The sequence below is a fragment of the Ranitomeya variabilis genome, chromosome 3 (genome assembly GCF_051348905.1).
Source record: "Ranitomeya variabilis isolate aRanVar5 chromosome 3, aRanVar5.hap1, whole genome shotgun sequence".
Lineage (NCBI taxonomy): Eukaryota > Metazoa > Chordata > Amphibia > Anura > Dendrobatidae > Ranitomeya > Ranitomeya variabilis.
This window is the reverse complement of record NC_135234.1, coordinates 462,402,920-462,547,098: the sequence shown is the minus strand read 5'-3', so window position 1 is coordinate 462,547,098 and position 144,179 is coordinate 462,402,920. Positions and strand designations below refer to the sequence as shown.

Below are 144,179 nucleotides of genomic sequence, written 5' to 3'. Positions count from 1 at the left end.
GATGAGTGCCCAAACAGTGGTTCCCCCCCCCCACATATGGGGTATCAGCGTACTCAGAACAAATTGTACAACAAATTTTGGAGTTCAATTTCTTCTGTTACCCTTGGGAAAATAAAAAATTGGGGGATTAAAAAATCATTTTTGTGGAAAACAAATATATATATTTTCACGACTCTGCGTTATAAACTTCTGTAAAGCACTTGGGCGTTCAAAATGCTCCACCACATATCTAGATAAGTTCCTTGGGGGGGTCTAGTTTCCAAAATGGGGTCACTTGTGGGGTTTTTTCACTGTTTAGGTACATCAGGGGCTCTGCAAATGCAACATAATGCCCGCAGACCATTCTATCAAAGTCTGCATTCCAAAACGGCGCGCCTTCCCTTATGAGTTCTGCCATGCGCCCAAATAGTGGTCCCCCCACATATGAGGTATCAGCGTACTCAGGATAAATTGCACAATAAATTTTGGGGTCCAATTTCTAATGTTACCCTTGTGAAAGTAAAAATCTGGAGGTGAAAAGATCATATTTGTGGAAAAAAATATGTTTTTTTATTTTCATGGCTCTACATTATAAACCTCTGTGAAGCACTTGGACATTCAAAGTGCTCACCACACATCTAGATAAGTTTCTTAAAGGGTCTAGTTTCCAAAATGGTGTTACTTGTGGGGGGTTTCTACTGTTTAGGCACATCAGGGGCTCTCCAAACGTGACATGGCGTCCGATCTCAATTCCAGCCAATTCTGCATTGAAAAAGTCAAATGGTGCTCCTTCTCTTCCAAGCTCTGCCGTGCACCCAAACAGTGGTTTACCCCCACATATGGGGTGTCGGCGTATTCAGCAGAAATTGCACAACAAACTTTGTGGTTCATTTTCTCTTTTTACCCTTGTGAAAATATAAAAAATTGGTTCTGAAGTGAAATGTTTGCAAAAAAAGTTAAATGTTCATTTTTTCCTTCCACATTGTTTCAGTTGCTGTGAAGCATGTCAAGGGTTAATAAACTTCTTGAATGTGGTTTTGAGCACCTTGAGGGGTGTAGTTTTTAGAATGGTGTCAAGTTTGGGTATTTTCTGTCATTTACACCCCCAAAGTGACTTTAAATGTGAGATGGTCCCTAAAAAAAATGGTTTTGTAAATTTTGTTGTAAAAATAAGAAATCCCTGGTCAACTTTTAACCCTTATAACTACCTAACAAAAAAAAATTTTGTTTCCAAAATTGTGCTGATGTAAAGTAGATATGTGGGAAATGTTACTTGTTAACTATTTTGTGTGACAAATCTCTCTGATTTAAGGGCATAAAAATTAAAAGTTTGAAAATTGCAAAATGTAAAAAATTTTCGCCATATTTCCATTTTTTTCATAAATAATCACAAGTAATATCGAAGAAATGTCACCACTATCATGAAGTTCAATATGTCACGAAAAAACAGTCTCAGAATCAGCGGGATCTGTTAAAGCGTTCCAGAGTTATAACCTCATAAAGTGACAGTGGTCAGAATTGTAAAAATTGGCTCGGTCATTAAGTACCAAATTGGCTCTGTCACTAAGGGGTTTAAACAGCAGGACACCTGTTCTCTATTATGGCTCTCTGTGCTGTGATGCTCTGTGCATAAAAGGCATCCTCCCCTTAAGGTCTGCACGGTCTGTACGGGTTGTCTTTCTGGTCTGGGATTTGCGGCATTAAGGCCTTCTGGTGTTGTGACGGGGGAATCCCTGTATAGGGGTATTCCTTGCCTCGTGCTCCACTACGTGGTACAGTGTCGTGATCCAGAGGGTCCTCCCCTCAGGCACCTTTTCCCTTTTTGCTAAACTTCCTTGGTTTTATGAAGCTTATTCTCCTGTCTCTTGAGTATCGGGTATACAGCTACCACTGCTCCATCAGTGGTCTAGTGAGTCCACTATATATCTTCACACTCTGCGGGCATAACAAGGACATTAGCTGCATTTGCAGACAATTTTATGTTCTCTTTTACTACATGTTATACCTTGGATTATAGGATTTTGTCTTATTTTTTTGTAAGAAAGTTTCCATAACAAGGACAAACAAGAGGGTAGAGAGAGGGCAGCCCTGTCTCGTCCGATTTTTGATCTCAAAACTAGAAGGGAGTTCATTATTGATCTTCAGCCGAGCTGAAGGTCTAGACTAGAGAGCTAGTATTTTTTCAATAAAAGGGGCAGGGAAGCCAAACTTCGCCAATAATTTTTACATAAATTCCCAGTCAATACGATCAAATGCTTTTTCAGCATCGGTCGGTAATAAAGCAACTGGTATGTTTTTAAGTTTTGCAAAGGTAATAATGTTTAGAGTTTTGATGACGTTATCTTTGGCTTCCCTACCTTTCACAAAGCCCACCTGCTCATGCTTGATCAATTCAGGTAATAAGGTCTGTATTCTATTGGCCAAGATTTGTCCATAGAGTTTTTTTCAATCAAAGATATAGGACGGTAGCTACCGTAGTACCGAGTAGGATATTTCCCATCTTTTTTTGGGATAAGTGTTATGTGGGCGGAGAGTTCTTCCGTTTTAAAACGATTTGTTTTGCGAGTGGTTATCAACCAACATCAGCTGACCAGCCTGAAAGAAGGTGCTAGCAAGTGACGGACAATAACTCTTACTGGACCAAAGGAAAAAAACTACATTTAAGTTCCAGCAAACCCAGAGCTGTCACAAATCTCTTAATGATTTGTGACAACAGTACCACAATGTACCACAATTCCAGAGTCAGCTAAATCTTTCTGAAGGTCTATTGCAGTCAAGCGGAAGTTCTGATTTGACTCTCTAGCAATCCTACAAACAGGTCTCACTGAAATTTTGCTTGGTCTTCCAGACCTTATCTTGACCTCCACTGTTTCTGTTAACTGCCATTTCTTATTACATTTCAAACGGAAGGAAGGGCAACTTGAAAACACTTTTGCTATCTTCTTAGCCTTCTCCTGCTTTGTTGGCCTCCACCATTTTCATTTTCAGAGTGCTAGTCAGCTGCTTAGAAGAACTCATGTCTGCTATTTTTTGGCACAAGGTTAGAGGAGGCGGGGTTTTTATAAAGCCGAGAAGTTTGCATCACCTGGCCTTTCCTAACAATGATAGTGTACAAGGCATAACCCTAACAGGCTAATTAAGGTCTGAAACCTTAGTCAAATTTTTCTGAGCAAACAAGTCTCCAACGGTGCCTAAACTTTTGCATCAGCCCATTTTCCTTTTTGTAATTTTTAAAATGTAAAACATTGCAATATTTTTTTTTGATTAAAATACAAAATAAATGTGTCAACTTTAGTCCTTTTAGAGATCATTTCATCTTCAACTTGGTTAACTGTTCACAATAACAATAATTTTGACCGAGGGTGCCAAAACTTTACATGCCACTGTATGTATGACAAGTGACCGATCCTCTTTAAAGTCCTGGAGCACCCTTCTAACAGTTACTGGATAATCTTTTGTTATCTTTAGTGACATCCACTTTCAGAATGATTTATCTTTTGGTTTATTACTTAAAATTTTGGATTTTTCTATCAAAAGGAGTATCTTACCATTACATTTCATAATATTATCAAAAGATTAAGAGATTCTGGAGAAATCCACATGCACTACTCCAAGAAAGCTAAATCAGCAATTCTTTTTGTTACTTCTTTTATGTTTCACATGCATGATTGTTAGCTGGAATGCTAGGTCTGCGTTGCGGTGGTATCTATTTGTAACATTAAAAATTAACACTTTTTTAATAGAAAGAGATAAGTGAATTATTTATACTAACAAATATAGAAAAGAGGAAAGCGGTGCCGCTAATAGAGGTTAATCGAGGTGGTAATTTTAAAAAACTTCCAATTTATTGCAATGCGTTTAGAAGCAGAATCTACTCCTTCCACAGGCATAACATGTTATGGTAGTATGGTAGGGGTGGATAGAGTTGAATAATTTCTGTTAGCGGCTGTGTTAGGGTTGGCGGATTGCACTGAATAAATTTAATAAGGAAGTGCAATCGCAACCCGAGGTCAACCGTGCAGAGATGTAAAATTGCAGCTAATGTGAACAATGGCGGAGCACGCAGCGAGTGATTGCTAGCTTGCACTGAGTTACACGTCACTCAGTGAACAGCACACGAAGTTGTGTCACTTGCACACAGAAACAGAATAGATGCTCTGCAATAGAGCTGTGTCACTCACACACAGTAACAAAGCAGATGCTCTGCAATAGAGCTGTGCCACTCGCACACAGTAGGTGTCTCCACTCCGAGAAAGCCAATTTCATGGCCAATAACTCCCTGTCCCCAATAGAATAATTCTTCTCCATCGGTGAAAAGGTCTTGGAAAAAAAAAACGGATTTTTCCGACCATGAGCATCCTTCTGGTACAGGACTGCTCCTGCACCGACGGAAGAGGAGTCCACTTCCAAGATAAAGGGCTTGTCCACATTGGGCTGATCTAGCACTGGCGCCCTAGCAAATGGGACTTCAGGGACGTAAAGGCCTTAGAAACCTCCTCGGACCACTGCTTAGAGTTAGCTCCCTTCTTGGTTAGGGCTACCAATGGAGCTGCTAGGGTAGAAAAGTGGGGAATGAACTGGTGGTAATAGTTGAAAAACCCCATGAAGCGCTGCACCGCTTTAAGGGAATGTGGTTCCTGCCAGTTAATCACCGACTCTAGCTTGGCAGGTTCCATTGCCAAGCCCTGGGCAGAAATAATATACCCTAGAAATGGTAGAGACTCCTGCTCAAAGGGCACTTTTCCAATTTGGTGAAAAGGGAATTGGCATGTAAGAGCTCAAAGTCCCCACAGACATCTTTTCAGTGAGTGTCTAAGTCTGGAGAGTAGATAAGGATGTCATCCAGATACACCACTACAGATGTGGAAAACAGCTCCCGAAAGATGTTGTTAATGAACTACCTGCGGGACTGTTACAGAGACCAAACGGCATCACTTAATACTCATAATGACGGTCACAAGAATTAAATGCAGTCTTCCATTCATCCCCTTCTCGTATGCGAATTAAATTATAGGTCCCTAGCAGATCCAATTTAGTGAAAATCCTAGCACCCCGTAGCCTAACGAAGAGCTCAGAGATAAGTGGCAAAGGGTATATATTTTTGATGGTAATGGCATTCAAACCCCTATAATCTATGCAAGGACGAAGTTTTCTGCTCTTCTTCTGGACAAAGAAGAACCCAGCCCCCTCTGGAGACACTGATTTCTTAATAAACCCTCTTGCCAGGTTCTCCTTGAGATATTCTGACATAGCCTTAGTCTCCGGGAGAGACAATGTGTATACACGCCCCCAAGGAGGCTCTGCCTCCGGAATGAGGTCAATAGGGCAATCGTAGAGGTGATGGGGAGGAAGAGTCTCCACAGCCTTTTTGGAGAACACGTCTGCATATTGCCAATAGTGCCTAGGAAGAGGGGTTAGGTCTGAAAGGATCTCAGATGGCCCAACCTGAACGTGGAGCCTAAGACACTGTCCCTCGCATGACTTACTCCATCCCAATATGCTACCAGTTGCCCAATCTATATGAGGTGAATGGCGGCACAACCAGGGTATGCCCAACAGTACCTCATCAATACCCTCTGGGATGACCAACAAGGAAATTATCTCCTGATGCTTTGGAGAGAATGTGAGTGTAAGAGGGATAGTTTGCTGAGTGATTCGGGTGGAAAGGACAGCCCCATTAACCACTAGAATGGTGACTTTCGTTGGGAGCATTACTAGCAGTATTGCGTGCCGTCGGGCGAAGGTGGAAGATAGAAAGTTGCCCTTGGCCCCGGAATCCACACAAGCCTCAGTGATGTGAGTAGTTGACCCATACGAAAGAGTCACCTTAAAGGTTAATTTGGAGGACACATCCACTGTGTCTAGTGAGCCTCCTCCGATAGCCACTAAACGCAGTTGTTTCCCTGCTGCCTGCGGCACTTGTTGGCATTATGACCTGCCTGCCCACAATCAAAGCAGGTCGAATGCAGATGAATGAAACGCAACCTTCGTTCTGCTCGAGATACCGCCGTGGCCTCCACTGGCTCGGAGTCAGAGCCGGAGACTCCAAAGGATTGGTAAAACTTGGAGCCAACTGAATCCTTTGTCTACATTGCACTCGCTCCAATCTTCGTTCAACATGCCGAAGATCGAAGCGAGTGGACACCGTTATCAAGTCCTCCAGTGTAGTGGGAATCTACCTAGTGGACAGGGTATCTTTCACGTGGTCAGCAAGACCCCGCCAGAACACGGGAATCAGAACTTTATCTGGCCACTCCAGCTCGGATGCTAAAGTCCAAAACTGGAAGGCAAATTGGCTGACCAAGGAAGAGCCCTGAGTTAATGCCAGGAGTTGAAGCACGTTTTTATGAGTCACTTGAGGATCCAGAAATACCTGTTTCAGAACGTCCAAAAAACGAGAGGCGCTCTGAATCAGCTGGTCATTGCACTCCCACAGCAGCGCACCTCACTCCAACGCCCTGCCCGTCAATAGAGATATTACGAATCCCACATCGGCCTGTTCAGATGGGAGACGTGAGGCCAGCAGTTCTAACTGAATAGCGGACTGGTTCACCAATCCCCTGCCTTGCTATCTCCCGAGAGTCCACCGTGCAGAGATGTAAAACTGCTGTAATGTGAACAATGGCAGAGCACGCATCGAGCGATTGCTAGCTCACACTGAGTTACACGTCACTCAGTGAACGGCACACGAAGTTGTGTCCCTCGCACACAGAAGCAGAATAGATGCTCTGCAATAGAGCTGTCTCACTCGCACACAGTAACAAAGCAGATGCTCTGCAATAGAGCTATGCCACTCGCAGACAGTAACGAAGCAGATGCTCTGCATTAGAGCTGGGTCACTCGACCACAGCATCGAAGCAGATGCTCTGCAATAGAGCTGTATCACTCGCTCACAATAACAAAGAAGATATGACGCTAGACACGATCCCTGTTAACCTCACAGGGAAAAGTAGCAAACAGTGGTCAAACAGTCAGTAACAGGACTCAACCAACTCCTCTCCGGAGGTGCCAGAATTCTATTCGCTGGACGCCAGCCGTGAATCCACCAAACAAACTCTGATGACCCTGAGCACATGCTGACAAATACCACACTGTTGCAATGTCTCATTCTCACATGAAAAGAGGTTCATACTAGCGCACCGGCGTGAGCCACTGGGAGCCTTTTACACTTAAACTCATGTCCAGTCGGACAGGACCTTACCGGTGGACCAATCCTGAGCTGCCACATTACCAGAGCAGCTGACAACCGACCATCAATGAGACGGCGCCACATCACGAGCATGCTCAGCAGGGTGATTTCTGGACTTAGTCTCCAGAGCGTTCGCTCGTTGCTGCCTACCGGTGGTTACCATAGGCTTGGCTAAGGAGCGAGCAGTAACCAGACGAATAGCACAAGCCTGAGCAAGATGCTGGGACCTATGTCTATGCTCAGCAGCACCCGCAGCAGCCAAACCTGGATGGGAGACCGCAGATGCAGGCAAGGCTTGGGATCTACCCCGGGCAGCGGGAGAATCTCGGCACCTAACAGGCTGTTCCTGGATTTGGAATTGTGGAGACCGCAGAGGCTTCTGGCCAAGCCATGAGTGTTATAGCGTAAACCCACAGTACAAGGGAAATGGGACACTATTTACTTGTGAGGTGCTAAGGTGTGGGAACACAGCAGCCCCTCACCCATGACTGTGCACCTTACAAAGCAGACTACATTTTTCCATGTAGTGAAGAAAAGCTTAACTGCAACTTTCTGATGTCCAGTGCCACATATGTAGGTATATGGTCTAAACAACAATACATACTTCTGATATTATCTGATTATGAAAAAGTATAAATGTCCAATATTTGATTTAATTTCCAACTGATGGATTAATAATGGTGTAGCATGCATTGACTGAATGTCAGCTAAAAGTCTCCCGATTATATACAGAGAGAGAATGAGAGAGACAGAGCATGTAATAATGCTGACATCATCAAGTTGCTGAATGAGGTTAACAAATAGTTTTTTGGAAAACAGAAAATTCTTCTCACTCTGTAATTGAACAAGGTTCAATGACTGGCATCCTTCTTTCAATCTTTACTTTCAACCTATATGAAGTACACCTAATTTTGGAACAATTTATAGGTCTAATATCTTCTTTCAAGTCAATAACTGTAAATAACAGAATCACTAATTGGACAAGAAAATGTCAATGCCTATAATGCTACAATGTGTTATCTGTTCTAGCCAACATAGTCAATATATTTCAGTGTAAACCCAAAGATAATTTATGTGTTTTATATGTGCTAAATTATATGTCATTTTGTTGTGTACTATTGTCTTGTGTTTGTGCTAATTTATAATAAATTTTAAATTGATCTATGGTGTCTTTCATTGTTCTGTATATCTAATTGATTTCCCAGTGCTGAAGATTCAACCATGATTATGAGACTGCCCAGTATACAAGCTATCTGTAGAGAGAACAGTAGTTCTTTTTCAGTAACGCTCTTACATCTTCCTTCCTATGCGGCTCTCCACACCATAGAAACATTTTTATATAATCTTGAACTGATAATGATCATATAAAACATAACCAGGATGCTGTTTGCCACATGTTGACCACCGTGATCTTCTCACTGTCCCCAACCATAATACTGTCAGTGAACTATAAAGATGTTAAAATGGCATGTATTCACTTTAGAATGTTCCTAATATCCTTACAAGTACTGTACCTGTCGATTAACCCCTTAACGTCCAATGACAGATCTATCCGTCATTGGACGCCTCACCCTGTTTGGTGCAAGCTACGGCAATGAACCCGCACCTTTTCTGAGACATAACACCTGATCTGATCAGTTGTCAAGTGCCCCTAACAGCCGTGGGAGGAATCGCCATCCTCCCACAGCTGTTAACCAATTAAATGCCACTGTCAAATTCTGACAGCGGCATTTAACACTCGCTTCCGGTAATCGTGCCAGAAATCTGCCCATCGGTGATCCCCATCAATGATCGTGGGTCACTGATGGGTTGGCATGACAACTAGAGGTCTCCTGCAGACCTCTAAGGTTGTCATAGCCGGATTGCTATTTAGCACCACCCGGTGGTCGGCGCTCATACCAAGTGAGTAATTCTGCTACATACAGGCGATCTGATCATGTAGCAGACCCGATCGGGTAGTGGCAGCTTATAGTCTCCCATTGAGACTATTAAACCATGGCAAAAGAAAAAAAAATGATTTTAAAATATAAAAAAGTAGAAAAATATAAAAGTTCAAATCACCCCCCTTTCGCCCCATTCTAAATAAAACAATAAGAAAAATCAAATGTACACATATTTGGTATTGCCGAGTTCAGAATCGCCCGATCAATATATAAAAAGTATTAATACTATCAGTAAAAGGCGTTGCAAGAAAAAAATCGAAACACCAGAATTACGTTTTTTTGGTTGCTGCAACATTGCAATAAAATGCAATAACGGGCGATCAAAAAATCAAATACACACCAAAATGGTATCAATAAAAATGTCAGATTGGCGCACAAAGAATAAGCCCTCACCTGGCCCCAGATCCCGACAAATGGAGATGCTACGGGTCTCGGAAAATGGCAAGTTTTTTTTTTTTTTTTTTACAAACTTTGGATTTTTTCACCACTTAAATAAAAAAAGAAATGGTGAACTTGTAATAACCTGCAGAATCATATTGGCAGGTCAGTTTTAGCATTTAGTGAATATGGTAAAAAAAAATCCAAAAAACAATTGGGGAATTGCACTTTTTTTGCAATTTCACCGCATTTGGAATTTTTTTCCTGTTTTACAGTACACGATATGTTAAAACCAATGGTGTCATTCAAAAGTACAACGCGTCCTGCAAAAAATAAGCCCTCACATGCCCATATTGACAAAAAAAATAAAAAGTTATCGCCGTGGGAAGACGGGGAGCAAAAAATGGAAACACAAAAACGGAAATACCCCTGGTCCTTACAGGGTTAAGGAGACTTTAAAGACAAAGCTGCCATGTGTGTATAAGAAGAGTAACACTATTTCTGGCCATTTCTACTCTACAGGTTGTGCCTCTAATTTTCTAGTTGTCTCTGAGCTATGAGGTAGACACTAGATACTGTGATGTTCTCTTATACGCCGTACTCAGAGACAAGAGTGATTCCTGGTCTCCTGTATCTACTTTCCACATATTCAGGTGCAGCAGCAGGACGGAGGACATGAGGAGTGAGGTAAAAATCACTAAAAGTGGCAGAGCTGTCTCTCTGGCTCTCTCTATCAATCTGTCACACCTCTTCATAGACTACAATCGGCACCCCTCAGAACCTGGAGCTTGTTTTGTCTTGGGTAAGGTGAGTTTTGGCAGTTTTTTCAGTGTATGATAAGTTCAGGAGTCAGAGGGAAGAGGGAATAATAATAATTTATAATAATAATTTTTTATTTACATAGTGCCAACATATTCCGCAGCACTTTACAATTAAGCAGGGACATGTACAGACAATAAATTCAATACAAGGTAGGACAGTTAAACAGTGACATTAGGAGTGAGGTCCCTGCTCGCAAGCTTACAATCGACAAGGAAATGGGGGGGACACAATAGGTGAAAAGTGCAGGTCTGGCAATTATAATAAATAGGGATTTTCATATAAAGCTGCATGATCCGGTCATCAGCCGGTGTGTTTAAGTGCAATAGTCAAGTATCAAGTGCAGTTATCATGTGCATGGAGGGTGTGGAGACAGATGAATGGTAGGGTGCAGATTCAGAATAATATTTGGAAGGAGGGAACAGGGCAAAGTTAGTTTACTGATTAGTTGATGTGGTAGGCTTGTTTGAAGAGATGGGTTTTCAAAGCGCACTTGAATCGGTCGGGGCTAGGTATCAGTCTGATCGTCTGGGGAAGTGCATTCCAGAGAGCTGGCGCAGCACGAGAGAAGTCTTGGAGACGGAAGTGTGAGGTTCGGATTACAGGGGATGTTAGTCTTAGGTCATTTGTAGAACGGAGGGCACATGTAGGGCGATAGACAGAGATGAGAGAGGAGATATAAGGCGGTGCAGAACTGTGGAGAACTTTGTGGGTGAGAGAGATGAGTTTATACTGGACCCTGTAGCAAACGGGTAGCCAGTGTAATGACTGGCACAAGATGGAGGCATCGGTGAAGCGGCTGGACAGAAATATGACTCTGGCTGCAGCATTAAGATGGATTGGAGAGGAGAAAGTTCGGTAAGAGGGAGACCGATCAGAAGAGAGTTGCAGTAGTCCAGACGGGAATGAGCGACAGTAAGAGCCTTAGCAGTTTCAAAGGTGAAAAAAGGTCGGATTCTGGAGATGCAGGTGACAAGAGCAAGTGTTGTGATTCGGTTATTGGGCTCCCCCGGTGGTCACTTGTGGTACTGGTGTCTTGTGAGCTTTGCTTTTTCAGTTCACCTGTTTCTATCAGGATGTGGGAGTTCCTATTTAGCCTTGCTCCTCAGTCATTCTAGTGCCAGCCATCAATGTAACCAGAGTCATTCTGTTGCATGTTCCTGCTCCCAGTCTGCTGATCAGCTAAGTTGGACTATTCTGTCCTTAGTCTATTTTTGTATGTTTTGTCCAGTTTGCAGTTATGTGATTCTCTGCAGCTGGAAGCTCTTGTGGGCTGAAATTACCACTCCGGTGTCATGAGTTGGCACATGAGTTTAAGGTAATTTCAGGATGGTATTTGATAGGGTTTTGTAGCTGACCGCGAAGTCCACTATTGTATCTTTCTGCTATCTAGTTAGTGGGCCTCGCTGTGCTAAATCTGCTTTCATACTACGTGTGTCTTTTCATCTGAACTCACCGTTATTATATGTGGGGGGCTACTATCTCCTGTGGGGACTTTCTCTGGAGGCAAGCCAGGACTGTGTTTCTTCTATCAGGGGTAGTTAGTTCTCCGGCTGGTGCGAGACGTCTAGCGAAAACGTAGGTACGTTCCCTGGCTACTATTAGTTGTGTGTATAGGTTTAGCATCGCGGTCAGCTCTAGTTTCCATCACCCGAGAGCTTGTACGTTTTTCTATGCTCCTGATGTTCCCCTGCCATTGGGAACCATAACAGTATGGCCGGCCCGCATGTTTAATCTATGGGCTGAAGCAGGAGAGAAAGGGAACTGTGTGGAATTTTTTTTTTTCTCTCCTCTGAAGTTGCATTCCAGCTCTAATTGCAGTCTCCTGCTTTCCTCTCCTCTTAACCCCTGAATGGCTCAGACTTTATCTGTTGAAATATGGATCTCCAGAGTCTGGCTACAAATTTGAATAATCTTGCTGCTAAAGTTCAGAATATACAAGATTTTGTTATACATGCTCCTCGGTCTGAACCTAAAATTCCTATACCAGAGTTTTTTTCTGGAGATCGATCTTGTTTTCTGAATTTTAAATACAATTGTAAATTGTTCCTTTCTCTGAGACCTCACTCTGCTGGAGATCCTGCCCAGCAGGTAAAGATTGTTATTTCATTACTGCGGGGTGACCCTCAAAATTGGGCATTTTCATTGGCGCCAGGGGATCCTGCGTTGCTCAATGTGGATGCGTTTTTTCTGGCCTTAGGGTTGCTTTATGAGGAACCTAATTTAGAGATACAGGCTGAAAAAGCCTTGATAGCCCTCTCTCAGGGGCAAGATGAAGCCGAAATATATTGCCAAAAGTTTCGAAAGTGGTCTGTGCTTACTCAGTGGAATGAGTGCGCTCTGGCGGCAAGTTTCAGAGAAGGTCTCTCTGATGCCGTAAAAGACGTCATGGTGGGGTTTCCTGCGCCTACGGGTCTGAATGAGTCCATGACAATGGCTATTCAGATTGATCGGCATTTATGGGAACGCAAACCTGTGCACCATTTGGCGGTGTCTTCTGAGAAGGCACCAGAGAGTATGCAATGTGATAGTTTTCTGTCCAGAAGCGAACGACAGAATTATAGGCGCAAAAATGGGTTGTGCTTCTATTGTGGGGATTCAACTCATGTTATATCAGCATGCTCTAAACGAACAAAGAAAGTTGATAAATCCTCTGCTATTGGCACTTTGCAGTCCAAGTTTATTTTATCTGTGACTTTAATTTGTTCGTTATCTTCTATTGTCGCGGATGCTTATGTGGATTCCGGCGCCTCTTTGAGTCTTATGGATTGGTCCTTTGCCAGGCGCTGTGGGTTTGATCTAGAGCCTCTGGAAGTCCCTATACCTTTAAAGGGTATTGATTCTACACCATTGGCTAGTAATAAACCACAATACTGGACACAAGTGACTATGCGTATGACTCCAGACCATCAGGAGGTGATTCGCTTCCTTGTGTTGTTTAATCTACATGATGTATTAGTGCTGGGATTGCCATGGTTGCAAACTCATAACCCAGTCCTTGACTGGAAAACAATGTCTGTACTAAGCTGGGGATGTCAGGGTAATCATGGGGACGCACCTTTGGTTTCCATTGCTTCATCTATTTCCTCTGAGATCCCGGCTTTTTTGTCTGATTATCGTGATGTTTTTGAGGAGTCTACTCTTAATTCTCTTCCCCCTCACAGAGATTGCGATTGCGCCATAGATTTGATTCCTGGCAGTAAATTTCCTAAGGGTCGTCTATTCAATCTGTCTGTACCTGAACATGCTGCTATGCGAGAGTATATTAAGGAGTCCTTGGAAAAGGGGCATATTCGTCCTTCTTCGTCTCCTTTAGGAGCAGGGTTCTTTTTCGTAGCCAAAAGAGATGGTTCTTTGAGACCTTGTATTGATTATAGACTCTTAAATAAGATCACAGTCAAATATCAGTATCCTTTGCCATTGCTGACAGATTTATTTGCTCGCATTGAGGGAGCCAAGTGGTTCTCTAAGATTGATCTTCGCGGTGCGTATAATTTGGTGCGAATTAAGCAGGGGGATGAGTGGAAAACCGCATTTAATACGCCCGAGGGCCATTTTGAGTATTTGGTAATGCCTTTTGGTCTGTCAAATGCCCCTTCGGTCTTTCAGTCCTTTATGCACAATATTTTCCGTGAATATCTGGATAAATTTATGATTGTGTATTTGGATGATATTTTGATTTTTTCGGATGACTGGGAGTCTCATGTTCAACAGGTTAGGAAGGTTTTTCAGGTTTTACGTACCAATTCTTTGTTTGTAAAGGGTTCAAAGTGTGTTTTTGGGGTTCAGAAGATTTCTTTTCTGGGGTACATTTTTTCCCCTTCTTCTATTGAGATGGATCCTGTTAAGGTTCGGGCTATTTGTGACTGGACGCAACCGACTTCTCTTAAGAGCCTTCAGAAATTTTTGGGCTTTGCTAATTTTTATCGTCGATTCATAACTGTTTTTTCCAGCGTTGTCAAGCCTTTGACTGATTTGACTAAAAAAGGTGCTGATGTTACCGATTGGTCTCCTGCTGCTGTGGAGGCCTTTCGGGAGCTTAAGCGCCGCTTTTCTTCTGCCCCTGTGTTGCGCCAGCCGGATGTTTCACTTCCTTTTCAGGTGGAAGTTGATGCTTCCGAGATCGGAGCGGGGGCGGTTTTGTCACAGAAAAGTTCAGATTGTTCAGTGATGAGACCTTGTGCGTTCTTTTCTCGAAAATTTTCGCCTGCCGAGCGAAACTATGATGTTGGTAATCGGGAGCTTTTGGCGATGAAGTGGGCATTCGAGGAGTGGCGTCATTGGCTTGAGGGTGCTAGACATCAGGTGGTGGTATTGACTGATCACAAGAATTTGATTTATCTTGAGTCGGCCAGACGTCTGAATCCTAGACAGGCGCGCTGGTCGTTGTTTTTCTCCCGGTTTAATTTTGTGGTCTCATATTTGCCAGGTTCTAAAAATGTGAAGGTGGATGCCCTTTCTAGGAGTTTTGAACCTGATTCCCCTGGTGATTCTAAACCTACGGGTATCCTTAAGGATGGGGTGATATTGTCTGCTGTCTCCCCAGACCTGCGACGTGCTTTACAAGAGTTTCAGGCGGATCGGCCTGATCGTTGTCCGCCTGGTAGATTGTTTGTGCCGGATGAGTGGACCAGTAGAGTCATCTCGGAGGTTCATTCTTCTGCGTTGGCAGGTCATCCGGGAATTTTTGGTACCAGAGATTTGGTGGCTAGATCCTTCTGGTGGCCTTCCCTGTCTCGGGACGTGCGTACTTTTGTGCAGTCTTGTGATGTTTGTGCTCGGGCCAAGCCTTGTTGTTCTCGGGCTAGTGGTTTGTTGTTGTCCTTACCTGTTCCGAAGAGGCCTTGGACACACATCTCTATGGATTTTATTTCTGATCTCCCTGTTTCTCAGAAAATGTCTGTCATCTGGGTGGTGTGTGACCGTTTTTCTAAGATGGTTCATTTGGTGCCCTTGCCCAAGTTGCCTTCCTCATCTGAGTTGGTGCCCCTGTTTTTTCAGAATGTGGTTCGGTTGCATGGTATCCCGGAGAATATAGTTTCCGACAGGGGATCCCAGTTTGTGTCCAGATTTTGGCGGGCGTTTTGTGCCAGGATGGGCATTGATTTGTCTTTTTCGTCTGCATTTCATCCCCAGACGAATGGCCAGACGGAGCGTACTAATCAGACCTTGGAGACTTATTTGAGGTGTTTTGTGTCTGCTGATCAGGATGACTGGGTCACCTTTTTGCCGTTGGCAGAATTTGCCCTTAATAATCGGGCCAGTTCTGCCACTTTGGTTTTCCCTTTCTTTTGCAATTCGGGGTTCCATCCTCGTTTTTCATCTGGTCAGGTGGAATCTTCGGATTGTCCTGGAGTGGATACTATGGTGGATAGGTTGCATCGTATTTGGGGTCAGGTGGTGGACAATTTAAAGTTGTCCCAGGAGAGGACTCAACGTTTTGCTAATCGCCATCGTCGTGTTGGTCCTCGTCTTCGTGTTGGGGACTTGGTGTGGTTGTCTTCCCGTTTTGTCCCTATGAGGGTCTCTTCTCCTAAGTTTAAGCCTCGGTTCATCGGTCCTTATAAGATTTTGGAAATTCTTAACCCTGTGTCTTTTCGTTTGGACCTCCCAGCATCCTTTGCTATCCATAATGTTTTACATCGGTCGTTGTTGCGGAGGTATGAGGTACCAGTTGTGCCTTCTGTTGAGCCTCCTGCTCCTGTGCTGGTTGAGGGTGAATTGGAGTACGTGGTGGAGAAAATCTTGGACTCCCGTGTTTCCAGACGGAGACTTCAATATCTGGTTAAGTGGAAGGGCTACGGTCAAGAGGATAATTCTTGGGTTACTGCTTCTGATGTTCATGCCTCTGATTTGGTCCGTGCCTTTCATAGGGCTCATCCAGATCACCCTGGTGGTTCTTGTGAGGGTTCGGTGCCCCCTCCTTAAGGGGGGGGGTACTGTTGTGATTCGGTTATTGGGCACCCCCGGTGGTCACTTGTGGTACTGGTGTCTTGTGAGCTTTGCTTTTTCAGTTCACCTGTTTCTATCAGGATGTGGGAGTTCCTATTTAGCCTTGCTCCTCAGTCATTCTAGTGCCGGCCATCAATGTAACCAGAGTCATTCTGTTGCATGTTCCTGCTCCCAGTCTGCTGATCAGCTAAGTTGGACTATTCTGTCCTTAGTCTATTTTTGTATGTTTTGTCCAGTTTGCAGTTATGTGATTCTCTGCAGCTGGAAGCTCTTGTGGGCTGAAATTACCACTCCGGTGTCATGAGTTGGCACATGAGTTTAAGGTAATTTCAGGATGGTATTTGATAGGGTTTTGTAGCTGACCGCGAAGTCCACTATTGTATCTTTCTGCTATCTAGTTAGTGGGCCTCGCTGTGCTAAATCTGCTTTCATACTACGTGTGTCTTTTCATCTGAACTCACCGTTATTATATGTGGGGGGCTACTATCTCCTGTGGGGACTTTCTCTGGAGGCAAGCCAGGACTGTGTTTCTTCTATCAGGGGTAGTTAGTTCTCCGGCTGGTGCGAGACGTCTAGCAAAAACGTAGGTACGTTCCCTGGCTACTATTAGTTGTGTGTATAGGTTTAGCATCGCGGTCAGCTCTAGTTTCCATCACCCGAGAGCTTGTACGTTTTTCTATGCTCCTGATGTTCCCCTGCCATTGGGAACCATAACAAGCAAGTGAGTGATTGGATATAGGGAGTAAAGGAAAGTTTGGTGTCGAATATGACCCCAAGACAGCGGGCATGCTGCTTGGGAGTTATGATTGAACCCTCCAGGGTAATTTCGATGTTAGGTAGAGTGAGGTTAGTAGAGGGGAGAAACACAAGAAGTTCAGTTTTGGAGAGATTTAGTTTCAGATATAGGGAGGACATGATGTTAGAGACAGCAGACAGACAATCCTTGGTATTTTTAATTAGGGTAGGGGTGATGTCAGGGGAAGAATTGTATAATTGGGTGTCGTTAGCATAGAGATGATACTGGAACCCAAATCTGCTGATTGTTTGTCCAATAGTGGCAGTGTATAGAGAGAAGAGGAGAGGGCCTAGGACTGAGCCCTGCGGAACCCCGATAGTAAGGGGACAAGGAGAGGAAGAGGAGCCGGCAAAAGATACAGTGAAGGAGCAGTCAGAGAGGTAGGAGGAGAACCAGGAGAGGGCTGTGTCCTTGAGGCCTATGGAGCGGAGCATAGTGAGAAGGAGCTGGTGATCCACAGTGTCAAATGCGGCAGAGAGATCCAGGAGAATCAGCAGAGAGCAATGACCTTTGGATTTAGCTGTTATTAGATCATTAGAGACTTTAGTGAGGGCAGTTTCAGTGGAGTGTAAACAGTGGAAACCAGATTGTAAGGGGTCGAGAAGAGAGTTATCCAAGAGATAGCGAATTAGACAGGAGTGGACCATCCGTTCCAGGAGTTTAGAGATGAAGGAAAGGTTAGAGACAGGTCTGTAGTTAGCAGTGCAGTTCTGGTCCAGGGATGGCTTTTTAAGTAAAGGGGTTATGATGGCATGTTTAAGTGAGGAGAGAAAGATACCTGAAGAAAGAGAGAGGTTAAATATTTTAGTCAGGTGAGTGGTGACCACTGGTGAGAGAAACTGCAGGAGATATGAAGGAATGGGGTCACTGTTGCAAGTTGTAGGCCAAGCAGAAGTGAGGAGCTTGGAAACTTCTTCTGAAACAGGCTCAAAGATATCTAGTGAGCTTGAGGTGCGGCAGGGAAGGGGATCCAGGCATTGAGGAGATTGGGCTGAGATATCCTGATGGATGTGGTTGATTTTTTTCTAGGAAATAAGTGGCCAGATCATCACCACTGAGATTGGTGATGGGGCCTGTACTTTAGGTATCAGGAGGGAGTTTAAGGTCTCAAAAAGTCATTTTGGTTTGTTGGATAGTGAGGTGATGAGGGTGGTGAAGTAGGATTGTTTGGCCAGATAAAGGGCAGGGTTATAGGTTTTGAGCATGAACTTATAGTGGATGAAGTCTTCTGCTAAGGCTACTTTCACACTAGCGTCGGGCACTGCACGTCGCAATGCGTCGTTGTGGAAAAAAACCGCATCCTGCAAAGTTGTCCGCAGGATGCGTTTTTTCTCCATAGACTTTTATTAGCGACGCATTGCGACAGTGCCACACGTTGCAACCGTCGTGCGACGGTTGCGTCGTGTTATGGCGGACCGTCGGCACAAAAAAAGTCACATGTAACTTTTTTTGCACGTCGTGTCTGCCATTTTCGACGGCACATGCGTGGCCGAAACTCCGCCCCCTCCTCCCCGGACCTTACAATGGGGCAGCGGAAGCGTCGTAAGACTGCTTACGCTGCCCACGTCGGGCATTTTTTTCACAGTATGCGTCGGTACATCGGGCCGACGCAGCACGACGGCCCCGTACCGACGCTAGTGTGAAAGCAGCCTAAGAGAGATTTTCTCCACTTCCGCTCTGCACACCTTGAGCAACGCTGAAGAAAGCATGTTTGCATAGTGTGCCAGGGCTGCCGTTGTCTGTGTTAGGTCGTTCTGCATGTAGAAGGTGCTGCTTCATCTAGGGCATTCTTCAGTGTATTATTGAAGTGTGACAATGCTAACTCTGGACAGGAGAGGGAGGAGATGGGGCTAAAGATGTGTGGAGATTGTCCATAAGCTGCTGGGTATTAATGGTACGTGTATTCTGATAAGTGTGGTAAGTGGGGGTGTCCCAGGTGGGGAGACAATTCTTGACAGAGAAGGAAAGAAGGTTGTGGTCCGAAAGCGGGAGAGGAGAGTTAGTAAAGTCGTGCAGTGAGCCGGGACGGGAGAAAACCAGGTCCAGAGTATTCCCGTCCTCATGCGTAGGAGAATTAGTAAACTGTGAGAGGCCGAATGAAGAAGTTAGAGAAAGAAAATGAGAGGCAGATAGGGGATCACTGATGGAGATGTTAAAGTTTCCCATGATGAGGGTGGGAATGTCACAGGATAGAAAGTGAGTAAGCCAGGTGGCAAAGTGGTCTAGAAACAGGTGGGAGGAGCATGGAGGGCGATAAACAACCGTCACTCACAAGGAGAAGGGCTTAAAGAGTCTGACGGCGTGGACTTCGAAGGAAGGAAATGTAAGTGAGGGAACTGGGAGGATGACCTGGAAAGCACATTATGATGAAAGGAGCAAACCAACACCTCCACCCTGTCTGTTCTCAGGTCTGGTGGTATGTGAAAATTTCAGCCCACCAAACGAGAGAGCGGCAGCGGCGGTGGTGTCTGAGTCCTAGATCCAGGTTTCTGTAATAGCCAGAAGGTTAAGGGAATTAGAGAGGAAAAGATTGTGAATGTAAGTTAGTTTGTTACACACAGACCGTGCATTCCAGAGAGCAAAGTGGAAAGCGATAGGAGAAGGCATGCACTGAATGTTAATAAGATTAGCAGCGTTTCTATATGCAGCTGGAAGAGAGTAATGTATGCTGGTGGAGGGAGGCCCAGGGTTGGGGAAGATGTCTCCTGCAACTAATAGAAGGAGAAAAAACAGAAAGAGCAGGTGGTGGGATGATTTGTATGAACGTTTTGATTGCTGCATGGAGGTAGTGGCTGGTTTGGAGTGGGTAAGAAATGTCAGTAGAGCCTCAGAGTTATACATGGGTGAGGGAAGAAGGGAGGGGTAGATATAGAGAGAGTGCCCAGAATGTGTTAAAGGGCGGGCGAGTTGTGAGAAAGCAGAAGTAAAAACAAATAAGAAGCAGATTGAAATGATCAATGCATAATGTAGTATGACTGACCAAGAAGCATGATTGTTTGAAAAACGTATGCACCTTACCTGTCTCCTGCCCTGTCCAAATGCCATTGTCTAATTGACAAGCACTTGATCCTGTTGCACTTAATATCTGTTGCAAACGCGACCCTGTGCGTGTGCTATCCCAGCCAGACTAAATATATATGAAATGAAATTACTGCTAGCATCAGGAACCAAATGGCCACAATCAGCAATTAAGCAATTAGCATAAGGCCAGAGCAGGCATTACTATGTAGTGTAAACAACCAATGCTGAACAAGGCCATAAAACAGTGGGGAAAAAAGAAAAAAAGAAAGATAACTTTGAACACTTTAACCCCTTCACCCCCAAGGGTGGTTTGCACGTTATGGACCGGGCCAATTTTTACAATTCTGACCACTGTCCCTTTATGAGGTTATAACTCTGGAACGCTTCAACGGATCCCGGTGATTCTGACATTGTTTTCTCGTGACATATTGTACTTCATGATAGTGGTAAAATTTCTTTGATATTACCTGCGTTTATTTGTGAAAAAAACGGAAATTTGGCGAAAATTTTGAAAATTTTGCAATTTTTCAACTTTGAATTTTTATGCAATTAAATCACAGTGATATGTCACACAAAATACTTAATAAGTAACATTTCCCACATGTCTACTTTACATCAGCCCAATTTTGGAACCAAAATTTTTTTTTGTTAGGGAGTTATAAGGGTTAAAATTTGACCAGCAATTTCTCATTTTCACAACACCATTTTTTTTTTAGGGACCACATCTCATTTGAAGTAATTTTGAGGGGTCTATATGATAGAAAATACCCAAGTGTGACACCATTCTAAAAACTGCACCCCTCAAGGTGCTCAAAACCACATTCAAGAAGTTTATTAACCCTTCAGATGTTTCACAGGTATTTTTGGAATGTTTAAATAAAAATGAGCATTTAACTTTTTTTTCACACAAAATTTACTTCAGCTCCAATTTGTTTTATTTTACCAAGGGTAACAGGAGAAAATGGACACCAAAAGATGTTGTACAATTTGTCCTGAGTACGCCAATACCCCATATGTGGGGGTAAACCACTGTTTGGGCGCATGACAGAGCTCGGAAGCGAAGGAGCGCCATTTGACTTTTCAATGCAAAATTGACTGGAATTGAGATGGGACACCATGTTGCGTTTGGAGAGCCCCTGATATGCCTAAACATTGAAACCCCCCACAAGTGACACCATTTTGGAAAGTAGACCCCCTAAGGAGCTTATCTAGAGGTGTGGTGAGCACTTTGACTCACCAAGTGCTTCACAGAAGTTTATAATGCAGAACCGTAAAAATAAAAAATCATATTTTTTCTCAAAAATTATCTTTTCACCCCCAATTTTTTATTTTCCCAAGGGTAAGAGAAGAAATTGGACCCCAAAAGTTGTTGTACAATTTGTCCTGAGTACGCTGATACCCCATATGTGGGGGTAAACCACTGTTTGGGCGCATGGGAGAGCTCGGAAGGGAAGGAGCGCCGTTTGACTTTTCAATGCAAAATTGACAGGAATTGAGGTGGGACGCCATGTTGCATTTGGAGAGCCACTAATGTGCCTAAACATTGAAACCCCCCACAAGTGACACCATTTTGGAAAGTAGACCCCCTAAGGAACTTATCTAGAGGTGTGGTGAGCACTTTGACCCACCAAGTGCTTCACAGAAGTTTATAATGCAGAACCGTAAAAATAAAAAATCATATTTTTTCACAAAAATTATCTTTTCACCCCCAATTTTTTATTTTCCCAAGAGTAAGAGAAGAAATTGGACCCCAAAAGATGTTTTACAATTTGTCCTGAGTACGCTGATACCCCATATGTTGGGGTAAACCACTGTTTTGGCGCATGGCAGAGCTCGGAAGGGAAGGAGCGCCATTTGACTTTTCACTGCAAAATTGACAGGAATTGAGATGGGACGCCATGTTGCGTTTGGAGAGCCACTGATGTGCCTAAACATTGAAACCCCTACACAAGTGACACCATTTTGGAAAGTAAACCCCCTAAGGAACTTATCTAGAGGTGTAGGGAGCACTTTGACCCACCAACTGCTTCACAGAAGTTTATAATGCAGAGCCGTAAAAATAAAACAAACATTTTTTTCCCACAAAAATTATTTTTTAGCCCCCAGTTTTGTATTTTCCTGAGGGTAACAGGAGAAATTGGACCCCAAAAGTTGTTGTCCAATTTGTCCTGAGTACGCTGATACCCCATATGTGGGGGGGAACCACTGTTTGGGTGCATGGGAGGGCTCGGAAGGGATGGAGCGCCATTTTGAATGCAGACTTAGATGGAATGGTCTGCAGGCGTCACATTGCGTTTGCAGAGCCCTAATTGTTATGACCCCAATGGCGAGGGTCTCAGAGGAACGTGGAAGTCTGCAGAATACAAAAATCCAGCTCATAGGGCAGTGGTAACTGGGTTGATCATATATCTACTCCTAACGCCAACACTAGAAGTAGCCGGGGATCATTCCTACGTTGATTCTAGATGACACGCGCCAGCCGGAGAATCTAGCTACCCCTAGTAGAGGAAAACAAAGACCTTTCTTGCCTCCAGAGAAGGGGACCCCAAAGCTGGATAGAAGCCCCCCACAAATAATGACGGTGAGGTAAGAGGAAATGACAAACACAGAAATGAACCAGGTTTAGCACAGAGAGGCCCGCTTACTGATAGCAGAATAAAGAAAGGTAACTTATATGGTCAACAAAAACCCTATCAAAATCCACACTGGAAATTCAAGAACCCCCGAACCGTCTAACGGTCCGGGGGGAGAACACCAGCCCCCTAGAGCTTCCAGCAAAGGTCAGGATATAGATTTGGAACAAGCTGGACAAAAATACAAAACCAAAACAAATAGCAAAAAGCAAAAGGCAGACTTAGCTGATATAACTGGAACCAGGATCAGTAGACAAGAGCACAGCAGACTAGCTCTGATAACTACGTTGCCAGGCATTGAACTGAAGGACCAGGGAGCTTATATAGCAACACCCCTAACTAACGACCCAGGTGCGGATAAAAGGAATGACAGAAAAACCAGAGTCAAAAAACTAGTAACCACTAGAGGGAGCAAAAAGCAAATTCACAACAGTACCCCCCCCTTAGTGAGGGGTCACCGAACCCTCACCACGACCACCAGGGCGATCAGGATGAGCGGCATGAAAGGCACGAACTAAATCGGCCGCATGAACATCAGAGGCGACCACCCAGGAATTATCCTCCTGACCATAGCCCTTCCACTTGACCAGGTACTGAAGCCTCCGCCTGGAGAGGCGAGAATCCAAGATCTTCTCCACCACGTACTCCAACTCGCCCTCAACCAACACCGGAGCAGGAGGCTCAGCAGAAGGAGCTACAGGCACAATGTACCGCCGCAACAAGGACCTATGAAATACATTGTGAATAGCAAACGACACAGGAAGATCCAGACGAAAAGATACAGGATTAAGGATTTCCAATATCTTGTAAGGCCCAATAAAACGAGGTTTAAATTTGGTAGAGGAGACCTTCATAGGAACAAAGCGGGAAGAAAGCCACACCAAATCCCCAACGCGTAGTCGGGGACCCACACCGCGGCGGCGGTTGGCAAAGCGCTGAGCCTTCTCCTGTGACAACTTCAAGTTGTCCACCACATGATTCCAGATCTGCTGCAACCTATCCACCACAGAATCCACCCCAGGACAGTCAGAAGGCTCCACATGACCCGAAGAAAAGCGAGGATGGAAACCAGAGTTGCAGAAAAAAGGCGAAACCAAGGTGGCGGAACTAGCCCGATTATTAAGGGCAAACTCAGCCAACGGCAAGAATGTCACCCAATCGTCCTGATCAGCAGAGACAAAACACCTCAAATAAGCCTCCAAAGTCTGATTGGTTCGCTCCGTCTGTCCATTAGTCTGAGGATGGAAAGCAGACGAAAACGACAAATCAATGCCCATCCTACTACAAAAGGATCGCCAGAACCTGGAAACGAACTGGGATCCTCTGTCTGACACAATATTCTCAGGGATGCCGTGCAAACGAACCACGTTCTGGAAAAACACAGGAACCAGATCGGAAGAGGAAGGCAGCTTAGGCAAAGGAACCAAATGGACCATCTTGGAGAAGCGATCACATATCACCCAGATAACGGACATGCCCTGAGATAGCGGAAGATCAGAAATGAAATCCATGGAGATATGTGTCCAAGGTCTCTTCGGGACAGGCAAGGGCAAGAGCAAACCGCTGGCACGAGAACAGCAAGGCTTAGCTCGAGCACAAGTCCCACAGGACTGCACAAATGACCGCACATCCCTTGACAAGGAAGGCCACCAAAAGGACCTGGCCACCAGATCTCTGGTGCCAAAAATTCCCGGGTGACCTGCCAACACCGAGGAATGAACCTCGGAAATGACTCTGCTGGTCCACTTATCCGGGACAAACAGTCTGTCAGGTGGACAAGACTCAGGCCTATCAGCCTGAAATCTCTGCAACACACGTCGCAGATCCGGAGAAATAGCTGACAAGATAACTCCATCTTTAAGAATACCAACAGGATCAGCGACTCCAGGAGCATCAGGCACAAAGCTCCTAGAAAGAGCATCGGCCTTCACATTCTTTGAACCTGGTAAATACGAGACAACAAAATCAAAGCGGGAGAAAAACAATGACCAGCGGGCCTGTCTCGGATTAAGGCGTTTAGCAGACTCGAGATACATCAGATTTTTGTGATCAGTCAAGACCACCACACGATGCTTAGCACCCTCGAGCCAATGACGCCACTCCTCAAATGCCCATTTCATGGCCAACAACTCCCGATTGCCCACATCATAATTTCGCTCGGCAGGCGAAAATTTCCTAGAGAAAAAGGCACAAGGTTTCATAACAGAGCAACCAGGGCCTCTCTGCGACAAAACGGCCCCTGCCCCAATCTCCGAAGCATCCACCTCAACCTGAAAGGGAAGTGAGACGTCAGGCTGGCACAAAACAGGCGCCGAAGTAAACCGGCGTTTCAACTCCTGGAAAGCCTCCACGGCAGCAGGAGCCCAGTTAGCTACATCGGAGCCCTTCTTGGTCATATCCGTCAAAGGTTTCACAATGCTAGAAAAATTAGCGATAAAACGACGGTAGAAGTTAGCGAAGCCCAAGAACTTCTGAAGACTCTTAACTGACGAGGGCTGAGTCCAATCAAGAATAGCTCGGACCTTGACTGGGTCCATCTCCACAGCAGAAGGGGAAAAAATGAACCCCAAAAAGGGAACCTTCTGTACACCAAAGAGACACTTTGAGCCCTTGACAAACAAAGAATTTTCACGCAAAATTTTAAAGACCAACCTGACCTGCTCCACATGCGAATCCCAATTATCAGAAAAAACCAAAATATCATCCAGATAAACAATCAAAAATTTATCCAGATACTTCCGGAAAATGTCATGCATAAAGGACTGAAAAACTGAAGGCGCATTGGAGAGCCCAAAAGGCATCACCAAGTACTCAAAATGACCTTCGGGCGTATTGAATGCGGTTTTCCATTCATCACCTTGCTTAATGCGCACAAGGTTGTACGCACCACGAAGGTCTATCTTGGTGAACCACTTGGCACCCTTAATCCGGGCAAACAAGTCAGACAACAGCGGTAAAGGATACTGAAATTTGACAGTGATCTTATTTAAAAGCCGATAATCAATACAAGGTCTCAAAGATCCGTCCTTTTTTGCCACAAAAAAGAATCCCGCACCAAGAGGGGAAGAAGACGGACGAATATGTCCTTTTTCCAGAGACTCCTTGATATATGAACGCATAGCGGTATGTTCAGGTACCGACAGATTAAACAGTCTTCCCTTAGGAAATTTACTGCCTGGGATCAAATCTATAGCACAGTCACAGTCCCTATGAGGAGGCAGTGCACTGGACTCAGACTCACTGAAGACGTCCTGATAATCAGACAAATACTCCGGAACTTCCGAAGGCGTAGAAGAAGCAATAGACACAGGCAGGGAATCCTCATGAATACCACGACAGCCCCAACTTGAGACTGACATAGCCTTCCAGTCCAGGACTGGATTATGGGTCTGTAACCATGGCAGCCCTAAAACGACCAAATCATGCATTTTATGTAAAACCAGGAAACGTATCACCTCGCGGTGTTCAGGAGTCATGCACATGGTAACCTGAGTCCAATACTGCGGTTTATTTGCTGCCAATGGTGTAGCATCAATACCCCTAAGAGGAATAGGATTTTCTAATGGTTCAAGAGTAAATCCACAGCGCTTAGCAAATGAGAGATCCATGAGACTCAGGGCAGCACCTGAATCTACAAACGCCATGACAGGATAAGATGACAGTGAGCAAATCAAAGTTACAGACAGAATAAATTTAGGTTGCAAATTACCAACGGTGACAGGACTAACAACCTTAGCTATACGTTTAGAGCATGCTGAGATAACATGTGTAGAATCACCACAGTAGTAGCACAAGCCATTCCGGCGTCTATGAATTTTCCGCTCATTTCTAGTCAGGATTCTATCACATTGCATTAAATCAGGTGTCTGTTCAGACAACACCATGAGGGAATTTGCGGTTTTTCTATCACATTGCACCGAATTAGGTGTCTGTTCAGACAACACCATGAGGGAATTTGCGGTTTTGCGCTCCCGCAACCGCCGGTCAATTTGAATAGCCAGTGCCATAGTATCATTCAGACCTGTGGGAATGGGAAAACCCACCATAACATTCTTAATGGCTTCAGAAAGGCCATTTCTAAAATTAGCGGCCAGTGCACACTCGTTCCAATGTGTCAGCACGGACCATTTCCGAAATTTTTGACAATACACTTCAGCCTCGTCCTGCCCCTGAGACATAGACAGCAAGGCCTTTTCTGCCTGAATCTCAAGATTGGGTTCCTCATAAAGTAAACCGAGCGCCAGAAAAAACGCATCAAGATCAGCCAATGCCGGATCTCCTGGCGCCAGCGAAAAAGCCCAATCCTGAGGGTCGCCCCGTAAGAACGAAATAACAATTTTTACTTGCTGAGCAGAATCTCCTGATGAACAGGGTCTCAGGGACAAAAACAATTTACAATTATTCATGAAATTCCTAAACTTAAACCTGTCTCCGGAAAACAGTTCAGGAATCGGTATTTTAGGTTCTGACCTAGGATTTCTGATAACATAGTCTTGTATGCCCTGCACACGAGTAGCCAGCTGGTCCACACTTGTAATCAAGGTCTGGACATTCATGTCTGCAGCAAGCATAGCCACTCTGAGGTAAAGGGGAAGGAGAAAAAAAAAAACTCAGAATCTTCTTTCTTATAATCCCTCTTCTGCAATGCATTAAACATTTAATACTGGGCCTGGCAAACTGTTATGACCCCAATGGCGAGGGTCTCAGAGGAACGTGGAAGTCTGCAGAATACAAAAATCCAGCTCATAGGGCAGTGGTAACTGGGTTGATCATATATCTACTCCTAACGCCAACACTAGAAGTAGCCGGGGATCATTCCTACGTTGATTCTAGATGACACGCGCCAGCCGGAGAATCTAGCTACCCCTAGTAGAGGAAAACAAAGACCTTTCTTGCCTCCAGAGAAGGGGACCCCAAAGCTGGATAGAAGCCCCCCACAAATAATGACGGTGAGGTAAGAGGAAATGACAAACACAGAAATGAACCAGGTTTAGCACAGAGAGGCCCGCTTACTGATAGCAGAATAAAGAAAGGTAACTTATATGGTCAACAAAAACCCTATCAAAATCCACACTGGAAATTCAAGAACCCCCGAACCGTCTAACGGTCCGGGGGGAGAACACCAGCCCCCTAGAGCTTCCAGCAAAGGTCAGGATATAGATTTGGAACAAGCTGGACAAAAATACAAAACCAAAACAAATAGCAAAAAGCAAAAGGCAGACTTAGCTGATATAACTGGAACCAGGATCAGTAGACAAGAGCACAGCAGACTAGCTCTGATAACTACGTTGCCAGGCATTGAACTGAAGGACCAGGGAGCTTATATAGCAACACCCCTAACTAACGACCCAGGTGCGGATAAAAGGAATGACAGAAAAACCAGAGTCAAAAAACTAGTAACCACTAGAGGGAGCAAAAAGCAAATTCACAACACCTAATGTACCTAAACAGTAAAAAAAAAACACAAGTGACACCATTTTGGAAAGTAGACCCCCTAAGCAACTCATCTAGATGTGTTGTGAGAGTTTTGAACCCTCAAGTGTTTCACTACAGTTTATAACGCATAGCCGTGAAAAAAAAAAAAAACATTTTCACCCCAAAATTATTTTTTAGCCCCCAGTTTTGTATTTTCCCAAGGGTAACAGGAGAAATTGGACCCCAAAAGTTGTTGTCCAATTTGTCCTGAGTACGCTGATACCCCATATGTGGGGGTGAACCACTGTTTGGGCGCATGGGAGGGCTCGGAAGGGAAGGAGCGCCATTTGGAATGCAGACTTAGATGGAATGGTTTGCAGGCGTCAGATTGCATTTGCAGAGGCCCTAATGTACCTAAACAGTAGAAACCCACCACAAGTGACACCATTTTGGAAAGTAGACCTCCTAAGGAACTCATCTAGATGTGTTGTGAGAGCTTTGAACCCCCAATTGTTTCACTACAGTTTATAACGCAGAGCCATGCAAATAAAAAATATTTTTTTTCCACAAAAATTATTTTTTAGCCTCCAGTTTTGTATTTTCCCAAGGGTAACAGGAGAAATTGGACCCCAAAAGTTGTTCTCCAATGTGTTCCGAGTACGCTGATACCCCATATGTTGGGGTAAACCCCTGTTTGGGCGCACGGGAGAGCTCGGAAGGGAAGGAGCACTGTTTTACTTTTTCAACGCAGAATTGGCTGAAATTGAGATCGGACGCCATGTCGCGTTTGGAGAGCCCCTGATGTGCCTAAACAGTGGAAACCCCCCAATTATAACTGAAACCCTAATCCAAACACACCCCTAACCCTAATTCCAACGGTAACCCTAACCACACCTCTAACCCAGACACACCCCTAACCCTAATCCCAACCCTATTCCCAACCGTAGATGTAGTCCAAACCCTAACCCTAACTTTAGCCCCAACCCTTAACCCTAACTTTAGCCCCAACCCTAACTGTAGCCTTAACCCTAACCCTAGCCCCAACCCTAACCCTAGCCCCAACCCTAACCCTAGCCCCAACCCTAGCCCCAACCCTAACCCTAGCCCCAACCCTAGTCCCAGCCCTAACCCTAGTCCCAGCCCTAACCCTAGCCCCTGCCCTAACCCTAGCCCCAACCCTAACCCTAGCCCCAACCCTAACCCTAGCCCTAACCCTAGCCCTAATGGTAAAATGGAAATAAATACATTTTTTTAATTTTTTTTATTTTTCCCTAACTAAGGGGGTGATGAAAGGGGGTTTGATTTACTTTTATAGTGGGTTTTTTAGCGGATTTTTATGATTGGCGGCTGTCACACACTGAAAGAAGCTTTTTATTGCAAAAAATATTTTTTGCGTTACCACATTTTGAGAGCTATAATTTTTCCATATTTGAGTCCACAGAGTCATGTGAGGTCTTGTTTTTTGCGGAACGAGTTGACGTTTTTATTGATAACATGTTCAGGCACGGGAGATTTTTTGATCGCTTTTTATTCCGATTTTTGTGAGGCAGAATGATCAAAAACCAGCTATTCATGAATTTCTTTTGGGGGAGGCGTTTATACCGTTCCGCGTTTGGTAAAATTGATAAAGCAGTTTTATTCTTCGGGTCAGTACGATTACAGCAATACCTCATTTACATCATTTTTTTTATGTTTTGGCGCTTCTATACGATAAAAACTATTTTATAGAAAAAATAATTATTTTGGCATCGCTTTATTCTGAGGACTATAACTTTTTTATTTTTTCGCTGATGATGCTATATGGCAGCTCGTTTTTTGCGGGACAAGATGACGTTTGCAGCGGTACCATGTTTATTTATATCCGTCTTTTTGATCGCGTGTTATTGCACTTTTTGTTTGGCGGTATGAGAATAAAGCGTTGTTTTTTGCCTCGTTTTTTTTTTTTTTTTTTTTTTTTACGGTGTTCACTGCAGGGGTTAACTAGTGATATAGTTTTATAGGTGGGGTCGTTACGGACGCGGCGATACTAAATATGTGTACTTTTATTGTTAGTTTTTTTTTATTTAGATAAAGGAATGTATTTATGGGAATAATATTTTTTTTTTTTTTTCTTTATTTAGGAATTTTTTTTTTTATTTTTTTTTTTACACATGTGGGAATTTTTTTTACTTTTTTACTTTGTCCCAGGGGGGGACATTACAGATCGCTGATCTCACAGTGTGCACAGCACTCTGTGAGATCTCCGATCTCACTTACAGCCGTGCAGGCTGCAGCTTTCATCTGCAGCCTGCTCGGCACCCGGAAGTGATCCCTGCAGGACCCGGATGCAGCCCCGCGGCCATTTTGGATCCGGGGCCTGCAGGGATAGGAGGTAGGAGACCCCCGGAGCAACGTGATCACATCGCGTTGCTCCGGGGGTCTCAGGGAAGCCCGCAGGGAGCCCCCTCCCTGCGCGATGCTTCCCTGTACCGCCGGCACACCGCGATCATGTTTGATCGCGGTGTGCCGGGGGTTAATGTGCCGGGGGCGGTCCGTGACCGCTCCTGGCACATAGTGCCGGATGTCAGCTGCGATAGGCAGCTGACACCCGGCCGCGATCGGCCGCGCTCCCCCCGTGAGCGCGGCCGATCGTGCTGGACGTACTATTCCGTCCTTGGGAATTAGGGCCCACCCCACATGGACGGAATAGTACGTCCGATGACAGAAAGGGGTTAAATCATAAACCAAAAACAGAGAGAAAAAAAAAAAGCAACACAGGAGTGATGGATAAATTACCATGAGCAAAGCTTGCTAGATATGATTCAGTTCACACTTGCAGTCAGCACACAAATGGATGATGGATAAATTACCTGTGTGAAGAAGAGATGAGAGGAACATCAGCTTCAACTTCTAACTGCCAAGCACTTGATCCTGTTGCACTTAACCCCTTAGTAACGGAGCCAAATTTTTGAAATCTGACCAGTGTCACTTTATGTGGTATTAACTCTGGAACGCTTCAGCAAATCCCAGTGATTTTGAGATTGTTTTTTGTGACACATTATACTTTATGAATATGGTAAATTTAGGCCGATATGTTTTGTGTTTATTTATAAAAAAATATCAGAAATTTGAGAAAAATATTAAAAAATTAGCAATTTTCAAACTTTGAATGATTGTTCCTTTAATCCAGATAGTCATACCACAGCAAAACATTAATAAATAACATTTCCCACACGCCTGCTTTACATCAGCACCATTTGTAAAATGTTATTTTATTTTGTTAGCATTTGGGGAGGTTTGAAAATGTAGCAGTAATTTTTCATTTTTTTCAAGGAAATTTACAAAATTTATTTTTTAAGGGTCCTATCCATGTTGAATCGCCTTTAGGGGTCCTATATATTGGAAATCCCCCAAAAGTTATACCGTTTTAAAAACAGCACCCCCTGACATATTGAAAACTGCAGTCAGGTAGTTTATTAACCCTTCAGGTGATTTTCAGAAATTAATGCAAAGTGGCATGACAGAAATGAAAATGTCTATTTTTACCACCTAAATTCCACTAACATCTGAACAGGTTACAACAGCCGTCAGACTCTAAGGCTGCTATTTGATCGTGAATTGCCATGGCAAACAACAGGACCACACAATCATGATCTGTGGGCACAAATTGGGATAAAGAGGAAGCCCCCACACTATGTTAACCATTTATATGATGTAGTCACTATTGACACTCAGCATCTAAGGGGTTAAACAGATTTGGACGGTGCAAACACTGATCGTGGCGGATGCAGCAAGTTGTCAGCTATAGTGTACAGCTGACAGTTGCTGGATTGTCATCTGTATGGGGATGCTATTCTCTTATATCTCAGGTCAGTTAAAAGGCGTATTGGCGGTCATTAAGGGGTTAATATTAATATATAATAATATAATATTAATATTAATATAAAGGGAAGAGAGGAGGCAAGGAGAAGTGACTCATAAATGGAGGAAAATGTATGTTTCTCTGATAAGATATATTACAAAGATATTTATTTTAGTTATTAATTTATGCAAATTTTGCTGAAATGACGTTGACATTTATAAATTGTTTAGTAAGGGGGAATAAGCAATAAGTTTGGGAATAGGGGTAACCGCTGAGAACACTGTGGTGGTTTGTAATGATTAAAAATTGAGGCTATGTTGGGTATATTTTAGAATCTTAGTTTTTTTTATTGATAATTTAGCATAGGGTGTTTGAACCTTTGTAACACCCAATAATAGCTAATAATAAATTTGGAGCAGAATAGCAAATTAATAGCAACTGCATATATTCTAAGTGGTATAGTGTTGCTAATCATAATTTTTCCTGGATCAAATATATAATAGGAATTACAGTAAATTAATGTTCTTCTTCACAAATACACTAGTATGAAATATATGCAAATGATCAGAGCACATTGATAGGTATTTACCCCCTTTCAAATATCCATGATTAACCCTGCTGTACTGTTCAGGTCTATTTGACCCCCAAAAAATGTTTGTGGAGCTTCAGAATATTCATTATGCGGATCTGCTAATCATTGTTAGGTGAGTTTGTTTATGGATAAGTGTTGTTATTATGAGTGTTATTTTTTATTTTAACTATTTTTGTATGAAATAATGATTGTAACATATGTACTGTTTGGGTCAATATGACCCCATAGTGTTTTATACAGATTTCCAGCTGTATTTTCAGTCACATAGACAATGTATAGTATTATAGTTGATTATCTATTGCATCTACTATTGTTTATAGAGTACTCTAGTTCCTGCAGGTCCGTGTGCTCAATCGCAAGTTACTGCAGATGGATGGGCTGTGAGTACAGGTCTGTGCAGGTCTGTTTCGCTGTAGTATATAAGCTCTTATTGTTGCTAAACTCCTTAACTTGTGCTGTGATTGTATTATTATTACAGTTTATTTATAAAGTCTTATTTTATTCCATAATGCTGATTTTAGTCGTAAGGGTCCATTATTTGGAAAGTTGGATAAAAATATGGCGAAGACGTCCATTCAGTGAATTGTAAAAGCTTGCCAACGCCTCATAGTCTGAAGAAGATATCCAACTGGAGAAAGTGTCTGAAGACGAGGACCACAAAAGTGGTGGGGAAAGTGGTTACGAGAACTCTGATTATGAAGTTGAATGTGATGATGCACATGATACCCAGACAGCTAGTCCGATGCAAGCAATTCAGTCTAAAAACAAAACGGAATTTGGAACTTGCAGCCTTGTGCCCAGTCAGGAAAAGTGTGCTCTGCTAACATCAGATAATTCTCTAAAGATCTGGTTACTTTGTGACAGCAGCAGTTCATACGCTAAACGCTCAGGTATGTACAGGAAAAAGCCTGGTGAAAAAACTTTAAAAAATCAGTGAATGCGAGTCGTTTCAGATTTAACGTATGGACTAAGAGGACAAAATGTGACATGTGACAACTTTTTTACATCGCACCAACTGGGACAGCTGTTGCTAAAAGGAAAGCTATGAAAATAATTTTACTGCAACATGCAGGCAGCCAAATATTGAGCCAAAGAGATTCTTTAACGGGGTCACACAAAGTATTTAAAGTTAAGATCAAATTCTATGAAGAGGTAAGTTCCGGACTGGACCAAGGGAACCCAGTGGACGTACTGTATATGGACTTTTCAAAAGCTTTTGATGCGGTGCCACACAAAAGGTTGATACATAAAATGAGAATAATGGGGATAGGGGAAAATATGTGTAAGTGGGTTAAGAGCTGTTTTTAACATATTTATTAATGACCTTCTAGGGGGCATACAGAGCAGAATTTCAATATTTGCAGATGACACTAAACTCTGCAGGGTAATCAATACAGGGGAGGACAATTTTATATTACAGGATGATTTATGTAAACTAGAAGCTTGGGCTGATAAATGGCAAATTAAATGATCTTTAATGGGGATAAATGTAAGGTCATGCACTTGGGTAGAAGTAATAAGATGTATAATTATGTGCTTAATTGTAAAACTCTGGGCAAAACCGTAAATGATAAAGACCTGGGTGTATGGGTGGATGACAAACTCATATTCAGTGGCCAGTGTCAGGCAGCTGCTACAAAGGCAAATAAAATAATGGGATGCATTAAAAGAGGCATAGATGCTCATGAGGAGAACATAATTTTACCTCTATACAAGTCTCTAGTTCGACCACACTTAGAATACTGTGTACAGTTCTGGTCTCCGGTGTATAAGAAAGACATAGCTGAACTAGAGCAGGTGCAGAGAAGAGCGACCAAGGTTATTAGAGGACTGGGGGGTCTGCAATACCAAGATAGGTTATTACATTTGGGCTATTTAGTTTGGAAAAATGAAGACTAAGGGGTGATCTTATTTTAATGTATAAATATATGAGGGGACAGTACAAAGACCTTTCTGATTTTTTTTTAATCATGGACCTGAGACAGGGACAAGGGGGCATCCTCTATGTCTGGAGGAAAGAAGGTTTAAGCATAATAACAGATGCAGGTTCTTTACTGTAAGAGCAGTGAGACTATGGAACGCTCTGCCGTATGATGTTGTAATGAGTGATTCATTACTAAAATGTAAGAAGGGACTGGATGCCTTTCTTGAAAAGTATAATGTTACAGGGTATATACACTAGATTCCTTGATAGGGTGTTGATCCAGGGAACTAGTCTGATTGCCGTATGTGGAGTCGGGAAGGATTTTTTTTTCCCCAATGTGGAGCTTACTCTTTGCCACATGGTTTTTTTTTGCCTTCCTCTGGATCAACATGTTAGGGCATGTTAGGCTATGGGTTGAACTAGATGGACTTAAAGTCTTCCTTCAACCTTAATAACTATGTGTCATGCCGCCGCTGCCGTCTTCCTTACCGCCTCTGCCGTCTTCCTCGTCCAGTCATACTTACCTGTCTTCAGCGTCTCGGCATTCCTCTCCTTCCTCAGCGTCTTCTCTCCAGCGCTCGCTCCCGGCCTCTGCTGCTCTCGCACGCACGCACGCTAGGTTCAAAGCTGCGCGTGTGCAGTTCTAACCTTCGGTCCGCGCTCCTTATCGTCCTCTCTATGCTCCAGGGGGACTCGTACCCGGAAGTACCATAATGCATCAGGTATTTAAACCCCTTCCTGCAGTCCCTCTGTGCCTATGATCACTTGTGCTTCTAGTGCTCTTGGCCCTCAGTGCTCTTTTGTGCTATCTATCCTCTGACTTCGGCTTGTCTTTGTTCTTTCCGCAGTTGCCTCGCCAGTAGCAGTGTTCCTTCCTTACCCCGCTGTCCCTGGGTTTCCTCAGTATTCCTAGCTAGTTCCTGGGTCGTTGTAATTCCCATCCGGTTCCTGTGCCGCTGTAGGGTTCCGTCTGTCTCTGTGTATCTTCAGTGTTCCTGTTTAGTCCTTTTTCCCCGTCATATCTACCTGTTCCGTTCATCCTCTGTGTCTTCCCATTCCGTGCTCCTTCCCTCCTGCCAGTCCCTGGTCTTTTCCCATCCTGGTCCTCCAGCTTCCATGGCAATAGTCCCTCACGGGCCTGCCCCTAACTCTCCCTGTATAGGGGGTGGTCCATCTGGTCAGCTCGCCCATAGGGGGTTCGTCGTCACGGTCCAGAGGGTCCACTTTTGTTTAGAACCGTCACACATGTTAAATATGGAGGGAAAATGGAGATATAGTGGGGGCCTAAAGAAGTCTTTGGCTCCCTTATTTGGCCTGCATGCATCAGGCCTTATATTATACATTACATTAGGCAGAACTCAGCCAAAGCGATTGCTAATCTAATGTGTATTGAGGTTTTCTTACTCTCTCCCAATGACACATGTCAGACATGAAGAGTCAGTCATCATAGACTTTCACACACTTGACCTTTTCTTCACATTTTCCGTAGTGAAATAAAGATGTATTTTCATCTCAGTGTGTAAGTTTATGGGAAAGTCAGGAAAAATAGCTTTCAGATTGACATTATTTCATGTGTATGGCCATCTTTAGTAATAATTACAATAATCTTGTTGAACAAAGTCAGGCTTTATTGTATGCTACCATGAAAGAGAAGTAGTCTGCACAAAGTTTTCAAGTTCTTCAAAAACAGTTTGTGCAGTGTGGCCTAGAACTGTAAGGGTATGTGTCCACGTTCAGGTTTGCTTCAGGCTTTGGTCAGGATTTTATGCAGGTAAAATCCTGACCAAAACTGCACCTGAGGTCACTGGCAGGTCACCTGCGGTGTACCTGCGTGTTTTGCTCATTGTAGCAACATGCTGCGTTCTGAAAAAACGCACCGCATGTGCGTTTTTGTGGGAAAAATGCATGCGTTTTTTAATGCACAGTGGAGACAGGATTTCATTAAATCCCCTCCACTATGCTGTAACATCTGGACGCTGCGTTTTTGATGCTGCGGCTCAGCGCTGTGTCAAAAACGCAGCGTTTCCTGAACGTGGACACATACCCTAAGGCAAAATGTGCATGCCGTAATACCATGAATTGTCAGGTGTATGGAGAGCCTGAGAACACTATGCAAAGCATTGTCCAGGGGTTAAGGTTTTAAACCAAATTGCTACATGTCGATTTTCATTTTCGCTTTTCCTTCCCTTCTTCCAAGAGGCAAATTTTTTTTTTATTTTTCCGTCAACATACCCATATAAGGGCTTGTTTTTTGTGGGTTGAGTTGTGATTTTGAATGACACCATTCATTCTACCAGATAATGTACTGGAAAATGGGGAAAACAATTCCAAGTCTGTTGAAATTTGCCATGTTCACTGTATGGTAAAACTGACCTGGCAATATAATTCTCCAGGTCATCATGAGTATGGAGATACCAAACATGCATAGTTTTTTTTTTATTAACATGGTGAAATTTTGAGGGGAAATTTGCAAAAAAAAACTAATGTTGCTTTTGTCGCCCAAAAATGTTGCTTTTTGTTTCTGAGACCCTTAACATTTCATTTTTTGGGATAATGGATTGTGGGATTATTTATTTTTTGCACCCTCAGCTGACATTTTTACTGATACTATTTTGGTATGGATATGATTTTGATAGTCTCTTGTTGCATTTTATTGCAATGTTGCTTCAGCCAAAAAAAACTACATTCTGGTGCATTGATTTTTTTCTTGTTACACCGTTTACTGATTGGATTAATTTATTTTATATTTTGATATATTGGATATTTACGAATGCAGCGATACCATATGTGTATTTTTAATTTTTTCAATTGTTTTATTTTTAATGGGGCAACAGGTGGGTGATTTGATCTTTTGTGGGTTTTTTTATATTTTTTAGAACTTTTTTTTTTAAACAACTTTTTACTGTATTTAATAGTCCTCTTAGTGGACTTGAAGCTGGCATCATCTGATACTATATATAGCAGTGCATCAGCTAAACGCTGGCTTTCACAGGAGTATGGTAATGACAGGGACAGGGGTCATCAGTAGATCCCCAGCTATCATGACAACCCATCGGCGCCTCAAGATAACGTCGCGGGCACACCAATGGGCACGTGGATTGAAGCGCCCCTCTGCCGCTGCATGTTAAATGCCGCTATCATAGAATGATGGGGACATTTAACAGGTTATAGAACTCGGGCAGAACTCTGCTCCACCCACGGCTGTTAAAGGCACATTAGTAAAAATGTTGGCTTGGCATGACGTACATCATATGTCGTGAAGGTTTTAAGAGGGTAGAAGTTTTTACCCTTTTTGTTGCTTGAATATGTAGTTAAAATTAAAAACCTGATGTAAAGATTCTTTTTCTCAAGGGGCTGTCCACTTTTACGAAAGTGGACCCCAAATGTTTTTTATAATGTAAAATAACAAAATAAGATCATACTCACCTTCAGAGGTTTTAGCTCCTTTCACTTGGTGTTGGTGCTGTGTGACTGCCATTGGTGATGTGATGCTGTGCCTGTGGGATGGTGTGACCTGGAGCCGTGGGGGCTTTGTCTTGCAGCTTGGGTCCTGTGAGGCACGTTGGTTATTCCCCCTGTTGGTGCTGTATCACTTTGGTGGTGGCCGCAGCGTTTCAGAGGCAAAGATACATGGCTGGGATACTACAGGGTGGGCCATGCATATGGATACACCTAAAATAAAACGTGAATGGTTGGTGACATCAACGTCCTGTTTGTAGCACATTAGTATATAGGAGTGGGAAATCTTTTCAAGATGGGTGGTGACCATGGCGGCCATTTTGAAGTCAGCCATTTTGGATCCAACTTTATTTTTTCCAATGGGAATAGGGTCATGTGACACATCAAACTTATTGAGAATTTCACAAGAAAAACAATGGTATGCTTGGCTTTAATATACACCCTATGCAAGAAAACTGTCACCATTGCCATGTTATTTAGGTGTATCCATATAAATGGGCCACCCAAAAAAGTTTGCCTCATCACTGAACATAATGTTCTGTGTAAACTGAGGGTCCTGTTCCAATTTGTGTTTTGCCCATTCTGCAAATTCAGATCTGGGTCATCCTCGGTGAGATGCTGCAGCAGCTGGATTTTGTAAGGGTGCCATTTGTGAGTAGCTAATATCCGCTGAAGGGATGTTCGACTGATACCAGATCGGCATGCTGAATTTGCAGAATGGGCAAAACAAAAATTGTAACAGGACCCTCAGTTTAAACAGAACATTATGTTCAGTGATGAAGCAAACTTTTTGGGTGGGCCATTTATATGGATATACCTAAATAACATGGGAATGGTGACAGTTTTCTTGCGTAGGGTGTCTTGCATTGAAATCTGCTGCAATGACCCGGATATTGCGTTCACCACACAACAACACAATTTCTATCCGTTCCTCACGTGTTAACCTCTGCGACAAGTCAATGGCTATAAACAAAGAGAAACTTGTAAAAAGCTCATGAAAGAATAAAGTTACATTAAAACCAAGCACACATTTGTTTTTTCTTGTGAAATTCTCAATAAGTTTGATGTGTCACATGACCCTCTTCCCATTGGAGAAAATAAAGTTGGATCCAAAATGGCCAACTTCAAAATGGCCGCCATGGTCACCACCCATCTTGAAAAGTTTTCCCCCTCCCATATACTAGTGTGACACAAACAGGAAGTTGATATCACCATCCATTCCTATTTTATTTAGGTGTATCCATAAACATGGCCCACCCTGTACAGCCAGTTGGCTGATGCATGCTGCCCACAGTTTGGGCAGCATGTTTCAGCTGACATGTTTCCTTTAAGGTTAAAAATCCACTAAGGTTCACCATGACATGGCAGTGGGTTTTATACAGTTTCATCAGAATGTTAAACTGAGAACTTTGTGTTCAATTTTGTAAATGTTTGCTTAGCCGCAATAGTTCATTGTATATGTTTTAGATACTGTATACTGTCCAAGGTTTTTTTTCTATAGTTAAAGTATACTTCCTGATATTGTTATTTTAGATTATAGGAAACGTTTTTGATCCTTTTTTTCTCCAAATATAAAATTGTAAGTATCAAACAAATACATAATAATGGGACATCTATATGAACAGCTGTATGTATCATATGCATGTACTGCAGTAATTTATTCAGAGCCGCAAGAATTAATTAGCACCTTATAGAAAATTACATATATTACAATAGAAGACATTGAGGGTACAACAACAATACATTGAACATATAAGTGTCATATGCCATTGCCTTTCATTACATCACTGGTGTTTTATACCATTAAATGTAATGAAAACTAAAATATACGGCAGGTAAATTAATACTATAATTTTAGATTTTGTTATAATTTTTGGGAATGTTTTATTATGAAAAAATTAAAGAAAAGCTAATAAGTCACAACCAAGGTCCACTTTGCATCCACATCACCTAATACAATGTTAATAGAATTGCCCCCTTTTACAAGGGGGATTGCAACCATGCCCAGTTGGAAGGAATTCATTTTCTCTGCTCCACATCTAGTTCTCTTGCTTGAGCCGCCATAAGCTCCATTCACAGAATACCAGATGCCATAAATGAAATTAGTATATTGGTTATGGGACCCACAGGAGGGATGGTTGTAAATGGAATAGCTCCAGTTGTATTGCAAACTAACATGCATATCTTGAAATACACAAAACTTTTAAACATTGTAATAAATTTACTACCATTGTAACTTTATTGGAACTTGTTAAAATGTTAAAAATGCAGATAACTTTTATATATTCTTAAAGTAATGCAATGTTTGCAGTTATGTTTAGCTGTTAAAAAGAAAGCATATTTGAAATTAAAAACACATTAAACAAAAAATAATCTGTGATCAATCCATGCCGGAAATCCTCAGTGATTCTGTAAAAGAAACAATAATAATAATGTTATTCTAGTGAATTGATCAACGGGTGTGTAATCTACTTTTCTGTTGAAACTCATAGACAGCCTATAATATCTTTTTGGATCAGTTTGGGCACTAATTAGCATCACTCTGGAAAGCCAAGGATGACATACCAATAAAATAAAACAGCAGAAGAAGCTGATGATGATAAAGATGGTTCAGACACAAGTGTGCGTATTGCTGCGTCAATAATAGACGTCACAATAACAGTTTAAAGCCAACAAAATTCATTATTGCTGAACGCTCTGAAGAAGATATGACTTTTGGCACAAAAACGTACAAAGCTCTTCAGTGAGCCTGAAATGTTGAAAATGGTATCTGATCTGCCGGCAGGATATTATACAGTAGAAGTAGCTGATCAGATTGATATACATTTTTGTTGGAAAAGTTTCAGTGAAACTTACATTTTATTCCTTGAAATCCCTTGTGTATGTATGCATGGGTTCAGTAAGTGGTCCTATTCAGAGATTGGCAGGCTTCCCTGAGCATGCAGTGATAGCTGTCAATTACGGTGTATTAATGTCCGCTGGATCCATGCTTATACAAACACCAGGGTTTTCCATGAATAAAATACAAGTTCCACTGAATATTTTCCTACAAACCTATATATTATTCTGCTCAGATTCTCCTCCTCTATGCTTGCTGTCCACAGACTGAACTGCATTTACAATGTGACAAGTTCCATTAGATGGTCAGGTACAGTTGAAGGCACAATCTAAGTTCTATTGTCAACAACAGTCTCTCAACTATCATTCACAATGGCAATTTAAAAGTACTAGTCACTCTGTAACGGTTCTGTGGGCCACCTACGTAGGGAACTTTTGTGTCTCAGTCTGCTGAGTTTCAGTCTGGTGGGATCCAGCAATCTATCTTTAATCTTTTTGAAAATAGAAGGGGCGCCTCAGTCACACCTGTGGGACCGATTTTAACCCTGTCCATCTCTTTCTAAAGATCAGCACTTGGATTATGGCCACAAGCCAAGTCTTACAGTTTCTAAGTGCACCTTTCCTACTTTCTGTTTCTGTTCCTCAAGTTTCTGTTTGCAGCCTGGCCTTGCTTGACTACTGTTTCTGCCCTGCAGCAGTCTACATCCTATCTTCCTGACTTCTTCTGATCTGTCTCCCAGGAAATCACTCACTGGATACTTGTTGACACACTATTTTGGCCCTCTAAAGGTACCGTCACACTAGGCGATATCGCCAGCAATCCGTGACGTTGCAGCGACCTGGATGGCGATATCGCTGTATTTGACACGCAGCAGCGATCTGGATCCCGCTGTGAAATTGCTGGTCGCTGCTAGAAGGTCTGCACATTATTTGGTCGCTAGGTCGCCGTGTATCGCCGTGTTTGACAGCAAAAGCGACGATACCAGCGATATTTTACACTGGTAACCAGGGTAAACATCGGGTTACTAAGCGCAGGGCCGCGCTTAGTAACCCGATGTTTACCCTGGTTACCAGCGTAAAAGTTAAAAAAACAAACAGTACATACTCACCTGCGCGTCCCCCAGCCTCTGCTTCCTGACACTAAAGCGCCGGCCCTAAACTGAAAGTGAAAGCAACAGCGGTGACGTCACCGCTGTGCTGTTAGGGCCGGAGCTCAGTCAGCGTCAGGATGCAGAGGCTGGGGGACGCGCAGGTGAGCATGTACTGTTTGTTTTTTTAACTTTTACGCTGGTAACCAGGGTAAACATCGGGTTACTAAGCGCGCCCCTGCGCTTAGCAACCCGATGTTTACCCTGGTTACCCGGGGACCTCGGCATCGCTGGTCGCTGGAGAGCGGTCTGTGTGACAGCTCTCCAGCGACCACACAGCGACGCTGCAGCGATCGGCATTGCTGTCGCTATCGCTGCAGCGTCGCTTAGTGTGACGGTACCTTAACTTCCTGACTTCTGCTTACATAGTGTCTCTAGCACCACCCTTTGTAATGGTGAACCCTGCTCTCACAGGTTTACACTCTTTAAACAATAACTGCTCCCTGTGTCAGATATATACTCTGAATGCTAATTATCACCTCTAAAAAAAATCTCTGCTTTTACTTTCATAGGGAAGGTTTCCTTTGACCTTGAGCACTCAACTGATTAACCAACTGACACAAGAAGCTCAAATTAACTGGTTTCATTCCACCAGATTAAATTCAACCTTATCTCTAGCTTCTAAATTTTGAAGCCATATGTCCATCCTTAATGACTGCTAGTGGATGACAGTTTCATCAATGGTTTCATCCAAAGTTATAAATCTAAACCCCTCTTAATGTTAAGCCAGTCGCTAACTGCCAAATGTTTTTTCCATTTATAGGTGCAGGCTTGGATAGGCCCCCAAGTGAAATTCCCTGTGGTGGGTCCCCACTGAGCTCCTGAGCAGGAGTGAGCCCACTACACCCCACATGAGCAGTGCTTGGCATAGTATGCTTAATGTAACATGTACAGACAATGGCAGCATCTCCTCATTAACTTAACAAAGTACCTAGTTTGTTGTTCCAATGATATGCAAAATTTTGGGCACCCCCAGTCAAAATTTCTGTTATTGTGAACAGTTAAGCAGGTTGAAGATGAAATGATCTCTAAAAGGCCTGAAGTTAAAGATGACACAAAAGTTTGAGCACCCTGCAGGGTTAGTACTTATTAGCACACCCTTTGAAAGTGTCACAGCTAGTAAATGCTTTTTGTACCCAGACAAGGGTCTTTCAATTCTTGTTTGAGGGATTTTCATCCATTCTTCCTTGGAAAATTCTTCCAGTTCTGTGAGATTCCTGGGTCATTTTGAATGCATTGCTATTTTGAAGTCTAGCCACAGATTTTCAATGATATATTTAACCAGAAAAATTGAGTGCTATACAACATTATAGAAAATCATCGAAAAGGTTTTATTAATAATATGTTCAAAAAAGACATAGATATGACAAAATAAGCAACAAGGATGAAAGACCTAGATGGTGGCCAAAAAAGCCTCGGACGGACATAAACCACAATGTAATCACAGTGAATGTTAGTAAGTAATCTATAAATAAATAAATGTTGCACAAATCACTGTGGATCCTAATCCATATGAAGTAAAAGGGTGAGATGACAATGCCTCATCTAACCTACCATGCATAATTTAGTGTGAGTAAATAAAATTAAAAGCTCAAAGTAAATAGTTCTCACCCATATTGCCATAGATGTCCCCCCAGGGAATGGCGGAGTCCCAACATGTGTTTTGTGGTAGCTTTTTCACAGGGAGTGATTTTCAATATGATAAGGGGATTATGAGGGCCATTGAAAAAGTTCATCTTCCAACTTTTGTGGTAGTCTATGGTAGATTTTGTGTTTAGGATCATTATCCATTTGTAGAAGGCATCTCTTTTTCCTTTTTACAATGGTGTTATGTTTACATCGAGAATTTCTTGAAATTTACTTGAATCCATTCTTCTCTCTACCCGTAAAATGTTCCCTGTGCCATTGGCGCAACACAACCCCAAAGCATAATTTATCCACCCCCATGCTTAGTGGTTGGAGAGATGTTCTTTTCCTGAAATTCTGTGCCCTTTTTACTCCTCACATATCTTTGATTGTTGCGGCCAAATAGTTTTATTTTATCTTCATCAGTTCATAGGACTTGTTTCCAAAATGCATCAGGTTTGTTCAGATATTCTTTTGCATACTTCTGATGCTGAATTTTATGGTGAGGATACAGGAGAGGTTTTCTTTTGATGACTCGTCCATGGAGGCCATATTTGTGTAGGTGTCTCTGAACAGCGGAACAATATACCACAACTTCAGAGTCTGCAAAATCTTTCTAAGGCTGAGTTCACACGTAGCAGAATTGCCGCGGAAATTTCCGCGGCAATTCTGCGCCTCCTGCCGCGGGTATATCGCATGCAGAATTTGCATGCATATACCCGCAGAAAACTAGCATTTTGCAAGCATAATTAGCTTGCAGAGTGCTAGCGTTTTCCAAGCGATCTGTAGCATCGCTTGGAAAAGTGTTTGACAGGTTGGTCACACTTGTCAAACATAGTGTTTGACAAGTGTGACCAACTTTTTACTATAGATGCAGCCTATGCAGCATCTATAGTAAAAGATAGAATGTTAAAAATAATAAAAAAAATTAAAAAAAAGGTTATACTCACCTCAGCGGCTTCCGTTCCTAATGCTGTGTGTTCAGGACCTTCCATTGACGTAGCGGTCGCGTGACTGTGACGTCATCGCAGTCATGTGACCGCGACGTCATTGCAGGTCCTTCACACACACCTCGGAAGCCTCTGAGAAGGTCGGGCCGCCAGAAGGTGAGTATATCGCTATTTTTTATTTTAATTCTTTTTTTTTTACCACTTATATGGTGCCCAGTCCGTGGAGGAGAGTCTCCTCTCCTCCACCCTGGGTACCAACCGCACTTGATCTGCTTACTTCCCGCATGGTGTGCACAGCCCAATGCGGGAAGTAAGCAGATGAATGCACTCCTATGTGTGCAGAATCGCCGCGATTCCGCAATTTTAATGAACATGCTGCGTTTTTTTCTGGCTTGCGATTCCGCTCAGGAAAAAGATGCAGCATGTGCACAAAAAATGCAGATTGCAATCTGTTACATAGGATGCTTAATGTTAGCGTTTTTTTCGCGGTTTTATAGCGTTTTTATAGCGAAAAACCGCGAAAAAAACGCAAAAAATCTGCTACGTGTGCACACAGCCTCAAGGTCGTTGACAGTCAAGCGGGGGTTCTGATTTGCTTTTCTAGCAATCCTATGAGCAGCTCTCACTGAAATTTTGCTAGATCTTCCAGAACTTATCTTGACGTCCACTAATCCTGGTAACTGCCATTTCTTAATTACGTTTCGAACTGAGGAAAGGGCAACTTAAAAACGCTTTGCTAACTTCTTATAGCCTTCTCCTGCTTTGTGGGCCTCCACCATTTTCATTTTCAGAGTGCTAGGAAGCTGCATAGAAGACCACATGGCTCCTGTTTTTTGGCACAAGGCTAGAGGAGGGTGGGTTTTTATAAATCTGGGAAATTTGCATCACCTGGCTTTTCCTAATGATGACAGCGAATAAGCCATAACCCTAATAGACTAATTAAGGACTGAAACCTTTGTCAAAGTTATCTGAGCCAGGGCCGGGTCCAGGTTTTTGTGGGCCCCATGCGAAAGAGTCTCAGTAGGCCCCTTTGACACATACGACGATTCATGATGCACAAATACGGCAGAGAAATATAGGTATAGTACAATGCCACTTCAGAAACTGATGAATCCTCGCAGCGTAGTACATGCTCAGGGGGATTCAAAAGTCTGCAATCAGAGTGACTGCAGACTTTCATTTTAGACCAGATGGTATAGTCCTCCATACAGTATTATGAGCACCATATAGTCCTCCACACAATATTATGGACACTATATAATGTTCCATACATTATATGGTGTTCATGTAATGATAGTGCTCCATAAAATATTATGGGCCCCATATATTGCTCCCTTCAGTATAATGAGCCCTGTTGTGAACTCAGTTTTCAGGCTCCCTCTTGTGGTCACTGGTGGTATGGTGTGACTTTTGCTTTGGGCTCCCCCTGGTGGCTTTGTTTGTTATTCTGCTGGTCTCTGGCTATCAGCTGGTTCGTTATCCTCTGGGAGGTTCCTATATAGCTCAGTTTTACTACCACTTGTTGCCGGCTGTCGATGTAATCAGTGCTACTCAGATTCCTTCTGACTACCTCGCTCCCAGTCCATCCAGGACAAGCTAAGTTTTGTTTGCTCATTTTTTGATCAGCAGTGTTTATCATGTTTTCTTGTCCAGCTTGCTAAAATGTGATTCCCTCGCTTGCTGGATGCTCTAGTGGACTGAGTTTCTCCCCACACACCATTAGTTGGTGCGTGGGTTCTTGAAATCTCAGGATGGATATTTTGTAAGGGTTTTTTATTGATCGCATAGACCCCTGCTCTATTTTCTGCTTTCTAGTACTAGTGGGCCTCTTTTGCTGAATCTGATTTCATCCCTACGTATGTGCCTTCTTCTTACTTCACCGTTAATATTTGTTGGGGGCTTCTATATCTTTGGGGATTATTTCTCTGGAGGCAAGCGAGGTCTTTTGTTCTCTTTAGGGGTAGCTAGTTCCTCAGGCTGGCTCGAGACGTCTAGGAATTTTTTAGGCACGTTCGCTGGCTACCTCTAGTTGTGTTGGATAGGTTCAGATTTGCGATCAGTCCAGTTACCATCTCCCTAGAGCTTGTCCTTAGTTTATTCACTTGCTGGTCTATTCGTGATCCTCAGCCACTAAGGATCATAACAGTACAGCCGGCCAGTAAAGTGTTAATTGCATGGCAGAAGCAGGAGAAAAGAAGCCTTGAGAATTTTTTTTTTTTTTTTTTGCCGTGTGTCTAGCTGCTGTGGCTAGCTTCTTTCCTCCTCTTAATCTTGGTGTGGCTCTGAGTTCAGCTGCTGACATGGATGTCCAGAGCTTGGCTTCCAGTCTGGATCATCTTGCTGATAGGGTTCAAAGTATTCAGGATTTTGTTGTTCACAGTCCTATGTCAGAGCCTAGAATACCTATTCCGGAGTTGTTTTCTGGAGATAGATCTAGGTTCCTGAATTTTAGGAACAATTGTAAGTTGTTTCTTTCTTTGAAACCTCGTTCCTCTGGTGATGCCGTTCAGCAAGTTAAGATTATCATTTTCTTTTTGCGTGGTGACCCTCAAGATTGGGCCTTCGCATTGGCGCCAGGGGATCCTGCATTGCTTAGTGTAGATGCGTTTTTTCTAGCCCTTGGATTGCTCTATGAGGAACCTAATCTTGAGAACCAGGCTGAAAAAATGTTATTGGCCATCTCGCAGGGGCAAGATGAAGCAGAGGTGTACTGCCAGAAATTTCGGAAATGGTCGGTGCTTTCTCAGTGGAATGAGTGTGCCCTGGCTGCAAATTTCAGAGAAGGTCTTTCTGAAGCCATTAAGAATGTCATGGTGGGGTTCCCTACGCCTGCAGGTCTGAATGAGTCAATGACTCTGGCCATTCAGATTGATCGGCGTTTGCGGGAGCGCAAACCTGTGCACCATTTGGCGGTGTCTTCTGAACAGACACCTGAATCTATGCAATGTGACAGAATTCTGACCAGAAGTGAACGGCAAAATTATAGACGGCAAAATAAGTTGTGCTTTTACTGTGGTGACTCAGCTCATGTTATCTCAGCATGCTCTAAGCGCAAAAAAAAAGGTTGATAAATCTGTCACCATTGGTACTTTACAGCCTAAGTTCATTTTGTCTGTTACCCTGATTTGTTCCCTGTCATCTTACCCGGTTAATGCTTTTGTAGATTCAGGTGCCGCCCTGAGTCTGATGGATTGGTCATTTGCCAGGCGCTGTGGTTTTGATTTGGAGCCTTTAAAATTCCCTATTCCACTAAGGGGAATTGATTCTACACCATTGGCTACGAATAGACCTCAGTACTGGACACAAGTGACCATGTGCATGACTCCTGTTCATCAGGAGGTGATTCGCTTTCTTGTACTGCATAATTTGCATGATGTCGTCGTGTTGGGTCTACCATGGTTGCAGACTCATAATCCAGTCTTGGATTGGAAAGCTATGTCGGTGTCAAGTTGGGGTTGTCAGGGAATTCATGGTGACGCTCCTGTGGTGTCAATTGCTTCGTCCACTCCTTCTGAAGTCCCTACGTTTTTGTCAGACTACCAGGATGTATTTGAGGAGCCCAAACTCAATTCTCTACCTCCTCATAGGGACTGTGATTGTGCTATAAATTTGATTCCTGGTAGTAAGTTTCCTAAGGGACGAATTTTCAATTTATCTGTGCCGGAGCATGCTGCCATGCAGAGTTATATAAAGGAATCTTTAGAGAGGGGACATATTCGCCTGTCCTCATCCCCTCTTGGTGCAGGATTCTTTTTTGTGGCTAAAAAGGATGGTTCACTGAGACCCTGCATTGATTATCGCCTTTTGAATAAAATCACGGTCAAATTTCAGTATCCTTTGCCATTGTTAACTGATTTGTTTGCTCGCATTATGGGGTCTAGTTGGTTCACCAAGATAGATCTTCGTGGTGCGTATAACCTTGTGCGTATAAAACAGGGTGATGAATGGAAAACTGCATTTAATACGCCTGAAGGCCATTTTGAGTACTTGGTGATGCCTTTTGGACTTTCTAATGCTCCTTCAGTCTTTCAGTCCTTTATGCATGACATCTTCCGTGAATATCTGGATAAGTTTATGATTGTGTATCTGGATGATATTCTGGTTTTTTCGGATGATTGGGAGTCTCATGTTAAGCAGGTCAGGATGGTCTTTCAGGTCCTGCGTGACAATGCTTTATTTGTGAAGGGCTCAAAATGTCTTTTTGGAGTCCAGAAGATTTCTTTTTTGGGTTTCATTTTTTCTCCTTCTACTATTGAGATGGACCTAGTCAAGGTTCAGGCTATTCATGACTGGACGCAGCCTACATCTGTTAAGAGTCTTCAGAAGTTCTTGGGTTTTGCTAATTTTTACCGTCGCTTCATAGCTAATTTTTCTGGCGTTGTTAAGCCTTTGACGGATTTGACCAAGAAGGGTTCTGATGTGACTAATTGGTCTTCTGCGGCTGTGGAGGCCTTTCGGGAGCTGAAGCGTCGGTTTTCTTCGGCTCCGGTCTTATGTCAGCCAGATGTCTCACTTCCCTTCCAGGTGGAGGTTGATGCTTCCGAGATTGGAGCGGGGGCTGTTTTGTAGCAGAGAAGCCCCGATGGCGCTGTGATGAAGCCATGTGCTTTCTTTTCAAGAAAGTTTTCGCCTGCCGAGCGGAATTATGATGTCGGTAATCGGGAGCTGTTGGCTATGAAGTGGGCATTTGAGGAGTGGCGACATTGGCTCGAGGGAGCTAAACATCGTGTGGTGGTCTTGACTGATCACAAGAATTTGATTTATCTCGAGTCGGCCAAGCGGCTGAATCCCAGACAGGCTCGTTGGTCGTTGTTTTTCTCTCGTTTTGATTTCATGGTCTCGTACCTGCCGGGTTCGAAGAATGTGAAGGCTGATGCTCTTTCTAGGAGTTTTGTGCCTGACTCTCCTGGAGATTCAGAGCCGGCTGGTATCCTTAGAGAAGGGGTGATTTTGTCTGCCATCTCCCCAGATTTGCGACGTGTGCTGCAAGAGTTTCAGGTGGATAGACCTGACCGCTGTCCACCGGAGAGACTGTTTGTCCCGGATAGATGGACCAACAGAGTCATCTCCGAGGTTCATTCTTCGGTGTTGGCGGGCCATCCTGGAATATTTGGTACCAGAGACTTGGTGGCCAGGTCTTTTTGGTGGCCTTCCTTGTCGCAGGATGTGCGTTCCTTTGTGCAGTCTTGTGGAATTTGTGCTCGGGCTAAGCCTTGCTGTTCTCGTGCCAGTGGTTTGCTGTTACCTTTGCCTGTCCCGAAGAGGCCTTGGACGCACATTTCCATGGATTTTATTTCAGATCTCCCTGTCTCTCAGAGAATGTCTGTCATCTGGGTGGTGTGTGATCGTTTTTCTAAGATGGTCCATTTGGTGCCCTTGCCTAAGTTGCCTTCCTCCTCCGAGTTGGTTCCACTGTTTTTTCAAAATGTGGTTCGTTTGCACGGGATTCCTGAGAACATTGTTTCTGACAGAGGATCCCAGTTTGTGTCTAGATTTTGGCGGACCTTTTGTGCTAAGTTGGGCATTGAATTGTCTTTTTCGTCGGCCTTCCATCCTCAGACGAATGGCCAAACCGAGCGAACTAATCAGACCTTGGAGACTTATTTAAGATGTTTTGTTTCTGCTGACCAGGATGACTGGGTTACTTTTTTGCCGTTGGCCAAGTTTGCCCTTAATAATCGGGCTAGTTCTGCTACTTTGGTTTCTCCTTTTTTTTGTAATTCGGGGTTTCATCCTCGTTTTTCCTCGGGTCAGGTGGAGCCTTCTGACTGTCCTGGAGTGGATGTTGTGGTGGATAGGTTGCATCAGATTTGGAATCATGTGGTGGACAATTTGAAGTTGTCACAAGAGAAGGCTCAGCTCTTTGCCAACCGCCGTCGCTGTGTTGGTCCCCAACTTTGTGTTGGGGACTTGGTGTGGTTGTCTTCTCGCTTCGTTCCTATGAAGGTCTCCTCTCCTAAGTTCAAGCCTCGGTTTATCGGTCCTTATAAGATTCTGGAAGTCCTTGGCCCTGTGTCATTCCGTCTGGACCTCCCGGCATCATTTGCTATTCATAATGTGTTCCATCACTCGTTGTTGCGGAGGTATGTGGTACCTGTGGTTCCTCCGGTTGAGCCTCCTGCCCCGGTGCTGGTTGATGGAGAATTGGAGTACGTGGTGGAGAAGATCTTGGATTCTCGTGTTTCTAGACGGAGGCTCCAGTATTTGGTCAAGTGGAAGGGCTATGGTCAGGAGGATAATTCTTGGGTTGTCGCCTCTGATGTTCATGCGGCAGATTTGGTTCGTGCCTTCCATGTGGCTCATCCTGATCGCCCTGGGGGTTTTCATGAGGGTTCGGTGACCCCTCCTTAAGGGGGGGTACTGTTGTGAACTCTGTTTTCAGGCTCCCTCTTGTGGTCACTGGTGGTATGGTGTGACTTTTGCTTTGGGCTCCCCCTGGTGGCTTTGCTTGTTATCCTGCTGGTCTCTGGCTATCAGCTGGTTCGTTATCCTCTGGGAGGTTCCTATATAGCTCAGTTTTACTACCACTTGTTGCCGGCTGTCGATGTAATCAGTGCTACTCAGATTCCTTCTGACTACCTCGCTCCCAGTCCATCCAGGACAAGCTAAGTTTTGTTTGCTCATTTTTTGATCAGCAGTGTTTATCATGTTTTCTTGTCCAGCTTGCTAAAATGTGATTCCCTCGCTTGCTGGATGCTCTAGTGGACTGAGTTTCTCCCCACACACCATTAGTTGGTGCGTGGGTTCTTGAAATCTCAGGATGGATATTTTGTAAGGGTTTTTTATTGATCGCATAGACCCCTGCTCTATTTTCTGCTTTCTAGTACTAGTGGGCCTCTTTTGCTGAATCTGATTTCATCCCTACGTATGTGCCTTCTTCTTACTTCACCGTTAATATTTGTTGGGGGCTTCTATATCTTTGGGGATTATTTCTCTGGAGGCAAGCGAGGTCTTTCGTTCTCTTTAGGGGTAGCTAGTTCCTCAGGCTGGCTCGAGACGTCTAGGAAATTTTTAGGTACGTTCGCTGGCTACCTCTAGTTGTGTTGGATAGGTTCAGATTTGCGATCAGTCCAGTTACCATCTCCCTGGAGCTTGTCCTTAGTTTATTCACTTGCTGGTCTATTCGTGATCCTCAGCCACTAAGGATCATAACAGAGCCCCATATAGTGCTCCATACAGCATAATGGGCCCCATATAATAATCTAAACAGAATGGACCCCAATGCCTCTTATAAGACTCCATACAGAATGGGCCCCATAAAATGCTCCATACAGAATAATGGACCCCAAATAATGCTCCATACAGAATAATGTACCCCATATAATGCTTCATATAGAAAGAGCCCTATATAATGTTCTATACAATGTAATGGGCCCCATATAATTATTTCTACAGAATGGGCCCCATATAACGCTCCATGCAGAATGGGCTGCATATATTGCTCCACACAGAATGGGGCCCATATAATGCTCCATATAGAATGGGCCCCATATAATGCTTCAAACAGAATGGGCCCCATATATTGCTCCATAAAATATTGTGTGCCCCATCTATTACTCCATTCAGTATAATGAGCCCCATATAGTGCTCCATACAGTATAATGAGCCCCATACAGTACAGACCAAAAGTGTGGACACACCTTCTCATTTAAAGATTTTTCTGTATTTTCATAACTATGAAAATTGTAAATTCACACTGAAGGCATCAACACTATGAATTAACACATGTGGAATTATATACTTAACAAAAAAGTGTGAAACGACTGAAAATATGTCTTATATTCTAGGTTCTTCAAAGTAGCCACCTTTTGCTTTGATGACTGCTTTGCACACTCTTGGCATTCTCTTGATGAGCTTCAAGAGGTAGTCACCGGAAATGGTCTTCCAACAATCTTGAAGGAGTTCCCAGCGATGCTTAGCACTTGTTGGGCCTTTTGCCTTCACTCTGCGGTCCAGCTCACCCCAGCCATCAGGTCATCTGGCATAGCACCTCATCACTCTCCTTCTTGGTCAAATAGCCCTTACACAGCCTGGAGGTGTGTTTGGGGTCATTGTCCTGTTGAAAAATAAATGATGGTCCAACTAAACGCAAACCGGATGGAATAGCATGCTGCTGCAAGATGCTGTGGTAGCCATGCTGGTTTAGTATGCCTTCAATTTTGAATAAATCCCCAACAGTGTCACCAGCAAAGCACCCCCACACCATCACACCTCCTCCTCCATGCTTCACGGTGGGAACCAGGCATGTAGAGTCCATCCGTTCACCTTTTCTGCGTCACACAAAGACACGGTGGTTGGAACCAAAGATCTCAAATTTGGACTCATCAGACCAAAGCACAGATTTCCACTGGTCTATTGTCCATTCCTTGTGTTCTTTAGCCCAAACAAGTCTCTTCTGTTTGTTGCCTGTCCTTAGCAGTGGTTTCCTAGCAGCTATTTTACCGTGAAGGCCTGCTGCACAAAGTCTCCTCTTAACAGTTGTTGTAGAGATGTGTCTGCTACTAGAACTCTGTGTGGCATTGACCTGGTCTCTAATCTGAGCTGCTGTTAACCTGCGATTTCTGAGGCTGGTGACTCGGATAAACTTATCCTCAGAAGCAGAGGTGACTCTTGGTCTTCCTTTCCTGGGGCGGTCCTCATGTGAGCCAGGTTCTTTGTAGCGCTTGATGGTTTTTGCAACTGCACTTGTGGACACTTTCAAAGTTTTCCCAATTTTTTTGACTGACTGACCTTCATTTCTTAAAGTAATGATGGCCACTCGTTTTTCTTTACTTAGCTGCTTTTTTCTTGCCATAATACAAATTCTAACAGTCCATGCAGAAGGACTATCAGCTGTGTATCCACCAGACTTCTGCTCAACACAAATGATGGTCCCAACCCCATTTATAAGGCAAGGAATCCCACTTATTAAACCTGACAGGGCACACCTGTGAAGTGAAAACCATTTCCGGTGACTACCTCTTGAAGCTCATCAAGAGAATGCCAAGAGTGTGCAAAGCAGTCATCAAAGCAAAAGGTGGCTACTTTGAAGAACCTAGAGTATAAGACATATTTTCAGTTGTTTCACATTTTTTGTTAAGTATATAATTCCACATGTGTTAATTCATAGTTTTGATGCCTTCAGTGTGAATTTACAATTTTCATAGTCATGAAAATAAGGAAAAACCTTTAAATGAGAAGGTGTGTCCAAACTTTTGGTCTGTACTGTATATTGCTCCATGCAGAATACTGGGCCCAATATAGGGCTCCATGCAGAATAACGGATCCCATATATTGCTCCGTACAGAATAATGGGCCCACATATAATGCTCCGTACAGAATGGGCCCCATATAATGCTCCATACAGAATAATGGCCTCACATAATGCTACATACAGAATAATGGGCACCATATACTGCTCCATACAGAATGGGCCCCATATAATGATCCATACATAAAAAAGAAATAATCAAATACTCACCTCTCCTTGTTCTTACCTGGCTGCAGCTCTGGTCTCATCAGAGTCTTCTGACTCTCTACAGTGCTCGGCTGAGTGTGCGCTGTAGTGATGTCATCGCACCCTCTGCCCTGAGACCTCAGAGTCACAAGATGCGAAAGAGACTGGAGTTGCAGAGGAACACAGAGAAACATTTCAAGTATAAAGCATAATGGGAGGGGGGCCCAGTGGCAGCATCCGTGCTGGCAATGAACCCCGCACTCACATGCCCCATAGCGTGCTGATGTCCCAGACGGCGAGTGCCCCCTATTTTACTCAGGTCCCCTGCACTTGCCCGGGTGCGTCGGGTGGTGACGCCGGCAATGATCTGAGCACACAAATTTCCAAGAGTTCCCAAACTTTTACATCAGACCATTTTCCTTTTTGTAATTTTTAAAATGTAAAAACTGACAACATATTTTTTTGCCTAAAATACAAAGTAAATGTGTCATCTTTAACTTTAGACCTTTTAGGGATCATTTCATCTTCAACTTGCTTAACGGTTCACAATAACAGTAATTTTCACCAGGGGTGACCAAACTTTTACATGCCACTGTGTATAGAAGTATAGGCAAATTTGTGAACAAGGATCAGCTAATATTTCATATCACTGAAAAGTCGGCCTAAATTAATATCACTGGTGGGCTCTTGTCACTCAAATCCAACACTGCATCCTCTGAGCTTCATATGACCGCCAACCATATCCTCTTCATCAGCTCGCTGACTGGGAATCAAACTCTAGGTGATCAAAATCTTTTTGCAGCTCGGTATCTTCCCTTTCTAATGGTTGTGATATTTCTACAATTGTGGGTGACTGCATAGTGAAGACAAGGTGCAGTGCTCATCAAAGGAAAGGTCAGAGCTAACAGGATTCGCCAACTATACAACCTATTACCTGTGCAAACAACATACACCCAACAATAAAGAAACAAAAGCAAAAATATTATAAACACAAGTTTAATCATTAACAAGGAGTAAGATAACACATGAGGTCAGTATCAGACAACACATACAGGAGGTCTGCAGCCTGTTACCTTGGTGGTGCATGCTCTGGGAAGCACATTTTCGGCATACCTTTAAGTATGGAAGTATTACTGTTCCTCTAGGGAAACTTTTCTTCCATTCCTAGGCTATTCAAATATAAAAATGTTGAGAATGTAATTATTAATTAGAATACTCTATGTCTGGAATGGTTGAATGCTACAGACTAAAACAAACAACTGTAGGATGTCAAAAATTGTAGGAAAAAAATTATGACTTTTTATTAAAAAAAAAAAATCATCAAAACTACATTGCGGAAACTTCCTCATAGGTAAAGACCAGAAAAGGAAAATAAATATATAACATTTATGAAATCTGAGCTGACAATAAACCCTTCAAGGTTAAATTTCTCTGTCAAATCATTTAAAACTAACAATTTTCTATTGGTTTTATTTTATTAAATGTGTGTTTGTGCCATTTAGTCTGGCACTACACATTAGCAGTAATTACTCCATTGTCCTGGTACTGGAGAATCCAACAGGGGGACTGAGCTACCAGTTGGGGACCGGATGTAAATAACATACGGAATAGCGCAGCTATGTACATTGTTTAGTGGTCTTCTCCAGGGTACTGCACCTTATCTCTTGTTTAAGCAAATCAGGGGTGAGAAACCTTCTAGGTGTAAACATAGATGTCCTTTTCTCAGGCCTCCAGACAGATTCCCGGGTACCGCAGTGCTCAAGCATGAGATCGCAGTGCTCGGGTCAGTGGCCAACGAACCACAGGCCACCGGCCCTTTAATTGCTCCTGACACTGCAAACATGCGCATGCAGTATTCACTACTGAATGCTGCGGCATGTGTAATGAAGGATTACGTTGTGATGTGAGCCACCATCAGGACGTACTTTATGGGCGCAGTCAGCGCACTCTGCACTCCGGTCCCATCAATGACTACAGCAGTAGCAGACCATCCTGTAATGCATATATCCCAGAGTCTGGAGGCATATACATCACCAGAGACTCTGGGATATATATATATATATATAAAGCAGGAGGGGCTGACACACATACATCACAGAAGACACTGAGGGCATATACATTACAGGAGACTCTGTGGCATATATATCACAGGAGACCCTGGAGACCCTCCTGTGATATACAGTATATGTCCCAGCCCCCCCTGTGATGTATCTGCCCCAGCGTCTCCTATGATGTATATGCCCCCAGCATCTCATGTGCTGTACATGCCCGGCCACAGTGTATCCTATGTGATGTATATATTCTAACCCCAATATCTCCTATGTAATGTATATGTTGCTGCCTCAGTGTCTCCTATGTGATGTATATACAGTAGTCTGTGTCTTCTATGTGATGTTTATAAAGCACTATTGGTGTCTCGTATGTGATGTACACACTGCAGACCCCGGACTGCTTGAGTTCCAAAAATATTACATGGGCAGTGATGGATTTCCCACTGTGAGGAGACACGCAATGTAATATATGCCTGTGTTCAAAACTTATTGCTGAGAGTTCTTTTCAAAATTCATCACAAAGAATTGACTTCACATATCTGGAAAAGCAGTTGTGAGTAGCACCATCACCAATACCACCTAACATAACACATCTCACCAAAGAGAAGCAGTTCCAGCCGTTACAATATAAGGGTGAGCTAATAACCGTAAATGTTTGACCAAAAATAGCAGAATACATTTCAAGTTGATAAATTTGTACAGCCCCCGAGTGATGGTATAAATACCCCAATGGCCCCTAGCAGAAAAAAGGTTCCCCACCCCACACGTAAATGGATCAGATAACAGCTGATCTTTGGTTCCAGACCTCCACAAATCTGATATTGATAATCTGTCTATAGGATGGGCTGTCAATAGATTAGTACTGGACAACCTCATTAAGTGGACATTCAAAAATACAAATCTATATTTAAAAATAAGAGAATGTATAACTGCCAATTGTTTTCAAAAGTCTAACTTATAATATTTAATTGAAAGACAATCGCCTTAAATAGATGCCCTTTATTTTATTTGAGTTTATTATATTATGTCGATTTTGCTGTAAACATGTAATTTATGTTAATCAATTACATTCAGTAACAGAAAACTTCTGGCATTTTATGCAATTGGAAGAAGACCACATGCACTACCTAATGAAGGCACTCAGCAGTGATATTCTGAAGGGATTAACCATGCAACATTTTAATAAACAGCACAGCATAGTTATTATAAACAGAATTGAATTGAATTCGGAACATATGATAATTACTTACCCTAAAAAGGAAAAAAGGTCTTCCCATGGTACCGGAGCTATCCTGTAAAATATAATGGAGTATATAGATCTCAAATACAGTATATATTATATATATGCTCAGCATAAATGAGTACCCATCCCCCTTAGAAAAGTAAGATTTTAATTAGAGTTGAGCGAATATGTTCAGGTTCCCTCTTATTCGGCAAGCTAAAGCACTTATGCAGTGGGAACCCAGCTTCCTGGATTGCAGCGGCAGATCAACTGTTCGGCGCTGCAGCTGCATGTGTCGCTGCTGTGTCACAGTCAAAGCACATGCATGGAGAGCCTGTTTGTTGGGATCTCCATGCATGTGTCATGACTGTCACACAGCCGCGACACATGCAGCTGCAGCGCCGATCAGTTGATCTGTTGCCGCAATCCAGGAAGCCGGGTTCCCTCCGCAGCTTGTTCGGTAAGCCCTATAGCTTGCTGAATAAGAGGGAACCCAAACAAATTCACTCAACTCTAATTTTAATATCTCACCAAACACAACATTTTGACAAGACTGAGTCTTATAGAACATTTTTTAACCCATAGCATGAAAGTAAGGTAAATAATATAACTTTGCTTACAAAGTCTTCAGTTCCGCTCAAATTACTTGATGCAAAAATAAATACACCAAAATATACTACATCTAGTATTTTTTAGGACCTAAATGATTTAAAGGATAGTACCAAGTCTTCTAGGCATGGAATGAACAAGTTGTCAACACATTGCAACATAAATCTTCAAGAATGACCCATTTTAGAGCCTGGATGCTGGACAGAGTGTGATGCACAACTTGTTTCTTCAGAATACTCCATAGGTAATCAATTGGTTTCAGATCAGGAGACATATTTGACCACTTAATCACTTTAATAATAATAGTAATAATAATTTTATTTATATAGTGCCAACATATTCCGCAGCGCTTTACATTATAGAGGGGACTTGTACAGACAATAGGCATTACAGCATAACAATAAACACAGATCAAAACAGATATCAAGAGGAGTGAGGGCCCTGCTCGCAAGCTTACAATCTATGGAAAAAAAAGGGGAGACACGAGAGATGGATGGTAACAATTGTTTTCGTTGTTCGGACCAGACATAGTGTAAGAATCGGGTGTTCATGTAAAGCTGCATGAACCAGTTAACAGCTTAAGTATGTAACAGTACAGATATAGAGGGCTATTAAATGCATAAAGCGTATGAGAACATGATGCGAGGAACCTGATTATGGTTTAAGTTTTTTTAATGGGCCACAAAGGGATAGTTAGGTTAATGCGTTGAGGCGGTAGACCAGTCTGAACAAATGCGTTTTTAGGGCATGCTTAAAACTGTGGGGATTGGGGATTAATCATATTAACCTGGGTAGTGCATTCCAAAGAATTGGTGCAGCACTTGGAAACTCTTGTAGATGGGAGTGGGAGGTTCTGATTGTTGAGAATGTTAACCTCAGGTCATTAGCAGAACGGAGAGCATGGGTAGGGTGGTAGGCTGAGACCAGGGAGGAGATGTAGGGCGGTGCTGAGCCATGAAGTGCTTTGTGGATGAGGGTAATAAGTTTGTACTGGATTCTGGAGTGGATGGGTAACCAGTGTAATGACTGGCACAAGGTAGAGGCATCTGTATAACAATTGGTGAGGAATATGATCCTGGCTGCAGCATTCAGGACAGATTTCACACTTTTCGTCATTGGAAATGCAACAGATATGCATTTTGGACTATAATCATGTTAGTATAGTTCATGCCTGCCAAGGGCACAGAGTGAAGGCAACATTTTCTTTTTCAATATAGAGCAGTACATTTGTTACATCAATAAAATGCTGCTCCCCGACTTATGCAGTTCCACTTAAGGACACTACCACAACCATGTTTCACTGTAGACACCATGTATTGATATTTCCAACATGACAATGAACCAAAACATACATCTGTTGCATTTCTGAAGAACATGGTGAAAGTGTGTTATTGGGCCACTCCTCTCAACATGTCATAAGGTGTATGCTGAGACTGGCCTTTGATAATTGTCATTATTTGGACTTATCTCCTCCTTAGGCCTACAGGATTTTTCTGCTATTATGGACTGACCACAACTAGTGGGTCTCAAAGCTCTTTCATGCTCTTTCAAGCTCTTTCATGATTACTACCAGTAGTTCATCAAGAACTATTCCTAAATGGCATCTCTTCTTACTGCTGTCAATCAGAAAGAGTTCACATGGGTCCTGCCATATTCTGCAATACAAGTCTTCAGTCTCCTCAAGTATTGTTTCTCCTCCACTCTAGTTCTGCACCATTCAGACCAGACAACAATAAGTCATTCTTTCTTGAAGTGTGTACCTCAACCAAATTTGAGTCATTCTCATAAACTTCTCAAAAATCTAGAAATTTTCCATGAAGTTTCCTTTCCAAGAAATTATCAGCAATAGAGTGAAATTATTTCATTGGAGACCAAAAACTTGTTTCCATTAAATTAGCCTTGGAGGAATAGCGGCTTCTTCTTGATGCACGTAAGTTCCTGGCTACTATTTATACTGATCATAAGAACCAGGAATATGTTCAATACACCTAAGATTGAATCCTTGTTACGCCTGTTGTTCGCTGTTCTTGTTCTGGTTGGACTTTGTTCTCATCCTAGGGTTGACCTTCTCATAAACTCTAAGGAAATCCTGAAAACATGATCTTTTGGTGTCTCTTGAGGACTGTAAATGGGGAACACTGACTTAGAGAATCTAAACAGGTGAGCCATAACACACTAGTGTCCCGCCTGCTTCAAATTACAATGTAAGCTTATTACACTCATCCACAAAGCTCTCCACAGTGCTGTCCCACCTTACATTTCCTCCCTCAGTACTGTCTACCATATTACCCATGCTTTAGTTCTGCTAATGATCTAAGACTATAAGCCAAACAGTTACCATATACCAACATTTTTTTTCCGATTAATTTACAGTTTTAACCCATTTTTGAGACAGAGCTAATTTTGACCTTAATGGCCAGGCCAAATTTTTGAAATCTGACCAGTGTCACTTTATATGATAATAACTCTGGAACACTTCAATGGATCCCAGTGATTTTGAAATTGTTTTTTCGTGCCATATTGTACTTCATGTTAGTAATAAATTTTAGTCAATATGATTTGCCTATATTTATGGAAATATTGAAAATTTTAGAAAAAATAGAAACAAAATTGCAATATTCAAACGTTACATTTTTATGCCCTTAAATCAGATAGTTCTATCACACAAAATAGTTAATAAATAACATTTCCCACATGTCTACTTCATATCAACACAATTTTTGAAACATAATTTTTTTTGTTAGGAAGTTTGAAGGGTTCAAAGTTGATCAGCAATTTCTCAATTTTCCAACAAAGTTTACAAAACCATTTTTTTATGGATCACATCACATTTGAAGTAACTTTGAGGGGTCAATATGACAAAAAATACCTAAAAGTTACACCATTCTAAAAACTGAACCCTACAAAGTCCTTAAAACCACATTCAAGAAGTTTATTAACCCTTCAGGAATTAATGGAATGTGGAAAGAAAAAAAATTTAACTTTTTTTCCACAAAAAATTTTACTTAAGCCCCAAATTTTTTACTTTCTCAAGGATAACAGGAGAAAAAAAAAAAAAAAAAATTGTTGTGCAATTTCTCCTGAGTACGCCGATACTCTATATGTGAGGTAAAACTACTCTTTGGGAGCATGACAAGACTCCGAAGGGAAGGAGCACATAGTTTGACTTATTGAACACAAAAAGGGCTGCAATCAATAGCGCATGCCATGTTGCGTTTGGAGAGCCCCTGATGTGCCTAGACAGTGGAAATCCCCAGACAAGTGACACCATTTTGGAAACTACGCCCTCAAGGATTTTATCCAGGGGAATAGTGAGGATTTTTAACCTAAAGGTACTACACAGAATTTGATAGCATTAGGTTATTATTTATTATTATTATTAGTATTATTTATTTATATAGCACATTAATTCCATGGTGCTGTACATGAGAAAGGGGTTACATACAGGGTTATAAATATCGTTTACAGTAAACAAGTTTACAGTGACAGACTGGTACAGAGGGGAGAGGACCCTGTCCTTGCGGACTTACATTCTATGGGATAGTGGGGAAGAGACAGAAGGTCAGAGGTGCAGCAGCTCTGGCGGTGGTGAGGCGGCTGCTCTGGCGATGGCGAGGCGGCAGAATGGTTATTGCAGGCTGTAGGCTTTCTTGAAGAGATGGGTTTTCAGGTTCCGTCTGAAGGATCCGAGGGTGGTGGATAGTCGGATGTGTTGAGGCATGGAATTCCAGAGGATGGGGGATATTCGGGAGAAATCTTGGAGGCGGTTGTGTGAGGAACAAATAAGTGTGGAGGAGAGTAGGAGGTCTTGGGAGGATCGGAGATTACGTGAGGGAAGGTATTGGGAGATTAGTTCAGAGATATAAGGAGGGGACAGGTTGTGGATGGCTTTGTAGATCAGTGTTAGTAGTTTGAACTGGATTCGTTGGGGAATTGGGAGCCAGTGGAGGGATTTGCAAAGGAGAGAAGCAGGGGAGTAGCGAGGAGAGAGGTGGATTAGCCGGGCAGCAGAGTTGAGGACAGACTGGAGTGGTGCAAGAGAGTTAGCGGGAAGGCCACAGAGGAGGGTGTTGCAGTTGTCAAGGTGGGAGATGATAAGAGCATGCACAAGAGTCTTAGTAGATTGTGGGGTGAGGAAGGGACGGATTCTGGCAATATTTTTGAGTTGGAGGCGACAGGAGGTGGCAAGAGTTTGAACGTGCGGTTTGAAGGACAAGGCAGAGTCGAGAGTTACCCCGAGGCAGCGGATTTCAGGCTGTCATATTGAATATGTTGTCATCAGTATTGAGTGCAAGTGTTCACTACTCGAGTTTGCATTGGAGTGCTCTGGTATTCACAAAGTATGGTGGATTCTCGAGCGACCCTGATGCAATCTCGAGTAGTGAGCACTTGCGCTTAACACTGATCGTCATATCATCATCATTATTTTTGTTTTAACTTTTGGAAAAACCCTAATCTTAGCTCAACCCTAACACTAGCCCAACCCTTACTCTAAGCCTTTCCCTAACCATAAGCCCAACCCTAACCCCAACCCTAATGGCAAAGAATGAAAGAAATAAACACTATAAAATAATGTAATCAAACTAAGTGGATGACATGGAGGGGGTGGGGGACATACTAATTATTGGCTTTTGATCACTGTGATAGGGTCTATCACAGTGATCAAAATGAACCAATAGGAAAAATCCCTGCTGTTGTTGGGTGCCAGCTGGCAGATCTCGGTGGGCGCACTGCGCATGAGCCCAACATTTTTTTTCAGTAAGAGGAGGCGGAGGGACGGGGACAGAGCTGTAGGGACCAGAGGATGGCGGATGTACTGGGGGGGGTGGAGGACTTGCTTTCTCTCCCCTCGGACATGTATATCATGTCAGAAGAGAGAGAAATGTTTTTAGAAGGTGACACACCTTTTCTTTTATTTTTACATGATTGCTGTTAGTCATTTAATAACGGTGATCATGTGATCAGGTGACCAGAAAAAACAGCCCTGATCGTGTTCTCACTGGGGGGTGCTATAACCTTATTCCTGATCGTTGTTTTAAAATGGCAGTGAGGGAATAAGGACCCTTAACGGATGCTATTTTAATGCATATCGGCGGTCCATAAGGGGTTACAGGGATGCTGCTAGCACAGAATGAATGGAATGTTCAAATCAAGTACAGACACTTGGTGCATCATGACGAGGAAAATTAAGTGCACCTTCACACCTGCTTGGTTTCCATCTATCTCCATCAGAGCTGTCAATCAATGAGGGAGAAGGCGAGATAGAGGGAAAACAAGACGGTAGGAAGGTGCACTTACATTTTTGATCACGCCATGATTCTCCGAGCGCCTGTACTTGGTTTGAACAGACATTCTGTGCTGACAGAGTCCCTTTATATGAATATGTAGCGCCCCCACTGCCGCAGGGCCGAGGGGTACCCGGTACCGGGCCTCTGAGTCTCTGCTCTGGGGTTGTCACGGTGGCTAGACCCGGTCCGTGACCCTGCTGAGGGGCGTACAGTGATAGATGTAGATAGTGGTGGTGGTGCGGTGCAGTAAATAACGAGGACACCAGGTTGCAGTCTCTTTACCTCTTTACTGAAGGTCTCTGGGTCCTCAGTCCGGAATACGGTTCATCGGGCTGCGCAAGTCCGGCCGGTCCGATGGCACCTCCAGAGTTCTCCTTGCAGGTGGAAATCTATGCCTTCCTGCTAGCGCTATGTGTTGTGGTCCTCCCCTGCTGTGCTTACGGGATAGTCCCCACAACTGTTGTGTCTGTTTCTCGTGTTCCCTCACAACAACTCGATTAGATGATGTTCTGCTAATCCTCCGTCCCTCCCGGTGTTATGGTTGGGACGCACCCGTATGACGGGTAGGCTCGGAGCTCTTCCGGGGCCCTAGAGTCGCCCCTCTCCACAGGTTGCCCCCCAAGTCTGCATAGGCGATTTAGGTGAGACAGCCCGCCTGTGACTGACTGTCCTGCCGTTGGTTTGAAGTATTGCTTGGAGCTAGATATATGAATACTTCCTCGGCGTTCCGGCCGCCGGTTGTGCGCCTCAGTAGGATGTTGCCTCGGTCTTACAGCACGACTCCTACTGGTATTCTCCTTCTTGCTTTGATCTCGTTTCTCACTCAGCACAATATATCTCGCTTCTGATCCTTTCTTAGGGCACCGCCGCTATGCTGAGCAGGCACGGTCCCGTGACGTTCTTTCTTGTTGCCAGGCCTCTGTCAGGGTCCCAAACCTGACAGGGACCCTACCGAATCTTCCCCACAACACCCCCTGCCACAAGGTGTTGCCTGGTTCCAACCCAGTCAGCTTTCTGAACTCACTTCCTGCCTGACCCCCAGTTTACCCACACGGTGAGGAGTGGCCTAATAAATAGCACCCTTAGCTCCCCCTGGAGGCCCGACTGTGAAATGTATTGGTGTATGTGATACCTGGTCAGATGAACTCCTTCAGTGCCATCAGACGTACCATAGCCCCCCTTAGCGGCGGAGCCACAGTACTGCAACAACCAGGACTCTGGGGCGCTGCACTCCCCCCCGGTTAAACCCAGTACTCCGGGACTGGGAAGAAAACAACAATACATGTCAGCAAAAAGACATACAATTTTTGTGAGTGCAATAACAATAAGCATATTTGAACAGAGCTTCCCTTTATGGGAGGTGAGGACACTTAAACGTTACAAACATGGTTAAATACTTTCAAGTAACTTTTCTTACCCAACCGGGTATTCTACTAAGTGCAAAAATTTTTAAACATTAATTCAACATTGCCTTTAAGGATGTACACTCTGAATCCACTAAAGACCTTCTTATAACACATTATAAGGCTTAAGCAACTGTGCTACATTCTCCTACTTTATGTCTGCAGGACCGCCTGTCCTAACGGCTCCAGACCTACTGCCTCTCCTTTCTATTACAGGACCGCTCCTTTCAGCCCGAGCCTTCTGTCCTTCCACTACTATACACAGTATAGAACATGTTTTTCCTTCAGTTGGAGATTACTGAGCCATCCCTATATGGCTCCTAAGAGGACTCACCACTAACCCCTACGGGTTCACTTCCTGTCCTCATCCTTCTATTAACATTATTGAACATTTCTTACAATTAACTAATTGGTTACATTTAACTTTCACATATCAACATTATTACTTCTTCTTTCAAAGCATCATCATTCCTTAAGTGCTATCGAGGAACATCCCCTTTAAGAGGGGACCAAGTCTCTATGAGGTGGTACAACTTTTCAAGCTGCAAGTCCGTATGCAGCAAGGAGTCCAGTACAAGTTCCAATAACCGTATCTTCGCAAAGAGTCCGTCTTTTAGATAAAACCAGTAGAGAGCACCTTTAAGAAGGTGCAACTATGTACAAGGAGTATGTATCATGCATTGTTCATGATTCAGCAGTTCTGGATAACTTGTGCAAACGTAGAAAACAAACAAAAACAAGAAACAATAGGGATCCCGGGTCAACAAAGGGATCCCTTTAAGAGTTAACCCTGGATGGGTTTTAGCAGCAATGTAGCAAAAACAAACAGTTTGAAGAACTATTTACAATTGCAAAGTTTTCAGATATTTACTTAAACCAATCAGGGGGCAGCACCGGCGGAGGCAACCCCTTAGGATATTGCCCGCCGCCTGGCACTGCGTAAGGTGGAGTACTGTCCCATCTGGGGGTTTGTGTACCCACTGTCTTCGATGCTGGAGCAGCAGAAGCACCACCCGTCTGAGGAGGCGCCTCCTTGGCCACGATGGTGGTTGAAGGTACGATGCTGCCCGTTGTGGTCTTGACCATAGTGCACGTTGGAGTGATCTCGGTGGTCCTGGCAATGACCATGGGCTGACCACAAGGGGGCACCTTTGCTACAGGGGTTAGCTTCACTGGCACCCTAACCGGGGGGGTCACAGGGTTCGGCCTCTTGCGGACATTCAGGGCAAACCACCCTTTTTCCCCAAAGTGCCTGGTGTACGAGACTTTATTCCCCGGGTAGAGATCCCGGTCTGGGTGGCCCTCTCTGAGATGTGACTCAACATCCCTTCGGTTTACAAACACCTCCGCATACAGGCCCGGCTCTTTAATGAAGCCCCATCCTCCGCGGAGCTGGAAGGTGGTGATGATGCCCTGCCTGCGCGGGGCCAGGTAAGTGGTGGGGTCCTTGCGGGCCCGGTCCTTGACCGCCAGGTCTTTCTGATGGTAGGCCTCCAGCCCGGCCTGGTACGCCTTTTTCTCCCCCTTCCACTGCTGTTCCAGCTGGGCCTGGTATTCCTCCCAGCTCAGGGCCTGCACCATCTCCCCTTCTCGTGTCTTCACCCCGGGGAACCCCATGAGGTCGGATCCTGGGTTCACCCAGCGGCATACCGTGCGCTCCGCACGGGTCTCATATGACAGGGTGGTTGGCGCGATCGGGGCCTTCAGGCGGTGTTCCATGCCCGTGGCCTCCTCCCAGGGTAACAGGCGTTGGAGTCTATGGGTCCCAGGGAGAGGGGGTGCCGCAACAGGGCCTATTAACAAGTCTTCCGCCGGCGGGACAGGGTCGACGGACTCACCAGCCGATGCAGGCTTCTCCTCCGCAGCGGGTTCCGCTAACGGTGTCGACGAGGGCCTCAGCAACAACTCCGGTAGTGGTACAGGATCCGTTGTCAGAGGACTTCCTTCCGGCGCTACCTGGTGCGGAGCCTGGGCCCCCGTGTTCAGCTGAAGGAGCTGGTGAATCAGGTCTCCCATCTCAGCCTGCAGAAGATCAGCGTTGTCTGTGGAGTAGTGGCTGCAGTACTCATCCGGGTAGTTGGGGGAGACTTCTGCTTCCATCCCGCATTCGGGTTCTGAGCTGCTGGCCATGGCGTCCTCCACGTGAGTCGCTTCCTGGTTCTTTTCCCGCTCTCTCCTTCTTGGGCGGTTTCGTTTTCTCTGTCTCCGCCCCCCATTGAGGATTAGGAGGCGGATTTCTGCTGCTGACGGACACGTCCTCATGGTGCAGAAATATTTAGACTGGGCGGCCATTGTCGTTCGCGCTCTCCAGCTTGTCTACGCCCAGTCCACGCCCCTCTTCTTCTCCTGCGCTGTAATGGTGGCAGTTTTGGCGGGGACTTTTGGCGGTAAATGGCAACACACAGTCTTTGCAATAAAGTACAGTCCAAGCACAATAAATCACAGTTCCAAGGCGCACATGACCCGATTCCTCAGGCTTAAGTAGATCCTGTTCGTGACGCCAAGTTGTAGCGCCCCCACTGCCGCAGGGCCGAGGGGTACCCGGTACCGGGCCTCTGAGTCTCTGCTCTGGGGTTGTCACGGTGGCTAGACCCGGTCCGTGACCCTGCTGATGGGCGTACAGTGATAGATGTAGATAGTGGTGGTGGTGCGGTGCAGTAAATAACGAGGACACCAGGTTGCAGTCTCTTTACCTCTTTACTGAAGGTCTCTGGGTCCTCAGTCCGGAATACGGTTCACCGGGCTGCGCAAGTCCGGCCGGTCCGATGGCACCTCCAGAGTTCTCCTTGCAGGTGGAAATCTGTGCCTTCCTGCTAGCGCTATGTGTTGTGGTCCTCCCCTGCTGTGCTTACGGGATAGTCCCCACAACTGTTGTGTCTGTTTCTCGTGTTCCCTCACAACAACTCGATTAGATGATGTTCTGCTAATCCTCCGTCCCTCTCGGTGTTATGGTTGGGACGCACCCGTATGACGGGTAGGCTCGGAGCTCTTCCGGGGCCCTAGAGTCGCCCCTCTCCACAGGTTGCCCCCCAAGTCTGCATAGGCGATTTAGGTGAGACAGCCCGCCTGTGACTGACTGTCCTGCCGTTGGTTTGAAGTATTGCTTGGAGCTAGATATATGAATACTTCCTCGGCGTTCCGGCCGCCGGTTGTGCGCCTCAGTAGGATGTTGCCTCGGTCTTACAGCACGACTCCTACTGGTATTCTCCTTCTTGCTTTGATCTCGTTTCTCACTCAGCACAATATATCTCGCTTCTGATCCTTTCTTAGGGCACCGCCGCTATGCTGAGCAGGCACGGTCCCATGACGTTCTTTCTTGTTGCCAGGCCTCTGTCAGGGTCCCAAACCTGACAGGGACCCTACCGAATCTTCCCCACAACACCCCCTGCCACAAGGTGTTGCCTGGTTCCAACCCAGTCAGCTTTCTGAACTCACTTCCTGCCTGACCCCCAGTTTACCCACACGGTGAGGAGTGGCCTAATAAATAGCACCCTTAGCTCCCCCTGGAGGCCTGACTGTGAAATGTATTGGTGTATGTGATACCTGGTCAGATGAACTCCTTCAGTGCCATCAGACGTACCATAGCCCCCCTTAGCGGCGGAGCCACAGTACTGCAACGACCAGGACTCTGGGGCGCTGCAAATACCCTTATCTACTAAAAAGGTGGCTGGATCATAAAATACAATCACTTTGTGTTGTCAATATGTGAAAAAAAACCACTTACCTTTTTTGTAAATTCTTCTGTGGTTATGTGAGATTCCTGGAGAAGTAACAATACATGGTGTCAGTTGCACCTTGCCAAGAATGCAGTCTGGTGTAGTGAGATTTGTAAGCCAGGAAAGGCTTCCTTAGAAAAGGGTATGCAAATCAGCTCTTCTTCACAAAGGAAGAAAGCTTGCTAATTAAATTATACTAATTAAATCAACCCTGTAAGTCTCCACCCTACAACGTTTGAAACTACAGCGCATTTTAACTCCTTTGAGGCCGACCGATATTTTTCACTTTTGTGACTTTGTTTTTTCTTCCCCTTCCTCCAAGGACTATACTTTTTTTTCTCTATCGATATAGCTGAATTAGGGCTTTTTTTGTGGGATAATTTATAGGTTTCAGAATGACACCACTCATTTTACCATATCAGGTGCCGAAAACCGGGGAAAAAATGAAGTGAAGTGAAATTGTAAAAAATTGTAATTCCATCATTGATTTTCAGGTGTTGTATTCATGGCATTTAATGTGCAGTAAAAATGAGCTGGAAACATCAGTTTGCAGGTCAGATTACGGCAATAACAAAGTTCTGTAATTTTTTTTATTTTTTAACTGAAAAAAAATGCAGAAATTTTTAAAAAAATGTTGGTTGCGTCGTTATTTTCTGAGACCTGTAACTGAGTGCTGTGTAAAGGCTTATTTTTGTGTGCCGAGCTGACATTTTTAGTAATGCCATTTTCGGGTACATGGAACATAGTAATTGCTTTTTTTACCATATTTGGGGGGAAGGGAATATGCTGAGTGAAATACCTCAAATCTGGCATTTTGATTTTTTTTTTTTTTTTGGCATTTAATGTATGTTTTAAATAATTTTAGATGTTGAGATACCAGACTTTTATGGGTGTAGTAATAACAATCATGTTTATCATTCTTATTATTTTTTAATTATTTTAAAACTGGGAAAAGGGTGGTTTAGACTATTATATATAATTTTTTAATTATTATTTACATTTTTTTTAACTTTTTTTTAGTCCCCCTTAGCTACTTGAACCTGTGATTGCTTATACTATGTAATGGAAAGCATGGTCTCTTTGGAAGCTCAACTTGTGCCTGAGCTTCAGAAAAGTACCAAGAGGACAATGATGGAGGCTTTCAGGAGTCCACTGGCTACCATGGTAAGCATTTGGCACCTCCTTATCACAACACGAAGAGCGAATGAGAATCGTCAAGCGCACTATTTAAATGCTGCTGATTGACTGGTATTTAACCCTTTAGTGACAGAGCCAATTTGGTACTTAATGACCAAGCCAATTTTTACAATTCTGACCACTGTCACTTTATGAGGTTATAACTCTGGAACGCTTTAACGGATCGCGCTGATTCTGAGAATGTTTTTTCATGACATATTGTACTTTTAATGGTAGTGGTAACATTTCTTCGATGTTACTTGCGCTTATTTATAAAAAAATGGAAATATGGTGAACATTTTTAAAATTTAGCAATTTTCTAAATTTGAATTTTTATGCCCTTAAATCAGAGAGATATGTCATACAAAATAGCTAATAAATAACATTTCTCACATGTCTACTTTACATCAGCACAATTTTGGAAACAACATTTTTTTTTGTTAGGTTTAAGGTTTAAAAGTTGACCAGCGATTTCTCATTTTTACAGCAAAATTTACAAAACAATTTTTTTAGGGACCACATCACATTTAAAGTCACTTTGAGGGGTGTTCATGACAGAAAATACCCAAAAGTGACACCATTCTAAAAACTGCACCCCTCAAGGTGCTCAAAACCATATTTAAGAAGTTTATTAACCCTTTATGTGCTTCACAGGAACTGAAACAATGTGGAAGAAAAAAATTAACATTTAACTTGTTTTTACAAACATTTCACTTCAGAACCAATTTTTTTTATTTTCACAAGTGTAAAAAGAGTTGATGTGCAATTTCTCCTGAATACGCCGATACCCCATATGTGGGGGTAAACCACTATTTGGGCGCACCGCAGAGCTTGGAAGAGAAGAAGTGCCGTTTGACTTTTTCAATGCAGAATTGGCTGGAATTGAGATCGGACGCCATGTCACGTTTGGAGAGCCGCTAATGTGCCTAAACAGTGGAATCCCCCCACAAGTGACACCATTTTGGAAACTAGACCCATTAAAGGGAACCTGTCACCCACCTGGTGTTTTAACTAAAAGAACCACCTTGTGCAGCACTAATGCTGCATTCTGTGAAGGTGGCTCTTGTTTTGGGGGGTCCCTTCCAACGCTGCAATATCACTTTTTATAATTTGCCCACCATACCTTTAGTCTGTCCGGGGGCACGTCTTTTTCCCCCGGACACAAACGCCTCCCAGCCATCTCTCAGCCCCTCCGTGCGCCGGGCGCCGCCTCCTCTACCTTCATTAATGTCTCTGGCACCTGCACTGTAAATTCCCATCATGTGATGTGAGTCGAAGGGCAGCGCAAACTGCGCATGCCCGAAAAAGGAACATACAGCAGTGTACTTTTGCTGTGTCCAAAACGCAGCATTCTAATCACGCAGGGAAATCCGCATGTGTTCATTGAATCATGCGGATTTACCACATCTAGTGAATGGCTATGGTTGAGACTACTCAGTAGAGGATAGCGTCTCCGTTGCAGACAATAAACATGCTGTGGCTCGTAAATCTGCACTGCGGGTGAGTTTATGGAGCGTTAAATATAAGCACAGTGGGAATAGGATTTCTATAAATCCCATGCACTGTGCTTCTAATGTAGAATGCAGCATTTTGGAAGCAGCGTAAGTGGGTCCAAATGCTGCTCTTCCTGATCATGGGCACGTACCTTAAGACCTCTCACTTAGTACCCTGCTCTGCTCTGATGAGGGGCAATGATGCCATTGCACATTTTACATGGATAAAGTTGTATGTACTTACCCCAGTTTTGAGGGCAGGATCTTGAGCTCTGGAGTAGTGAAACAGAAACTACAAAAAGGGACATTGTAAGAAAATAATTATAGATACAGTGGCATGTAAAAGTTTGGGCACCCCTGGTCAAAATTACTGTTATGTTGAACAGTTAAGCAAGTTGAAGATTAAATGACCTCTAAAAGGCCCTAAAGTTAAAGATGACCAATTTCCTTTGTATTTTAGAAAAAAAATATATTGAAATTTTTTACATTTTAAAAATGACAAAAGGAAAATGGGTGGATGCAAAAGTTTGGGCACCCTTGAAGATTTGTGTGCTCAGATAACTTTGACCAAGGTTTCAGACCTTAATTAGCCTCTTAGGATTATAACTTGTTCACTATCATCGTTAGAAAATCCCAGCTTTATAAAAACCCACCATCCTCTAGCCTTGTGCCAAAAAACAAAAGCCATGGTTCTTCCAAGCAACTGCCTATCACTCTGAAAATGAAAATGGTGGAGGCCCAAAAAGCAGGAGAAGGCTATAAAATGATAGCAAAGTGTTTTCATGTTGCCCTTTCCTCAGTTCAAAATGTAATTAAGAAATGACAGTTAACAGGAACAGTGGGGGTCAAGATAAGGTCTAGAAGACCAAGTAAAATTTCAGTGAGAGCTGCTCGTAAGATTGCTAAAGAGGCAAATAAGAACCCCCGCTTGACTGAAAAAGACCTTCAGAAAAATTTAGCAGACTCTGAAGTTGTGGTATATTGTTCTACTTTTTACAGACACATGCACAAATATGGCCTTAACCCCTTAATCCCATATGACGTACTATACCGTCGAGGTGGGGTGGGCCTTAATTCCCGGTGACGGGATAGTACGTCATACGCGATCGGCCGCGCTCACGGGGGGAGCGCGGCCGATCGCGGCCGGGTGTCGGCTGCATATCGCAGCTGACATCCGGCACTATGTGCCAGGAGCGGTCACGGACCGCCCCCGGCACATTAACCCCCGGCACACCGCGATCAAACATGATCGCGGTGTACCGGCGGTACAGGGAAGCATCGCGCAGGGAGGGGGCTCCCTGCGGGCTTCCCTGAGACGATCGGTACAAGGTGATGTACTCACCTCGTACCGAACGTCTTCTCCCTGCAGGCCCCGGATCCAAAATGGCCGAGGGGCTGTATCCGGGTCCTGCAGGGAGCACTTCCGGGTCGGAGCAGGCTGCAGATGAAAGCTGCAGCCTGCTCCGATGAAAGTATGATCGCAGATCTGATAGAGTGCTGTGCACACTATCAGATCTGCGATCTGTGATGTCCCCCCCTGGGACAAAGTAAAAAAGTAAAAAAAAAAATTTCCACATGTGTAAAAAAAAAAAATAATAATTCCTAAATAAATAATAATAAAAAAAAAATATTATTCCCATAAATACATTTCTTTATCTAAAAAAAACAAACAAAAACAATAAAAGTACACATATTTAGTATCGCCGCGTCCGTAACGACCCAACCTATAAAACTGGCCCACTAGTTAACCCCTTCAGTAAACACCGTAAGAAAAAAAAAAAAAAAACGAGGCAAAAAACAACGCTTTATTACCATACCGCCGAACAAAAAGTGGAATAACACGCGATCAAAAAGACGGATATAAATAACCATGTTACCGCTGAAAACATCATCTTGTCCCGCAAAAAACGAGCCGCCATACAGCATCATCAGCAAAAAAATAAAAAAGTTATAGTCCTCAGAATAAAGCGATGCCAAAATAATTATTTTTTCTATAAAATAGTTTTTATCGTATAAAAGCGTCAAAACATAAAAAAATGATATAAATGAGGTATCGCTGTAATCGTACTGACCCGACGAATAAAACTGCTTTATCAATTTTACCAAGCGCAGAACGGTATAAACGCCTCTCCCAAAAGAAATTCATGAATAGCTGGTTTTTGGTTATTCTGCCTCACAAAAATCGGAATAAAAAGTGATAAAAAATGGTCACGTGTCCGAAAATGTTACCAATAAAAACGTCAACTCGTCCCGCAAAAAACAAGACCTCACATGACTCTGTGGACCAAAATGTGGAAAAATTATAGGTCTCAAAATGTGGAGACGCAAGAAAACAAGAAAAAAACAAAAAACCCTAACCCTACCCCTAACCCTACCCCTAACCTGAAATACGTGGCACTGAAATACGTGGCACTGAAATATACGTTTATATACGTATATACGTATATAAGTGCCACGATATTTCAGTGGCCACGTATATAAGTGCCACGTATTTAAGTGCCACGTATTTAAGTGCCACGTATTTAAGTGCCACGTATTTAAGTGCCACGTATTTACGTGCCACGTATTTACATGCCACGTATTTTTCAGTGCCTGAAATACGTGGCACTGAAATACGTGGCACTGAAATATCGTGGCACTGAAATATCGTGGCACTGAAGTATTTACGTGCCACGTATTTTTCAGTGCCTGAAATACGTGGCACTGAAATACGTGGCACTGAAATACGTGGCACTGAAATACGTGGCACTGAAATATTGTGGCACTGAAATATCGTGGCACTTAAATACGTGGCACTTAAATACGTGGCACTTAAATACGTGGCACTTATATACGTGGCACTTATATACGTGGCACTTATGACTGTCAGAAAATGTTCAGTAAACGGTTAGGGGTAGGGTTTCAGGTAGAATTGGGGAGTTTCCACTGTTCAGGCACATCAGGGGCTCTCCAAACGCGACATGGCGTCCAATCTCAATTCCAGCCAATTCTGCGTTGAAAAAGTAAAACAGTGCTCCTTCCCTTCCGAGCTCTCCCGTGCGTCCAAAAAGGGGTTTACCCCAACATATGGGGTATCAGCGTACTAGGGACAAATTGAACAACAACTTCTGGGGTCCAAGTTCTCTTGTTATCCTTGGGAAAATAAAAATTTGGGGGGCTAAAAATCATTTTTGTGGGAAAAAAAATATGTTTTATTTTCACGGCTCTGCGTTGTAAACTGTAGTGAAACACTTGGGGGTTCAAAGTTCTCACAACACATCTAGATAAGTTCCTTGGGAGGTCTAGTTTCCAATATGGGGTCACTTGTGGGGGGTTTGTACTATTTGGGTACATCAGGGGCTCTGCAAATGCAACGTGACGCCTGCAGACCAATCCATTTAAGTCTGCATTCCAAATGGCGCTCCTTCCCTTCCGAGCTCTGTCATGCGCCCAAACAGTGGTTCCCCCCCACATAGGGGGTATCAGCGTACTCAGGACAAATTGGACAACAACTTTTAGGGTCCAATTTATCCTGATACCCTTGTGAAAATACAAAACTGGGGGCTAAAAAATCATTTTTGTGAAAAAGAAAAATAATTTTTATTTTCACGGCTCTGCGTTATAAACTGTAGTGAAACACTTGGGGGTTCAAAGTTCTCACAACACATCTAGATAAGTTCCTTGGGGGGTCTAGTTTCCAATATGGGGTCACTTGTGGGGGGTTTGTACTGTTTGGGTACATCAGGGGCTCTGCAAATGCAACGTGACGCCTGCAGACCAATCCATTTAAGTCTGAATTCCAAATGGCGCTCCTTCCCTTCCGAGCTCTGTCATGCGCCCAAACAGTGGTTCCCCCCCACATAGGGGGTATCAGCGTACTCAGGTCAAATTGGACAACAACTTTTAGAGTCCAATTTATCCTGATACCCTTGTGAAAATACAAAACTGGGGGCTAAATTTCATTTTTGTGAAAAAAAAAAAAAAATTATTTTCACGGCTCTGCGTTATAAACTGTAGTGAAACACTTGGGGGTTCAAAGTTCTCACAACACATCTAGATAAGTTCCTTGGGGGGTCTAGTTTCCAATATGGGGTCACTTGTGGGGGGTTTGTACTGTTTGGGTACATCAGGGGCTCTGCAAATGCAACGTGACGCCTGCAGACCAATCCATTTAAGTCTGCATTCCAAATGGCGCTCCTTCCCTTCCGAGCTCTGTCATGCGCCCAAACAGTGGTCCCTCCCCACAAATGGGGTATCAGCGTACTCCAGACAAATTGGACAACAACTTTTGGGGTCCAATTTATCCTGATACCCTTGTGAAAATACAAAACTGGGGGCTAAAAAATCATTTTTGTGAAAAAAAAAAATAATTTTTATTTTCACGGCTCTGCGTTATAAACTGTAGTGAAACACTTGGGGGTTCAAAGCTCTCAAAACACATCTAGATAAGTTCCTTAGGGGGTCTACTTTCCAAAATGGTGTCACTTGTGGGGGGTTTAATGTTTAGGCACATCAGGGGCTCTCCAAACGCAACATGGCATCCTATCTTAATTCCAGTCAATTTTGCATTGAAAAGTAAAATAGCGCTTCTTCCCTTCTGAGCTCTGCTATGCGCCCAAACAATGGTTTACACCCACATATGGGGTATCGTCGTACTCAGGACAAATTGCACAACAACTTTTGTGGTCTAATTTCTTCTCTTACCCTTGGGGAAATAAAAAAATGGGGGTGAAAAGATCATTTTTGTGAAAAAATATGATTTTTTATTTTTACGGCTCTGCATTATAAACTTCTGTGAAGCACTTGTTGGGTCAAAGTGCTCAACACACATCTAGATAAGTTCCTTAAGGGGTCTACTTTCCAAAATGGTGTCACTCGTGGGGGGTTTCAATGTTTAGGCACATTAGGGGCTCTCCAAACGCAACATGGCGTCCCATCTCAATTCCAGTCAATTTTGCATTGAAAAGTCAAATGGCGCTCCTTCCCTTCTGAGCTCTGCCCTGCGCCCAAACAATGGTTTACACCCACATATGGGGTATCAGTGTACTCAGGACAAATTGCACAACAATTTTTGGGGTCCAATTTTTTCTCTTACCCTTGGGAAAATAAAAAATTGGGGGTGAAAAGATCATTTTTGTGAAAAAATATGATTTTTTATTTTTACGGCTCTGCATTATAAACTTCTGTAAAGCACTTGTTGGGTCAAAGTGCTCACCACACATCTAGATAAGTTCCTTAGGGGGTCTACTTTCCAAAAGGTGTCACTTGTTAGGGGTTTCAATGTTTAGGCACATCAAGGGCTCTCTAAATGCAACATGGCGTCCCATCTCAATTCCAGTCAATTTTGCATTGAAAAGTCAAATGGCGCTCTTTCCCTTTCAAGCTCTGCCCTGCGCCCAAACAATGGTTTACACCCACATATGGGGTATCAGCGTACTCAGGACAAATTGCACAACAATTTTTGGGGTCCAATTTCTTCTCTCACCCTTGGGAAAATAAAAAATTGGGGGTGAAAAGATAATTTTTGTGAAAAAATATGATTTTTTATTTTTACGGCTCTGCATTATAAACTTCTGTAAAGCACTTGTTGGGTCAAAGTGCTCACCACACATCTAGATAAGTTCCTTAGGGGGTCTACTTTCCAAAATGGTGTCACTTGTGGGGGGTTTCAATGTTTAGGCACATCAGGGGCTCTCCAAATGCAACATGGCGTCCCATCTCAATTCCAGTCAATTTTGCATTGAAAAGTCAAATGGCGCTCCTTTGCTTCCAAGCTCTGCCATGCGCCCAAACTGTGGTTTACCCCCACATATGGGGTATCAGCATACTCAGGACAAATTGTACAACAACTTTTGGGGTCTATTTTCTCCTGTTACCCTTGGTAAAATAAAACAAATTGGAGCTGAAATAAATTTTGTGTGAAAAAAAGTTAAATGTTCATTTTTATTTAAACATTCCAAAAATTCCTGTGAAACACCTGAAGGGTTAATAAACTTCTTGAAAGTGGTTTTGAGTACCTTGAGGGGTGCAGTTTTTAGAATGGTGTCACACTTGGGTATTTTCTATCATATAGACCCGTCAAAATGACTTCAAATGAGATGTGGTCCCTAAAAAAAAATGGTGTTGTAAAAATGAGAAATTGCTGGTCAACTTTTAACCCTTATAACTCTGTCACAAAAAAAAATTTTGGTTCCAAAATTGTGCTGATGTAAAGTAGACATGTGGGAAATGTTATTTATTAAGTATTTTGTGTGACATATGTCTGTGATTTAAGGGCATAAAAATTCAAAGTTGGAAAATTGCGAAATTTTCAAAATTTTCGCCAAATATTCGTTTTTTTCACAAATAAACGCAAGTTATATCGAAGAAATTTTACCACTAACATGAAGTACAATATGTTACGAGAAAACAATGTCAGAATCGCCAAGATCCGTTGAAGCGTTCCAGAGTTATAACCTCATAAAGGGACAGTGGTCAGAATTGTAAAAATTGGCCCGGTCATTAACGTGCAAACCACCCTCGGGGCTTAAGGGGTTAATGGATGAGTCATCAGGAGAAAACCCCTCCTGCATCCTCACCATAAAATTATGCTTCAGAAGTATGTAAAAGAACATCTAAATAAGTTTGATGCATTTTGGAATCAAGTCCTGTGAACTGATGAGGTTAAAATAGAACTATTTGGCCACAATGATCAAAGGTATGTGTGGAGAAAAAGGGGCACAGAATTTTAGGAAACTAATATCTCACCACGAGTCGCCAGCCATTAAGCATGTGGGTGGATCAATCTTGATTTGGGAATGTGTTGCAGCCAATGGCATGGGGAATATTTCACAGGTAGAGGGAAGAATGGATTCAATGAAATTTCAACAACAAAATCTTGATGCAAACATAACACCATCTATAAAAAAAAGCTTCTACAAATGGATAATTATCCTAAACACATGTCAAAATCCAGAATAAACTGTGTCAAAAGGAGAAAGCTGAAGGTTTTACAATGGCCCTCACAGTTCCTTGATTTGAACATCTTTGAAAATCTGTGGCTAGACCTAAAAATAGCAGTGTATGCAAGATGACCCAGGAACCTCACAGAAGTGAAAGAATTTTCCAAGGAAGAATGGATGAAAATCCCACAAACAAGAACTGAAAGACTTTTGGCTGCCTACATGTGTCATCTTTAACTTTTCTCTTTTAACCCCTTTCTGCCAGCTGACAGAATAGTACGTCAGCTGGCAGAACCCCCGCTTTAAGGTGGGCTCCGGCGGCGAGCCCACCTTAAAGCCGCGACATGTCAGCTGTTTTGTACAGCTGACATGTGCGCGCAATGAGCGCGAGTGGAATCGTGATCCGCCCGCGCCCATTAACTAGTTAAATGCCGCTGTCAAACGCAGACAGCGGCATGTAACTACCGCATCTGGCCGGGCGGCCAGAAATGACATCATCGCCGACCCCCGTCACATGATCGGGGGTCGGCGATGTGTCAGGAAGGTAACCATAGAGGTCCTTGAGACCTCTATGGTTACTGATCCTCGGTAGCTGTGAGCGCCACCCTGTGGTCGGCGCTCACAGCACACCTGCAATTCTGCTGTGTAGCAGCGATCTTATGATCGCTGCTACATAGCAGAGCCGATCGGGTTGTGCCTGCTTCTAGCCTCCCATGGAGGCTATAGAAGCAAGGCAAAAGTGAAAAAAAAAAGTAAAAAAAAATGTGAAAAAAATAAAAAAAATATAAAAGTTTAAATCACCCCCCATTCGCCCCAATCAAAATAAATCAATTAAAAAAAAATCAAACCTACACATATTTGATATCGCCGCGTTCAGAATCGCCCGATCTATCAATAAAAAAAGCGTTAACCTGATCGCTAAATGGCGTAATGAGAAAATAAATCGAAACGCCAGAATTACGTTTTTTTAGTCTTCGCGATATTGCATTAAAATGCAATAACGAGCGATCAAAAGAACGTATCTGCACCAAAATGCTATCATTAAAAACGCCAGCTCGGCACTCAAAAAATAAGCCCTCACCTGACCCCAGATCACGAAAAATGGAGACGCTACGAGTATCGGAAAATGGCGCAATTTTTTTTTTTTTTGCAAAGTTTGGAATTTTTTTTCACCACTTAGGTGAAAAATAACCTAGTCATGTTAGGTGTCTATGAACTCGTACTGACCTGGAGAATCATAATGGCAGGTCAGTTTTAGCATTTAATGAACCTAGCAAAATAGCCAAGCAAAAAACAAGTGTGGGATTGCACTTTTTTTGCAATTTCACTGCACTTGGAATTTTTTTCCCGTTTTCTAGTACACGACATGGTAAAACCAATGATGTCGTTCAAAAGTACAACTCGTCCCGCAAAAAATAAGCCCTCACATGGCCAAATTGACGGAAAAATAAAAAAGTTATGGCTCTGGGAAGGAGGGGAGCGAAAAACGAAAATGAAAAGACGGAAAAAGCTCCGGGGGTGAAGGGGTTAAAGATCATTTCATATTCAGCATGCTTAACTGTTCACAATAGCTAATTTTGACCAGGGGTGCCCAAACTTTTACATGCTACTGTATAATGTAGTAAATAATGAAACGTTATGATACTTACTCTTTTGTATATTTCTTGGTTGTTCTCCTAGAATAAAAATTAAAATATTTATTAAAATGTATATTACATACTGTACATACAGAACATTATGGTACCTACAACTTTAAGAGCTAAGCCAAATTTCAAAGATACACTTTCCTTAGCCTTACATTTTTATATGGTTATTTCAGAATTATAGCGAATCTGTCACCAGGCTTACACTGAGCATCTGAGAGCAACATAAACTAGGGGCAGAGATCTGGATTCGAATGCTGGGTTACTTCTTGGGCTTTTTGCCATAATTTTGAATAAAATACAATGTTATCTGCTGTATCTCTTTTAGCCCTCTCAGGGATAAGCTGCTTCTACATAGTCCTCGATATGCAAGAGCTATGGATATCCCCACTCCCACAATTGCCTTTCTGCCTATGCACAGTATAGTGCAGGTGGTGTTTGTTGGTGATAATGGAATCATCAGCAAATTTATTAAAACTAAAGCTAGGAGACTAGTAAGTAACCCACTGCTGGAATCAAGGTCTCATCCACATTTTATGCTGTCGTCAGATTGAGAAGAATAAACCTGGTCACATTCTCTTTAAAGGAGTTGTTTAAACACAGACATGGTGATAAATGGGTAGCGATCAATATCTAATCTGTGAAGGTCTGTGTGCTATGAGTTGACCTCTGCTATATGTTAGTGATGCAGCACTGGTCCCAGAAAAATATATAAAAAAAACAAAAACTGACGCAATAATAAAAAGGCATTGACATCTATAGTGTGATATTGCACATTGATAGAATATCTTGGCCTCCATTTCTGCAATTTTCGTGTTTTATATATTATTTTGTTTACCCACCAACCACAAAGAGTACCTTTGTGGGACCCTAGATCTAATATTTGTCAAACATGCCTCTCTTGGCCTAATACCCTGCAAATATAAAGGGCAGGTAGGATCCAACACTAATGAAAAACAACCATAGGCTGATGGGAGGAGTGCGCAGTAAACTGGCTGAGCATACTGCCAATGAGCCCAAGGCTATGTTTAATTAGTCCTGGATCCTACCTGTGTGAACACAGTGCTGCTGTATTCTTTGGTTTGAATAGAATGCAGTCATGGCAGCTTGCACCTGTTCACACTTGCTATATTCTGTTAGAGGCGCTGATTAGCTGATTAATTTTTCTTTTTTGTACTACTAATTTACATGTGTAATAGTAAGTTAACATTAAAGCCTAGATATTGGCTCTCTTAGTGTCAAAGGTTCTGATTTCAGAATACACCCATCCACCTTTGACTTGAGAAAGAAAAGTCAAATAGAGAATCATTCGCTTGTCCTCATTCATTCGCTTGTCCTTATTCATTCACTTGTTCTCATTCATTCGCTTGTCCTCTTTTATTCAGTTTTCATCATTCATTCGTTTGTCCTCATTTATTCCCTTGTCCTAATTTATTCGCTTGTCCTCATTCATTTGCTTGTCCTCATTTATTTGCTTGTCCTCATTTATTTGCTTGTCCTCATTCATTTGTTTGTCCTCATTCATCCTCTTTTATTCAGTTTTCATCATTCATTCGTTTTTTTTCCTCATTTATTTGCTTGTCCTCATTTATTCACTTGTCCTCATTCGTTCGCTAGTCCTCATTTATTCCCTTGTCCTCATTCATTTACTTGTCCTCATTTATTCGCTTGTCCTCATTTTTTCACTAGTCCTCATTTATTCGCTTGTCCTCATTTATTCACTAGTCCTCATTTATTCCCTTGTCCTCATTCATTCGCTCGTCCTCATTTTTTCACTAGTCCTCATTCATTCCCTTGTCCTCATTCATTCGCTTGTCCTCATTTATTCGCTTGTCCCCATTCATTCGCTAGTCCTCATTTATTCCCTTGTCCTCATTTATTCGCTTGTCCTCATTTATTCTCTTGTCCTCAGTTATTTACTTGTCCTCATTTATTCCATTGTCCTCATTCATTCTCTAGTCCTCATTTATTCCCTTGTCGTCATTTATTCCCTTGTCCTCATTTATTCCCTTATCCTCATTTATTCACTTGTCCTCATTTATTCGCTTGTCCTCATTTATTCCCTTGTCCTCATTTATTCGCTTGTCCTCATTTATTCTCTTGTCCTCAGTTATTTACTTGTCCTCATTTATTCGCTAGTCCTCATTCATTCCCTTGTCCTCATTTATTCCCTTATCCTCATTTATTCCCTTATCCTCATTTATTCGCTTGTCCTCATTTATTCGCTTGTCCTCATTTATTCCATTGTTCTCATTCATTCGCTAGTCCTCATTTATTCCCTTGTCCTCATAAATTTGCTTGTCCTCATTTATTCCCTTGTCCTCATTCATTCGCTTGTCCTCATTTATTTGCTTATCTTTATTTATTCGTTTGTCCTCATTCATTCGCTTGTCCTCCTTTATTCGCTAGTCCTCGTTTATTCGTATTTCCTCACTCATTCGCTAGTCCTCATTTATTCCCTTGTCCTCATTCATTTGCTTGTTAAAGGAAAGGCCAATGCGTATATGAAAAGTGCACACCTGAGGTATAAGAATATAAACAACTACTTTATTGTCACCAAAGCACAAACATAATTAAAAACATTTAAAAACAACAATGACAACACCCCCATCCATATGCAATAATACATCTATGTGACCCTAGGACATGACACCGTAACAACATAGGCACCCATAATGGAAGTGCAGTGTACACTGTGTGCAGAATTATTAGGCAAGTTGTAATTTAGGATTATTTTTATTATTGATCAACAACTATGTTCTCAATCAACCCAAAAGACTCATAAATATCAAAGCTTAATATTTTTGGAAGTTGGAGTGTTATTTTTTTTAGATTTGGCTATCTTAGGAGGATATCTGTTTGTGCAGGTAACTATTACTGTGCAGAATTATTAGGCAACTTAATAAAAACCAAATATATTCCCATCTCACTTGTTTATTTTCACCAGGTAAACCAATATAACTGCACAAAATTTAGAAATAAACATTTCTGACATGCAAAAGCAGAACCCCCAAAAAATAGTGACCAATATAGCCACCTTTCTTTATGATGACACTCAACAGCCTTCCATCCATAGATTCTGTCAGTTGCTTGATCTGTTTACTATCAACATTGCATGCAGCAGTCACCACAGCTTCCCAGACACTGTTCCGAGAGGTGGACTGTTTTCCCTCCCTGTAGATCTCGCATTTTATGAGGGACCACAGGTTCTCATGGGGTTCAGATCAGGTGAACAAGGGGGCCATGTCATTATTTTTTCTTCTTTGAGACCTTTACTGGCCAGCCACGCTGTGGAGTAGCTGGAGGCATGTGATGGAGCATTGTCCTGCATGAAAATCATGTTTTTATTGAATTATACTGACTTCCTCCTGTACCACTGCTTGAAGAAGTTGTCTTCCAGAAACTGGCAGTAGGTCTGGGAGTTGAGCTTCACTCCATCCTCAACCCGAAAAGGTCCCACAAGTTCATCTTTGATGATACCAGCCCATACCAGTACCCCACCTCCACCTTGCTGGCGTCTGAGTCAGAGTGGAGCTCTCTGCCCTTTACTGATCCAGCCTCTGGCCCATCAAGAGTCACTCTCATTTCATCAGTCCATAAAACCTTTGAAAAGTCAGTCTTAAGATATTTCTTGGCCCAGTCTTGACATTTTACCTTATGTTTCTTGTTCAAAGGTGGTTGTTTTTCAGCCTTCCTTGCCTTGGCCATGTCCCTGAGTATCACACACCTTGTGCTTTTTGTTACTCCAGTAACGTTGCAGCTCTGAAATATGGCAAAACTGGTGGCAAATGGCATCTTGGCATCTTCACGCTTGATTTTCCTCAATTCATGGGCAGGTATTTTGTGCCTTTTTTGCCCAACACGCTTCTTGCGACCCTGTTGGCTATTTGCCATCAAAAGCTTGATTGTTTGGTGATCATGCTTCAAAAGTTTGGCAATTTCAAGACTGCTGCATCCCTCTGCAAGACATCTCACAATTTTGGACTTTTCAGAGCCCATCAAATCTCTCTTCTGACCCATTTTGCTAAAGGAAAGGAAGTTGCCTAATAACTAAGCACACCTTATATAGGGTGTTGATGTCATTAGACAACACCCCTCCTCATTAGAGAGATGTACATCACCTGATATACTTACTTGGTAGTTGGCTCTCAAGCCTGAACAGCTTGGAGTAGGACAAAATGTATAAAAAGTATCATGTGATCAAAATACAACTTGCCTAATAATTCTGCACACAGTGTACATAAATAATGCAATCAACAAGATATTATTGTAAGGTCATAACAATCCAGCAACAAGTAATAAGAGAAAAAATCAGTTAGACAAATATAGTTGGCTGAATGCACACACTATGAATCCTAAATGTGTGCGTCCCCACAGGTATAAGTTAGGTGTCTGCGAGAAATAGCAATTGTCAAAATGGTGGTCATAGACTGCAAAAGAAAGCCAACCTAAATCCCGGGTATATGCAAAATAGCACTATGGTGATTAGAGCAAGAGCGCAGAAAAATATATATATTTAAGTGGACAAAAATTATTATCCAGTGCTGAATACCTACATGCCAAATAGACACATGGAAGAACCGGATTATGATCACAGAGGAGAGCCCATGTAAATAGCCAGAGAGTCCCTAGGACAATGAAGGTAATGCAAGCAGGGAGCCCCTGGATGAAGGAAAGGAAATGGATGGCATGAAAAGATGGGGGTGTGGGAGCCCCACGTGTAGCTTTGTCAAGGGAAGTGCTGAGCAGTGACTATTGCAGTCTTTAAATAGCAGCAGAGATAGCAAAAGTAATTAGAAAGCTGGTTACCGATTTGTCAGGAACATGTTTCTCAGCCGCATCTGGGTTGGGATCATTCTTTTTAAAGGTTTTTAATTATGTTTGTGCTTTGGTGACAATAAAGTAGTTGTTTATATTCTTGTACTTCAGGTGTGCACTTTTCATATACGCATTGGCCTTTCCTTTAACAATTGTTCCTCTTTTCCATGCGTTTGTAGCACTCTGTGTTTACTATATTTGTATTTCAAACATTCAGTGGTGCACCCTGCCCTTTGTTGTTTTTGTTATACCTCATTCATTTGCTTGTCCTCATTTATTCGCTTGTCCTCGTTCATTCACTTGTCCTCATTTATTTGCTTGTCCTCATTCATTCACTTGTCCTCATTCATTCGCTTGTCCTCATTTATTCGCTTGTCCTCGTTCATTCGCTTGTCCTCATTTATTTGCTTGTCCTCATTCATTCACTTGGCCTCATTTATTCAATTGTCCTCATTCATTCGCTTGTCCTCTGTTGCATTTTTCCTCTCTAATTCCCTCAATCATGCTCTAGGTAAAGACCTCCGTCACCTATTCCCCTGAGTACATCATGTTCTTTCAATGGGTAAGATTATTTCCCTTTCTATTACAGATTGCCAAAGCCGCCATTTGCCTGGTTGAATAATTTCTGTTGTGTTTCCATATTGTTTTCATGACTTCTTAACATGACAAACAAATCGCATGTTGTCCTTACCTCATTAACTTTCATTCTGTTGTAAACGGAGCTACAAAGGTCCATGACAAAATCTGAGATCTGAAAAATGCATTATATTGTTAACATATATGATCAATATAACAGTTTTCTATGAAACAAAGACTGGTAATTTGGGTAAAATATTTGGGTACCAATTAAAGGGGTTGTCCTCAACTTGGATCTTGATGACTTATCCTTAGCATAGTTCATCAATATCAGATAGGTGAGGGTCCAGCACCCAACACCCCACTGGTCAGCTGGTTTCAGCCCATGCCAAATTTCTCAGCTGGGGCTCTGTATACTGTAGCAGCGGTTCTCGAGTACTACAGCTCAGCTCATATTGTGCTGCAGAGCCCAAGAATGGCCCTTACAGAGGAACGGTGTTGTGCCGGCGCCATACACTCTCAGGGCTAATAATAACTGATCATCCAGGTGTCAGACCCCCACAGATTTCATATTATTAACCTATCATAAGAATAGGCCTGCAATATCTAAGTACTGTTCATCCCCTCTAATTTATAATAACTGTTTAACAGGCTTTTCTTTGATTAACCAATGCGATATTCTTTTCTTTCACCAAAACCAGAGCCACTTTTAGTCTTGCTTATGTATGATACTGCAGCACGCCAGTCAATGAGATTCAACTGCAATACCAAGCACAGCCTTTGGAAATGAGTGGCGCTGTGAAAAAGAGATCTTTTGTTTTTTTAATAATCCTGTACAACTCAAAATTTTGTGCACAGGTCTACAAGGATAAAATTGTTTGAAAAGTAAGAGATGATTTTTACATACTTTCAATGGCTGAGCTCAGTAGAAATATCAAAAAAGTTCTATCACGTACAGTTTTTTTTCACTCCATAGGCGTTTTCTTGCACATTACTTTCACCACTTTGCATGACCTTTGGTGGATGATTTTGGTCCAAAGAATGTGGCTGTGTCCATAGCAACCAATCAGAGCACAACTTTCATTTTACCTCAGCAGTATAAGAATTGAAAGCTGCACTGTGATTGGTTACTTTAGGGGGGCAAAGGTAGATTTTCTTTTAGATTGAGTTCATAATAGTGTGGAGGTGCACTTACCATGATTCCTTTCAGTATTTAGTGGTTGTGGTGGATTATACCACTAGCGTGATGAAAATGGCTATAGGGGGGTGTCATAATTCACCAGACAACTTTTGGTACATTTGTGGTTGTTTTGCAGTGAAGAAACAATGAGGGAACATTATGGACTTCGTTAGAAAAGTTTATTATGCGTACTTGCAAGTAAAACTACATGATCAGGACAATTTGTGGGTTCAACATGTAGCGTGTTTCATTTGTGTAGAAGAACTCTGCAAATTGTCTCTTCAGAGAGGAAGAGGACTAAAACTCTAGTGCCACCTATTGGAAGCAGCCATCCTAAAAGTCAATGTCGACCCTTTAACGAGCCTTGTCACATGACTTAGGATAAAAGTCAGACCAAAATCTCAATTTGCAGACACTGTGTTTTGGAGTATTGCCCCTCATCAGTGCAAAGTCTGAGATCTGGCCTAAAGGGAATATAGAGAGCTTACGTTTTGGTGTGCCTATGATCTGGAGGGAACCGCACAATCATACTGATGACTGCTACTGTTGAAGTGCAATGTGGAGGGATTCAACCTTACAAGGAAGAAGGACATAACCAGATATCCTGTCAGCAAGTAGCCCAGTGCCTCACAGTCTAGGAATACCTGTCTCTTCACCTCCGGAGAAACTTGAAGAAACACCTGATTCTGACAAAGACTTTCACGCTAGTTCCAACGAGCCACAGCTTTTTCACAGCTCGAATTAAATGATTTAGTCGGGGATTTGGACCTTCCTAAACATTCTGCAGAACTTTTAGGCTGTAGACTAAAGGAAAAGAACCTGCTATCTCTTGGTACCTGTTTTTAATGTTACAGAAGAAGAGAAAAGGAATTCCGTCCATACTTTACTCAAGACGATGCTCTTTTGCATACCTGTGTAATTTTTCTGTTTAAAGTTAAACTAATTACAGTGAGTGAAATATTTATCCTCTTTATAAAATATTTGGTGGTGTGCTTTTTATACTGTATAAGAGAATATGCAAATTACAATTAGTAAACACTAGGACTCAAACACAGGAAAGTGGACTTGAGTACTACACTTGCACAGATTTATTACTTAACCCATTTACCCCCGAAGGAGCTCTGCACGTTAATGACTGGATTAATTTTTACAATTCTGACCACTGTCACTTTATGAGGTAATAACTCTGGAACACTTCAATGGATCCTGGTGATTCTGATGTTTTTTTTGTGACATATTGTACTTCATGATAGTAGTAAAAAAATTTCTGTATGACTTGCGTTTATTTGTGAAAAAAAATGAAATTTGGCAAAAATTTGGAAAATTTTGCAATTTTCCAACTTTGAATTTTCATGCCCTTAAATCACAGAGATATATCACATAAAATAGTTCATAAATAACATTTCCTACATGTCTACTTTACATCAGCACAATTTAGCAACCATAATTTATTTTTTTTTGTTAGGAAGTTATAAGGGTTAAAAGTTGACCAACGATTTTTCATTTTTCCAACATAATTTACAAAATCATTTTTTTTAGGGACCACATCACATTTGAAGTCACTTTGAGGGGGTCTATATGATATAAGATACCCAAATTCTAAAAATTGCACCCCTCAAGGTGCTCAAAACCACAATCAAGAAGTTTATCAACCCTTCAGGTGCTTCACAGGAATTATGGAAAAAAAAAAGAACATTTAACTTTTTTTCACAAAAAAATTTACTTCAGATTCAATTTTTTTAATTCGACAAATGTAAAAGGAAAAAATGGACCCCAAAATTTGTTGTATAATTTCTCCTGAGCATGCCGATACCCCACATGAGGGAGAAAACCACTGTTTGGGTTTACGGCAGAGCTCGGAAGGGAAGGAGTGCCATTTGACTTTTTGAATGCAAAATTTTCTGGAACAATTCGTGGACACTATGTCGCATTTGGAGAGCCTCTGATGAGCCTAAACAGTGAAAATCCCTCACAAGTGACACCATTTTGGAAACTAGAACTCTCAGGGAACTGATCTAGATATGTGGTGAGCACATTGAACTTTCCGGTGCATCACAAAAGTTTAAAATGTTGAGCCGTAAAATTTAAAAATATATAATTTTCCCTACAAATATGTTTTTAGCCCAAAATATTGCATTTTCATAACAGTAAAAGGAGAAAATGCACAGTATAATATGTTGTGTAATTTCTCCTGAGTACGCCAATACCCAATATGAGGGAGAAAACTACTGTTTGGGGGCACGGCAAAGCTTGGAAGGAAAGGAGCGTCATTTCACTTTTTGAATGTAAAATTTCCTAGAATCATTAGCGGATGCCATGTCCCATTTGGAGAGCCCCTGATGTGCCTAAACAGTGGACACCCCACACAAGTGACCCCATTTTGAAAACTAGACCCCCGTAAGGAATGTATTTAAATGTGTGGTGAGCACCTTGAACCCTTAGATGCTTCACAGAAGTTTATAACTTTGAGCCGTGAAAATAATAAAATCCCATTTTCCCTCACAAAAATGCTATTTTAGCCCCAAATCTTGCATTTTCATCAGGGTAACAATTTGTAGTGCAATTTCTCCTGAGTACACCGATACCCTATATGAGGGAGAAAACTACTGTTTTGGTGCACTGCAGGGCTCGGAAGGGAAGGAGCATCATTTGACTTTTTGAATGTAAAATTTGGTGGAATCATTAGCGGACATCATTTCCCATTTGGAGAGCCCCTGATGTGCCTAAACAGTGGAAACCCCCAAGTAACCCCATTTTGAAAACTATACCCCCACAAGGAATGTATTTAGATGCATGGTAAGCACTTTGAACCCCCAGGTGCTTCACAGAAGTTTATAACATTTAGTCGTAAAAATAATGAAATCACATTTTCCTCACAAAAATGTTGTTTTAGCTCCAAATGTTTTATTTTTTTAAGGGTTAATGGGAATTTTTTTTACAATAAACTGAGATCAATTTTTTGCTTAGTGCGCCTATTAGCTACATGTAATCGGAAAATATTTATCAGGCACAGTGCAAAGCTCAGAAGGCAAGGAGACCCAGATTTTACGGTTATGATTTGCAGGTGCCATGACCCACTAGGAGAGCCCATCAGGTTCCAGAACAGCAGATCCCATCATAAGTGACCCCATTTTACAAACTACACCTCTCAATTAATTAATCTAGGGGTTCAGTGATCATATTGACACCACAGGTATGTCACAGAATTTTATACCATTGAGCAGTGAAGAAAAAATAACTATGTTTTTACAATAAAAATGTAGTTTTAGCCCCAGATTTTACATTTTCACAAAAGAGGTGGGTAAAAATGGCACCATAGTTTGTCTCATAAAATCTACTGAACATGGCAATACCCCATATGTGGCTGTACAGTACTACTTAGCCATACAAAGAGACTCGGTAGGAGCGGAGCACTATTTGCCTCCTGGAGCCCAAATTTTCCTAGAAGAGTGTTCAGACTCCATATACAGAGCCCTAAATTGCTAGCAGAGCAGAACCCCCCTCATGTGACCCCATTTTGGAAATTATACCCCTTTGGGAATTTATCTACAGGTGTAGTGCTAGTTTTGACTCCATGGGTATTTTACAGAAACAAGCAACAATGAATGTTGCAGAGTGAAAATTGCCAACAGCCATTGTAGTGACCAGTACGCTGTAGTGACTCAGCCTGTGCTTTTGGAGGCATGCACCGTAAGTTATGTGGCTCTCATCGCTTCAGAATTGCCAAACATGTGGATGCCACAGTATATGCGGTTTTGGTACACTGCGGCGATCAGAAGGGAGGGGGGCATTTGGAGTTGGGAGCACAGAATTTTCTGAATTTATTTTGGAAGGTAATGGAGCCATTTCGCTTTTCCAAAGCCTTTGTACTACAAGTAAGTTAAAGCCCCTATATTTCCGTTAGTTGACAGACCTGAGTGAGGGCTTGCTTTTTTTGTGGATTGAGTTGAAGCTTTTATTGGGAACAATTTACATAACATTTGGGATCACACTTATCCGGCGCTCTACGCTGATCACTTACTTTGGGGTTTCCATCTAAATCCATTCACTATAATGAGGCAGCAGAGTTACTCTGGACTCCGTCTGGCGTCTGTTCAGCAGTATCCTTCCTTTCAGAAGTGCACAAAACTGTGGCCGTTGGCACTTTTATGCAGTCCTAAAAAGATGGACACCTCCGGATCACAGGTCAGACAACGTCCACAGTGCTTCCATCTGCCTCATTATAGGTAATCTTCCACCAGAGGTTCCTTCTGAATGACGTATTTCAGAGATTTACACTGAAACCCCAATGTAAGCACTCAACACAGAGCACAGGATAAATGTGCGTTGAGCCTTACTGCGATCTTTCGGAGGCAGAATGAAAAGATCAACAGCAGGTGAAGAATTGGTTTTATTTATTTTTACGCCGTTCCTCGTGCAATTAGGCTACTTTATTCTTCGGGTTGGTGCGATTACAGCGATACCAGATTTATATCTTTTTTTAAGTTTGGCTACTGTCACACACTAAAAGACGCTTTTTATTCCAAAAAATAGTTTTTTGCATCACCATATTTTGAGAGCTATAGTTTTCCATATTTTGGCCCACAGAGTCATGTGATGACTTGTTTTTTGCGTGACGAATTGATGTTTTTACTTGTACCATTTTCGGGCACATGACTTTTTTTATGTCTTTCTATTTGGAATTTTGGAAGGCAGAATAAAACAAAAACCAGCAATTCAGGATTTTTTTTGGGAGGGTGGTTTGCCGTTCCATGTCTGTGGTAAAATTGATAAGGCACTTTTATTCTTCGGGCAGTACAATTACAGCAATACCCCACTTATATATCGTTTTTGTATGTTTTGGCGCTTTTACACAAGAAAAACTTTTATAGACAAAATAATTATTTTTGCATTGCTTTATTCTGGGACCTTTAACTTTTTTAATTGTTCACTGATGGAGCTGTATGGTGGCTTGTTTTTTTACAGGACAAAATGATGTTTTCAGCGGTACCATGTTTATTTATATCCTTTTTTTTATCACATTTTATTCCATTTTTTGTTCAGCGGTGTGATGATAAAGCATCGTTTTTTGCCTTGTTTTTTATATTTTTATGGTGTTAGGGGGTTAACTTGTGAGACAGTTTTATAGGTCAGGTCGTTGCGGACGCGGCGATACCAAATATGTGTACTTTTATTGTTTATATTTTTTTCATTCAAATACTTATAGATACAATATATTCTGAATTTTTTTATTATTATTTATTTATTTATTTTATTTTATTTTTACAATTATTTAAAAACTTTTTTATAACTTTTTTTTACTTTTTTACTTAGTCCCACTTTGGAACTATCATTTTTTGCAGGCTAATAGCTTCTACAGCTTGGGGATGCAGCAGCATCCCCATGCTGTAGAAACTGTCAGCTCTGCACTGACAGAGAAGCTTGCACTGCGCATAATCAGCATGTTTCCTATTTCTGACCCGGATGTCATCATGACGACATTGGGTCACCATGGTAACGATCCGGACCCCATGTAATGCTGTGGGGTCTCTGATCGAAAGGCAGAGGGGCTGTCAGCCCTCTGCCAGCTCCCGGAATGCTGCGATCCCCTTCAATCGTAGCATTTCGGGTATAAGGTGCCAGGAGACAGCTGACACCCAGCAGCAATCGCCCGCACACCACCCGTGTGCGCGGGCAATTGCGTAGACGTAATAATCTGTCCCTGGTTAGATATACCCAGGTCACATGGATGGATTATGTCTAATGTCAGAAAGGGGTTAAAATTTTTACAGAAAAGCTCTAAGTATTTTGTTTCACAGCCCAGTCTTATAAAATACTGTGTTGTAGTTTGTGAGTTAAATATACTCACCACAACGCATACTTTTTGCAGTTTTGTTTGCCAAATTGGGTCACTTGTGGGTGTTTCTGCTTTATGGCACCTCAGGGGCTCTGCAAATGCAAATCTATATCCAAATTTTCATTTAAAAAATGTAACTCTTTATACATCTTAATGAAATAAAAGGACATTTGAAAAATCAAGCTGACATAATAAATAACATTTCACATATGTCAACTTTAAACTATTGTCTGGTATGACTATCTTCTGTAAGGATCTAAGTATTGAAAGTTTATAAATCACACATTGTTTCCATTTTTTCAGACAATTTTACAAAAAAAAATTGACTTAAATTTACCACTAACATAAAGTACAATGTGTCATGAAAAACCAGTAACAAAATTACGGGGATATATAGAAGCATTCCAGAGTTATTACCACAAAAATTGACACTGGTCAGTTTTGGAAAATAGAGCTCAGTTATAAAGATAAAATTGGCTCTGTCACTAATGGGTTAAAGGGGTATTCTTTTTTAAAGGGAACCTGTCACCAGTTTTTGAGATTATGAACAAATGCCACCACCTTTCACTATTCATGTGCTGCATTCAATAAACGTGTCTATCATCTCCTGACTCCCCCTGTATAACCCCCAAAAATACCATTTGATATGCTCCCATGTGGTATGTCAATGTGGGTGGTCCTGCCCAATGGGCATCCTAGCTGCAGTGTCTATTCCTCCAGTCTGCTCCTAATCATGTCCTCCTGCTTTGATGTGATGTATCATCCACACTGCAAACCGGACTGCGCAGGTGCACTCTGCTCTGCCCTACTGTGAGCAGAGCATAAGCTAGCATTATGCAAGCGCACAGCGACATCATCGGAATGAAGCTACTGAGAAAGAGAAAGATCTTGGTTCGCCTTTCACATCCAAGTTAGGCGCTTGTGCAGTGCTGTTTTATGCTCTGCTCAAAGTATGGCAAAGCAGAGTGTGCCTGAGTAGTCCTGTGAGTCTAATGTGCAGGTGCAAGCTCCCTATTCATCACATCAATGAAATCATGACTCTTCACATCAATCGAAGCAGGAGATATCAACTCAACTTGCCGTGTTTGGAGGAAGATGGATGAGTGCAACTCAAAGAACACCATCCTAACCATGAAGCATGGTGGGGGAAACATCATACTTTAGGGGTGCTTTTCTGCAAATGGGACATTACAACTGCACCTTATTGAAGAGAGGATGGATGGGGTCATATAACGCAAGATTTTGACCAACAACCTCCGTATCTCAGTAAGAGCAATGAAGATGCGTCATTACTGGATCTTCCAGCATAACAATGACTTAAAACATGCAGCCAGGGCAACTTAGGAGTGTCTCTGAAAGAAGCATTTCCAGTTCCTGGAGTGACCTAGTCAGTCTCCAGATCTGAATCCAATAGAAAATCTTTGGAGGGAGCCAAAACTCAATGTTGCCCAGTGACAGCCCCGAAACCTTAAAGATCTGGAGAAAATCTGTATGGATGGGTGGGCCAAAATCCCTGCTGTGGTGTGTGTAAACTTGGTCAAGAACTAGGAGAAATGTCTGACCTTTGTTTCTGTACCAAATATTAAGTTCTGTTTTTCTATTGTATCAAATACTTATTTCATGCAATAAAATACAAATTAATTATGCAAAAAACATTCAATGCGATTTTCTTTTTTTTTTAGATTCTGTCTCTCACAGTTGAAGTGTACCTATGATAAAAATTACAGACCTCTCCATTCTTTGTGGGTGGGAAAACTTGCAAAATCGGTAGTGTATCAAATACTTATTTTCCCCACTGTATGTGATATACATACTTCTGGCAACATTACAACTACATGTGCTCAACCCTCTTGTATTGAGTGAGGCCTTGCATGTCTATTCGGAAAGTAGCTGGGAGTACGTATGTTGTATAATTGTGGTAACATTACCGCCTGCTCACGGTGCTGGCACCAGAGAATCCTGACAGCATGCGCTATACACAACGATTCCCAAGTATGCAGTCATATAGAGGGACTGCAAGCTTTTGTAACAAAGCAGTCAAGCCCTCTCAGACAAAGCTTGTTACTGTACCTAGAATTATAGAGCTAATCTGCAGGTAAATAGAATTACAATGTTGCCCGGCTATCTTACGAAATCAGGGTCTACCAGGAGAAAATTAAGTTTTGTGGGAGCATGAGCGCCAGCACAGAGCGGTTACAGTCACCGCTCACTAAACTGTTTGATATGGCTCATTGTTCTTTATGAGAGCCACTGCTAGATGTCTATATTGGCGGTTTATCTTAGAGAACAAAAGGATCTGCAGTCCGAAATCGAACATGGGCTTCCGTACACATTAGAGTTAGCTGAAGCAGTCAATATCAGTGGGTTTAGCTGACGTTAGTCTAATGTGTACACACGTGGTCAAAATTGTTGGTACCCCTCGTTTAATGACAGACAAACCCACAATGATCACAGAAATATCATGAATCTGACAAAAGTAATAAATAAAAATCTATGAAAATGAACACGTCAGGCCGGCGTCACACTAGGCGTAAGACAATACGGTCCGTTTTTTACGGCCGTAATACGCAGAAAAGTCCCCAAAATAGTGATCCGTATGTCATCCATAGGCAGGGTGTGTCAGCGTATTTTGCGCATGGCATCCTCCGTATGTAATCCGTATGGCATCCGTACTGCGATATTTTCTCGCAGGCTTGCAAAACCAACATCGAATGGATTTATGTGCTCAAATGTTATTTAAAACATATATACAGTATATATATATATATATATATATATATATATATATATATATATATGTCATTGAGACACACACATATATATATATATATATATATATATATATATATATATATATACTGTATTTATATTTAATTCAGCGCAAGATATGTGAAAAGCTGGTAATTCAATTGCCGGCTTTTCATTTCTCCTTCCCAAACCCGACAGGATATGAGACATGGTTACATACAGTAAACCATCTCATATCCCTTTTTTTTTTCCATATTCCACACTACTAATGTTAGTAGTGTGTATGTGCAAAATTTTGCCGCTGTAGCTGCTAAAATAAAGCGTTAAATCGCGGAAAAAATTGGAGTGGGCTCCCGCGCAATTTTCTCCGCCAGAATGGTAAAGCCAGTGACTGAGGGCAGATATTAATAGCCTAGAGAGGGTCCATGGTTATTGGCCCCCCCTGGCTACAAACATCTGCCCACAGCCACCCCAGAAAAGGCACATCTGGAAGATGCGCCTATTCTGGCACTTGACCACTCCCTTCCCACTCCCGTGTAGCGGTGGGATATGGGGTAATGAAGAGTTAATGTCACCTTGCTATTGTAAGGTGACATTAAGCCAGGTTAATAATGGAGAGGCGTCAATTATGACACCTATCCATTATTAATCCAATAGTACGAAATGGTTAAGAAAACACACACACATTATTGCAAAGTATTTTAATGAAATAAAGACACATGTTGTTGTAATATTTTATTAGACTCTTAATCCACCTGAAGACCATCGTCCTGAAACAAAGTTAAAAAAACAAACAGCAATATTCCATACCTTCCATCGTTATGTCCCACGATGTAAATCCATCTGAAGGGGTTAAATCATTTTACAGCCAGGAGCTGTGCTAATGCACTCGCTCCTGCCTGTAAAACCCCGTGTACTGAATGGAAAGCGGGGTGACCTGTAGTTACCTTGAGTCGCAGTGAGGCGCCCTCTGCTGGATGTCCTCATATGAACTCGAGCGTGGGAACTTTTCCAAGGCTCCAGTTCATGAGGACATCCAGCAGAGGGCGCATCACCGCAACTCAAGGTAACTACAGGTCATTCCCCTGCAATCCATTCATTCCCGGGGGGGGTTTACAGGCACGAGCACTGCTTTAGCAGAGCTCCTGGCTGTAAAATGATTTAACCCCTTCAGATGGATTTACTTTGTGGAACTTGACCTGAGCGACGGAAGGTATGAGATATTGTTGTTTTTTTATTTTTCCTTTGTTACAGAACGAGGGTCTTCAGGTGGATTACCAGTATAATAAAATATTACAATAACCTGTGTCTTTATTTCATTAAAGGACTTTGTAATAATGTGTGTGTGTGTTTTCTTAACCATTTTGTACTATTGGATTAATAATGGATACGTGTCATAATTGACGCCTCTCCATTATTAACCTGGCTTAATGTCACCTTACAATAGCAAGGTGACATTAACCCTTCATTACCCCATATCCCACCGCTACACGGGAATGGGAAGAGAGAGGCCAAGTGCCAGAATAGGCGCATCTTCCAGGTGTGCCTTTTCTGGGGTGGCTGGGGGCAGATGTTTGGAGCCGGGGGGGGCAATAACCATGGACTCTCTCTAGGCTATTAATATCTGCCCGCAGTCACTGGCTTTATCACTCTGGCGGAGAAAATTGCACGGGAGCCCACGCCAATTTTTTCCGCCATTTAACCCTTTATTTTACAAGCTACAGTGCCCAAATTTTGCACATACACAGTACTAACATTAGTAGTGTGGAATATGCAAAAAAAAGGGGGATATGAGATGGTTTACTGTATGTAAACCATGTCTCATATCCTGTCGGGTTTGTGAAGGAGAAATGAAAAGCCGGCAATTGAATTACCGGCTTTTCTCTAACACCGCTGCGTATTTCTCGCAAGTCACACTGCTGGTCCGTGTGTAATCCGTATTTTTCTCGCCCCCATAGACTTTCATTGGTGATTTTTTTTGCGCAATACGGTGACAAATGCAGCATGCTGCGATTTTCTACGGCCGTAGAAGACCGTATAATACGGATCCGTAAAATACGGCTGATAGGAGCTGGGCCATAGAGAATCATTGGGCCGTGTGTTATGTGTATTTTATGGATGTATTTTCTGCGCTGATACGTCCGTTAAACTCGCCAGTGTGACGCCGGCCTCAGACATTGATTTTCAACCATGTTTCCACAGAATTTTAAAAAATAAAATAAAACTCATGAAATAGGCCTGGACAGAATTGATGGTACCCCTGAAAATAATGTGACAAAGGGGACATGTTAAATCAAGGTCCACTAACTAACGTCACATGTGTCTACAATCTTGAAATCAGTTAGTGGTCCTGTGTATAGGGCTACAGATACTCACTGTGCTGTTTGGTGACATGGTGTGTATCACACTCAACATGGACCAGAGGAAGCAAAGGAAAGAGATGTCTCAGGAGATCAGAAAGAAAATTATAGACAAACATGTTAAATGTAAAAGTTATAAGACCATCTCCAAGCAGCTTGATGTTCCTGTGACTACAATTGCACATATTATTCAGAAATTTAAGATCCATGGGACTGTAGCCAACATCCCTGGACCTGGCCGCAGTAGGAAAATTGATAATAATCTTTATTTTTATATAGCGCTAACATATTCCACAGCGCTTTACAGTTTTGCATACATTATCATCGCTGTCCCCGATGGGGCTCACAATCTACATTCCCTATCAGTATGTCTTTGGAATGTGGGAGGAAACAGGAGAACCTGGAGGAAACCCACGCAAACACGGGGAGAATATACAAACTCCTTGCAGATGTTGTCCAAGGTGGGATTAGAACCCAGGACTCCAGTGCTGCAAGGCTGCAGTGCTATCTACTGATCCACCGTGCTGCCCATTGATGACAAATCAAAGAGATGGATAATACGAATGGTAACAAAAGAGCCCAGAAAACCTTCTAAACAGATTAAAAGTGAAGTTCAAGCTCAAGGAGCATCAGTATTAGCTTGCACCATCCGTCGTGGTATGAGCCAAAGAGGACTTTATGGGAGTTGACCAAGGAGGATATCATTGTTGAAAAAAAAAATCATAAAAAAAGCAAGACTGGAATTTGCCAAACTACATGCTGACAAGGCACAAAGCTTCTGGGAGAATGTACTAAGGACAGATGAGACAAAAATTGAACTTTTTGGCAAGACACATCTGCTCTATGTTCACAGATGGAAAAATTAAGCATGGATGAGGCTCTGTTATGTTCTGGGGCTGCTTTGCTGCATCGGACACAGGGTGTCTAGAATTTGTGCAGGGTACAATGAAATCTCAAGACTAGCAAGGGATTCTAGAGAGAAATGTGCTCCCCGGTGTCTCAATCGCAGGTCATGGGTCTTGCAGCAGGATAATGACCCAAAACGCACACCCAAGAATAGCTAAGAGGAAAACATTGGACTATTCTGAAGTGGCCTTCTATGAGCCCTGACCTAAATCCTATTGATCATCTTTGGAAAGAGCTGAAACATGCCATCTGGAAAAGGCAACCTTCAAACACGAGACAACTGGAGCAGTTTGCTCTTGAGGAGTGGGCCAAAATACCTGTTGAGAGATGCAGAAATCTCATTGACAGTTACAGGAATCGTTTCATTGCAGTGATTGCCTGAAAAGGTTGTGCAGCAAAATATTAAGTTAAGGGTACCATCTTTTCTGTCCAGGTCTATTTCATGAGTTTTATTTTTTTTTAAATTCTGTGGACGCATGGTTGAAAAGCAATGTCTGACTTTTATTTGTTCATTTTCATAGATTTTTTTCATTTATTATTACTTTGAACTGGCTTCTGCCTGTTGCTTATAATGAAAACTGCATGAGAGGGGTGAAAAATCAACAAAGCCATGAACAATAGCACAAAAAACCCTCACAATCTATTGTAACATATAAATGTAACTAAATGACCTGCTAGATTATTGATTAACATTTGTTTTGAAAATTGATCTATGTAAAAAAAAATTCTTATTGTTTCAGAGATGGAGCTGTACTTCATCACTTCATGGCTGTTACTCTATGAATTAACTCCTATTAATATCAGCTGCCAAGCAGACTGCTGTACTGCCTATACAGACACCAAGGAGGGCAAATTTACTAAGGCTGGAATTTCATACGAACGTCTTAAACCAAAGTATGTTACAGTAAAATACACAAGAATTATACAAATGTAGTCATTTTGATACATCTTAGACTCTATGAGGTAGAAATTGAAATCTATGCGTGCTATGTGCGGGTGTAGATGAACGCTTAAAGACACTCCAATTTCTGACATAAATGTTGCCCCGTCAGCTCTCATTCCGTCCATCCCTGCCTGCATTCCTACTCACGTTTCCAAAGTATCAAAGAAGTAAAAAGTGCTAATTTAAATGCAAATATGGAACGTGCAATAATCTGCAAGTCCCTATAATTCCCTCACTACACTAATTGCTTTATTTTTTTATGACTTCCTGTTTGATGACACTTCATTTGTTGTGAATTTGCTTTTTGCTCCCTCTAGTGGTTACTAGTTTTTTGACTCTGGTTTTTCTGTCATTCCTTTTATCCGCACCTGGGTCGTTAGTTAGGGGTGTTGCTATATAAGCTCCCTGGACCTTCAGTTCAATGCCTGGCAACGTAGTTATCAGAGCTAGTCTGCTGTGCTCTTGTCTACTGATCCTGGTTCCAGTTATATCAGCTAAGTCTGCCTTTTGCTTTTTGCTATTTGTTTTGGTTTTGTATTTTTGTCCAGCTTGTTCCAAATCTACATCCTGACCTTTTCTGGAAGCTCTAGGGGGCTGGTGTTCTCCCCCCGGACCGTTAGACGGTTCGGGGGTTCTTGAATTTCCAGTGTGGATTTTGATAGGGTTTTTGTTGACCATATAAGTTACCTTTCTTTATTCTGCTATCAGTAAGCGGGCCTCTCTGTGCTAAACCTGGTTCATTTCTGTGTTTGTCATTTCCTCTTACCTCACCGTCATTATTTGTGGGGGGCTTCTATCCAGCTTTGGGGTCCCCTTCTCTGGAGGCAAGAAAGGTCTTTGTTTTCCTCTACTAGGGGTAGCTAGATTCTCCGGCTGGCGCGTGTCATCTAGAATCAACGTAGGAATGATCCCCGGCTACTTCTAGTGTTGGCGTTAGGAGTAGATATATGGTCAACCCAGTTACCACTGCCCTATGAGCTGGATTTTTGTATTCTGCAGACTTCCACGTTCCTCTGAGACCCTCGCCATTGGGGTCATAACAGTTTGCCAGGCCAGTATTAAATGTTTAATGCATTGCAGAAGAGGGATTATAAGAAAGAAGATTCTGAGTTTTTTTTTTTTTTTTCTTTTTCCCCTTTACCTCAGAGTGGCTATGCTTGCTGCAGACATGAATGTCCAGACCTTGATTACAAGTGTGGACCAGCTGGCTACTCGTGTGCAGGGCATACAAGACTATGTTATCAGAAATCCTATGTCAGAACCTAAAATACCGATTCCTGAACTGTTTTCCGGAGACAGGTTTAAGTTTAGGAATTTCGTGAATAATTGTAAATTGTTTTTTGTCCCTGAGACCCTGTTCATCTGGAGATTCTGCTCAGCAAGTAAAAATTGTTATTTCGTTCTTACGGGGCGACCCTCAGGATTGGGCTTTTTCGCTGGCACCAGGAGATCCGGCATTGGCTGATCTTGATGCGTTTTTTCTGGCGCTCGGTTTACTTTATGAGGAACCCAATCTTGAGATTCAGGCAGAAAAGGCCTTGCTGGCTATGTCTCAGGGGCAGGACGAGGCTGAAGTGTATTGCCAAAAATTTCGGAAATGGTCCGTGCTGACACATTGGAACGAGTGTGCACTGGCCGCTAATTTTAGAAATGGCCTTTCTGAAGCCATTAAGAATGTTATGGTGGGTTTTCCCATTCCCACAGGTCTGAATGATACTATGGCACTGGCTATTCAAATTGACCGGCGGTTGCGGGAGCGCAAAACCGCAAATTCCCTCATGGTGTTGTCTGAACAGACACCTAATTCGGTGCAATGTGATAGAAAAACCGCAAATTCCCTCATGGTGTTGTCTGAACAGACACCTGATTTAATGCAATGTGATAGAATCCTGACTAGAAATGAGCGGAAAATTCATAGACGCCGGAATGGCTTGTGCTACTACTGTGGTGATTCTACACATGTTATCTCAGCATGCTCTAAACGTATAGCTAAGGTTGTTAGTCCTGTCACCGTTGGTAATTTGCAACCTAAATTTATTCTGTCTGTAACTTTGATTTGCTCACTGTCATCTTATCCTGTCATGGCGTTTGTAGATTCAGGTGCTGCCCTGAGTCTCATGGATCTCTCATTTGCTAAGCGCTGTGGTTTTACTCTTGAACCATTAGAAAATCCTATTCCTCTTAGGGGTATTGATGCTACACCATTGGCAGCAAATAAACCGCAGTATTGGACACAGGTTACCATGTGCATGACTCCTGAACACCGCGAGGTGATACGTTTCCTGGTTTTACATAAAATGCATGATTTGGTTGTTTTAGGGCTGCCATGGTTACAGACCCATAATCCAGTCCTGGACTGGAAGGGCATGTCCGTTATCTGGGTGATATGTGATCGCTTCTCCAGTCAGCTATTTCTCCGGATCTGCGACGTGTGTTGCAGAGATTTCAGGCTGATAGGCCTGAGTCTTGTCCACCTGACAGACTGTTTGTCCCGGATAAGTGGACCAGCAGAGTCATTTCCGAGGTTCATTCCTCGGTGTTGGCAGGTCACCCGGGAATTTTTGGCACCAGAGATCTGGTGGCCAGGTCCTTTTGGTGGCCTTCCTTGTCAAGGGATGTGCGGTCTTTTGTGCAGTCCTGTGGGACTTGTGCTCGAGCTAAGCCTTGCTGTTCTCGTGCCAGCGGTTTGCTCTTGCCCTTGCCTGTCCCGAAGAGACCTTGGACACATATCTCCATGGATTTCATTTCTGATCTTCCGCTATCTCAGGGCATGTCCGTTATCTGGGTGATATGTGATCGCTTCTCCAAGATGGTCCATTTGGTTCCTTTGCCTAAACTGCCTTCCTCTTCCGATCTGGTTCCTGTGTTTTTCCAGAACGTGGTTCGTTTGCACGGCATCCCTGAGAATATTGTGTCAGACAGAGGATCCCAGTTCGTTTCCAGGTTCTGGCGATCCTTTTGTAGTAGGATGGGCATTGATTTGTCGTTTTCGTCTGCTTTCCATCCTCAGACTAATGGACAGACGGAGCGAACCAATCAGACTTTGGAGGCTTATTTGAGGTGTTTTGTCTCTGCTGATCAGGACGATTGGGTGACATTCTTGCCGTTGGCTGAGTTTGCCCTTAATAATCGGGCTAGTTCCGCCACCTTGGTTTCGCCTTTTTTCTGCAACTCTGGTTTCCATCCTCGCTTTTCTTCGGGTCATGTGGAGCCTTCTGACTGTCCTGGGGTGGATTCTGTGGTGGATAGGTTGCAGCAGATCTGGAATCATGTGGTGGACAACTTGAAGTTGTCACAGGAGAAGGCTCAGCGCTTTGCCAACCGCCGCCGCGGTGTGGGTCCCCGACTACGCGTTGGGGATTTGGTATGGCTTTCTTCCCGCTTTGTTCCTATGAAGGTCTCCTCTCCCAAATTTAAACCTCGTTTTTATGGGCCTTACAAGATATTGGAAATCCTTAATCCTGTATCTTTTCGTCTGGATCTTCCTGTGTCGTTTGCTATTCACAATGTATTTCATAGGTCCTTGTTGCGGCGGTACATTGTGCCTGTAGTTCCTTCTGCTGAGCCTCCTGCTCCGGTGTTGGTTGAGGGCGAGTTGGAGTACGTGGTGGAGAAGATCTTGGATTCTCGCCTCTCCAGGCGGAGGCTTCAGTACCTGGTCAAGTGGAAGGGCTATGGTCAGGAGGATAATTCCTGGGTGGTCGCCTCTGATGTTCATGCGGCCGATTTAGTTCGTGCCTTTCATGCCGCTCATCCTGATCGCCCTGGTGGTCGTGGTGAGGGTTCGGTGACCCCTCACTAAGGGGGGGGTACTGTTGTGAATTTGCTTTTTGCTCCCTCTAGTGGTTACTAGTTTTTTGACTCTGGTTTTTCTGTCATTCCTTTTATCCGCACCTGGGTCGTTAGTTAGGGGTGTTGCTATATAAGCTCCCTGGACCTTCAGTTCAATGCCTGGCAACGTAGTTATCAGAGCTAGTCTGCTGTGCTCTTGTCTACTGATCCTGGTTCCAGTTATATCAGCTAAGTCTGCCTTTTGCTTTTTGCTATTTGTTTTGGTTTTGTATTTTTGTCCAGCTTGTTCCAAATCTACATCCTGACCTTTTCTGGAAGCTCTAGGGGGCTGGTGTTCTCCCCCCGGACCGTTAGACGGTTCGGGGGTTCTTGAATTTCCAGTGTGGATTTTGATAGGGTTTTTGTTGACCATATAAGTTACCTTTCTTTATTCTGCTATCAGTAAGCGGGCCTCTCTGTGCTAAACCTGGTTCATTTCTGTGTTTGTCATTTCCTCTTACCTCACCGTCATTATTTGTGGGGGGCTTCTATCCAGCTTTGGGGTCCCCTTCTCTGGAGGCAAGAAAGGTCTTTGTTTTCCTCTATTAGGGGTAGCTAGATTCTCCGGCTGGCGCGTGTCATCTAGAATCAACGTAGGAATGATCCCCGGCTACTTCTAGTGTTGGCGTTAGGAGTAGATATATGGTCAACCCAGTTACCACTGCCCTATGAGCTGGATTTTTGTATTCTGCAGACTTCCACGTTCCTCTGAGACCCTCGCCATTGGGGTCATAACATCATTTGAGAACCCCAGTGCATGCTGGCATACTCAAACAAGTTGTCATCAGGGAACAGAGGCTGTGGTCACTGCCGCATCCTCTGACCCCATGCTGAAATGAACCATTATCAGTGACATCCACTTCAGAGGCTGGGCTAGTCCCTGCTCTACTGAGCATGTGTCGGTTGTCAAGTCCAGTATATACTCAATAGGATCTTATAGCTGTGCAATATGCACAGTGACACAGCACTCCCTCACCAAATCTGATGAGAAGTCACGAGCTGGTGTGGCACCCCAGGATCCTGGTCATCGCAGTTGTATTGCTTTCCTCTCGGGGAGAGTGATGCTACGTTTGGAGGCAAGGAAGGATAACTGCATCCAGGAATCACAAACATGCAACACATTTCACACTCCAGACCACCAGGGGGAGCTTCCTATTTATTTAGTCAGTCAGTTCATGACAGAGCTCCAGACAGGAGTTCTGTTAGCTAGTTCCAGACCGGAGTTTGAGGAGGACAGAATGTTAACGGAGCTGTGCATGCCCTCAGAGCTCCTAGCACTCCACAGAGAAACACAGTCAACAAGTCCCATAAAACATATATCTGTATTAAATGTACATTAAAAGAGTCAACAATAAATGGAAAAGGTACATAAGAAGAAATGGGGCTAGTAAGAAAACCGTATGTCCAGGCACAATACACATAGGGCCGTAAAGTCCCACCCGCCGCATCAAGCACATAGTATACTATTAATGTAGACCCCACAGAGTGGATGAAAAACGTCTAGAGACGCTCATACGCTGAACAATCCCTATAGGACTGATATTGAATATGTAGCGCCCCCACTGCCGCAGGGCCGAGGGGTACCCGGTACCGGGCCTCTAAGTCTCTGCTCTGGGGTTGTCACGGTGGCTAGACCCGGTCCGTGATCCTGCTGAGGGGCGTACAGTAACAGATGTGGATGGTGGTGATGTTGCGGTGCAGTGTAGGTCGTAGTAAATAACGAGGACACCAGGTTGCAGTCTCTTTACCTCTTTACTGAAGGTTTTAGAGTCCTCAGTCCAGAGCGCTGTCAACAGGGCTGTCAGAGACCGGCCGGTCCAAAGGCACATCAGGAGTTCCCTTTACAGGTGGGAATCAGTGTCTACCTTCTAGCGCTGGGTGTTGTAGTTCTTCCCTGCTGAGCACCCCGGGATAGTCCTCACAACTGCTGTGTCTGTCTCTGATGTTCGTTCTCTCCGTCCCCCAGGTGATATGGTAGGATGCACCCGTATGACGGGGTAGGCCTGGAGTTCTTCCGGGACCCTAGAGTCGCCCCTCTCCCACAGCTGCCTCCGTTGTCTGCTTAGGTGATTTGTGTGAGACAGCCAACCTATAATTGGCTGTCCTGCCGTGGTTTGCAGTAGTACTTAAAGTCTCTTACTTGCTCGGCGTTCCAGCCACCGACTGTTTGCGCCTCAGAAGGATGTTGCCTCGGTCTAACAGCACGACTCCTTCTGGTCCTAATTCCTCTTTACTGTATTCCCGTTGGTTAGTTCTGCTCTTAGGAGTCTGCCAGGATCCCATCCCTGACAGGTCCTCTCACTAGTTCTTCCCAGTTACTTCTCTCTCTCTCTTCCTGTCCAACCCCCAGTTTTACCAGAGTGTGAGGAGTGGCCTACTAGATAGAACCACCCCCCCTGGTGGCCGGAGTGTGAAGTGTAGTGTGAGTGTTACCTGGTCAGAGAAATTCCTTTAGTGTAATCAGACGTAACATCACTCCCCTTAGTGGCAGAGCGACATTACTGCAACGACCAGGACTCTGGGGCGCTGCACTCCCCCCCGGTTAAATCCAGTACTCCCGGACTGGGAAAACAAGAACAACATTACATGTTAACAGAAAACACACAAAATTTTGAAATATCATAAACAATTAAACATTGCAGTGCTTCCCTTTATGGGAGGTGAGGACTCTTGAACGTTGCGAAAGTTAGGTCATGCACAGTTTATGACTCTCAGTTCAGTGGTTGAAACTGCGGGGACCCCGGGTAAACAAAGGGGTCCCCTTTTAGAAGTTTTTGGAGCAATTCACCGTCCATTACTCTATTGTCCATTTTAAAACCTGTAACAAAAGATATATACACAAACATTTTCAACTAAATAACAGCCCTTATTAGTATCTCTAAGTTTTGTAGCGGAGGGGAATTTGATTCTGAGTGCTGCGTGTGGACCTTCGCAGCACAGGGGTTGCTACTGGCCTAACAGGGCCCACTATACTTGCTACCCCTGGTGTAGTGTATTGCCTTCTAGCTACACTTTCAGTGAGTCTGGGTAGCACTGGCAGGCTGAAGCTCTCAGGGCTGCTGCTACTGGCAACAGTAGGCACGGCAGGCTCACCGATAGCGAAGGGAGGATTTGCCGGTTCAACGGTCGGCATGGCATCTTCAGGTAGGGCTTGTTTAGGTTGCGGGACCGGATGATCTGGTACCACCATTGTTTCTGGTGGGTCCGGCTGTTGAAACGTTAGAACAGGTACCACGATGGCCTGATTTATCTGAGTCCAGGACTGGGGAAAGTCACCTAGGACGGTATGGATCATCTTCTCCTTTTCCACCGGCGGGGAGATTCCTGGGGCCATGTCCCTCTCTCTCAACTTATCGGGGCAGACCTTAAGGTGATCCCTGGATACCGCTGTCGAGGTCGCCCCTCTGTCCTTGCTGATGAGACAGACCTTCGTGTTGTCGAAATCGGATGGCAGGATGGTATACGGTTCTGCTTCTCATTGGTCATCGAGCTTGTGTAGTCTCCTCTTTCGTTTGAGTACTTGCTCACCAGGTGACAGGGGAATCGCAGGAGTGTGCTGGTTGTAGTCCCTTTCTTGTTTTTGCCTAGCCTGGGCGAGACTTCTTTCCACGCACTCCTGTACTTTGCGGTACCTTCGCTGCCTTTCTGCATCCCAATCTGCATCCGGCGAGGTATCTTCGGGGACTAGGACCCCCATGTCCAGATCAACGGGTAACTGGCTAGGCCTTCCCCTCATTAGGTACGCTGGAGTACAGTTGGTGGAATTTACTGGGATGTGATTGTAGATATCCACCATGTCAGGCAACTTTGTCGGCCACAGGTTCCGTTCCTCTACGGGCAAGGTCTTCAATAAGTCGATCACCACCTGGTTCATCTTTTCGCACATCCCATTGGTTTGAGGATGGTACGGCGTGGTTCAGATCTTCTTACACCCGTACAGTTGGCAGAACTCTTGGAACACTTCTGCTTCGAATGCTGGTCCCTGATCAGTCAGTACCTTCTCCGGGTAGCCATTGGGCCTACAAAAGTACTGCTGGAAGGCCTTGGCGGCAGTCCTGGCCGTTAGATCCTTGACAGGTACAACCACCAGAAATCTGGAGTAGTGATCTACGATGGTAAGAGCGTAGATATAGCCGGACCGGCTAGGTGTCAACTTCACGTGATCCAGCGCGACCAGTTCGAGCGGCCGTTTGGTGATGATAGGCTGCAGGGGAGCCCGTTGGCTGCCACGGTCCTTCCTGCGCAGGCTACATGGACCGCACTCCCGACACCACTTCTCAATGGCTCTCTTCATGCCAATCCAATAGAACCTCCCTCGGAGTAGCCTCTCTAGCTTCCTCCATCCGAAGTGTCCGGCTCCATCGTGGTAGGCTCCCAGAACCATGGGCGCATCTCGCCTTGGCACCACTATCTGCCACACCAATTCATGAGTACGTGGGTCGATGCTCCTCCTGCACAGCTTGCCATCATGGATAAACAGTTTGCTTCTCCCCTTCCACAGCTGTTGGGTTTCCTGTGGATCATCTTGGCCGGGATGCAACCCTGCCTGCGTCAAGAGCTCTTTCACCCGACGGACCGCGGGGTCACCATCCTGAGTTTCCGCCCATCCGTGATGGGGCAGGAAATTCAGCGTGGCATCCGGTTGGTTCCTGTGCCTGTTCTTCACATGATGAGAGTTCTGAGTGGCTTTGGGGCGATGGAATGCAGGCAGCTCCACCTCTTCAAGTGCCTCCGGGTCTTCTCCCGCTTCTGGCAAATTGGGCATTCGGGACAAGGCATCGGCATTGGCATTCTTGTGTCCTGCCCGGTACTTTATGGTGAAATCGTAGTTGGACAGCCGGGCCATCCACCGCTGTTCCAAGGCCCCGAGTTTGGCAGTATCCAGATGCGTTAGCGGATTGTTATCCGTGAAGACGGTGAATTTTGCGGAGGCCAGGTAGTGTTTGAACCTCTGTCACTGCCCAGACGATGGCAAGGAATTCCAGCTTAAAGGAACTGTAGTTATCAGGGTTTCTTTCCGTGGGACGGAGTTTCCTGCTGGCGTAAGCGATCACCCTTTCTTTGCCTTTCTGGACCTGGGACAGCACGGCTCCTAATCCCACATTGCTGGCATCTGTGTACAGCACAAACGGTTGGTCGTATTCGGGGTAAGCCAGTACCTCTTCTCCCGTCAATGCCGACTTCAAACAAGTGAAGGATCCCTCCAGCTCCTCGTTCCAACCAAAGGGGGTGCTCCTCCCCTTGGTCCTCTTTGGTTGGCCCACCAACAGGTTTTGCAAGGGTGCGGCCTTCTTGGTAAAGTCCTTAATGAACCTCCGGTAATAGCCTACCAGCCCGAGGAACTGCCGGACTTCGTGAAGGTCACTGGGCTTTGGCCAGTCCTTGATCACCATGACCTTGTCGGGGTCTGGGGCCACTCCTTCAGCGCTCACCACATGGCCCAGGTACTGCACTTTAGGTTTCAGCAGATGACACTTGGACGGTTTCACCTTTAAGCCAAAGTTGGACAGGGCTTCAAACACCTCGGCCAGATGCTTCAGATGGTCTTTGTAGGTCTTAGAGAAGACAATGACATCATCCAAATACAGCAGCACGGTTTCGAAGTTCATGTGTCCCAGGCAGCACTCCATCATCCCCTGGAACGTCCCGGGAGCATTGCACAATCCAAAGGGCATGTAATTGAATTCGCAGAGACCCATTGGTGTCGTGAAGGCCGTCTTCTCTTTGTCCGCCTCCGCTACAGGAACCTGCCAGTACCCACTGGTGAGATCTAAGGTAGAGAAGTAGTTAGCAGATTTTAAGGCAGCCAGAGACACCTCTATCCTGGGCAGTGGGTATGCGTCCTTATGTGTAATGCGATTCAACTGCCTGTAATCAACACACATTCTCATTGTACCATCTTTCTTTTTAACAAGGACTAACGGAGCTGCCCAGGGGCTACAGCTGTCTCTCACCACCCCAGCCTCCTTCATTTCCCGCAACATGTCCTTGGCACACTGGTAATGAGCTGGGGGTACAGGGCGATATCTCTCTTTTATGGGTCGGTGATCTCCCGTGGGGATATGGTGTTGGATCCCTTTCACCTGCCCAAAATCTAAGGGGTGTTTGCTGAATACCTGCTCGTACTCGTGTACCACCCTGTAGGCCCCCTGCTTTTGATGGGATGGGGTAGAGTCAGTGCCCACATGCAATTCCCGACACCAGTCTTTCGAGTGCTCTGCAGAACCGTTGTCCTCCGCCACGTTTGACGGGACCAAGGGTTCAGGTGTCTGTATCACACTATTATTAACGGTGAACAATTTGGCAAGCGTGGCATACTTAGTGAGGTGAACCTCTTCCTCCCCACAATTGAGGACACGTACGGGCACTCTCCCCTGGCGAACATCGACCACCCCCCGGGTTGTCAGAATAGTAGGCCTATTATCTGAATATACGGGCTCTACCAAGGCCTGGTAGTCCTTTCCCCTGAGGCCTATGGCTGCCCGACACCATATTAACATTTCACTCCTGGGGGGTATCGCGATGGGGTTTGAATCACTCACAGTGACACGACCAATCTCACCACCAGTCAGCTCTACCTGCTGTCTCTGCATCAGAGCTCTGATTTCCTTCTGCAAGGCACGTTGCTCACTGTGGCCAGCGGTTTCTGCCACCTGTTGCAATAAAACAATAACTTCTGCAAGACAATTTTCTATAACATTAGTACCAAGAGTCATCATGGGATTACATTCTCGACGGTCAATATCAACAATCACAATCCCTTGGGCTTTCAATTCCACCCGCCCCACCTTGATGGTGACCTCCTTATACCCCACTTGTGGCAACGGCTGACCATTACTGGCTATTATGGTGAAATCATCGTCAGGGCCACGAGTAATATCGGTGTCCTCCCAATACCGTCTATAAAGCACGTAAGGTATAGTCGTCACCTGAGAACCGGTGTCCAGCAAAGCTTTCAAGGGGATTCCATCAACCACTACAGGGAGAACTGGTCGTCCTCCAATGTACTTGGTTCTCCAATGCTGTGGGCCTGACCGTCCTACTCCTGGGGGTTGGCCCTTTGCCCCAGGGGTTGCTCGTTTAAAGGACAGTACCTTGCAAGGTGGCCCACCTGGTGACAGCGGCGGCAGATGGGTCGTCCGTCCTGGTGGAAGCGATCGTCGTTCCGGCCTCTGGTCGGCGGAGTCCTCCTCTGTCGCATCCAAGGGACATCCTCTGGTCTGGAGGCCAACTGGATCTTCTCCTTGGGGGCCTCCTGTAGGGACTGCACCGTCCGGGCCAGGGCAGCAACGCTCTTGGTTAGCTCCTGCATCTGGAGGCGAAGTCCTGCAGGGGAGTCGTCCTCTAGGCTCTGGGCATCGGTCTCGGCGGCGACTGGGGCATCCGACGCCACCCCCTGGTGGTATGTGAGAGCGGGGCGCCAGGGAGGTGCTGCACGGCTGGGTTGTCGCTCCTGCAATGCCTGGATAGCTTTATCTTTGAATTGCGCAAAAGTCAAGTCCGGATTTTGCATGGCCAGGAAGTGCAATTGGCCCCGCTGGTGACTGCACAGGAGCCCCTCAATGAACCACTCCTTCAGGAGTTTATCCTCATCCTGCATGCTGCTGGGGTCACTCTGCTTAATGGCCCGCATCGCCTCCTGGAGTTTAAGGGCATAGTCCCGTAAGCTATCCTGCGGTCCCTGTTTGCATCCATAGAAAGTCAGTTTGATTTCTGTAGCAGTGCGAGTATCGAAGGTGGCTTTAAGCTTTGCAAAAATCTGCTGTGCAGTTCCCTTATCCTCGGCGGGCCAGGACTTCAATTCTCTCAGAGCCGCCCCAAAGAGTTGGCCGGTTATCATATGAACCTTCTGAGGCTCTGTCAGGGGATAGAACTCGAGCAGGCTGCAGAGCCCTTCCTTAAAGTCAGTGAATGTATGCAACTCCCCGGAGTATCGCGGGAGCCAGGCCGCTCCGGGCAGGTACGGCATAGAGAAGGGCATTATGGCTTTTGTGGTAGCGGCAGTGTCCGACTGACTGCTGGGGGCAGCGGGTTCTGCGGCAACCGGTGGTGGTATTAGGGCCGCAGCTTCGCCCGCTGCGGGGCCCGGAGGTGCCCCTGCGTCCCCGGTTGCGGCCTCCTCCTCCGCTTCTCCCGGCTCGGACATGGCTGGCCCTTCCTCCACTAACCTGCTGGAGATCGGGGTTCCTCTTCCGGGATCGGCACGTTACCGCGCTTTCTCGTTCCGCGCTTCTTTTGGCCGGTTCCGCCCACGAAGCTGTGGCTCCTCCCTCCGCACACTGCGATGGCGAATCGTGGCGGGAACTCTTGGCGGCAATTGCCGACGCACAGTCTTTGCAATAAGTTACAGTCCAAGCACAATAAATCACAGTTCCAAGGCACACATGACCTGATTCCTCAGGCTTAAGTAGATCCTGTTCGTGACGCCAAGTTGTAGCGCCCCCACTGCCGCAGGGCCGAGGGGTACCCGGTACCGGGCCTCTAAGTCTCTGCTCTGGGGTTGTCACGGTGGCTAGACCCGGTCCGTGACCCTGCTGAGGGGCGTACAGTAACAGATGTGGATGGTGGTGATGTTGCGGTGCAGTGTAGGTCGTAGTAAATAACGAGGACACCAGGTTGCAGTCTCTTTACCTCTTTACTGAAGGTTTTAGAGTCCTCAGTCCAGAGCGCTGTCAACAGGGCTGTCAGAGACCGGCCGGTGGGGCAATTCCTCCGCCTGCGCCAGATCTGCTCTGACAATGCTGATTTTGAGGTCCGGGCGGAGGAGTTGAAACAACGGTTTCTGTCTAGGGGTTATAGTGGTCGGAGTATAAAGAAGGCATACCATCGTGCCAAATATTCCGACCGTAATAACTTGCTCTATGGTCAAGCATCTAGAAGGTCTAATGGCAATGACGTGGCAAGGTTTATCACGTCGTACAATCCTCAACATGGTAGGCTACGTACTGCTATTAGGAATGCTTGGCCTATCTTGAAAGCCGACCCAATCATTGTTAAATTCCTCCCCGATAATCCCTCAATTACGTTTAGACGTGCGAGAAACCTCCGTGACCAACTGACACGTAGTCACTATGTTGGTCAGGCTATGCCTACTTTCTTGGATGCAATGCGGCCGGGGGGTGGATGTGTTCCGTGTCGTAGGTGTGTCGTGTGTCCTAATGTTGATAGATGTGCCTCCTTTTCCAACTCGGATGGCACAAAACAATATACCATCAGACAACGCATTTCTTGTGTTTCCCGATACGTGATTTACTATGCTACCTGTCCGTGTGGTCTGATCTATGTTGGTCTGACCACACGGCAACTCAAAGTCCGTATTCGGGAACACGTATTGGGAATTAGCGCGGCAGCCACCTGCACGGACACATCCACCCTCAAAACCTTGCCACGTCATTTTCATGATTTTCATCAATGTGATGAGAAGTTATTGAGAGTACGGGGTATTGACCTGCTACAAATTAATATTAGGGGAGGGAATCTCTCAAAACGTCTAGCGCAGTTGGAGTCCAAGTGGATTTGGACACTGCGGACAATCCACCCGCATGGACTTAATGAGCATATCTCATTTGTTCCATTTTTGTGATTATCCGTATCTGGAACTATAGTGGAATTTACTGTTGTCATGCACACTGTTTTTACTTATATTTTATTATTTGTTGTTTTAGATAGGTGCACGTTATACTCTGCTGACCTTGGAACATCAAGGATATCGGGAACGTCACATGATATATTTATCAGCATCACTGAGTGTTGTGTATTGTTTGTCCTCGTGTTTGTCTTATGGTATTTTTGTTTCTTTTGATAGTTTATGTATTGTGCATTATGGGTTTCTTCTGGCTGGGGTATTGATGGTTATCTATTATCACTCCAATTTTTATTATGCATTGGTTGTACATGCCTTTTATATTCATATTTGTGCTATATACATATATATGTGTATTCAAGTCTTGTTGGTATTTTTTGGTTTATGGGTTTGGTTATTGTCTCTGTATATTCTGTATACCTTTTTGTGTATATATATTTGTTTTTTTGTTTGTTTGTGTCTATATATTGCACACTATATATATGTGGGATGTACACCTCTTGCTGTGTGGTGCTTTGCCGCTGGCTTGTGTGTCCTTGTGTGCTTTGGTTGCGCACCCGGGGAGACACTGGTGATGCGGCAGCACTACATTTGCTTGGTTGGTATTATTACTGATATCTGCCCCCTTTTTTGCTTATTTCTGTATATATATTTTTATGTGCCCCTCCTTTTGCCCTTTTTAATAATGGTGTTTGCTATCCATCTCTGTATACACGCCCACCTATGTCCTGTCGGTGTCGGCGTCCGCTGTCATGTGATGCCCGATCACGTGGGGCCCGCGTGTTTCCAATACCGGATGGCAGCGGTGCTTTGGCTGGCAGGGCGAGCGGGCGATGCACTATGTGCCTACGGGGATGTCCGGCGTGGTCACATAAAAAGATGCTATTAGTGCCTGTCTGACACATACCCCCTGAGGAAGGAGCATTGCGGTGCTCCGAAACGCACGTCGGGGTGGGCTTGGGGTCCCTCACCGCTAACGCACATCAGGTAAAACTTTTATCTTGCTGGATGGCTGGTATTTAGTGATTAGAAGTTTTTTTTGTGCACTTGCACTATACTTAGTATATTCAGTATCAGTCCTATGGGGATTGTTCAGCGTATGAGCGTCTCTAGACGTTTTTCATCCACTCTGTGGGGTCTACATTAATAGTATACTATGTGCTTGATGCGGCGGGTGGGACTTTACAGCCCTATGTGTATTGTGCATGGACATACGGTTTTCTTACTAGCCCCATTTCTTCTTATGTACCTTTTCCATTTATTGTTGACTCTTTTAATGTACATTTAATAAAGATATATGTTTTATGGGACTTGTTGACTGTGTTTCTCTGTGGAGTGCTAGGATTTCTGTTTTTCAGTTTTCCCTTCTCTGGTCCTAGCATACGCACATGGTACACTATTGTAGGTAGTAATTCTGGTATAGGATAATATGTGTGCCCCATGTGTGTAATATGTATGGCGCAACGTTATTATATGCCCTCAGAGCTGCAGCTCCCAGAAAGAGACTTTGAAAGGCAAAATTGTATTGCAGTGAGCATGAAGGAAGTCAAAGCAAAGGAGAGGATACCAGAAGGGGACAAGCCCCGCTCAGGCTGCCTCCTTCTTAGGCGCAGAATCCCGGTAGCTGGAACATCGAGGGAGTAAGGACCTCTATGACTTATTTAAGAGACCGGCTGGACAGCTAATTGCTGGTTACCTGTCCGCACCTACACCCAGGAGGCACAGTGACACCTACAGAGCCGGGTTATCTAAGAGACCCTATAAACAGGCTCAAGTCACCAGTCATACGGGTTTTATCCTATCCTATATGGGGGACAGAGAGAGGGAAACACCACATCTGAGACCCTTATGTGAAGCCATAGGCAATAAGGGACTACACCACCACAGCACAAGGGAAGGCTACTGATTTCCACCTGGACAAGGGAACTCTGGACTTGCCTCCAAGCCGGCCAAACTCTGCATGCCCTGTGATCTGGTGCCCTGGACTGTGGATGCTGAAGTCTTCAGTAAAGGTAAAGAGACTGCAACCTTGTGTCCTCGTTCTTCTCTGCGCCTCTCACCATACCACCATCAACACACCGGGAAGCCCTAGGGACATTCTTCACCTGTGGGAAGGTATACTATCTAGCTGCCATAACATCACCCCAGCGGACCGCTTAAAGCAGCGTCGGTCACCCTGACCGAATACCACAGGTGGCATCACGAACATAAACTCTTTTCCCCTTTAAAGACCTTTCCCTTTTTCACGGACGCCCCAGGGCCATGGACCGGGTCAGCCACCGTGACATCCCCCTGTGAACTGCAGGACCCGGTACCGAGTAATCCCTTGCCCTGACGGGGCGCTCCACTGGCAAGAGTGCGCACTGTCAGTGCACATTGTAAGGAGAAAACTGTCATGTGACTTCACTTGCAGTGGCTGGGCTAATCTCTTCTTTTCCTGCTTACAGGGTAAGCTCCTTACAATGTGCACTGACAGTGTGCTCTCTTGCCAGCTATTCACTTCTCATCAGAACCGGTTAGGGAGCACACTGTCACTGTGCAAGATTCTATAAAGCACACCAAGGGAACTGACAACTAATGCATGCTTAGTGTAGCCCAGCCCCTAGTAGAGAACTAGACTAACCCCTGAAACAGGACATCACTGATAACAATTAGTGTTTGAACAGCTGACATGTGCCCGCAATAGACACGGGTGGAATCGCCATCCACCCCTGGCTATTAACCAGTTAAATGCCGCTGTCAAACTCTCACAGAAGCATTTAAATAGCTGGAAATACGCACACCGGTGACCACCGTCATGTGATTGCAGGTCACTGGTGTGTTGGCATGACAACCAGAGGTCTCCTGGAGACCTCTATGGTTGTCAGTGCTGGCTTGCTGTGAGCGCCACCCAGTGGTCGGCGCTCATAGCAAGTGAGTAAATATGCTATATAGAGACGATCTGAACATCGCCTCTATGTAGCAGAGCCAATAAGGCTATGGCAGCTTCTAGTCTCCATAGGAGACTATTGAAGCATGGCAAAAGTAAAACAAATATGTTTTTAAAAATATAAAAAAAAAAAAAATTAATAAAGCTCAAATCACCCCCCCTTTGCCCCATTCAAAATAAAGCAATTAAAATAAAATCAAACATACGCATATTTGGTATCGCGACATACAGAATCGCCCGATCTGTCAATAAAAATAAAAAGTTTAATCTGATTGTTAAACGGCATAGTGGGAAAAAAAAGTAAAAACACCAAAATTACGTTTTTCTGGTCGCCGTGACATAGCATTAAAATGAAATAACGGGTGATCAAAAGATAGTATCTGTACCAAAATGGTATAATTAAAAACATCAGCTCGGCACACAAATAATAAGCCCTCACCCGACCCCAGATCAAAATGGAGATGCTACGGGTATCGGAAAATGGAGCAATTTTTTTTTAGCAAAGTTTGGATTTTTTTTCACCGCTTAGATAAAAAATAACCTAGACATATTTGATGTCTATGAACTCGTAATGACCTGGAGAATGATAATGGCAGGTCAGTTTTAGCATTTAGTGAACCTACTAAAAAAGCCAAACAAAAAACAAGTGTGGGATTTCACTTTCTTTGCAATTTCACCGCACTTGGAATTTTTTTCCCGTTTTCTAGTACATGACATGGTAAAACCAATGGTGTTGTTCAAAAGTACAACCCATCCCACAAAAAACAAGCCCTCACATGGCCATATTGACGGAAAAATAAAAAAGTTATGGCACTCGGAAGAACGGGAGCGAAAAACCAAAACGCAAAACCGAATAAAGCTCTGGGGGTTATGGGGTTAAATAAACAGACATTTAGGATTAAAATAAATGTTAGTTTCGGCCCAACCCTTTAATGTTGCATGACATTGATTTTTCATTTTATTTAATTGCTTCTAGATAAAACGCATTGTCATTCCAGATTGCAACCTTTAGCTTTACGCAAAGTATAACACCATCGCATGAACAGTGACTTGGATAAATCAATAGATCTTAACCCTACAGATATATAACTCACAGAGGATGCTCTGGGGACATGCTTACTACTTCCTGGAAAGCTTCATTGATAAGTTAAATGATTTTATTAAACTGCTACTGAAATTGCTCTAATTTATGTGAAAATGTCTTTAGCGTTAGAGGAAAGACTTGTAAATTGTTCTGGTTTAATCTGAATTTAAACAGATACAATAGATATAAAAAGTCTACAAATTATGCCAAGCTTTTTTCATGTAAAAAAAAAAATCACACCACAAAGAATAATTTCACAACTTTCTACATCTTTAATGGCGCCAATAATCTGTGTAATTCAATTGAGAAACAAACTGAAATCTTGTTGGGTGGAAAAAGTAAAGAACTAAAATAAAAATAATGCAGTTGCATAAATATTCACACCCTTAAGCTAATATGTTGTTGAAGGACCCTTTGAACTTATGATAGCATTCAGTATTTTTGGGTAGGAGTCTATCAGCATGGCACATCTAGAATTTGCAATCTTTTCCCACTCTTCCTTGCAGTAGCGCCCCAAATCTGTCAGATTACAAGGGCATCGCTTGTGTGCAGCCATTTCTGGTCAAGCCACAGATTTTCAACTGAACTCAGGTCTGGGATTTGGCTGGCCATTCTAAAACTATATACTTTTTCTGGCAAAACCACTCTTTGTTGATTTGGAGGAATACCTATGGTGTGTGCACACGTTAAGTATTTGGTGCAGAAATTTCTGTATCTCTTGGTAGGAAAATGCAGCCATAAAAACATGCATTTTTTACTTTCATTTTTAGTGCAGGTTTTTTCCACTGATTAGTATGGGTGAAATCTGCAGCAAAAATGCTCGACTTGACATGCTACAGACTGAAATCTGCACCAAATCTCTAAGGCACAAATAAGTAATGTGTGTGTGAGAATTCAGAATTCTCATTCACTTTGCTGACATCAGGAAACCCTTCGGGCTTTGTGACAAAATAAGCACTGAAAAAGCATAGCAAAAAAAAAAAACATGTGCACACAGCCTTAGGCCGGTTTCACACGTCAGTGGCTCCGGTACGTGAGATGACAGTTTCCTCACGTACCGGAGCCACTGACACACGTAGACACATTAAAATCAATGCATCTGTGCAGATGTCATTGATTTTGTGCGGACCGTGTGCGGAACGTGTCTCCGTGTGCCAAACACGGAGACATGTCAGTGTTCGTGGGAGCGCACGTATTACACGGACCCATTAAAGTCAATGGGTCCGTGTAAAACACGTACCTCACACGGACGTTCTCCGTGTGGCGTGCAGGAGACAGCGCTACAGTAAGCGCTGTCCCCCCCACATGGTGCTGAAGCCGCGATTCATATCTTCTGTGCAGCAACGTTTGCTGCATAGAAGATATGAATAATAGTGTTTAAAAGAAAGATCTATCTGTCCGCCGCCCTCCCACCCCCTGTGCGCCCCCCCGCTGTTCTGAAAATACTCACCCGCTTCCCTCGTTGGCTGTCGCTGCTTCCTGTCCTGGCTGCACCTTCTACTGTATGCGGTCACGTGGGGCCGCCGATTACAGTCATGAATATGTGGCTCCACCTCCCATAGGGGATTTTTTTGATAAGCTGTCTAGAAAAAAATAAAAACTGAAGTTGGCAACCCTGGCCTAGTTGTCATGTTGAAATTCCTCTTCATCTTCAGACTTTCAGCAGAAGCTGCAAGGTTTTGGAACTGTTCAAAATTCCCTTACCTTGACTAAAGCTCCATTTCCCATTGCTAAAAAACAACCCCAAAGCATAATGCTGCCTCCACCGTGCTTCACTGTGGGTTTTTGGTAATGAGCAGTGTTGGCTTAGCACCAAATATACCTTTTGGAATTATGGCTAAAAAGTGCATCATTGTTTTTAATCAGACCATAACACGTTTTTCCACATGCTTTTGGCATACTTGATATAGCTTTTGAGAAAACATATCCAGGCATCGATGTTTTTCTTTGACAGACATTACTACTATCTTGCCACCATACCCCACAGGAATTTCTGCTACTCTTTTGATATGGCTGTAGGCCTCTTAGCAGGCTCATTGACCAATTTTCTTCTTGACCTTTTAATTTTTGAGGGATCTCCAGTGTCAAATTTAAGCCACTTCTTGATGACCAACTTCATAGTGTTCCATGATATATCTAATGCCTTTACATTTTTTTTGTATCCTTCTCTTGACTGTTAACTTTCAGCAATGAGATCCCTATGCTATTTTGTAAGGCCTCTTTCACACTTCCGTCTTTGTAGTCCCGTCGTTTTTTGAGAAAACAGGATCCTGCATTTTCTCATAGACTTGTATTAGTGACGTATTGCGACGGATGGCCACACGTTTCGTCTGTCGTGCACTGGATCCTGCGGAATTTGACGGCCCGTCTTTTCCAAAAAACGTTCCATGGAACGTTTTTTCTCTGCAGTGGAAAAACGTTCCCCGACGCCTCCTGCGGCATACGTCGTTCCACAGAATGGGAGCCTATGGACACTGGATCCTGCGCACACTGTGAAACACAGGAATCCAGTGACGGATGCAGTTTTTACATCTGAGCATGCCTGGAAGCAAATTGCAACTCGGGGAAAAGTCTCTCTCTCTCTTTCTTTCTTTCTCTCTCTCTCCTCCTGAATCTTATATTATAAAATTCGGCTGGGAAATCAGACAACGCCTCCGTCATAATACTGGATGTGTCACACACGTTTTCCTCTATTTTCTCGACGTCCTTCGACGCGTCATTTCACTGCACTATGATGCACAGCCAACGACAGAAGTGTGAAAGAGGCCTAAGCTGTTTATGCACCATGGCCTTTGCTGTAAAAATGTAACTAAGAAAATATAAGAAAAATCCTACTGGAATAGCTAAACTTTATATTGGGTTCATAAGAAAGTTCGTAAATACTCGTAATGGCAGCTGTGTACTGACTACTACCTAACATGAGTTTATATGGGATTGGATAATTCTGAACACAATCCCATTACCAATTATAAGAGCGTATTCATACATATGACACCACCTTGTTTTAGTTTTGTTATTTTTATTTTCCCCATCAAACTGATTTCAGATTGTTTCTTAATGGATTTGTACAGATAGGTGACAATAAAAATGAAAATAGTTCTGAATTGATTATTTTTTGTATGATATTTTTACATGGCAAAACTTGGCATTTTAATAGAGGTTTGTAGACTTTTTATATTTTTTGTAGATATACAGGTTTGATATGATGATTTTGGATTTGGCTATGGACTTGTTGCCCGATATCTTGCCACAGGTGTGGGTTGTTTTCTGCAATGAATCAGGAGAGTGCATCTTGCCACAAATCTTGCTCCAGTCCCTGCTGGAGTAAATTTTGTGGCATAGTGAACAGCACTTCTTTTCATGAATTTGATGAGATGAATGTAAAAAGTGCGAGAACGCCAAAAGTACGCCAAATTACGCCAAATTACTGGCATAAAAGTTTAATGACTCCGGCCCAGAGATAAAAAAAAAAAAAGGGGCAGTTTTCAAGCCAATTTTCAAACTAAATTCAAAATTAGATTTAAAAGGAGTAGAAAATTTGAAGGTAGGATTTAGGCCCCAGTTTTTCACCAGAAAAAGGATGCATCTCCCCATTGAAAAAGCACACGTGAAACCAGCATTGGAGCTGTTCCTGGTGGGCGCACTCAGTCTCTTCTAGCTATGGGTAAGCACTGCAGCTATATGGCACATTTATAAGCACTGTCACTTTAGCTTAACTAACTCTACTAACCATGCCAACTCTACTACCTCAGGACACCATCTTTTCTACCCTCTTGTAATCAATGTGAGGAATTAACTGTAATGGTGGTTGTCAGTGTGTATACCCATATGTATTGTTTTAGGGCTTGATGTTGTTTTCTCACATATCTTATATACTTGTGTATAAGCTGACCCGAGTATAAGCCAAGGCACCTAAATTTTGCCACAAAAAAACTGGGAAAACGTTTTGACTCTAGTATAAGCTGGGTATGCATTATCCCCTCATCCCAATCCTTGTCTGCATGGCTCATTATCCCAATCCTTGTCTGCATGGCTCCTTATTCCCATCCTTGTCTGCATGGCTCCTTATTCCCATCTTTGTTTGCATGGCTCCTTATTCCCATCCTTGTCTGTATGGCTACTTATCCCCATCCTTGTCTACATGGCTCCTTATCTCCATCCTTGTATGCATGGTTCCTCATCCCTATCCTCATCCCTATCCTTGCATGCGTGACCCCCATGAGAAAAGCATTAAAAAAATCCTGCTTACCTTCCCTGCACACCCACGCAACATCTCATTCCAGTGCCAGCAGCTCCTGCGGCCAAGCGATCACGTGTCCCCGCTCAATTAAGGGAATGAATATTCACCTCTCTCCATGCCTATGGGACTGGAGAGAGGTGAATATTCATTACCTTAATGAGCGGGCACCTGTGATAGCCCGGCAGCTGCTGAAAGTTGAAAACGTCAACTTGTTCTGCTAAAAACAAGACCTTACATGACTCTGTGGGCCAAAATAGGAAAAAATATAGCTCTCCAAATGTGGTGATGCAAAAACTATGTTTTGCAATAAAAAGCGTCTTTTAGCGTGTGACAGCCAAACATAAAAACCCGCTATAACACCTCTTTCACACATTCTGATATTTCTGGTACCGGAGATGTCAGTGTTCGTGTGAGTAATAATTGCGGCATACGTGTGGCATGTGTGTGTCGCATCAGTACTATACGGAAGGGCACCAGGGAAGAAGCGTTTCAGTAAGCACTGTTCCCCGCTGCCGGGTGCTGAACATGGCTCTCATCATTCTCCCCTGCTCTACCGACGATCAACGCGAGCAGGGGAGAATGATGAGAGTTACATTTAACCCCTTAACGACTGCCGATACGCCTTTTATCGGCGGCAGTTAAGGGTCCTTAAACCACAGCGCTGCTTTTTAACAGCTGAGGTTTAAGGTTATAGCGCCCCCCAACATTGTAATTTCTCCAGGGTCTCGGCTGCTGGGGCTAGTCGAGACCCCAGAGAACATGATTCGGGTTGTTTTTTACCGACCCTGGTGTTGCGGTCGCCGTTATTAACGGTATAATGGCAACCGCAAACAAAATAGTATTTATTTCCATTTTCCCATTAGGGTTAGAGTTGGACTAAAGTGAATTGGGCTAAAGTTAGGGTTAGAGTTGGGGCTAAAGTTAGGGTTGGGGTTGGGGCTAAAGTTAGGGTTTGGATTACGGTTACAATTGGGGTTAGGGTTGGGATTAGGGTTATGGTTGGGATTAGGGTTAGGGGTGTGTTAGAGTTAGAGTTATGGTTAGACTTGGGATTAGGGTTAGGGGTGTGTTGTGGTTAGGGTTGTAGTTAGAATTGGGTGGTTTCCACTGTTTAGGCACATCAGGGGCTCTCCAAATGCAACATGGTGTCAGATCTCAATTCCTGCCAATTCTGTGTTGAAAAAGTCAGACGGTGCTTCTTTCCTTCCAAGCTCTGCTGTGCGCCCAGACAGTGTTTTACCCCTACATATGGGGTAACGGCGTACTCAGGACAAATTGGACACTTTTGGGGTCAAATTTCTCCTGTTACCCTTTGTGAAAATAAAAAATTGGAGGCGAAAAGATCATTTTTGTGAAAAAAATATAATTTTTTATTTTTACGGCTCTACGTTATAAACTTCTGTGAAGCACTTGGGGGTTCAAAGTGCTCACCACACATCTAGATAAGTTTCTTAGGGGTTCTAGTTTCCAAAATGGTGTCACTTGTGGGGGGTTTCCATTGTTTAGGCACATCAGGGGCTCTCCAAACACAACATGGCGTCCGATCTCATTTCCAGCCAATTTTGCATTGAAAAAAATCAAATGGCGCTCCTTCCCTTCTGAGCTCTGCCATGCACCCAAACAGTGGTTTACCTGCATCCCAAAAATTCCTTTAATGCACCTGAAGGGTTAATGAACTTCTTGAATGTGGTTTTGAGCACCTTGAGGGGTGAAGTTTTTAGAATTGTGTTATTTTTGGGTATTTTCTATCATATAGACCCCTCAAAGTGACTTCAAATGTGATGTGGTCCCTAATAAAATGGTGTTGTAAAAATGAGAAAACGCTGTTTAACTTTTAACCCTTATAACTTCCTAACAAAAAAACATTTGGTTCCAAAATTGTACTGATGTAAAGTAAATATGTGGAAAATGTTACTTATTAAGTATTTTGTGTGACATATCTCTGTGATTTTAAAGCATGAAAATTCAAAGTTGGAAAATTGGAAAATTTTTGCCAAATTTCCATTTTTTTCACAAATAAACGCAAGTCATATCAAAGAAATTTTACCAGTAACATAAAGTACAATATGTCATGAGAAAACAAAAGTCAGAATCACTGGGATCCATGGAAGTGTTCCAGAGTTATTACCTCATAAAGGGACAGTGATCAGAATTGTAAAAATTGGCCTGGTCATTAACATGCAAACCACCCTTGGGGGTAAAGGAGTTAAAAAGCGCCAGACTGGGGAATACCTAACCCTTGGCCTGGGAACTTGACGACAGTGGGAACTCTGGGGAACAGTTGCCCACCTTCTCCCTCTGGCCACCCCACTGCCTCTTTCTGCCTGTTGCACTGCTGTGGATCAAGCCCCCTCTATGCTGCTATAAGTGACTTCATTTGTCCACCACCTCATCTTACACTTCCGCACTCTGGTCCTCTCCTGACTTGTTAACTTAACAACATCCCTTGTTTGCAACTGTGTCTCATCATCATCTTCCTCTTGAGACACTAATTGTTGTTCCCCACCTTTTTCTTCTTCTGACCAATGCAGCTCAAATATTTGAGCATCAGTACGCAATATCTCCTCATGTCCCTCTTGGAACGTGCAGTCCAGAGTCAATGAATGGAAATTTAAAGAGCTCCTCGGCGTGTCTGAGTGTGGGATCACTTTTCTCCTGTGACTTGCCATAGGGGAAGGAAAGAGGATCAGGGTGAGGATTATGTGGTCCACAGTATTGGCTAGTGAGACCGTACTATCTGGAAGACAGGGTGGGCCTGGGTATAATGCTGGCATCCCTGCATGCTTCCGCTCCTTCCTCCCACCGACTTACTCATCACCCTGTCATGTCCCTTGCTCCGGCTCCTGCATCTCAGTATCAGCGCGCGCCACACTGCTCCCATGGCGGCGCACTTAGAGCTCGTGCGCATGCACTCCCGGGCTATTAAAGTTCGTTCAATCCTATGTGTCCCCAGTCAATAGCTGAGAGGCATTTAGTACCTAAGGCACCTCCACCTGTAGGGAAGTGCCTGAGCAACAATTGAGTGTTGCAGTCTGCCAGCTGCAGCCCTTTGTTAGGTCCCTGAACCTGCATCTGTTCTACTATCTGTTCCAGTCTGATCTGTATCTGTACTTTGAATCTGAAACTGTACCTGAGCCTGAAACTGATCAGGTGGTATGTGAGCCTGAAACCGCACCTGTGTTATCTGAGGCTGAAACCGCTCTGGTGGTACCTGAACAAGAAACCACTCCGGTGGTATGTGAACATAAAAACGTGCCTGCAGTCCCTGAGCCTGAAACTACTTATGCGGTTCCTGAACCTGAAATCATACCTGCGGTATCTGAGCCTGAAACCACTCCAACGGTATGTAATCCAGAGACTTCACCTGTGGTACCTGAGCCTAAAATCTCTGACAGGATGTGAACTCATATAAATATATACAGTACAGCACTACTATCCATTTTCCATTATCCTGTCCCACCTTGGACTCCGTGTCTCTAATTTCTGTCCTGACCTTTGGGGTCAGCTGCCGCGGTGCCAGTATCTGTCTTGGAGTAGCACCTGGCGTCATCCTGTAGCCCAAGTCTAACCACACCATCAAGAGCTCTTGTGAATATGGAGCGCCCCCACACCGCCGCAGGGCCGAGGGGTACCCGGAGCCGGGCCTCTGGGTCTCAGTCCTGGGGTTGTCACGGTGGCTAGACCCGGTCCGTGGCCCTGTCTGTCAGTGGGGGACGTCCGGTGCAATAAGTGGGTGCTGTTAACGGTGGTGTAGCAGTGCAGTTGTGGGGTGCAGGTCGCGGTAAATAACGAGGACACCAGGTTGCAGTCTCTTTATCTCTTTACTGGAGATCTCTTGGTCCTCAGTCCGGAATCTGGCCCACCAGGCTGCGCAAGTCCGGCCGGTCCAATGGCACCTCCAGAGTTCTCCTCACAGGTGGAAATCAGTGCCTTCCTTCTTAGCGCTGTGTGTTGTAGTCCTTCCCTGCTGTGCTCACGGAAAGTACCCCACAACTGTTGTGTCTGTTTCTTAAGTTCCCTCACAACTCGATTAGATGTTCCTCTCTTATTCCGTCCCTCCCTGGTATTCAGGTTGGAACGGCACCCGTTTGTCAGGTAGGCCTGGAGTTCTTCCGGGACCCTAGAGACGCCCCTCTCCCGCAATTGCCCCCCAAGACTTCATAGGTGATATGTGGTAGACAGCCCGCCTGAGACTGACTGTCCTGCCGCTGTTTGGAGTATGGCTTAAAGCTGTATATTATTCCACTCCCTCGGCGTTCCGGCCACCGGTAATGCGCCTCAGCAAGGTGCTGCCTCTTTCAACAAAACCCCTGCTGGTATTCTCCGTCTGCTTGATCTCGTTTCTCACTCAGCACAATCTATCTCGCTTTTAGTCCTTTCTTGGGCACCGCCGCTATGCTGAGCAGGCACGGTCCCGTTACGTTCTTTCCAATGCCAAGCCTCTGCCAGGGTCCCACCCCTGGCAGAGACCCTACTGTCTCTTCCTCCACAACACCCTCTCTCACTAGGTGTTGCTTCGTTCAATCCAGTCAGCGTTCTCTCTAACTTCCTGCCTGACCCCCAGTTTACCCACTATGGTGGGGAGTGGCCTAATGAATAGCACCCTTAGCTCCCCCCGGAGGCCCAGCTGTGAAACATATTGGTGTCTGTGATACCTGATTGGAGGAACTCCTTCAGTGCCATCGAACGCACCATGGCTCCCCTTAGTGGCGGAGCCACAGTACTGCAACGACCAGGACTCTGGGGCGCTGCACTCCCCCCTGGTTAAACACAGTACTCCGGGACTGGGAAGAAAACAACAATACAGGTTAGCAAAAAGACATACAAATTTGTTGAGTGCAAAACAATAAGCATACTTGAACAGGCTTCCCTTTATGGGAGGTGAGGACACTTTAACGTTACAAAACATAATCAAATATCATAGCAACAGGCTACAATTTACTCTCATTACCCAACCGGGTATTCTACTAAGTGCAAATGCTGGAACAATAAATTAACATTAAGAAACATACACTCTTAGTTTATCAAAGGCCTTCCTATAATCACATTACAGGGCAAGGTACTCTTCATTCTCCTACTTTTGAACCTGCAGGACCGCCTGTCCCTATGGCACCAGACCTACTGCCTCTCCTTTCTTTTACAGGACCGCCCCGTTCAGCCAGGGCCTACTGCCTTTCTCTACTATACATAGTATAGACATAACATTCCTTTCAGTTTGAGAACATGGAGCCCACTCTGCCTGGCTCCTATAAGGACTCACTCACTAACCCCTACGGGTCTACTTTCTGTCCTTAGTAACGAACTAACTTTCTATGGGGACGCAGGGTTTACCTTCTATCCTCACCTTCATTATTACTTTCTTACGTTTCTATCCATGCAGAACTCTAGTCCACCTCAACAGGCTTTCTGCATCTTTCCTTTTGAAGAACATTATTCAAACTTCACATTTCAAACATATTAAACACATATAACTTTTCATGTAAAACGGTTACATTTCTTGCAAAGCATCATCATGACATTACTGTTCGGAAACAGTATCACTTTCCAAGTTCAATTCTAACCTCCCCTTTAAGAGGAGATCAAGTCTCTCTGAGGTAGCTCTTCTTCTCAGCCTACCAGTCCATACCAGAGCTCCGGAATGGCATCTTCGCAAAGTGTCTTTAACTAAAACCAGTAGGAAGCACCTTTAAGAAGGTGCAAACTATTTACAGGAAAGTTTGAATCATGCACAGTCCATGATTACTGCAGTTTGTGTAACTTTGTGCAAAACTTCTGGAAAACAACAATAGTGACCCCGGGTCAACAAAGGGGTCACCTTTTAAAGTTTACCCTGGACGGGTTTAGCAGCAACAGGAACAAAAGAACAAACAGTAACTATTTACATTTTCATAAAGCAATAAAATCTTACTGGGGTTCTGCAGAAGGCGGCCTCTTATCCGGCCTCACCAGGCCAACAGATCGCACCGGTGAGCCAGGACGCCGTTCCGGTCCCAGTAATGATAAAATCCCTCGCCGGGAGGTCCTCCTTGTCGGCAGGTGCACCCGTCCCTCCGGGGCACGGCAAGGCTGGGCTTCCCGGGGTTCCGCAGGGTCGGGCTCTGCTGCTTTCCCCACTGAATCAGCTCCTTCTGGTGTTCCGGCAGCAGCCTGGAGGGCAATGCATCGTTGGACACCTCGGGCAAACCAGCCCGTCTCGCCAGTGTCCCTCCTCCACCTCGTGTAAGTGACGGCGTCTCCCGGCTCCAGGTCACGATCGAGCCTCCCGCTGCAAGGCTCCACCTCCTCCCGATCCACGCGGACCTGCAGCGGCTCTCCAATTTCCTGAATCACCCCTCTTCCATACCGGGGGTTAAAGGCCACCACTACACCCCAGTGTGAGGACGGGATCTCTGGAGCGCTGGTTAAGTCAACCTGTTCCGCAGGCTGGGGTCGGCTCCTCCATGCGGCCATCAGACGCCGCAGATGTTCAGCATCTGGTGAAATCTTCAAGTCCGGCGTCGGTGACATGCCTCCAGCCACGGCCGGGTGGGTGGCGACAGGGGACACTGGGGACAGACGGATCTCTGTGGGCTGGCCTAGCCGTGTAAGTACGTGGGCATCGGCCCTCAGCCGGCGGGCTAGCTGTCGGGCCTCGGCCGCAGCCACACGTGCTGCAGACAGCGGCAAAGGAGGTCGACCCATTGGTGGCTCTGCGAGGGTCAGGCCCCGCAGCGTTGGCGTCTCGGAGGCTGTCTCGGGTTGCGCAGCCTCGGGCCGGACCGGGTCAGCTCCGCGTGGTGCTCCTGGTGTCGCCATCTTTATTTGTCCTCCAATGTCCTCTTTTCGCGGTCTCTTTCGTGGGCGGTCCCATCCCCATGGTCTCCACCCTCCGACCAGAATCAGGAGGCGGACTTCGGCTGTTGACGGGCACGTCCTCAGGACACAGAAATACTTAGACTGGGCGGCCATTGCTGTTCGCGCTCTCCAGCTTGTCTACGCCCACTCCACGCCCCTCTTCTCTTCCTGCGCTCTCCTCAGCGCTGCAATGGCGGCGGATTTTGGCGGCAAATGGCACAACACAGTCTTTTCAATAAAGTACGGTTCAAGTACAGTAAATCACAGTCTCTAGGCACACATGACCTGATTCTTCAGGCTTAAGTAGATCCTGTTCGTGACGCCAAGTTGGAGCGCCCCCACACCGCCGCAGGGCCGAGGGGTACCCGGAGCCGGGCCTCTGGGTCTCAGTCCTGGGGTTGTCACGGTGGCTAGACCCGGTCCGTGGCCCTGTCTGTCAGTGGGGGACGTCCGGTGCAATAAGTGGGTGCTGTTAACGGTGGTGTAGCGGTGCAGTTGTGGGGTGCAGGTCGCGGTAAATAACGAGGACACCAGGTTGCAGTCTCTTTACCTCTTTACTGGAGATCTCTTGGTCCTCAGTCCGGAATCTGGCCCACCAGGCTGCGCAAGTCCGGCCGGTCCAATGGCACCTCCAGAGTTCTCCTCACAGGTGGAAATCAGTGCCTTCCTTCTTAGCGCTGTGTGTTGTAGTCCTTCCCTGCTGTGCTCATGGAAAGTACCCCACAACTGTTGTGTCTGTTTCTTAAGTTCCCTCACAACTCGATTAGATGTTCCTCTCTTATTCCGTCCCTCCCTGGTATTCAGGTTGGAACGGCACCCGTTTGTCAGGTAGGCCTGGAGTTCTTCCGGGACCCTAGAGACGCCCCTCTCCCGCAATTGCCCCCCAAGACTTCATAGGTGATATGTGGTAGACAGCCCGCCTGAGACTGACTGTCCTGCCGCTGTTTGGAGTATGGCTTAAAGCTGTATATTATTCCACTCCCTCGGCGTTCCGGCCACCGGTAATGCGCCTCAGCAAGGTGCTGCCTCTTTCAACAAAACCCCTGCTGGTATTCTCCGTCTGCTTGATCTCGTTTCTCACTCAGCACAATCTATCTCGCTTCTAGTCCTTTCTTGGGCACCGCCGCTATGCTGAGCAGGCACGGTCCCGTTACGTTCTTTCCAATGCCAAGCCTCTGCCAGGGTCCCACCCCTGGCAGAGACCCTACTGTCTCTTCCTCCACAACACCCTCTCTCACTAGGTGTTGCTTCGTTCAATCCAGTCAGCGTTCTCTCTAACTTCCTGCCTGACCCCCAGTTTACCCACTATGGTGGGGAGTGGCCTAATGAATAGCACCCTTAGCTCCCCCCGGAGGCCCAGCTGTGAAACATATTGGTGTCTGTGATACCTGATTGGAGGAACTCCTTCAGTGCCATCGAACGCACCATGGCTCCCCTTAGTGGCGGAGCCACAGTACTGCAACGACCAGGACTCTGGGGCGCTGCAAATACCCAGGTGGTTGTTTAGTTGCGCCCTCCAGGCTCTCCCTGGCCCGTGTCACAGTGGGTCCAAGATCCACATGTGTTACACTGGGAAACAACTGGAAGCATTATCTGCCATCCTACCACCACCTTTTCACACTGTTCTGGCTTCAAGAGTGGCGTCCCGCGTCCCCCTGAAAAGTGGATCAGGAAGCTAGGTCTCGTGGATGAGCGTGTTTGTTCTGCTCCCACAACAGGCACAGTTTCACCTGGCCCACGGCATCGGCCTCTGTGTGAACCATCAGCAGAACGTCCAATTCCCTGTGCCTTACCACACGCCTTGTACATTTTAAATTACTACACTGAATGCAGGTAACAGAGGTTTTACTAGAGAAAGGACAGTATGTAGCCCTGAAAATGACTTTTGTTTTACAAGTATTGCTATAACAATTAAACACTGCCTATATGCCTGCTATAAAAATATTAAGATTTGAGAGTCTAATGGCTAACTGAAGAGATTGTAACAAATTGCAAGCTTTTGAGACTGCTCAGGTCTCTTCATCAGGCATAGAATAATACAAAATCTTAAAAGTTACATATTAATACACAACAGGGCACAGGAATAATTAAATAGATAAGACAAGTGAAAAAAACGGATCCAGCAAATGTTTCTGCTGGATCCGTTTTTTTCTCATAGACTTGTATTAGCGGCGGATTGTGACGGATGGCCTTCCGTTTCATCCTTCGTGCGCTGGATCCGTCATAAAATTGCTGTCCGTCGGGCGGAGACAACGCACATAGAAACGTTTTTTGTGTACGTCGGAAAATTGCCCAGCGATGAATCCGTCGAAACTGAGCATGCACGGAAGAATTTCCAGTCAGGGAAATTCTCTTTCACTCTCTCTCTCTCTTTTTACTATTGATGCTGCCTATGCAGCATCAATAGTAAAAAGATATAATGTTAAAAAAAATTAAAAATCGTGATATTCTTACCTTTCGGAGTCCCCCGCAGCCTTTCCGATGCTCGCGGCGATGCTCCCGGCAGCTCCCGTTCCCAGTGATGCCTTGCGAAATGACCTGATGATGTAGCGGTCTAGCGAGACCGCTACGTCATCATAGGTCATTGTCTCGCAAGACAATAAGAATATCACGATTTTAAATTTTTTTTTAATTTTTAACAAAGGTTGTGTTGTGTATGCGTTTTTGCAGCGGAAAAACGCGGTGAAGACGCATACACAACATGTGCACATAGCCTCAACGGATCCATGAAAAAAGGACCCAGTGCATCCGTTTTTTACAATCTGCACAGGATCCGTCTTTTCAACATTTTTACGGATTGTGACTGATTGTAAAAACGGAAGTGTGAAAGAGGCCTTAGTTGATATATACAAATTGTCTCTTCAGAGAGGAAGAGGACTAGAACTCTAGTGCCACCTATTGGAAGTAGCAATCCTAAAAGTCAATGTCGACCCTTTAACGAACATTGTCAAATGACAGGATAAAAGCCAAACCAGAATTTCAATTTGCAGACACTGTGTTCTGTGGCACTGCTCCCCGTCAGTGCAAATTGGAGATCTGGTTTGGCTGCGTGAGAGGCGTCTGACCGGGGTCCAAGAAGTATCGTTTCTGTTTGCGGAGAGTGACATGTTAAGCATGCCGATATGAGGAGATTTAAAGCTGCAATGCTCCTCTGGGAAATATGCAAATTGTTTCTTCAGATAGGACGAGGACTAGAACTCTAGTGCAACCTATTGGAAGTAGCAATCCTAAAAGTTGATGTCCACCCTTTAACGAGCCTTGTCACATGAGGTGGCATGCAGATGTAAAAAAAATGTACAAACGGACGCAATACACACTGTAAAAACGGACATACAGAACACAATTTAGATGCAAAAATGCCTTTTTCCAAGACAAAAAAATGCCGATTATGCCCATAGTTGTGTGAACCCAGCCTTAGGCTACGTACCCACGGTGAGCTTTTGGTGAGTTTTTGATGCTGTGTATTTTTGCTGCATCAAAAACTCAGCGTCTGAGGCTATGTCTCCACGTTCAGGATGGCCGGCGGTATCGCCGCAGCGGCGAAGCCGCTCGGCGCTAAGCCCTGCCCCCTTTCTGGGACGCGATCATGCCGGATGTGTTAACTTTTCACATCCTGGATGATCGCTCTGTCCCATAGGGCCCTGTGATATGCCTTGCGGGGACGCTGCGTCCCCGCAAGGTGTATGGACATGCTGCGATCTGAAAAGACGCGCAGGATGTCCGGAGTCGCAGGGCCGCCGCGTGCGGGTTTCCACGCATAGTGGAGACGGGATTTTATAAAATCCCCTCCACTATGCTGGAACATCTGGACGCTGCTTGTTTGACGCTGCAGCTCTGCGCAGCGTCAAACAAGCAGCGTTTCCTGACCGTGGAAACATACCCTTACAGTTCCAGCAAAGTGAATGGGATTTATAGAAAGCTCATGCCCACTGTGCAGAAATTGAACTGTGTGTTTCAAATCCGCAACATGTCAATTTCTCTTATGGGTGCGCTGAGTTTTCTGTATGGATTTTTCACACAGACTTGCATTAGATGAGGAAAATACGCAGGTAAAAAATGCACGTGCATTTAAATGCATTTTTACAGAAGAAATGCATCAAAATGCATGTAATCCACACTTAAGTATATCAATAACGATTTGTCAAAGCTAAATACCAATATGTTTAAAAAATAAAGCGACTTTATTTAAAACTTAAAAGCACCAAAAAGAGACAAAACAAAAGCAGCGTCAAAAATATAATAAAAACGCGTGTTAAAAAAATGCAATGAAAAACAGCAAGTTAACCTAATTTAAATAATAGGTGCAGAAATTCTGCAGTGTCAAAAACTCATCAAAAACTCATCGTGGGAACATAGTATAAAGGCTCCTTCATGTCAGTTTTTCTTGTAAAAGTGCAATCCGTGTTTTTCATGGATAGCACTCGTGTCTATGATAGTCTATGGGATATTTCACATATCCAGTTTGTTCCTAGGGTCATGTTAAAAAAGCACCTAGATTTGTCCGATATTGATGGGAGTGTTGTATCAAACTTGCAAATGCAAGTCTATGGACCATTAAAAAATTATTCAGTGCTCAGATTGCTCAGATGCCATCTGTGTGTTGTCCATTTCTTATCAGCTTTTTTTCATCTAAGGGCTGTCCCACACGTCCAGATAATTCCGGTACCAGAATAAATCGGTACCAGAGTTATCCGTGTCCGTGTGCCTGTGAACTCACGTAGGCCATACGAGCGGCACACGTGTGCCGCCCGTATGGCGAGTGGGTACCACACGGAGCGTGTGGTACCCACGCGTGTGGTACCCTACATCGTGCTGAAGCCGCGATTCATATGTTCCCTGCAGCAGCGTTTGCTGCAGAGAAAATATGAATAATAGTGTTTAAAATAAAGATCTATGTGTCCCCCGCCCTCCCACCCCCTGTGCGCCCCCCCACACCCTGTGCGCCCCCCAGCTGTTCAGAAAATACTCCCCCGCTCCCTCGTTGGCTGTCGCGGCTTCCTGGTCTGGCCCCATCTTCTCCTGTATGCGGTCACGTGGGGCCGATCATTTACAGTCATGAATAGGCGGCTCCACCTCCCATAGGGGCGGAGCCGACTATTCATGATTGTAAATGAGCGGCCCCACGTGACCGCATACAGTAGAAGGCGCGGGGCAGAGAGGAAGGAGTGACAGCCAACGTGGGAGCGGGTGAGTATTTTCTGAACAGCGGGGGGCGCACAGGGGGTGGGGGGGTGGGAGGGCGGGGGACACATAGATCTTTATTTTAAACACTATTATTCATATTTTCTCTGCAGCAAACGCTGCTGCAGGGAACATATGAATCGCGGCTTCAGCACCAGTGGGGGGGACAGCGCTTACTGTAGCGCTGTCCCCTGCACGGCACACGGACTGCAAACGGAGACCGTCCGTTTGTGGTCCGTGTTTTACACAGACCCATTGACTTTAATGGGTCCGTGTAATACGTGCGCTCCCACGAACACTGACATGTCTCCGTGTTTGGCACACGGAGACACGGTCCGCAAAAAATCAATGACATCTGCACAGGTGCATTGATTTTTATGGGTATACGTGTGTCAGTGTCTCCGGTACGTGAAGAAACTGTAACCTCACGTACCGGAGCCACTGACGTGTGAAACCGGCCTAAGAAAAGCTGGTGAAACTCTGACCAGGTTCTGATGGCAAAAACTGGCACACTGACCAAACTGTGATGACACTCTGATCAAAAACACTGATGAAACTCAGACCTTTTTTTGTGAACGAGAGAAATCACTGACGTGTGAAGAAGCTGTTAGGTTCATGGTTCAAAAAATCATATATGAATTACCCTTACTAAAAAGATACTTTTATTGTTAAAATTTGGGACAAACAGACAATAACCAATAAATACCAGAAAAAACCAACACAACCAAAAACTGTGCTCAAAAACTAACAGAAAAAATCAAGAAACACTAAGGGGGAAAAAGAGTCTAGATGCCCCTAGCTCCCGCAACTACAATGATCCCTGCCTGACTGCGGAGGTTGGCACCCTTGGGGGAACGCTGTGGCGCCCCCGCTCCTCGATGGCTGACCCTAAGGGTCCTGATGCACCCTACCACCGCTAGTGAAGAGCCTCTACCCTCAGGCTAAAGGGTCCTCTCACACTAGACAGATAATTGTCTACGCTAGGGAATAGCTAGGTCCCCACACACATGATTAAAAACTGTATGAACACTTAGCGCATACATTATTGGGTAATCAATGAAATACCGCTCAGAGAGAGTTAATTTGACAATCTATATGGTAATGATACCCCTTTCATGAATATCACCAAGATGCTAAATACTGTATATGGATACGTATAATACAAGGAAGTACTATAGCTGATTATGTACCTATTTCCTTAATTCCATTTGCTGCATCCTAAGGTGCTGCAAACCCAGACACATTGCATCTATATAGACAGATTAGATATAACTGTACTCATCTCAAGATGCACTCGCGGTATTTTCCCAAAACGCCATTCCTAATTTGCGCCTCGACGCGTTTCACCCTTTAAGGCTCATCAGGAGGCCGATAACGTGATAATATGTGTCATAACTGATGATAAGTTACTTATCATCAGTTATGACACATATTATCACGTTATCGGCCTCCTGATGAGCCTTAAAGGGTGAAACGCGTCGAGGCGCAAATTAGGAATGGCGTTTTGGGAAAATACCGCGAGTGCATCTTGAGATGAGTACAGTTATATCTAATCTGTCTATATAGATGCAATGTGTCTGGGTTTGCAGCACCTTAGGATGCAGCAAATGGAATTAAGGAAATAGGTACATAATCAGCTATAGTACTTCCTTGTATTATACGTATCCATATACAGTATTTAGCATCTTGGTGATATTCATGAAAGGGGTATCATTACCATATAGATTGTCAAATTAACTCTCTGAGCGGTATTTCATTGATTACCCAATAATGTATGCGCTAAGTGTTCATACAGTTTTTAATCATGTGTGTGGGGACCTAGCTATTCCCTAGCGTAGACAATTATCTGTCTAGTGTGAGAGGACCCTTTAGCCTGAGGGTAGAGGCTCTTCACTAGCGGTGGTAGGGTGCATCAGGACCCTTAGGGTCAGCCATCGAGGAGCGGGGGCGCCACAGCGTTCCCCCAAGGGTGCCAACCTCCGCAGTCAGGCAGGGATCATTGTAGTTGCGGGAGCTAGGGGCATCTAGACTCTTTTTCCCCCTTAGTGTTTCTTGATTTTTTCTGTTAGTTTTTGAGCACAGTTTTTGGTTGTGTTGGTTTTTTCTGGTATTTATTGGTTATTGTCTGTTTGTCCCAAATTTTAACAATAAAAGTATCTTTTTAGTAAGGGTAATTCATATATGATTTTTTGACTGGTTCCCTGGTCCTATATATTAAAAAGTAAAATAGGTTCATGGTTCACACAAGCATATAAAAAACAATCGGTCCGACTTTCATCAAGAAAAGTTACGATTCTTTTCTCACTTGTCATCTATATACAATACTATGCGAATATGCGAATATTCATCACTGTAATGAGCGGTCCCACGTGACCGCTCACACAAGACAAGCTGCCGGCACTGAGAGGAGACATCGCGGGAGCTGGGTGAGTATTTATCTGCGATCGGGCGGGGGCACGGGGGATGGGAGGTGGGAGGTGACCCCCAAACTTTATTTTTAACAAAAAAAAAAAAACTTGATTTTTCATCTCTTCTCTCCTGCAGGGGAGAAGAGATGAATGCCACCTTCAGCACCACACGCAGGGGGACAGCGCTTACTGTAGCGCTGTCTCTCCTGCACGGTCCGTGTGGTCCTCAGGCAGTACACGGGCGGCACATGGCTGCCGCACGTGTGCCACACTGATGTGCCACACTGATGTGCCACGTGAGCACACGGACACGGATAACTCCGGTACCGGAATTATCTGGGCATGTGAGACTGGCCTCAGATCATGTTAACATGTTCAGTATTTGGTCAGTATTTTACCTCAGTATGTGTAAGCCAAAACCACGAGTGGGTGATAAATACAGAAGTGGTGACGGGTTTCTATTATACTTTTCCTCTGACTGCTCAGCACTCCTGGTTTTACAAATACTGAGGTAAAAAACCTCACCAAATACTGAACATGTGATGATAGTGATAATTAGCTGCACTTGTGCTCCCGTTGAATGTTAGTCAGAAAAGCACAATATGTTTTGTGCTGACTAGATATTAGAGCATAACCCAAAATACAGCGAATTCCTAGTTTTCAGACCACTAGATTCATGATGGGTGAGCTCCTTCCATCTCGTTCTGCCCCTTTCACCAGTGACTGTCATGTATAAACTCGAATACACCTCTGGTATATGAATACTATGAACTCATACCTCATGAATACAGTAGTCTCAATGGTGAGTCTCTGTATTTCTGGTTTTGCTATTTTTGCCAAATGGTTGGAAAAATGTTCAGTACATTTAGACCAATTGTAGAAAAGTCTTGTCCCTGTAATATGTTGTCCATAAAACGGAAATCACACGCACATGACTTAGATTTTGGCACCCATACTATACTTGAATAATACTTTGATGAAGAAAACCAAAAGAGACGTTTTCGGTAGATTCATCATTGTAAAGGTCGTCTGTTACAAGTATTACGTAGGTTGCGCATTTTAAGAATATATACAATAACAGGCTGTATATGCATGGTAACTGCCTTATAAAGAATTTAGGAACGGTATAGTGTCTGTTTCAAAGTCACACATAATAATGTCACCCACAGTATACATTACATATGTTCATTCTTATGGTTTTACCTGGGGTTGATCTGAAAGTGCTGTCCACTGACTGAAGCAGAAGGCAAGTCTCTAGACATAAAAGGAGGCAGGAAAATATATCTGACATATGATAAGTTGCAACTTTAAATACTGTAAAACATTAATATCCGTTTAAACCCATATTTTGTGTAATCCTAATCTCAGCACAATGACACATGGTTGTCAAAATCTGTCACCTATTCGCTAATGCAGAGATTAGTTGTACTGTATATATTATTCATACAGAACAGGGAAGGTGAGGTTAGCTGTTTTTTCTTATTTTACAGTTTCTGTTGTTTTCCACAGGGAAATTAACAGCAAAGTCATGATTTGGTGTGGATTTACTGTTGAGGATTTCCATGTCAATATTTGCTGAATTGCTGCTGAAACGTTCTGCAATAATGCCACTGTACTCATCAAAGGTCAAAATTAGATATCCAGACCACCCCTCAATCAGTTCATGACAAAGTATGTGATGTGCCTCAAAATTAGAACTTCAGAATTACAGTATGCCAACACTGATACTTTTGGTTTCCCCTTTTTTAAAATCCTGAATTGGACATAGATGGACCATTGTTTAAAAGATCCTGATGCTGGAACACAACCAAAGAGGCAGCAGATTGGGATTGGCTTGGTCTTATTCGTTCAATACCTTATCTATAGAATTGGTTTTATTGAGATGGTATATGGTACTCACTCAAATTTCTAAGCCTGTTCCATTCTACTGACCTCTCTTCTTCGGTGGATATGGTTTGCAAGGTGATATGTTACACATCTGGTGGTCATGCCCATGGTTGGTCCAGTTTTGGTCTATAATGTACGACCTATTTTTTTCTTTATTCAACATCTAGTTCCAGAAAAATCTTTGGGAAGCTCTTCTACATTAAAATCTTTCCAATTTTAAATTGTGTAATTTTTATTCCTTGCTACCAAACAAATGGAAAAACCCTACATCCTGTTTGAGAATTTAAGTCCAAAATGGATGGTTTTCTAATTATTAAAAAATTGATAAGTATTTTAACACATAAGAATATTGATTTCACTAAGATCTGATAGCCATAGATCACAAACCAACCTCATGTGAACGATGTCCTATCATTATAAGTAGAGATGAGCAGACACGTGGAAGTTCGGGTTCATCCGAACTTTAGTCCAAAGTTCGGTTCGCTTGTGAGACCTGCAGCCAATCGCTATTGAGATGCTACGCTTTCATTTATTTCACTGGTCCGAGGTTCGTTTGCAGGAAATAAGAGTACAGCAGCCCAATAGCGGCTGTTGATTGGCTTCAGGGTTCACGTAGCCTAACAATGTGCGGGACGTGAGCACCTGGTGTGTTTTTCTTTTTACAAAGGCGATTACCTAATTTAAAAAGAAGTTGTTCAGGTTGTGGCCAACCCCTTTAAGGAAAGTGAAGTGGCACAACTGGTAGTCACAGATGGTCAACAAGTATTCATTTCTCTAGTAAGATAACATACTCTACTAAAGCTTCATCCAACATGAAAATGTGCATAACATGCATAGCCTTTATCTTCTTTGTTTTACTTTTTTTTAGTTTGTTCTTTTTTTCATCATTTTTGTATTTCAAAAGTCCTAACTTTTTTTTACAAATCAATTTAGCTGAAAAGATGTTTTTTTAATTACCGTATATATTTGTGTATAAGCTGAGTTTTTCAGTACATTTTTTTGTGCTGAAAACACCCCCCTCGGCTTATACATGAGTCAATTGTCCCAGAAAGCTGGCAGGAGAGGGGAGAAGCAAAGCAGCGGGTCACAGGAGGCAGGAGCCGGCGGCTGTGGCTAAAGCCTGTGCCCGCTGCTATAGAAAAATTAATATTAATTTCTCTTATAGCGCAAACAGTGACACCCGCAGCCGCACCTGCCTGCTTCCATAAGACATCCTACTCACCCTCCAGCGTGCCCTCGCATGCATCTCATTGGTTCCGGCTTACAGCAGCTCTTCCAGTGCTGAGCGATCACGTGGCACCGCTCATTAAGGTAATGAATATGCACGCATCTCCACTCCCATAGGTGTGGAGGGAATATTCATTGCCTTAATGAGTGGTGCCACGTGATTGCTCAGCACAGGAAGAGCAACTGGAAGCCGGTACCAACGAAATGCTGCAGGGGCATGCTGGAAGGTGAGTAGGATGTTGCTGTTTTTTTTTGTAATAGGAAGCATGCATACAAGGATGGAAGGGGGGGAGCCACGCATACCAGGACAGCTATGGGTAGAGCCACACATACCAGGACAGCTACAGGGGAGGAGCTACACATACCAGGACAGCTATAGGTGGAGCCATGCATATCAGGACATCTATGGGAGGAGCCACACATAGCAGGACAGCTATGAGGGAGGAGCCACGCATACCAGGACAGCTACGGGGGGAGCCACACATACCAGGACAGCTACGGGTGGAGCCACGCTTAGCAGGACATCTATGGGGGAGCTAAGCATACCAGGACAGCTATGGAGGGAGCCACGCATACCAGGACAGCTATGGGGGGAGCCAGGCATACCAGGACAGCTATGGGGGGCATGCATACCAGGACAGCAACGGGGAAGCCACGCATACCAGGACAGCTACAGGGGGAACCACGCATACTAGGACAGCTACGGGTGGAGCCACGCTTAGCAGGACATCTATGGGGGAGCTAAGCATACCAGGACAGCTATGGAGGGAGCCACGCATACCAGGACAGCTATGGGGGGAGCCAGGCATACCAGGACAGCTACGGGGGGCATGCATACCAGGACAGCAACGGGGAAGCCACGCATACCAGGACAGCTACAGGGGGAACCACGCATACTAGGACAGCTACGGGGGGGAGCCTTGCATACCAGAACAGCTATGGGGGAGCCACACATACCAGGATAGCTACAGGGGGAGCCACACATGCCAGGACAGCTACGGGGGGAGCCACACATACCCAGACAGTGACGGGGGAGCCACGCATACCCGGACAGCGACGGGGAGAGCTACACATACCAGGACAGCGATGGGGGAGCCACGCATATCAGGCCAGCGACGGGGGGAGCCATGCATACCAGGACAGGACGGGGGAGCCACGCATACCAGGACAGGGATGAGGGGACAATGCATACCCGGCTTATACTCAAGTCAATAAGCTTACCCAGTTTTCCGTGGCAAAATTAGGTGCATTGGCTTATACTCGGGTTGGCTTATACTCGAGTATACACGGTAGGTTTTTTTTTTTTTTTATTGTTAGGCTATGTGCACACGTTGCGGATTTCCTGTGGATCCGCAGCATTTTTTACCGTGCAGAAACGCTGCAGATCCGCAAGTGACTTACAGTACAATCTAAATCAATGAGAAAAAAAAATGCTGTGCTAATGGTGCGGAAAATTCTGTGCGGAAATGCGGCGGATTAAAAGAAGAAGCATGTCACTTCTTTTTTGCGGATCTGCAGCGTTTTTGTACCCATTCCATTATAGAAATCCGCAGGGGTAAAAAACACAAGAAATCCGCACAAAATCCGCACAAAAAACGCGACAAATCCGCACCTGCGTTTTCTGCCAAGAGATGCAGAATCCGCACAAAAAAATTCCTGAGGCTAATCCGCAATGTGTGCACATAGCCTAAATGCCAATATTTTTTAAAAATGTGTAATTTATTGATTCACCTTTTCTTAGTCTTGAAAAAAGGTAGCATTGTTGGAGTTTTATGTGGTCTTGTTTGTTTTTTGTGGGGGTACATTTAATGTTTTGATCTCTTTATTTCAGTTTGCAAGGGGCCAAAAAAATAGAAACTCTGGCATGGTTTCTACATCCTATTTATAACAAATAATGCATTTACTTGATTATTTAGGCTTTTTTTTACTATCTTTTAATAATTTTTAGTCCCACTAGGGACCTGGCCATGTGCTATATTATACTACATGATGCTGACAGGGGTCCTATAAGGGCTTGCCTATGGCAGGCTAGGAGGCCTTAATTAGACACATAGCTGGCATGAAAACCCATCTAACCCCTGAATCTGCATTTTCTATTGACTGTGGCATCTAATTGCTCAACATCCAAGATCCCAGTTGTTCTATGCTCTTGATGAAATTGGACATAGGTCCCTACCTCTTTCAGCTTTCCTTTGCAGTCAGTCACAGGGGGAATCTGTTGACAGGTCGTGACTACCAATGTAATGCTGATCGACAGTCCATTCCATGCTGCTTCCATGCGTGGAGTCGGCTGTCAGTCAACATCACATCAGCAGTTGTGCTCTGTCGACAGAGCAGCATGGAAGAAGAAGAGCTGCTCTGTTGACGTGGAGAAGCTGAATCACTGGCAGGAGTGGTCAGTGAGTGCTCTGAGCTGGCACTGGGTTGAACAGGCAGATAGTAACTATCTGCCTGTTAGTTTTTAGGCCCATAGTTAAAAAAAATAGTCCTGGATAAACCCTTTAATCAAGTCCTTTGCTAGTAAGGGACATGACGTGGGGTGGTCAGAAGATAAACATATAAAGATAGATAGTTAGATAGATAGATAGATAGATAGATAGATAGATAGATAGATAGATAGATAGACAGATCTGTGATATGTTTATCTGCAGACCACCAAGTATATATATATATATATATATATATATATATATACATAACAGCTGCATGCCTCCTTTTCCTGTGTCATAAATAAATCTAGAATCTAGTACTAGTATTTTTGTATGCTCTGTTATGGAAATAATTTTTTATCAGGACTTGATATATGTTTCTTGAAGCTATGAATTTATAGTTTTGTCCTCTTTCCCATCAATAGATATGAATTCGGCAGCATAAAATGCTATTATTTCTATTGCAATAATGTCGAAAAAATCTAAACATTGACAATATTGTCATTACTTTGTAATATAAGTAACTAAAAATAAAAAAAATCAATTATATACATAAAGAAATCGGATATTTAATGGAGACGTAACATGGACGTGTGCATGAGCATAAAGATGGAGCAATTTTATAACTGATCTTTTCCTTGTGCATTTCTATAGAAAGTCTCGTAAAAACAACTATACCTCACTCTCTGGAATATCCAGTCCATCCACATAGTGCGCCGCTGACTGGGGAAAACCTGTGATGAAATGAAATGTTTAGCAACTCGATCACAATTTACAGCTTGATGGCTACACTTCACACAGTGGCTAACATTCAAGTCTGTGAATTTATATGAAATGCAGTGTCATCTAAATAAGTGCACCCTGGAGATGGGTGCGATAAAGAAGAGTTATAAAGGCTATACAAAATTATCTCTGGCTCATGGGGTCCGTCGCTTAATTGGATTAAAATGAAATTGATCTTTGAAAAGCACAATTAATGATCCAAATGAGATTAAGTGGGCACCCAACAGGTTTGTTGCATTGCGGGCCGAGGCTTTGAACACAATATGTTATTTATTTTTTTTACATTTATAGAACAGATACAGCAGCTATATAGATAAATAGATGGGATATAGATCTTGTACATATTACATACATAAAAGATAAAACAGATGATATTGCACCTAGTGGATCCAGCCTCATAAATCTACATTTGTGATAATCACATATTACATTTTTGTATCCATGCATGCAATATAATGTCATCTTGATGTTGTGAGATATCACAATGCAGATTTGAATTTTAGTTTTACTGCTGTCTAAAAAAAAAAGACGCCATTCCTAGGTCAGAGAAAATTGTCATATTGCGTTCCAAAGCAATGTACTTAGCATGGGCAATTTTGTCATGCGATATTATCAACACGTCAAGAAAAAAGTTGTCGCAGGAAAGTATAAATTTATGCTTTTACCTTTAGGAATCATTATCCTATTCAATCATAAATGCTGTCAAAGGTCATTATTAATTAAAGAGAATTAATTCCAAAACTGTTCGTGTGGACACGGCATATATTGTTACATTTGCACTGGAATTATTCCTTAACATACTGGGAATCACCAGCAAATTCGAATCAATCAGTTGTACAGTGTCATCCAGTATTATGGTAATGATTTATCACTTTAGAATTGGAAACTTTTACAACTTTCTAATATACTTTGCTATTTCCTTACTAATATCCAGATACTAGTTTGCTGTGAGTAAATGTTTCATGCAGTGAATATAGTTAGTGCTCTCAGCTCGTAAGTTCATACAGTTGTTTACGGTCCAGACAATGTACATTGTAGTAAACTTGCAGAGATAGATGTAAAGTAGTACCGAGACTGGATAGACCTGTAATATATGGATTTGCTGCTTCTGAATGGATGCAAACATATTCTCATTAACTGAGAGCAAACATATTTTAAACACAGAGATGAACTGAAATACAATGTACTCAGTTAAAACCAGAAAAACTCTTAACATTCTTTATAATCACAATACTTTATATGTTTTTTTTTTACATTTACATACTTAATTGAGTTTTATCACATTACTTTGTTGCTTCTCCTCTATAATAAGCACATACCTAGTGAAATATGCAATATGTGGGAAATAAAGAGACCAATAGACTAACATGAGTGACTCCAATCCTGCCAAATATTTATTTTGTGCCATGTAAATACCTGACAGTAAATTAATTTGATATAAATATTACACAACCTATCAAATACAAGTTAATTATGCAGTAATACATAAACTAACACAACATAATTGGGATATTTTTGCAGAATTAAATTTGGGAATATTTTATTTACATTCATTGCTTGTCATCCCGGTAGCTGAAGGTGACATTAAGTTTTAATTACATTGATAGTTTGTATTGCTATGTTGCAGATGTTATACATCAGTAATTAAAGGTGATAGCCTCTTACCTGAGGAAAGCTGTAGGGAGCTCAGGCAGCAGATTGCAAACAGCAGAGGCAGTGGTGGATGGTGTTTTACAGATTTGATCTGAAGCAGTTGCCTCTTCCTCTCTGTAGATGACTTGCCTCTTTTGTGTGTCCTGTACTTGAGCATCTTGCCAGGAACTGTTGAAGGTTAGATCTGCGAGTCTGTGTCTGGCTCATCCACAGTGCTGTGCTATCTCTTTAAATGTAACACTGTATCCCATAGGAGTGGAGGCAATCATCACCTTCCAGGGTCCTACTTTCTATCCCGGTGTCATGCTGAGCTCTTATTTATGAGGCATTGCCCCCCCAAATCAATGTTGCCTGATTAGCTAAGGGTTGAGTAAGTAGGGAAGAGGAGAGGATCTATATTATTGCACAATAGGGAATCTAATAACTAACAATGACTTTGGAGCTGATAGGAAATGCGACTCATGAACACTATGTGATATCACTATACTTGCCCTTAGAAATATAATAGCTTTTTTACTTCCCATGGAGTCTATTAACAATTACTATTTTATGACATTTGCTGATGGTTGTACTCAGAGATCGTACAAAAAAATGAGTGTTCAAGAAGCGATTCTGAGATTGTATAGTCTTACGTAAGAGATCATGTAATAGCCTTTACTACCATCGACTCCTTATTATGCACTTTATGGAGCAATTTGCACATTTTGCTTACAAAACAACAAGTCCTAGTTTTAGTTTTGCACTTAATCCCTCCAATATGTCAATGTCTCATTGATATATCTCCAGAGAAATCATTTCTATTTGGAGTTTGACCCCTGGGATTGACTTGGATTATTGAAATATTAGTCAAACAGATTTTAATAATAAAAAAGGCTAGCATAGGAAATGTGATAGTGGACCTCCAATTGCGTGAAGGCTGGATTTAAATATTTATGCTCAATAATCAATTTCACCGATTGTTGTATTAACATTATATACTGTATAAAAGATAGTCAGTTATTTTTAGCTTGTCTTTTACTTAAAAAAATAGCATAAAATCTACCGTATTTAGTTATCTACCTACATTATATGGCCAACAGTAAATATCTTAAGACAAAGAGTATATTGGTCCATCATTTGCAAAGAAGAAAAGATTTTCCTAATTACTCATAATGGGAATAAATCACATTTTTTGCTTAATGACGCTCCTTTCAGTGGCTGGGCCAGTCCCTGCATACTATGCGATGTGCACAATGACAGCACATACTCTGTTTATGGCTCAGATCAGCAGTAATGATTCAGTA

At 43.6% G+C, this 144,179-nt stretch overlaps 1 protein-coding gene across 4 annotated transcripts; it reads right to left on the bottom strand.

Annotated features, from left to right (window-relative positions):
- Positions 1–39,571: 39,571 nt before the first annotated feature.
- Positions 39,572–143,181, bottom strand: NMS (neuromedin S). 4 transcript variants are annotated; one of them, XR_013223926.1, is made up of 10 exons: positions 142,909–143,181; positions 141,139–141,194; positions 136,121–136,171; positions 84,970–85,029; positions 79,467–79,493; positions 71,142–71,189; positions 68,237–68,272; positions 57,241–57,282; positions 55,013–55,108; positions 39,572–40,350 (listed from the first exon to the last, which is right to left on the bottom strand). XR_013223926.1 is itself a non-coding variant. In XM_077296610.1 (10 exons), the coding sequence occupies exons 1-9, from the start codon at positions 143,051–143,053 to the stop codon at positions 55,070–55,072; spliced, it is 504 nt and encodes a 167-aa protein (XP_077152725.1). In that variant the 5' UTR covers positions 143,054–143,181; the 3' UTR covers positions 39,572–40,350; positions 55,053–55,069. The 4 variants fall into 4 exon arrangements, 3 of the variants coding, with proteins under 3 accessions (XP_077152725.1, XP_077152726.1, XP_077152727.1); XM_077296610.1 differs by having other exon boundaries at positions 55,053–55,108; XM_077296611.1 differs by lacking the exon at positions 71,142–71,189 and having other exon boundaries at positions 39,654–40,350; positions 55,053–55,108.
- Positions 143,182–144,179: the final 998 nt, after the last annotated feature.

What these genes read in the sequence shown, in the direction of transcription:
- NMS (XM_077296610.1), bottom strand. Translation starts at nt 143,053, where the DNA reads ATGCTCAAGTACAGGACACACAAAAGAGGCAAGTCATCTACAGAGAGG. An exon ending in TGGATATTCCAGAGAGTGAG is followed by an intron (nt 136,172 to 141,138) that starts GTATAGTTGTTT and finishes TTTTATGTCTAG; the next exon opens with AGACTTGCCTTCTGCTTCAG. An exon ending in ATCCTGCCCTCAAAACTGGG is followed by an intron (nt 68,273 to 71,141) that starts GTAAGTACATAC and finishes TTACTTCTCCAG; the next exon opens with GAATCTCACATAACCACAGA.